This window comes from Lepisosteus oculatus, chromosome 4, assembly GCF_040954835.1.
Source record: "Lepisosteus oculatus isolate fLepOcu1 chromosome 4, fLepOcu1.hap2, whole genome shotgun sequence".
Classification (NCBI taxonomy): domain Eukaryota; kingdom Metazoa; phylum Chordata; class Actinopteri; order Semionotiformes; family Lepisosteidae; genus Lepisosteus; species Lepisosteus oculatus.
In genome coordinates, this window is record NC_090699.1 from 44917822 (window position 1) to 45022130 (window position 104309).

The 104309-nt window shown below is 41.3% G+C and overlaps 2 protein-coding genes across 7 annotated transcripts; one reads left to right on the forward strand and one right to left on the reverse strand.

The window, feature by feature from the left end:
• Nucleotides 1-9553: 9553 nt before the first annotated feature.
• Nucleotides 9554-92624, reverse strand: armh3 (armadillo like helical domain containing 3). Of its 6 annotated transcripts, XM_015347812.2 has the most exons (27): nucleotides 91908-91982; nucleotides 89067-89192; nucleotides 87329-87438; nucleotides 86670-86726; nucleotides 84293-84439; nucleotides 83690-83797; nucleotides 82072-82164; nucleotides 80142-80216; nucleotides 78436-78522; nucleotides 77373-77429; nucleotides 77009-77052; nucleotides 72909-72969; nucleotides 72494-72540; nucleotides 69697-69772; nucleotides 69072-69165; nucleotides 67152-67253; nucleotides 65266-65324; nucleotides 64153-64218; nucleotides 61384-61453; nucleotides 60985-61045; nucleotides 56936-57024; nucleotides 52331-52413; nucleotides 50641-50767; nucleotides 48087-48162; nucleotides 32038-32116; nucleotides 12402-12518; nucleotides 9554-11229 (listed from the first exon to the last, which is right to left on the reverse strand). In XM_015347812.2, the coding sequence occupies exons 3-27, from the start codon at nucleotides 87428-87430 to the stop codon at nucleotides 11137-11139; spliced, it is 2070 nt and encodes a 689-aa protein (XP_015203298.1). In that variant the 5' UTR covers nucleotides 87431-87438; nucleotides 89067-89192; nucleotides 91908-91982; the 3' UTR covers nucleotides 9554-11136. The 6 variants fall into 6 exon arrangements, with proteins under 6 accessions (XP_015203298.1, XP_015203300.1, XP_015203295.1 ...); XM_015347814.2 differs by lacking the exons at nucleotides 89067-89192; nucleotides 91908-91982 and adding an exon at nucleotides 92608-92624; XM_015347809.2 differs by lacking the exon at nucleotides 89067-89192 and having other exon boundaries at nucleotides 91908-92016.
• Nucleotides 92625-92688: 64 nt separating this feature from the next.
• LOC102685522 (HPS6 biogenesis of lysosomal organelles complex 2 subunit 3) lies at nucleotides 92689-100137 on the forward strand. Its single transcript, XM_015347898.2, has one exon. The coding sequence runs from the start codon at nucleotides 93016-93018 to the stop codon at nucleotides 95572-95574; it is 2559 nt and encodes an 852-aa protein (XP_015203384.2). The 5' UTR covers nucleotides 92689-93015; the 3' UTR covers nucleotides 95575-100137.
• Nucleotides 100138-104309: the final 4172 nt, after the last annotated feature.

Here is a 104309-nt window from a genome sequence, read left to right on the forward strand (position 1 = left end):
TGCTATTCTTTGCTATTCCTCTGAACTACTGTAAATCCATAGATCTCTTAATCACTCCTTCCCTTACTGATCTCATTTTTAAAATAATTTTATCTCCCATATTTTCTCTTAGCTCTTGTAATAGGTGTCTTAAATTAGGTGCTAATCTCCTTGTGCTCCCAATATTATATTTGATCTTGGCCCCTTTTATATAAAGATTTTTCTTGCTGAGTTTTCTTCTTAATGAATGATTAAGAATCAGTGTGTGAAATAATAAGTGAACTCCTAGTTCACTTAGCATAATTAATCACATGGTTTGAAAAGTGGGTAACAAAGAAGGAATTTGGTGTTATATCAGCAAATTCTGGAGTATTTCAGCTGAAGCTGAACTGAATGTGGGTCATGCAGAAAACCAATGGTCCTGAACACATAAACAGATCTGCTGTACATCAGATTGGCTGAAGGAGAAATTCCACAGTTTGTACTGACCGTCAAGAAAGGGAGTTAAACCCCACTTAAAAGTTAATGCAGGACTTGAAGTGAAATGTTCATGCAGTGTCACTAATAATTAGTTCCTGGAAATGTCTAGTAAGGGTAACTGCTGCACAAGGAGGTTCTGAATTGAAGAGTTCACAGAATGATGTTGTTTACTATTGAATCATTTTGTTAATTAAATAACCCAAATGTACATGATGTTTTTGTGTTGTACATTTAAGGTATAGGAAGTGGAGCTATAACTGTGAATAATAAAAGACTTTTCGACATTTGAATAAGAACTCTAAATCAAACCAACTTTTTTTCTCCTTCCTATTTGACAGCTCCCTACCTGATTTTGCAAAGGTATGTAACTTATTTAATAAGACAACAATCTTTTCTGTTCAATTTACCATATTACAAATACCATATTCATATTACAATACCACATATATTGTAGTTTATAGCATACACTGTAAATAAAGATCAAAAAGATCTCTGTAGTGCTGAATATTAAATATCAGCAGATCGGAGAGGGCTCTGGGTTTTCTTGTGAAGCTGCGATTTCTTTTTTTTGGGTGGCCCAGCCAGAGCACAGGGCAGACATTGCCTTTGGGGTGAGAGCATGGACTGGAAAAGCAAATGGAAGCTGAATGGCTCAGAGGTTCACAGCAGCCTGAGACTGGAGTAGAATATTACAATTTCATCCCAAAACTTAATTAAAAAGAATGGCACAGGGAAATTCCTTGGTGTATTGAGCTGACTGCAGTCTATCCTTGATTTAATCAACAAAGCTAGGCAGTAGAGCTTAACCACAAAGCCACCTGCCCTTTGAGGCTTCCAGTCGCAATTTCTTGGCCACACAACCTACCAACATCAGCTAATCCTTAAGCCCATGCCAGGTATATCCCTAGGAACAAACTGCATTCTACTCCCAGCCTGGACCCAGAAATTTAATAGGATTCTGCATTCCAAACCCAAAGCTCTGAAACACAGATCAGACTGCTCTTCAAGCTTCTAATCCTGAATCAAGACTCCTACTTCTTTAGCCTTTACCAATGAGCCACATTGCCCCCACTAGGGATATTGCAGTGTGGCTGGGCTGCTGGTGTACAGTTTTCCATGACAACCACAAGCACTGTGGCAGAGACCTGGCTGTAGCAGCAGGGCACAGCCAAGATTTGAAAGAGCAGGCCTGGCTGTCTGTGCTAGAGATGAAAGCCTGTACTTGCAGCACATGTGTGCGGGAATCTGAATGGATGACTGGGACCGGCAGATGTACAATATACTCGCTCGGTGGCATCAGCGCAGGTGCACCCCATCACACAGCGTCCCCCAGCTCGGTCAGCATTTTGCAGCTGGAAGACAGAAAGTCTGCAGCCTGCCACAAGTCATCAGAGTTGCCACAAAGCAGGACTGTGCTGTGACTGAAGTAAAAGCGGGAACCATTTGCTGGGATCACTCCAACGGGACACACCGCCCAGCAAAGACACAACAGCTCCACAGACATACAGGCAAGGTGCCAGCTAGCACCTTCCTGCCATTCTGACATTTACCTTTCAGAAGACAGAAGGAAGCTGCATTGTCTCTAGTGTGCAAAGGTGTTGCAAGATTTTGCTAGCTTCATCCATCCATCTTCTAACCACTTCAATTTAGGGTTGTCTCAGCAAGCAACGGTCACGAGGCAGGATACACCCTGGATAGGACGCCAGTCCATGGCAGGGCACACACAGACAGACACAGTCACACCTGGGCCAATTTCCCCCAAATAACCTCCCAATATGTTTTTGGACTGTGGGAGGAATCCAGAGCCCCCGGAGGAAATCCACATGAGCATGGGGAGAGCATACAAACTCCACACAGACAGCACCTCAGGTCTGTAACTGAACCCAGGGCCACAGAGCTGTAAGGCAGCAACCTTACAAACTTAAAAAGAAACTATATTTACAACACAAGGGTCAGCCAACAGTATCTTTGTTCATGACAGTAGATGCAAATTCAGAATATCTGAGAATATTAAAGGAAGAAACTGACCCACTATCAGAACTTGTGGTAGTTATGTGTGAGCCACAGTAGTGTTCTCCAGTCATGACTTTCCTGCTGGGGGAGCAGATTTACCTACAGTATGGGGGACGGCATAGAGGGGCTAATAAAGCTAATCTTCATGTCTATGGGAGTGTAGCACCAGGCAAAAAACACACGAACTAGGAGGGAGCAAACATGCAAACTCCACACAGAGAGTCACTAAGTTCGCTGGCACTCATTTTTAATAAGAAGTTTCTTTAAAAAAATCCTGCAAAAGGACAGGGTCAGTGGTTAGTTGCAGCTGCTCATCAAGAATGGAGATTAAACGTTCACTGAAGAAAAATAAAACTCAACAGAAAGGATTGTGCAGTAAATACCAAACTAAGTTACAAAACCTCTTGACGAATGCCCAGGTGATCACAAGATGCTTGTTTAGAAAAACAAGAAAGAGCCTTTGTAAAGAAAGGGCCACATCAGCTTATATTTAAGAGACTTGGAAATCAAATGTTAAAAAATAAACTATAATCTCTTAGTGCACCATAGTATGACTTTCCAGAAACCACATTATGTAAATATTTCTTGTGGATGTGGATTTGTTTCAAGCAATTTAAGAGGCAGAAATGACACTGGTTGAATGACCAGTTGGCTGGTTTGACTGGAATAAAAGGACTTTATAAATAGAAGACAACATGTAAAATGCGTTGCAGAACAGCAACCAAATTTTAAATGCGAAAAGAGGTGGATTTGATGTGAAGCGCTGTGTGAGAGATTTTTTTTAATACACGGTGTTCTCCCCCTCATCAGTATATTTACTTTATATTTGTATCAGTACCCTATAACTATGTATACGGTTTATGGTATATGTATATGGCACTTTTTTTAAAAAGAGGACAGCAGAAGATGACAGGGTTTCGTGTTTGTCTAATCTGGCAGCATTTCATTGGAGGTCAGAAGCAGTAAGCTTGTTACTGGAATCACTGCAAACTTTGGTCATGGCTCAGTGAAACACAAATGCAGGACAGCACCATCAAGCACTTCTACAGTATCTCCGCAACCCTACTGGCTCCAGAAACCCAATCCCTGCTGCAAGGGCTTAGAACAGTAATCTGAACCAGCATAATGAGATGTACAAATTGAAAACTGAAATAAACTCACTCCTTAAATCTCCCTTCCAATGGGAAAAATCCCATCAGCAAGCAGAAGTGACAAGCGCCTACTTACAGATAAATTATGAGTTTTCTATGCATATTACTAAGCTCTTACTAAGAAACTGCCCACCTCCTGACCTCCGTCAGCCTCATCAGGCTAAGCTATGGATGTTAACAGAATGCTTAAACACAGATACTGTAAGTGCTGAAATTGAAATTAAAAAATCAAAGCATTACAGAAAAACAAGGCTCAGATCATTGGTCCAGGACGTGAACTTAACAGTATATCTGAAACGCTGAGCCTCCTTGACTTGCTCATGAATTAAGAAACCCCCATTAGAAAAGATGGAGAGAAATGAAAGCTGAAGCTGAAAGGAATATCCTCCTACAGTATGTATTGAAACCCTGGTTTATTTCATGAAATGGCCGGATCCTCAGATCAATTAGCTACTAACCATCAAACAGGATAGACAAGCTAAATTAAGTACTCTCGTTTGTAACCATTTTGTAATCTTACATTAATGAAGGATAATTAAAAGAAACAGAACACATTATGTAAGAATGGCCCTGAAGTTACAGCTCCTATGTTCTTATTTCTGTTACCTGCCTTGTTTATTTTTTGTTTCGCTTGCGTCTTTGGTCCTACCAAAATCACAGGAAAACAGAAAAAGTATGACTCCTATTATTCCTTGACATTTCCTTAAATCAAAACAGTTTTCCTGACCCGGATAAGACAGAATTGAGGATGGCCATGACTAGCTCACAGATCACTGCGATTGCCAAGGTAACTGACTTTGTCTTTGTTGGACACCGAAAACGAAAGACACTGAATAACTTGCACCAGCTCCGTGGTTTCCTAACGTGTCAGAGCATGAGTTCAGTGTGGAGACAGCACCACAAGATACACAGAGACCACAGTAATAAGCAATTTATTAACTATGAGACTCTGCAGCACAGAATCCTTCACAAGCATTCCTGCAAATAAGGACAGGCAGCACAGCTTTCAAATGCCTCACCTTTTTAAAATAATCAGGAAAAGCATGTGGAGTGTCTCCATTCTCTTCATTTGCCTGGTCTTACTCCGGCAGTGGCAGCTGTACTAGAAGTGCTTATATACCTGAGCCAGAAGATGTGGTTCGGGACAGGACACAAGTTTTGGCCCTAATAGGGTCATGTGATATCCCATTTATAGAGGATCTGACATTTACTTAAACCCAAACTATATTCTAAGGTGATATTGTGATGGCAAGAGGCGTACATGGCCGCATTGTTCCATTACGACAAGATTCATTAAAGGGCACATCTGATGTCATTCACTGCCTCCCTCACATTATTCGTGACTGGGGAAACATCTGGTAGATGACGTTTAAGTGCAGGGCATTGCATGTAAGTAGTAAAAACCTCAATTATACGATAGGGATCAACATATTCTTATGTCCCCTGGAACAGAAACAAGGGTGGAGAGGATGTTACACACCCAGTGCAGATTTCAGGTGGAAAAACAAAGGGATTGAATTCCTTTTTTAAGCTTCTCTTTTTGAGGCCGCACACACAATTATTAGCAGCCGATAGAACAGGCATTTGAAATTCTAAACATCAGAACACTTCCTGGGACTAGAAATTCAGCTTCCAAAGTCTAACCATCACAGGAGTTTCTGTAACTTTCTCCATGCAATCCAGTCCTTTGTCCTGGGGGCGTTGTGGGCATCTATCCACATTCTGGGAATGTCCAGATGGGGTTTGGGAAACAGGATGTGGCTACGTTCCCCACTATTCTAAACTGGATCTCCCCATATCTTAATGTCATTTATAACAAGGTTTATATTGCTCAGATCTGTGGTGCTGAGCAGGTTAAATTATTGCTGCACAGTAGTGATGGATCTGCTGCAGCTTAGAGATACTTTGGGTAGGAGAGAAGAAGGCATCGCTGATGATCGAGTCCTTTTGGGTGGGGAAATGCAACTGTGCTGCACTGTTCTTGTTTCTGTTTCCGAGAACATTTTACATAATAACTTTTCAAAAAAGAAAAGAGAGCCAAAACTCCCTGCCAGCACATCACACTATAAAGATCTCACAGCTTTTAACATTACATAATGAAAACAAGCACTAATGAAATGTTCAACTTGCATGCCTTCAAAATGTTTTGTTCTAAAGCTGTTGCAGTTGTACATGCAAAGAGAAAAGTGGCACAAGCTGTTACAGAGGAAAATAAATCTGTCATCAGATTTTTGGGGTTTCGGCTGCTAAGTCCTTACCTATGATAATGTTTAGAAGTCTGTAAATATCCAAAAGACAAGCATTAAGAGTTGTAGAATTTACTTTATACAGAGAGGTGTTCTTGGAAAAGTTCTGAAAGATATGTTATATATTGTGATATATTCACTAAGATATGATGTTTTTTATTTATATGCAATGTAATTGCCTCTTTATCACCTTGTGGATTAAAACCAAGTGTGAGAGAGTGATTTAATTGTTCACACTTGTATAAACTTTTGTGTCCCAAAGGTTTGGGCATATACTGTAGGAGGGGACCCATTTTATTCAATACTGAAGAGCACCAACCAGGTGACATGTTGCAGGCCCACTGCACAGGAAATCAGAGAGAACTAGGCACATTTAAAATTAACACATTGTTAAATCTGTACGCATTTTAGTGAGAGCGCTCCATCATATGAGTTCTCTTTGAAACAACTTAAAAAAGGTTTGATCAATCAATTTAGACAACGTACAGCCCAACTGAGGGTTTCATTATATAATACGCTTTTCCTGTTTCTATTCCGTTCAGACTTGAAGACTTTAAAGCCTGGAGAGTGCTGCACACGCTGGAGAAGCTGGGTGCTGAGCTTGATCATGATGATAGAAGCTAATTACTCTCTCAGCAGGGAATGCACTGACAAACTGCTCCAACAGGCAGGGTCTGGAACGAATATAGTGGGGCAATGTATCTAGAGGGGGAGTGGCATGCTTTATACTTTACCCAGTCATCTGTAGCCTGGGAGAATTAATGAGATGACAAAGAACAGAACCTTTGCTTGGCACCAAGAAACACTTTTAAAAAATTGGCAGTCTCACAAACTTCTAACTCTACTTAAAAAGATTAAGACACTAGACGGACTAGATTGCATGATCTGGCTTATTAAATTAGCGCACTTTGTCTGGACCTCCATTTCATGATCTCATTCTGTGTTTACGCACCACTGTTGCTGCTGAAAAGACGAAGATGGGAAAATCACCATAATCCGTCACATCACGACAGTAACTTGACCCAGACAAGCAAGAGGATTAGTTAGTTCAGGTCCTCCCGACCTCTGTGCGCTGTATCTGCTTTCCCATCATGCCTTACTCTTCCATCGGCTTTCTCAAAGCGGTCAGCGCAGTACTCTTGTTTCCTCCTGAAGTACCTCAGCGGCTGCCAAAGTGACCATCCACGGAGCTGCTTGTGGTTTCTCCCCTGGATGTGAGTATGGCTGACATCTGCACTACACCAACGTCTACACTACATCTATAGCAAAGGTTAGAAAGACTAGGGATGTCACCAGTCCATAACAAAACAAATGAACAAACCAACGTACTGATTTTTATTTCCAAATGTGAGCAAACTCTTCCAGGTGTCTTCTTCATTATTTAAGACATCGAAGTCACTAATCAAGTGACTTTCTATTGCCTTCTGCTATATAAAATGACTTTCCTTTGAACCATAGCATATCTTAATGGCTATTTCAGCGCTGAAGACCAAGAAATATGATTACTCATCCATTATTTTGACATCCTAACGTGTAAAAACCAGACCACTATTTCACTAAGACATTATGTCTTGTGTATGGTATGTTCTAGGCCATCAAACAGGAGAAAGCAGACATGGAGACATGCTATGTGCTGCAAGCCTTGGTCCCAATGGAGTGCTGTAGAACAGCAACATTGCATGTAAGACATGATATTCTGTCACAGGAGGAACAGCTATCCTGCCGTCAAACTGTCCTCCAATATAATAATTCATACAGACTATCCAGTCAGTTTTAACTGGGGAAAAACAGTTGCAATTTCAACATTTTAGACAATGTGCCATTTAAGCCACCCATTCTATATGCATTGTGAGTGGCTCAGTACTCAATCACTTGTTATGTCACTTGATCACTGAGAATTGCAAAGTAGTGGGTGTTTTGCTGTGATATGTGGAAGAAAGTTGATGTAAAAAGCCAAAAGCTTAAAGCTAAAGCATAAGACTCCTGATTTGTGGTTGCTCTGGGTCATCACCGACAGCAACAGCAGATTGGGCTGTCAAATCAGACAGTTTCAAGACTTTACAGCAGGGATGGGCAACTCCTGCTCCCAAGGCACAGCATCCTACACAATTTAGAGGCATTTTTTTAAAAAACTTCCGATGAAGATATAAAAAAAACAAGTGATCTGACTTCTTATCCAAAGATATAGTCCAATTAGTTATGATTAAAGGTAAATTTAAAAGAATACCCTGCAGCCCTCAAAGACATTATTAATATACAGGCAGTGGCTAGCAGATAAATAGAAAAGGAAACACAATTCAAGTTCTAAAAAGCTAACGAACCACTATGTACATCTCATACATCTCATGCTGCATCAGATACTGCTCGCAGACCAGTGCTGTCTCTCTAAGGACAACTAAGAAGATCTAGTAGAATCAATGCTGCAATGTGGTGCAGGTGAAGTCGCCACTGAGGTTAAACCAACTTGCTATTAGGGGTATTCTCTAATTGGCAGCACAGTACTTTTTGCTTTTCCGACTGCATGTGCAACACAAAAATCAATGTTTTTAAAAGGGACCTTCACAATGTTTCTGGATTCCCACCAATTCTGCCAAGGGGTTTATAAGTGGTGTAAGGCTCTAGCTGCTCCTGGCTTGCTGAAGGCAAGAGAGTTCACCATGAGTCCTATAAGGTTGCACTCAGACAGTGCTCTGTGGGAAGCACACACAGCTAATGAAAAATCATACTGCCCCGTAGTCTTCAGGATGTGGCAGTTTATACTGGATTTTCCCCCATTTCTGCCTTTAATTATTCAGTGTTTTTTTTTCCAATGGCTGTCTGCTGTTCCCTGCCACCCTTACTGCTACTGTTTCCATAGCAACCCAAAAGCCGACTGAAACGGCAATAATTCTCCCACCAGCGTCAGATTCTTGTTTTCTTTTATACTTGTCTTTTCTGATTGGGCAACGAGGGCTGCGCAGGGACTGCACAGCATGCTCTCCACTCACCCTCTGAACAAGTACACAAACGGAGGGACAAATCAAGATTAAAACACAACACACCTGAAGACGCTACAGAAGAAAAAAAAAACTACCCAGACTTTTTTAGCTCAGCGCTGACGTGAAGAGGAGCAGAATCAAAGTCATGCTGCAGTTTCAGGATCTCTTGAGAAAGCAGCCAACAACCCTTGGATAAAGTTCAAATGCGGCTACACCAACACCGCCTACTAAATGATGGCATTAAACCAATACTTACCTCCACAGAGTAGATACAAGAAAATGAGCCCCAGTCCTTCCTACATAACCCAGTGAAACCAGTGACAAACCCAGACTTAGGTGCACTTAAGGAAGGATATGCCCAACACACCCAAATACCAACATTTACATTATCATTATTCGTTATTTGAGAAATTTCACATGAAATCAGAACATTAAAACATATACAAAACTACAAAAACAGCTTGTTGAAATCAAGGAATCTGAACTAAAATCACTAGATTATATTGCTTTATACTGTATGTAGGGCTTAAAGCAGTATGCTGCAGAGCCAGCTTTGTCCACCTCATTCAAAAAATAATCCTTACATCTCCAGCAGTGCACACACCCAGGATTTCTCATGACAACCATAAATACCCTCTGCGTAACACACGTAAATGAACAGTGACAGCATTGTTTTGTTAAAGATAGCACAAGCTTGAAATACGTCAACAGTAACAATTTTTTTTTAATCTGCACCAGCCAGGTACTGTCCCTCGAGCGCTGCAGACGCAGCAGCCTGTATCTAGGCCTTTTCACAGCAGTCTCCCTGCCGCTCAGGGGACAGGTCTGAGCTCAGACGGGCAAGGAGAGGCCCACAGTGCAGGAACCGTGCCAAACGCGACAGCAATCTGCTTGTAGCGTCAGACACACAAATGAAACCAGGGAAAAAAATCCACAACAGAATTCCTGGATTGTGTTCTGTACTGCGGGGCAGTGCCGGAAGTCCATCGGATCAAATAACTCGCCAGGAATCAGGACAGCTGCACACAGGGAGTCAAATCGACATTTTACACTGGAAAATAGGCAAAGGCGGAATTCTATGCGTGTAAAATGAAAAATCTCCAAGTCTCCAGTGGGGGCTGTAGGGCACATTATTTATACTCCTCTTAGTCAATGGCCCAAGAAATTGACTCAGTTCAGGATTCTGAGATGGGAATTCTTCATTCCCACAAATGGCAGGACAGCAGCAGCTGCTCTTTCTGGACCTACGGGAGTCCTCTGCAACCATGGCATCCGCAGATGAGAATTCCTGTTTGTCTCCAAGATGCCATTCTGCATTTCAAACCTGCTTCACTGCTGATCCCACCAGTGAAGAAGGACGTTGTGTCGAGTTTGTTAGTGTCGGCCTCTCGGGCCCGTCTTTCTCAGAGCTCCTCTGAGGCTCAGGGGTGTGGGGAGTGGCATTTGTTATTAGAACATCTACACATCAGACTGCAAACCATACAGCTTCACCCTTTAAAACAGCAATCTGCACAGAAGCTCATACTGTCAGTATTAAGGTTAAATGTCTGAAACAGAGGCCTCAGGGTCAGTATTAAGAAATGACATTTAATTCCTAAACCACAACAGGAAAATGAATGGTTTAGCATGCACACGCACACACAAGGGGAGCTGGGCTCTGGCAGTGACCTAAGGCGAACTCCTGTAAAGTTATACTGAAATAACAACTCTTTTCAGAAAATGATCCTCTCACTGTACAAAACTGGAAAACGTAGCCTTTAAAACTCTGAACCCACACTAATCACAGCTCAAAATACCTATATCTGGTTATGAGTGCTACAGAATTCATGTGATACTGTCTCTAGAGGTTTGTTTAAAACAAAGTAAATGTCTGTTAATAAAATAACAACACTAAGCTTCATATTATTCCCTAGGTCAAAAGCACCAGCAGGACAGAAAAACAAACCAAAAAACAATGATTTTTTTTAAATTAAAAAGGTTGATTAACACTTGGAAGTGAGGACAATGCTGAGGCCACACTGTGCAATCACTGTTATATTCTAGCTGCGCACACAAACACAGCCCACATCCCAGAGGGCTCCTATGCCAGCATGTTGGTGTGCACCAGGGCGAAGGCCAGGCGGGGGGCGTCCGAGGGTCTGGGGAGGTCGGCCTTGCCGGCCAGTGGCAGCACTGGCTCGTGTGGAGAGGAGGACACTCAGGAAGCAGTGGAACAGGGTGAAGGGGGTGCAGCAGGCACTCTGGGGACCAGACACAAGGTTACGAGTCCTCAAAGCTGAAGGCACCATCTCAGGATATGGAGGAGAACTCCTTGAGGAGCACGTCCTGGCTCAGCGTGTTGAGGGAGACATTTTTCCGCACATTCAGACTGATGGAGCGCACCTGCAAATACAGTCACAGCAATCAATGGAGTCAGAATGCACTTGGAGCAGAGTATCTGCCATGAACTTCAAGACACCTATGGACAAACACAAAACAGTTTAAACAATTTATAAATAGCAAGAACAGGTCTATAGAAATATGCATCTAGCAGAGTCACTGCCCAAAAGATGGCATGACTGCTCTTGAATTTAGTGCAGGCCAGAGCAGAAGTGATGTTAAGAGCTTTACTGATGCTTCTTTTATAGACAGGGATGCTCTATATGTCAATATCTTCTAAATATACTTGCTTATTAATACTTTATCACAGAACTCAATATTTTGCACAGCAAATACGGGTTATTTCAGGGGGGCGGTAATTATGACATCGTTAATGGCGTAGAACAGAGAAAAGACTGGCAAAGCCAGTCGGGCTGCAGTAGACCTTACTAACAGCAGCCAGCTGTTAAATTGTGAAAATGAGTGGTCAATCACCATCTTACCAAAATAATAAGCCTATACCGCAAAGCACTCAAATTAAACACGTTTTGGGAAAAGGAACACCTTGACACACATCATCATAACGATGATTTGTTTTTCACCCAAGGAAGCTCATCAGAAGGGTAAGAGGAAAGACAAATCAATGAACAAAAACAGCAGTGGTTTAATAATGACCAACTCATGCTGATTGAATGCTTTTTTTGTACTAAGCTTGATTTTTTGTCAGTGGGAAACTGGTGAATTAAACTCAGCAACAGCCATAAAGGTACTGTTTGTAAAAAAATGATGATTCTTCCAGGAACCACTGCTGCCAATCTGGTAACAGCTGCTCTGAAGACAAAAAGGCAGGCAACTGATTGGATATCCGGTCAATTGGCGGTGTCTCCTACTGCTATATGAACAAAGTTCAGCATGATGGGGGAACCTGAATAATGGCCTCTGTGGTCAGAGCGCCGAAAACAAATCAGGCCTGTCATCCAAGGCCTCGAATAGGGAGGTGTAAAATTCAATTAAATGGCATAAATGAACAACTCCAATGTTGCATTAGTCTGAAAAATGCCAAAGTCAGGTTTGGAGTTGTTGGCAGTGATATTCTAGAGTATCCAAGTTCACTCTCTGTTGTGACCCCTCTGTAGCGAAAGCAGCACGGCAGAGAAAATGCTGAAGGTATCTGGGCATTCCCAGCACATACTCACCAGCTCTTTGAAGAAGCCGGCCTCCTTGGGCTGCTCGGAGTACCTCTCATACTGGTCCAGCCCGTCCTGCAGCTTCAGGGTCAGCGTGTCGTAGTTGGAGCGCACCACCTCCAGGACCTGAGACAGGGGGGCGAGAAAGAGGTTTTCAAAGGCCTCACTCAAATGATGACATCCACAGGCCGGGTCTAGAGCACACTGTTTGGGGCATTCTTTTTAAAAGAGGAAAGGAATACTGGCGGTATGGGAAAGCCTGGTGTTTGGTCCCTGAGTTTCACAGGCCGAGTCCCAAGTGCCGCTCTAAGCTCCAAGTCCGCATTTCTGTGACGTAGTGCATGTGTGGACTTTAAGTGCGCAAGCTTTCAAGGGGTACCGTTATAAAAAGGGTAATGGCCGCCTTTGAACGCCATCACTTGTTGGTTACACAGCTCACGGTCAAAATCTATCTGTTGTTGATGCTGCTTTTCCAGTGGCTGAGTTCACATCTACAGAGACTTTTTTCAAAGCTTTTTTTTTTTCTCCGCTCATAGTCTGATGAAATTGAAGGTCATCAAGTCTGTCCCTGCACAAAAGTAGTGACATACTGTGTTCATTCATGTTGAGCAGGCTCGACTTAAAACAAGTGAAGTACACTCTGTTTCTTCAAAGTTGAAATACTGTACATTGCATCTAGTCTGTCCCAGTACAAAAATAATAGTACAAGGAACATAATGCGTTCATTCACATTGAATAGCATCAATTCAAAGTGGTCAAAGTAAACTAAATAAGGTTAATTTGACAATACCCCCAAAGCTTTGTACTATTACATACCTTGTTTTTCCATGTACAAAAAAACACCGTAGGCAAACTAATATTTATCATCATCGAATAGGGATGACAAAATAAAAGCCTTATGTCAAAACTTCGTACCTAGAATACACATGAGTCTAAAGTAGCTTAATGACATTTTGTTTTCACATCAAATATAATGAGTTTTAAAATTGGTAAAAATTTTACTAACAATTGAATATGTTATTTTCTAAGGCAACTTCACTACGCTTTGATAGGTTAGAACATGAAACATCACAGTTTCGCAGGGAAATTCCCTTCAGCAAAGTCTGCTCCCATGCAGACTCAATAGAAGGGTGCTTAAAGGGCGCACTGGGGGCTCTCTTGATTCACAAATTTACTAATAGGACACCCTAAGCCCTTGCAGACCTGAGCCGGAACGCAGATATGATAGGCAGAAGACAGCAAGCCTGTATGTATATTGGGAGACTCAGAGGTCATACAGAGGTAACAGAAGTACTAAAGAGACAGCAAACCCACACATGCACACGCCAGTGGTGCAATGCTGATTGCCTTCTACAGGGCTTCCTTTGCATTTATTGCATAAATGGACCCTGTACTGGATAATGTACTTGGGAAATGCATGAATATCCCAGCTCCTAATCTCAATGGCTTTTGCAGTGCATTATGACTGGATCTTTTCATGGTGCTGTCTCTCTGGGGTCCACATTGCACCTAATAAGAAACCCTGTTCAGTTTACACGTCAGTCCCATTACAGAGAGACAAACGGGTCTCATGACCCAAAAGATAATGAGTGATTTGCAGTGCATTATGACTGGATCTTTTCATGGTGCTGTCTCTCTGGGGTGCACGTTGCACCTAATAAGAAACCCTGTTCAGTTTCCACGTCAGTCCCATTACAGAGAGACAAACGGGTCTCATGACCCAAAAGATAATGAGTGATTTGCTCTCCCAAAACCAGCTCCTCCCAGGTCAATTCTCCAGATGACTTTATTACAAAAACAAAATTCTTACTGTATAAGTAAAATACCATCTTATATGGCTTATATAGTGAAAATAAAACCTCCTGTGAAGCTTGTCAGAAAGAACATGATGTCTTTAAAACTGTCCATATAGAGCTGGGATTTGGGAGAGGAGTTCCGTATGTTACAATCTACAGCACAAAAGCACCAGAGACAAGCACATCAGAAACTGCTAGCACGGCATGTGTAGATGAACCGTAGAAAGCAACTGAACTAAACACTAGTTTACTAATGTATAAACTAAATATCTAAAAAGCCCTGGTCAGGGGGAAACATCTTTTGTTCACTTAACAGCATGCAATCTGAAATCTTGAACTTTAGACACCCCTCTGCTTATCTGTGAGGCTGGGTCTCCAGCTGAGTCAATAGACCAGCTGAGAAATGGGTGACATAATGAAGCCACTGTTGACATGATGTTGCAGTCACATGGCTTGAGTTAACAGTGACATGATGACGTGATTGGAGGCTGCATTAGTCTGGCCTGCTCTTTTCTCGCAGAGAGAATACTCAGTATAAGGAGTACAAAAACGCTTGTCCTGCCTACAGAAATTCCTCCTTATTACTGTGATGAAGCTGTATCCTCACATAACCTCCCCTCCCCTGTTTATGCCTTTTTGCCAGGTAGATGCATGTGGAAAATGGAGTGGGTGGGGGTCCTGTCATAGCAGATGCTGAAAATTCTTTGTTGATAGATTGAGATGTAGAGTCGTTTGTTTACTGATCAGTGCTGCTGAATTCACATGTGTTTTTGGAGAGATCTGACAACGAAGCACGTGACAAGCCTTGGTTTTCCTATAAAATTAAGCACTACTGTCCTCGCTCTCACTTCCAAACAAGCTATCCACTGATTTATATTTTTCGTATCTATTACTATACATTTGTACAAGATCAGGTTTGTATGAAGATGTTCTCATAAGAAGTTACAGTACATCATTTACCTTATACTGTATGTGTATTTTATGAGGATTAACAATTTACTCAAAGAGTCCACTAGTTAGAATTACCGCCTACTTTGGGTACAAGGAATCCAGTAATTTAATGATCTTTCATTTACATTACTCTTCACAAATTCCAAGACAGCAACTCAAAGTATACTGTACTTGAGCAGCATATATATTGTATTATCTATTTTGTAACCACTTACAGGGTCATGAGGGGTGGGCGGGGTCGCGGGGTTTGACAAGCAACAGCCACAAGACTGGAAAAACCCTGGACAGGACACCAGTCTATCACATACACATACACTCACACCAGAAGCCAATTAAGCTACCAGTTTGTCTGTTTGATCTGTGTGATGAAACCCAACCCAGAAGCGAATGTGGGGAGAACATCCAAACTCGACACAGACGTACCCCAGGCTCCAGCGCTGCAAGGATGCAGTGCTTACCTCTGCCCACTGTGCCGCCCTCGCGTGTATCAACCAGTTCTTACCGTCGTGGTTGGGACAGGCACCTAACCAAACGCATCCTGCAAAAGTTGCACTTGCTAAGGAGGAGCCAGCAACAGCTCCACTTCAGCATCTCCTTCTAACGTATTACAGGCAATTAAGTTTAAGATGCTGTAAAACAAGAACATGGCAAAAATATACTGTATAACATTTTAATGGGATCACACACATTGGAATAAATCATCACAACCTTGGGCTATGGTTGGGCGGGAGAATTAAACGGCAAATTAAATGCAATGAAAACTGATCAGAGCAGTGGCTGTGGCCTCAGACAGTTTCAGTCCATTAAATGCCCCTGCTGATATCTATTTTTGTGACTTTAATTTTCAATTATGTGTGGTCCATTTACTTTTTTTGCCCCATTTCTGTCTCGCTGATCCTAAATTTTGGTTATTGCTATAATCCAGATAGGAGAGGGGAGTGCATCGGAGATAAAGAACAACACAAGGAACTCAGGAAAACTCATTTCCATAAGCCTGCAGAGCAAACATAAGTTTTACTGGAGCTTACCAACGTATGGTCTCTTCATTTAATACATAGTATGCTAAATAACATGCAACAAAAATATGTAGCCAAACTATCTTGAAGTAAAGACATCCACAGATATTCACTTAGAGTGGCAAATACAATCTTACTGCAGCACTAAAGTCATTTTTCAGTCCTGAGCCTACATGTCAGAAGTGTGCTTCAATTTCCAGCAGTAAAGTGCAAAAGAAAGAACATGGATTTTTCGGCTAAGGTATAGTTAGAGTGCTTTTTAATTTTTGTCAAGAGACATAGAAGGAGCTCTATTATTATTATACAGTGAGGCAAAATTCCTATATTTACTAATGTACAGCTACCTGCAGAGTAATCATAAAAATTAGACCACACCATAACTGTCAATTACAGCATCAAATGACAGGCCAAAGCTGGAGAGAGCATGAGCAAGCTCACTAGCAACTATGTGAGCATCAAAGACTATCGTTCATGTTTGCAAATCAGGGGCCCGGTGTCAGCAGCCTGTCTGTGTCCAGGAATGGTCCACAGCTCAGAGTTAGCAGGACGGGTAACAAGGCTGAGTCACATGAAGTCGATTCCCTTTAAATCTAGTCTTCTCTCACCAGAGGCACACTCGCTAGCAAGAATAAACTCCATAGGCTAGCCTAAGAATAAACTTGTCACTCTGTGGTAACTTTCTCTAATCTTGAGTCACTGACCTCAATTTCAAACCCCCCAAATCGTGGAATGAACGATTGATAATCACCTCATTCTCACTGCACCACGGACCGCAAGCTTTTAGGCTACGATTTTCACTTCAGTGACGATCACAAATTCTTGCAGACTCAGGTACAGGAATACTGTAAGTTGTCACCAATATGCAAAAGATGCCCGTCCAGCGGGATCAAGGAGATTTCGCCTCCTTTCGACTCAACATCCCCCTGATGCAAGGCTGGTGATTATGGAGTAGGTGAGTGTCAGGAGGCACCACTTTGGACTCATCTCATCAATACTATCATGATCAGCACTGGGTGTTGTGGTCAGATTAGGGCTGTCACAGAGTTCAGCAACCCAGGGACAGTAACGTGAAACCTGCTCTTGATTGAAGCACATTAACATGAACTGTGAGCCCAGCAGACTTCACTGCTTAATCACAATTGGTCAGCTTTTTTTAGTTAACAATATAGGTAAACTACTGCCGTATGAAAAAAACACTTTCTGAAACTTTTTTGAGATGTTCCTTATGCTTGTAATATATAATTGCTTGTCTTAAAGTTGCTATTATGCTTAAAAACACACCCAAACACACAGATTTCTCTGGGCCCCCTGATCTACTGGAAGATCACACTACCCTGCTGTTCATCAAATCTGTCACTGGCAAAGCAAACAAAAGTATGTAACGATGTTGAATCACATCCATTAAAATTTCCTAATGCTACTTGCCATTCTAAAGACAATTCCAAGTAATGGAACTATAGAAAAGAAACGACATTCAAAGTATCGACACAATTAGAAATGTAGTGGTATGTGTGGTTTTATTTGCCTTGGTTTTATTCGACCACCTGGCCACATTGACAGAGAAGTCAGAATCCTTCCTACCATGAACTAGAAACAGGCAACATTGGCAGTGGTGCTGGGGACAATCTAGAGGCCTCAGCACAATGAGCACTTGAGGAATGATGAACTAAAGGCCTGTCTTTAACCCCAGTGTGCAGGTGATTGGTGGAAGTTGGGATTTTTCTTTATGAACCTCCATTTCTATGCAGTAAAGATGTAAGTTCCAAAAATACTCTTAAGTAACTTGTATCATTATGGAGCCAGGTGTTAACCCCTGATAACACTGCCCAAAGCAAACTGATAATAAGGATGTGGAAGACTCAAATTTTCCCACCAGCTGCATGAGGGAACACTTAGAGCCAAATTAAACGGGGGCCAATTGCTCTCGTTTGCAAGGCCATGTGTTCACCTAATTTGCTGGTTCTAGTCTAGCACAAGCAGCGTATGAGAAGCAGAAGAGTTTCATAGAACCTTCCAGATTCCAGCAGTCGCAGAACACAACAAGTCCCCATTCATTAATCACATGCCACAGATGGCATGCTAAAAACCAAGAGTGAGTAAAATACCAGTAGCCGTTATGAGGTCATTCATTCTGGAATGCACAGCACAAATTCTTCACTGCGCAATACATAAACAGCTAAGTAATCACATTTTAACTGATACCATTTTAAGACTTACCGTCTGTGTTATTACAGAACCCATTTATTAAGTAAATGTAATACTTGAAAAAAAATGTTCTTGCATGACTTCCCAGAGTTCTGCAGTTTTTAAATATTATTATTTAAGAAGCAGAAGAGTTCCACAGAACCTTGCAGAACCTTCCAGATTCCAGCAGCCACAGAACACAAGTCCCCATTCATTAATCACATGCCACAGATGGCATGTTAAAAACCAAGAATGAGTAAAATACCAGTAGCCGTTATGCAGTCATTCATTCTGAAATGCACTGCACAAATTCTTCACTGCAAAATACATAAACGGCTAAGTAATCACATTTTAACTGATACCATTTTAAGACTTTATTTTTCGTCTGTATTATTACAGAACCCATTTATTTCGTAAATGTTATACTTGAAAAAAATGTTCTTGTATGACTTCCCAGAGTTCTGCAGTTTAAAAATAATATTAAAAGAATGCTTACAAAGGCTAAGACGATTATATTTTTCTACCTAGTTGTTTGTCCTTGCCTTGAAAGCTATTTGCACTTGGCCATAGCCTCAGCTATGAGTGGCTGAGATGTTCTAAAAGTGGCCGCATAATAAAAAGCATAATTTGTCTCCTGCCTTCCAAGCTTTTACACATTTACATGTTTATCAAAAACTAAGGTAAGTTAGACTCATCCGAAGAGAATGGGAGAATTGACAGGGCAGTTTCTTAATGTGCCAGTCTTTATGATCTCAATGAAAATGGATGCAGAGATCCGCGGCCCTTTTCAGCAGAGGTAAACTAAGGTGACACTCAGGTATGCTCAAAGACAATGGATAGTAAAGCTTCTCCCCCAGTACTCCTGTGTCTGCTGGTTTCTGCTCAGGCTGAGTTCTTAATCACAAGCTGATTTAATTCAATTTCCCAACTGAATCCTGTTCTTTTACAACCTTCTTTCAGCTCTTAAAAGGCTAAAGGAGAATCTTAATTGGCATGAACCCTATGCTAATTAGTGAGCTTCAAGACTGCTCTCACTCAGGTGTGCGAGCTGAAAGACACTGCCTCACTGTGGGAGCTGTCTGACGCAGTGTCCTTCCCGTCTGTGTCCATTCATCATTAACTGATCACCTAATAAGAGCCACTGAGGCAGAAATAAGGGAATAAATTCTTAATTAGCAAGTTGAGGAGAGACTGCATAAAGCTCTGTGTCCTGCAGATGTCGGTAATAATGCACATTAACTAGGGTGTTGTTGAAACCAAGGACAGAGTGCAGAGAAAAGTCCGGAAAGCAGCATGAGCTACGATTACCAATCAGCACAGGTGATTAAGCACCCAGTTGGCAGAGCAACCAGAAGACAGAGGGATACTCCACATCCAGGACTGAGAACCACTGCCCTAAGATTTATAGAGAAATGGGGGATTATAAGAGAGGAGGTTATTTGGTCTATCTAGCCTGGTTGGTATTTAGTGGCTAATAGATCCATGAATCTCATCCAGCCATTCGTGAAAGAAGCTAAACTCTAGAAATAGTCTTACCCCAGGATGTATTGGCAATGTGATACTAAAAAGTGCACTGCATAACGAATCATCAGATAATAAATCAATTTGCCCTGCAAGGATTATTGTAAAAGAGGGGGGTTAGGCTCTGGGGCACTGGGAGAAATACAGTCTACACACTTGTATAAGAAGTATTTTGGTACATGTAGTCTCTTCCTTAATACAGCAACAGTGAAAAAAATGAAAGTTGTTCTTTAATGAAAGGTTTAATCATTGCTTGAGGAAAATATTAACCATAATGACTGTTTACACTTCTGCAGTGTACATTTCATATTTCTGAAGACATTGTGGTAATATATATTGTGCACTGGAGTGTGAAACAAACGGTGAATACAATAAGCTATACAGAGGGTCCATGAGTTTGTGTCGCCTGCTCCGTCTTATAACTTGACCCTTGTTTTGCTCACTCATCCCCAGATTGTGTCGTCTGAATAGGGTCCAGAAAGAACACCTTAGTTACACCTCTTGCACTGTTGGATTGATGATTTTACAAAGTACTGAGCGACGCAAACCAAATCTTGGTTTAAGTGCGGCTGCAACCTTTTTGCAAATCAACAGCGAAAGATTTAACATATTTTGGGGTGATACTGTATATTGTTCTATATCACTGTGTGCTTATGATTTCTCTGCTCACTGATTTCAGGTCCAGACAAGTCAACTTTTACTCTCTCAGTTAAGTTTCCAGTCAGCAGGGGTGTACTATCCAGGTTACGATCTGTCCAAAATCACTCATAACTGCTCACAAAGCCCTGAGGCTGTGGAAGTGCCCATCGCTAGTGTTTCTCCAGCAGCTGTGAGTGAGATCAGACAGCAGTCATGATTCCCTTCTGCTGTATCTAATGGAAGCTGACAGTGGCAAGGAATGCACTAAACTTCCAGTACTGCCAATGATAACTGCACCCCATCTTGTGTAAACATTAAATGCACTTTAAAAGAGATGCATGAAGACATAACGTACAGCGAAAGGCTGTTATGTAAGCAATCAGGGATTGCCAACCCTTCCTGATAAGAACTGTCAACGTATACACAGCAATACCATTATAATGGTATTATGGTATAATGGTAATATGGTATAATGGTCTATGCTATGGCTCCTGGGAAGTAAGCATCACATGACCAGGTTATAGACATCACAGTCTTAGTTAGCATTTGACAGACTGCCAGTCTTATTCTGCATTTCAGCGGGAACCTTATGTAAAATTGACAAGGGTATGTGAAACTGGCAGTGTTGATGACAGACAAAGTTGAGGCAGAAAAGACTCAGACTCACTGTGAAGTACCACAGGGTTTGTTCTCTCAGTGATGGATGACAATTCAGCAGAGATCTTGCTAATGATCTACTGTAGCTCCAGGAACAGGTGTTAATGTTACTTCTAAAACAAAAAGAGCCCAAAGAGGCCTCCCATGGATGTAATTCATTTCTGGCACACATTCCAGCCTTTTTTGGGGGGTTACATCAGCTTAGCTCTTAGTGGGCTGCTGAAATATCTCATCTTGTGTTATCTTGATTTTACACAGTTTTTTCGCCATTTCCGTAATTATTACCATATGACTTTAAACACTCATCGGGATAAATTCCAATATAACTGCAGGCACATTCATTTTCAAAGCTCGAGACACTAGCAGCCTAATGATAAAATAAATCAACTGACTCGCTCACTTGAAATCCTGAGCCCTACACTCCACAGAGCCCTTTGCTGCCCAGTGTCCTGGCACGGTTTTCGATGGAAAGGACACCCATCGCTGTGCAGTGAGCCAGAGTTAACGTAAGTTTCATGCCCAACCTCTTCATCTGTTGCAGCCCGGAAAAACGTATTTTTTATTGGAGTCAGTTCGCCTGCTGCCTCAAACTGCCCTCCTTCAATTTTTCTTTTCACAGCACCATTTTTTATGTGTAGAGATGCAAGAAGTCACAGCACGGTTCAGCTAAGGTTTGAAATGAGCTATAGTTTGTGACAAATAAGGCCATTTCCAGAAAACACCAAAGGGGAAACGCTGATGTTCTAAATCTAGGCAGCTCTTGCAGGAAGTTTTATAGATTGAGGTCAGCTCTGGTCACTTTTTGTTATTTCACATATTGGGTGTTTAGAAGTGATTATTTCATATGCACTAGAACTACGGTATACACAAGAAATACAAAATATTTCCACACATAGCACAATGGCTATTTCTGATAAGGTTATCCTAGCCATTCAGTTATTTCCAAAATGTCACCTACAACTGGTGTCTGTTTTTTAAAATGCACTGCGGCCGGGTCAGGAATGAACCCAGGTCAAGTCAGGTTCTACACGTGCTTTTGCGGTAGAGGTAACGTAGTATGACTTTAGATTTTGTGGTGAGGCTAATTTTAAGATTGCCACTGACTTGTTATTTTTTCTTCCCGTCTTATTCCCTTAAAACTTTATTTTGTCCTTGATTTTGTGGTATACATAATGTAGCATGACTTTAAGGTATTGTGGTCATTCTCGTCCCCTAATTTAAATAATTGCCATCTAATTCCTTCTTTATTTTTAAATACAAGTAAATAATAAGTCTAACTGAAAAACATTCTAAAACATACAATGTTGTGGGTTGTACTATGATTAAGAAGTGCTCCTATACTTAAGTGATGGGGGACCCAGCTATAGCCACATTGGCTGCAATGCTCATAGCTCTGCTACTGCAATTTCATGATCACTTTCCAAGGAACTCAAAGTGCTGGATGAACAGCTCACATACTGTGCAACACACATAAAGGAAGCAAAAAGAGAAAGTAAAGAAAAGCACTAGAAGTAAATCACACAATGAGAAAAAGAGGTCTTTAAGCAATATTTATAAATGCTGAGTCTCTAATGGATCTGTGCAGCAAGCTCCACATATTTAGTGCTGAACACAAGAAATCCCATATTGTGTGAAGCCTGATCTTCAGAAAGCCAGAACAAGTTTTCTATATGCACAAACCTTAATTGACTTTAAATTACAGAGCACCAGTGAATACAATTCCACAATTATGTTCTATAAACTACAAGAAATCTTCCATCACCCATATGTACTTCACAGCCCCTCAGTACGTGCATCCAGCAGCAACTGGTCATCCTACACAGCTCACAATCCAACACACTTTTTATTTTTGTACTTTTGCCTCACATTTATCTTCTGGTTGCAAATTTAAATTGCATTAGTACACAACAGAAATGACAAATTTCACTTCTCTTTGCCAATACTTACAGTTTTCCCTGTGTGTTATGTTTGTAGAATACAAAGACACTGCACCTGCTACAAAACAAGTCTTGATAGCTTTGTCAATTTGTTGCTGATTTGTTTCTTTGCAAGCTCAGTATATTTTTGTTTTTCCACAGCAGTTGCACTGCACTTACAAATTTGTGTGAACCCCCATTGTGTTTTTATTACTTTAAACAAAAATAGCATAAGTGCAAGCAGAGACTAGAGCTACTGTATGAGACTTCCTAAGGACACAGCAAAGTACAATTAGAACTAAGTGCAATATTTAAATTTAACTTTCAATGTGCCATCCTTTTACAGATAACTGAAGGCAACAATGTGGCTTTAGAGGTTATGGCTCTGGACTGACTACAAAAAGGTTGTGGGTTTCAAATGTTGTTGTTATCACCCTGACTGCTCCACTAACTTGCCTCTCTGTATAAACAGATACAAATCTAAGTTGCTCTGGATGAAAGCATCAGCCAAATAAAAATAATACATTCAATTTTTTCCCCTGTCAAAGCAAGTGTCGTCTCTAAATTAAGAAGAAATCCTTGCTGTCTAACTGTGGAATGTTGAATCAGAACTTCCCCAATTACAGTATGGAAATATGCTATAATGCTGGTACCTGGACTGAGTGTGTTCATTTTCATTTGCCAAAGAGACAGCCTTACTGCTCAGTCTAAAACAGCTCAAAATCTGCATTTTCTCCATGTCTATAAGGAGAGGCTGCAGTTTTGCATAGTTACGTCTCTGTTTCGCTTACGTGTGGTGCTTTATCAGAAACTGGCAGCCAGCAAAGCGAAGAAGAATAAAAGGATCACAGAGGCTTTGAAAGCAGTGATGAGGCCACAGAGGAGAGAGGGAGCACATGGGGACTCGTGGGATCTCACTGACAGGAGGTTGCATGAAAGAAGAACCCCTCTGAATGTCACACAGACCACTGTCAAATACAAACCTCCTGCTCCTCTCTTTGTCTCACTGCCTTGTCGCAGCTGCAGCTCCTGCTTTTCCTCCTGTCAGCGCTGATGCCACACAAAAGCAAATTACCATTTTATCTGCGAGCAAGACAAGGAGCCTCACGTCTCAAACGAGAGGCTGCTTGCCTCGCCAAGGCACAGTGACGCCTCGTTACATTTCCATTTCTCTTAATGACGCCCGCTTAAAATTAAACAGACACTGGGAGCACATTCCGTTTCTCCTGTTTAAAAGTCAATAGAAAGATTTAGTCTCCTAATGAACTTAGCCTCCATTTAGCCCCAGACAAGGCCCCCTGTTTCCCAGTTTCCTAGCATTCGTATTAAGAGCGCTTTCATTGTGATCACGTCAGATTACTCAGCAATTGTGGGGTGTATTAGAGAGGGGAGGGAGGAGGAATATAGGAGCTTGATTACCACCTTTGTGGAGTGGTGTCATCTTAACCATCTCCAGCTAAACACCAGCAAGACTAAAGAAATGGTCATGGACTTTCGAAGGAGTAAGTCCTGAACCCTGTTTCTATCCATAGAGACATAGAGGGGGTGCAGTCCTACAAGTACTTAGGGGTACACCTGGATGATAAGCTGGAGTGGTCTGGTAACACTGACGCCCTGTACAAGAAAGGTCAGAGCCGACTCTATTTCCTTAGGAGGCTCAGGTCCTTTGGTGTGTGTGTGGAACACTGCTACACATTTTTTATGAATCAGTGGTGGCAGCAACCATCTTCTACCCTGTTGTGTGCTGGGGCAGCAGCATCATGACAAGAGATGCAAATAGGCTCAATAAACTCATCAAGAAGGCTGGCTCTGTGTTGGGGATGAGCCTTGACCCCCTGGAGGTGGTGGCTGAGAGGAGAATGCTGACCAAGCTCACAGCCATCATGAACAACGCCTCTCATCCGCTTCATGGGACTGTTACTGGGCAGCAGAGCACTTTTAGCAATAGACTGCTCCAGCTACGGTGTTCAAGGGAACGTTTCTGCAGGTCTTTCCTCCCGGCGGCTGTCAGGGTGTATAACGCTGCCCTAGGCTAGGACTATTAGCCCTTCATTTGCTCGTCTATGGACAGCATGTTGCTCCATTGTACTTTTTTGGGACACTCAATCTGTATATACCTCTGCACATTTTGCACATATTTTATTGTTTTTACAGTGACTGTGAGCATATTTTGCACACACATATGTATTTATTTTTATTTATTTATTTTGTATTGCTGTATGTATTTTAATTTTTCGTCTATTCTGCTGTCTGTTTTTTTTTTCTTGTCTTGGGCTGGACTGCTGTAACACATCAATTTCCCTTCGGGATCAATAAAGTCTTATCTATCTATCGTATGTGCGCTGACAGGCACACAGCAAACACGGGAACCTGGGCAGACTGAGATCATCAACTAATTCTTAACTTTAGGAAACAAGACTGTGCACGCTACTGCTCTGACTGTTACTCATACTACTAATGAAAATAACATTTGCAAAGTTTTTGTTTGTAAGAAGGATAACCTCCTCTGGTCTTTTCTTCTGATAACTGAAAATGTGTTTTTCCCAGTGGGTTGGATGTAAAGGATTCAGAGTTTCCATCCATCTGTTAAGGCTTGCAGCAATCTGAGGACAACAGCAGAAGCAAAAGTCACAAGCTGGGACTACTGCTTGGTTTCGTGTTTCCAGCTTTTAGGGAACAATTTCAAGATACTGTTTAGTCTCGCCACAGTCAGGTGAAAGGCAACCGGAGCACCCGGCAAAACAATCGTAAACACAGCGTAAACATGCAAGCTCCCGTCAGATGGTGTGCCAGTCCAGAATCGAACCCAGAGCCTGAGACATTTGAGGCACCTGCTCTCACTGCCCTGCCACCAAGCAGCTCAGCCATTAAAGTCAATAATAAACATATAAATGTCTGATATAATCACTTGTATTTGGTCTTTCATGTTTCATGGTTCAAGCCTATAGAGAGTGACGAACACACTTCTCTTTTCCACTACCCTGTATTGCAGAAGCTATCCATCTGTCTCTTTATACACAGATTAGTTGGGCTATTAAATAAAGCTGAAGCACCAATGTTCTAATGGGGATAGGGGCTTAGCAAACTTAAAGACGGGGTATAAAAATTGATTTTTAATCTCTGCAAGAGCCAAGTGCATCGAAGCCAAAGTACAATGGTCCGGTTTCGAGTCAGGTTTTTCTGAACACACTCACTTGTGTTCTGCCAGACATAAAAAAATCCTGAAGGAAGCCCAGTCACCTGCTCAATTTGACTTGGCACAAGGGAGCCATTCAAAATGAGTGCTTGCTACAGATCTGAGGTACGAGTCAATAAACTAAGGTATTCATCACACAACAATTGCAGTACTTTCAATTTACTTTTGTATAATAGCGGCAGGGGAACATGTAAAACCTGTAATTTGCTACTGGTGGCGAAGTTGTATTTGATGAAGGTGCTTTACAGGTAAAACTGCTCGTCCTGAATACAAAAACACATAAAACCCAAAAGCAAACACCCAGAAAAATGAAAAGCAAAGGTAAGAGCTGCCATCACATCTTCCAAAAGGGAGCCTCTGACTCCAAAACATGCAGACTGTCTTTATTATTCTGTAATAATTTTTTAAAGGTAAGAAACAACTGCATGAAGGCTTGACAGAATATGGTGATTTATCTGTCTATGGTGGGGGGAAAAAATGTTAGGCTTCTTAAAACAGCATCTTGCTAAACAAGTTTTTTTTTTTAAAGATATAGCCGCACTGTTTCAAGCATGATGATCTGACACCAAATCAAATGTCTGCTCAACCAAAGCGACAATCTTCTTTTGATTTAACACAAGAAAAAATATCTCCAGGTATTTCTGTTTGGGGTTCCGCACAGCAAAGACGAAGGAAGTGATTTTTAAGATGATGGAAAACCTGCATAGGCCAGGGAAGCTACACGCGGGCTGAACACCATCCATCTTGTTGTGGTTTTCTGTTCTGGGGGAGAGCACAGCACAAAAGATGACAACGCTCGAGACAGAAGAACAGAGCGTTTCACAGCTCATTAGACGAGTGTGCTGGCATGCCAGAGAGAGGCAGCGTCGAGTGCACACGGCTGTAGGGGGAGAAGCGGCCATCTGTCAGAGTGGAAGGAGATCCATGGGGCTTCTCTCACAGCTGCACCGCCCTGCTCCATTACTCCAGCCCCTGAATGGCAGGAGGCACCCTGTCCGCGTGCAGAGCTTCAGTGGCAAATCCCACAGAATAAGCACTTCAACTTGGACAACTTCCACAGCTGTAAAGTAACATTTACCTTCAGCTGTAAGTTAAGCTACGCCTTTTAACCAGAAAAAAAAAGACATCTAGCACATATTTTATCTATAATGCACTAAAAGTGCACCAACCCGCTCATTTTTGGAAAGGAAGCTCCATCACTTGCTGTCTTTAATCTTCATTATCATCGCAACTTTATAGCCTGATGTACCCAGTTTATTAATGTGAATATTTGGCTTCCATGGAAGCCTATAGCAATTTTAAGGATTTTATCTTGCTATTTGAAAATACTGATGCCTAGCATCTTCTTATGAGGTAGGTATAGTGGGACAGAATAACTTTTAAATTTGTGACCACAACTGAGCTCCTGCACCAGCCCAGATGGTCACCTGATCCATGTATTCAAAACTACTTCAAATTCTACTGTGCCAGCTGTATGAAAGTTTTGTTTATTTCATCCAAAACCAATGCTTTACTAAATGTGTACCTGAAACGCTGCTATGATACCTGAAATGGGACACAGTATCGAGAAAAACTGCACACAAACTGCTGCTAAAGATTTCTATGACAAGATGAGGAACTGTTGTTCCTGTATTTACCAGGATGACCATCACTTTGTTTTCTGAAACTTGAGTTCTTAAACAGTGAACAATACTTCTTCTGATCTACACCCCACAAGCTGCTGCAATAATTTGCCCACCCACCATGGGTTATCATCTGCTTGTGGAGAAATAGCCTTCTGCAAACTGTTCAAAACCTGTTTGGTCAATACATTCCAAAGATGGGTATTATTTGAATAACAGCACACTACCTAACAAATCAACGTGATTAAAAAAGTCCAGAATGGCCACTTAACTGCCATTTTCTTTGCAAAACTCAAACTACAATGGTGCAGAACCACTGTACTGATTGACTGAAAGCAAAGCAGTTTTATTACACCAAGACCTACACCTCATAGGACTGCGCTTCTTCAAAAACGAGTTGCTCAATGCACTTCAAACATGACGGGTATCATTCTAGTTTGCCCTTGGTCTACTGACAGGTCCCCCACACTGTTGTCAAGGATGTGCCTGGAGACCATTAAAGCAGCTTTGAGTTTCTAGTTTTTGTCTTTGCTACTTTATTTTTTGTGGCAATTTTCTAATTTAAATCTATTGTTTTGCTGTTCTTTAATGTTGACTACCGTTAAATTGTTATTATTACATAACAAAATATATTCTTACCAAAAGACTAATAGCACAAACTAGATTTACACTTTTTACAGGCAAATTTATGCCCACTTTTTTAATATTGCATAATTCAATATATTCCAGTTGCTTCCCAAATAAACCTTGATCCCAAATAAAGAGTGAGTATCTACTACAGGTTTAAAGGAACTAGTAATCGGTTTATTCCATGCTGTAAAAAAGAAGAAAGAAAACACAACGTTTCGGCCATGAAGCCTTCTTCAGGTGTCGTCTGTCGGAAAATGTTGTGTTTTCTTTCTTCTATCACATGCATAACATGAACGTGCCAAACCAGCACTGCCCAAGCAAATCGTCTGGCAATAATCACATATTGTGACATCATAGTGCTTGGCAGTTTCCACATAGCCAACATTTATAAAACTTTCAGTACCAGCTGGGAACTGTAAATGCTACCTTCCCTGCCCCACCCAGCAATCTACTGTATGTGGAAGACTTAAACAGTCACCATCCAGACTGGGGATACCCAGTGGACCAGCCAGTGATGGTACTTGTGGACGGGCTGTCAAGAAATGACCTGGCACTTATTCATGACCCCAAACAACCAGAGACATTCCATTAAGCCAGATGGAACAGGGACCATTCCCCTGACATGTGCTGGGTGAGCTCTCTAAATGGATTACCCTTACCTACACAGAGCCTCATTCTAGAGCACCCCCCTCTACACATCTTATGTATCCTATGCAACAGCCGAAAAAAATGTGGTGGAACCGAAAAGAGTTTAAAAAAGGTCTAAAGGAACATGAAACTTCAGGAGACCCAAAGATGGCAGATCATGTGTCCTTAAATATGGCACACAAGGTTAAGTGGGAGACCAGCATGGATTTTAATTTGAAATGTTACAGCAGGAAGTGATGGAATCTAATAAGCCGGTTTGGACAGGTTCAAAAGCCACTCATCCAAAACTACCCCTCCATCATCCCCAACCAAGTCTCCAGCCATCTGGTTGGTATTGCCAAGGTACCCCTGGACAAAAACTGGACAGGGGTGAATTAAGACAGAACATTTTAAAGTCACTTTTAAACTTTTAAAGTCACAGAGCTACCAAAAGTTCTGCAGGATCTGAAGTGAGGGATGGCACCAGGATACAACCACATCATGCCACATTTATACACCTGGGACCACAAGCTCTTGCCTGGTTGGCCCCGTTCTATACACTGGTCATGAACTCCAGCACCATTCCAAAGATAAAGCAGAGAGCAAAGATCCATCCATATTACTGTATTACTGGTATCAATACATTGTCAATGTATTGATTGTACTGTCAAACCCATTAAGCTGAAACAGAATAAAAACTTCTAATCTATAAATGTTTCTATGTTTTAAGTGAGTGTTGCCATTTCTTCAAGACTCCTATGGTTTTGTGCCTTTTTTTGCTCAAGTGTGAGAGTGACAGCTGGTTGGCATCGTAGAGTTCTGGGGATTCTGGCATTCTGACATCACAATCGTACACATTGGTTTTATCTGCCCTTCACAGTTTCAGATGACCTCTGCCTTTACATAACGCAATCAACTACCTCATCTCTTGCAAATGATCATAGCCTCAATATCACATTGTACTGAAATATAACTTTTATGTTTAATCATACAGCATAGAAGAAATGACTCATAAATCAAGACTTCAAAAAGTATGACAGAATGGGGAACAATGAGGCACACACAAAGGGGCACAAAGCATGAAATAAATGAGAAACACTGGGCCACTGCCCAGAGTGCAAACTCTGTTTCACATCAGCCTTGCTCCTCTGATATCACAGAGAGGCTGGCAGGCTGACGCAGACAGAATGGTTTACAGAAAAGGGGGGCAAATGCACAAATAAGAAAGAAAAAACGAGAAGACAGGAAAGGGAAAAAGTAAAAAAGGGGGAGAAAAGACCCACTGTATTGCAGTGCAGGGGAGCAGGGAAGCAGTGAAGCAGTGAAACAAAAGAAAAGCTTTCATTTAGAGAGATGCGGCCACTTGCACGGAGATTGAGGCTCTACTGGCGGAGCAACCATACAAATAAATAGGGCGTCTAATGAGATTGGGAACTAGATTGCCAGCCCGATAGAAAAAGGGCTGGCTTAACTGAACGGCGACCCAATATAGTTTGAATGACAGGTTGGGAGCTTGTGGGAATGTTGCAACAACAGGAACGGTCAGACCTGGCCCAGGCATGATGTTAAGTGCAGTAAAGGATCCATATCACAAATACATCGTAGTTCAAGATGAAGTTATAACATTGTAGGATATATATATATTTTGTATTTATTGAGTCTGTAATGTTTAATCAATTAATTACAATCCATAATTATTCAACAACCCCAGCTTATCTCGACACTGGCATCTTACTGTCATCTCACAAGTCTTACTGTATCTCACAAGACTCTCTGGACGTGAGCTGTGTGCTGCTAATTTGTCCCACTCCATTACTGAACTCTGGAGAATATCTGCAAAGGGTGTGTGGTATTGCTCTTGCTATTTGATCTCTTTGGTGGGATGCTGGAGAGGAAAGACATTGTGACACAAGATAAGGCACGTGAGGCCATACAGTGAGCACAAGTCCATGCCTGAGAAGGAGTAAACAGCAGGCTGCAGGGAACAATCACAGCTTCACGCAGACCCGTTCAAAACCATTGCCAAAGTCCAGTCCTACAGCCACTTCTGGAACACCCATTGTCAACCCCACACTGCAAACATTTTCCTTCTGGAAGCAGAATTATGTCCCAATCAAAGCAGCGAACACGAAATTCAAACGCATAGTGGCTGTAAAGCATTGAATGGAAGCAGCTGACTTGCTGTAAGCAGATGTATAATAAGGACTGAAAGACTTTCATTTACTGTATTCTTGCCTCTGAGCACCTGTGCATCTTGTTGATAGCCGAGTCTAGAAGTCCCAGGTGTACACTACAGTGCAGGGTGGCATTGTAATGCAAATATGTGGCATGGTGTGTTGCAGGGTAATACATCGTGTAACAGCTGTTCATGCCTTCCAAATAAAGAGGGCTCTTCTTTTCAATAATCTTACTTCCCCATTACCTCTATACATAACTCAAGGCCTCTTATCAGTGAGACTCAATGCCTTTTGTTTTATCCCCTCCAGTTCCCTGGTAATGAGTTGGAAGTGACAACAGGTCATTGCCTTTAAAAAAGAAGAGGTCACTTGCTAACCAAGCTAGGCCAGCGCACCAGGAAAACAGTTGTTCAAACCTTCCCCACAGCAATAAGGTAAATATTTATTTCGGCTAGTAGTTTTCTCAAGTAAACTTTTTAGGACACAAAGGTAAACTGACACATACAGCTGCTCTATTTTGTGCTTGGTGTTTTGTCACAGACATTCATTTGTGTGCTCTTTCTACTCTGAGTCCTGTAAATCAAATCCAAGATCACGCCATCAAGCTCTCATGGAAACTACGATATACCCATTCTTTCAAATATGCTGCGCTTTATAACGTGTGTGGGATTTGCTGCTTAATTTCAAATTCAAAAAGCAATGGTGCTCTTTACCTGATCTTCAGAGAGCTGAGAGATGTGGTTCACAGCAGCATAGGACTCGATCTTGGGATTGAAATGGTTGATTATAGCTCTGGAAAAAAAAGAAAGAGTAAGAGCTACGAAAGTGCGTGAAAGGCCACAAGACAACAGTTTAAGAATAGATTTGTAGAACAGATGCAGAGACGCAACATAAAGTTCATCAATAAATGAACAAACCCCCCCCAACAAAAGCAGCTGCTGCCTTGGCAGGGACAGAAGAGGCCTGGGGTAATGATGATGCACATGCGCCTTATTCCAATTCATCCTCAGTATTCGCCAGTCCGTGTCTGTGCTGCTGCTTCTTTGTGCTCCCAGCTAGACTACAGAACTACTGCATCCATCGGCAGATTAACCTCCGCAATTACATCTGCAAACAAAACAATCTCAGTGCTGCCGAGCGTTACAACACCCTGATATCATTTGAATCCCTAAGTACTGGCTATAACTATGAAATCATGTTGCAAGTGGCTTCTCACGGGCACAAAGCCTATATCTGCCACTGTGATGCAGCTCAGGGGGTTTTATGAGTCTCCTAAATGCAGTGTGTTGACCATCCATTAGGATCCATAAATCTGCGATTTCCCCCTAATAAAAGAGGAAGGCTCTTAATCTCCTAATATATCTTAAATGAGGTGTGTTTTATGGGGCCCTGAAGCTTAGCGCATGTCTCTCAACCCTCTGCATACGTTAATTTATTTAGCTACCTAAGGGGGCGATGACTGCTTTGTGAGCTAAGACGATTCACCTACTTTTCTTAGAATTTCCCATTGGTGCTTCAAGTTCTTCTAAAAGGTTTGGCATTCGCACCATGTTTGCCTTGGTTTACAATGCGGAATAGACTACTGTGCAGCTGGGACCACAAGGTGACTCTTACATTGGCACTAATCATTTCACCGTGAGGCCTCATCCTGCCAAGTCCCCGAGCAAGCCAATGTGCACAGCTACCGGACACAGAAGGCAGAAGACCAAGACGGGGGATTTATCCCTGCCTTCTTCACCTCAGCAGGCTCAGCAATGCTGATACAGGGAGGAAGAGCAATAACTTAAACATTTCAATGGGCAACTTCCTTCAGTTAGGGCATTCGGGCCACTGGATAACAGTTGTATCTTTAGTGTAAGGATGTCTACAGTGATCACCCAAGATAATTATTTTCCTGAATTAAGATTAATATCTATCATATACAAACAAAGTTACAGCACATATTTCTCATACATAAAATTCACTGTGGGTTTTGGCTTATGAAACCATTTTAACTATTTTTAATAACATCTACACATTGAAAGAAAAAGTAAATGTAGTGGTTTTCATCACAAGTGTAGCAGAGAGATCTGTTACCATTTAGTTTAGCATTTGGAGATGCCATACCGTCATCAGAACTACACAGAAACACACACACAGACACCACCTTCTGTAGATTCTTAAATTCCCGTTGTTCTGTAACCAAAAGTAATAAAAAGGCTAAAAATGCTGTTCAGGTTCTTTCTGATACAGCAACTAGTTTCACCAGAGCATAAACACAGGAAGTCACATGCAGTGTTCTGTTCAATGTTTTCACCAAATTGTGGATCAGCACTTCTCCAAAGTAGATACAAAACCATTTATTCAATTACTTGTTTTAGAACCTAATTGCAGAATCTTGTGAAAACCTGACTATCTGTACCCTGTTTAATTGAACAACATATATATTGGTCTGGAAACCGCATGGTAAACTCCCTAAGAGACAGAAAAAAAGCTTTCCTCTAAAATCTCTTAAGGGAACAAGTCTCAACTCTAAAATGGACTCGGAAGACCCCGAATTGCCACTGCGGCTAAAAACTTCAAAGGATTTTCATCTTTTACCATCTTTTTTGGGAGTTGCGGGACGGACTACGTGATGCTGTATATGATAAGATCTCAATAAATAAATTGTTAAATTCCATCCATCACAGAAAGCTGCTTCGCCTGGTGAGAGTCTTGGAAATAGTAGGCATAAGGAAGAACAATATCCTAGACAGGACAGCAGCTTATCACATGGAGCGTACACCTACACTCAGGAACGCTTAAGAAACGTCCATTGACCTGGCCAGCCTGTGTTTGGAAGGAGAGTGGAAGTGTGTTGAAGCATGAGGACAGTAAGTTCCATGGTAAACTGGTAAAAACACACACACACATAAAGCACCTGAGAGCAGAAATAAACCTGAAACCCAAAGACTTTGGGGAAGCAACACTAACGGCTTCTCATATTATACACTATTCCACACGGGAGAATGCTGGAAATGGATCATGTGACTGGAAATGAATATGTAAGGTCTGCACAGGCATCTCATTTTTAATTCAGAGACTTACTGAAGCTACTCATGTGTAGCCTATGATCAAAATTAAATAAATAAAGATGCTAAAAACCGTTGGGGTTTTTTGCCTGAATAACACGAGACTCCCTGGAGATTTTGAAACGGACACGGTTGAGAAATAATCAAGCGAAAAACAGGCCACATGAGGGCCTGAGGCAAATTCCGCTGACCTTTCAGCAGTCTGAGCCTGATCTCCATGGAAACTGGGCAAAAGGGCCTAACAACCGAGTACCGCTGATTGACAGGTGACAAAGGAGGTATTTTCAGCAAGAGGACGAAACCTTCTCCAGCCTGATAGGGGCAAGCTGACACTGCCGAAAACAGCTCAGCAGCTACAGTTCAGAGAACCTGGAAACTGCATTTTTCCCACATGGTCCAAAAAAATCCCGCCCCCCACCTTTGAGCTGCATGGCGTAATTAAGAATCAACAGCATTACAGTTATCACTGGGTAGACCTTCAAATTAGCCGGCAGTTAAATGATTATATTTTTTTAAGGGGATGTTGTATTTGTGTAGCTAAGCTGGAGGCGTTGGGAAATTGAAATCCTTTTCCAGCTCAGAGGGGAGCCCACTGTGAAAAGCTGGCATTGTAAGCTAACGCGAATCACATCCTTCGTTTGAGTGCTTTTTGGAATATGGATAACCAATTAGAATGAAGAGATACCATATGAGTGACGGACAGCTCTCTTAACATTACACTGGCAGATGAAGTTAGTATTGAGATTTAGGTTTACATTCGACATTCATTTTAAAAATATGCTAAGACTCTGAATTTCCGATAGGCCATTCTGTAAAATCACAACATATTGGTCAATGCACATCCACCCAGAAGAAAAATGTAAAGTTCAGTAAAAGATCACTGCACCTGATAATATACATCACTTCTTCATTATAAACAGCCACAGTTTGAGAGTAGTGCATAAAACGCTTAATATTTGGTAAAAAGGACATTACAACAACGGCTCAGCAACAGTGGGATATTCAGGCTTTTCCAGACTTTTTTTTTTCATTTTTTCAATTGGAATCAAAAACATACACCCAGAGTAATATCCATTGTCTATCTCATTGTCCACAGCTGCATATAGTGGCAGCAGGCTGGGACCCTGGGTGCTATCTGTGTGGAGGTTGTGTTTTCTCCTTATGTTTGCGTGGGTTGAGCTCTGGTTTCTTCCCACAGTGCAACTGGCTTCTGGGAAAACTGGCCCTAGCGTGTGTGCTTGTCTTTGTCTGTGCCCTGCGATGGACAGGCATCCTGTCTAGGGTATATCCCACTACAGTATGTGCCTGTTGCTTGCCGAGACTGCGACTCTGAATGGGAAGGAGCAGTTAGAAAATGGATGGATGGATGAGACGCACATATTTCATATATACAGTACTATACAAAAGGAATCCCAGCTTTAAAAAATAAAAACCTTTATTTTGCCATTGTAAAATTCTCACTGTACAAGCTACAACAAAGATGAAACATTGAATTCCTGACTTCCTCAGGCAGACCGTATCAGTAGGTGCAGTCTCTATAATAAAAAGCCCCATTTCCAACAGAACAACAGGTTACAGTATGAATTTTTACATGACAGTTTTTCCAACACTGGGCTCATTTTCGAACCAAAGTTGCTCCCCCATGTTACTGATATATTTCATATGCTCCTGATCTGCCTGTATTCTATCTGTATAATGTAGCACTGTACCTGTGTTCAAAAGATGAGCTTCCAGAGACTGTTTTCGTCAGTCATGTCTCCACCCAAACACAAATCAAAAACCTTGGGGGGTTTTCCAGGTGAACACATAACAAAAAAGACTGCATAGGCAGGATGTCAGCCTCATCAAAACAAGTTCTTTGTGTTCCCATTAATAAGCCGGTGTTGTACAACGTGCTGCCCAGCTGGGATATGGAACTGCAACAGAATGTCATTAGTCTGAAGCCTGCCAGGCAGATCTCTGCAGCTGTCGTCGCTTTTGTCGTAGTGGATGGGAAGATATTTCATTCGCAAAATGGTGGTGGAGATTAAAAGCCAACTAAAATTATAATAATAATAATAATAATAATAAACTTTATTTTATATAGCGCCTTTAAAGGTGGCTTCTCAAAGCGCTTTACAGGATGACAATAACAATAAATAAGAAGACTACAACAATAAATAAGAAAATTTCACAAGACAGGACACAATTATAATTACAACAATACACCAATAACAATAGAGGAGACCGTGGAAGATGGTATTAAGAAGAGCAGAGGGGTGAAGAATGGAAGCAGTTAAGTAAAGGCTTTTCTGAAAAGGAGGGTTTTGAGTCTGGATTTGAAGGAGTTTAGAGAAGGTGACTCTCTAATATCCTTGGGCAAGGAGTTCCAGAGCTTGGGGGCATAGCAGGAGAAGGCCCTGTCGCCCATACAATGTAGACGGGCTTGGGGGACAGTAAGGAGGGCAGAATTTGAAGAGCGGAGGTTGCGAGGTGGGGAGTAGGGCGATAAAAGTTCAGACAGGTATTGAGGTGCCAAGCCATGTAAAGCCTTGTAGGTGAGCATGAGGATTTTAAAGTCTACGCGGAAATAGAAATCTCAATTAAAATTAACCTTCTCAATTAAAATTAACCAACTAACTACTCTTCTTTTTGACAGGTCTAGGGTAAAACTTTTGGTGAAGTCACGAGAGAGCCGAGTTCTCATCCTTCTCAGCTTTGACACAACCAACTACCGCCGACATACATAAGTAACTCGGCCTGAACATACACCTGCACATTCCGATTGCATTTGCAAGCTGGAATATTAGAAAACTGCTTTCAGTTTGAAGGCTTCCAAGTAAACCCCAGTCACGCCTGAGGAAACAGATGAAGGCATTTTGTATCGCAGTAGTTCACAATACAGTATAGGCCATATTCCACCAAGCAGTTGTGAACCAAGTGTGGGCATCTGTGAGGTGCGAGTCTGAAGCAGAAATGAGCGTTAAAGATAAATATTTCAAGTAAATCAAATCAGTGGTACCGAAAACATTAAGAAAATAACGTGTAGTATTTATTCCTACCTTGTTTTACTTTTAGTGAATTTTACTTTTTTTCCTAGTTAGAATTTTATTATAATAATTATATTTTTTAAAACAATTGTTTTTTATTAAACATTTTGCTAAACTATATGAAAATATAACATGCACCACATGCAATCTGCCTACCCCTATACCAATGGTCATACCCCTGAAGGGCATCATTGATATTAATGCTTTTTAGACATGTTTTATTGCGGGGAAAGTCCATCCTCTATTTTTGACTTTACAGATAAAATTGCCATTAACTAGATGTTGCCAATTATATCAAAATCTGTAAAAGCAAAGCATGGTTAAGACAGGGTTAAGTGTAATTGACACTGCATAATGATTTAAAGATTTTTTTTAAAAAAGTAGTAGTATTCATGGAAGACTTCAACTTCTTAACATAGAATTGGAAAGACGTACTGTACACAAATATCGGTGACAGAGACTGAAATGGTAGACATGGTTATTGACAGCTTTCTTACCCAGTTTGTCAGAGCACCTATAAAAGAAAATTATTGTATAGCTCTTGGCTTTTCAAACAATCTAGACAAAGTGAGACATAGGCAAACAGAGGTGTGAGAACCACTGGGGATCTGTGGTCATATTTTGTGCCTTGAAGCATATTTTGAATAACTGTTCAGGCAGAGTCCAAAGGAAACCTTTCCACAAAGCAGACTCTGTTTAACACAGTTAAGAGAAGTAAAATGGGACAGGATTCAGATGAAATCAGCGGAAAATGAATGGCAGCCTTTTAAACAGATTGTTTTTGAAGCACAGAAAAACGTATCCCAAAAGTGAATAAATAAAAAGAAAAAAACAGTATTCCAGATGGTTCAAGGATCAACCATTTAATAAGGACAATATAAGGAAAAAGAGTGCACTTTATAAAATTATTTTAAAAGAGGATCCATTCAAGGAAGAAGAGTACAATGTTTTGTAAGCATAAAGGATATCAGAAAGGCCAAGAGAGAAATTGAAAGGAATACAGCAATGGAGGCTAAAATAAATTTCAGTACTACAATAGCAAAATAATCATCAAGGATAAAGTAAAACATATTCGGGCCAAAAATGATTGAGACAACGAAAAGGAAACAGCTGATGTACTAAATGAGTATTTCACTCAGATGTTCACTCAGGAAGAAGTCAACAACAGGCCTCCAGCAGAGGAAGGACAGAATTCTGTATTAATATGAGCAGAGAAGATGATGAAGTGGTTTGGATACTAGAAGCTCTCGAGATTAATAAATCCCTAGGGGCAGATGGCATTCTTACCAAGAGTAATCAAAGAAATTAGAAATATTATTCAGAATTCACTGATGCAACACTTCCAACTGTCCGTTAACACTGTTTTTATAATCTCCAAAAAGGGTGAGAAACCTGACCCAAGTAATTACAGACCAATAAAGCTTGACTACATATAAGAACAATTATAAGAACTAAAGTAGGGAAAATATACTCCAACTATAGGGAAATAATATCCTAGGAAACAGCTTTGATTTAGAAAAGCTAGGTTTTGCCTAACAAACGTGTTAGAGCTCTTTGAACAAACAACAACAGTAATGTATATGCATAGTGTACAGTAGATGATATGGTGGCAGCATGTTGTCATGTTGTCATGGTGGCACAGTGGTTAGCATTGCTGCTTTGCAGCCCTGGAGCTCTGCAGTAAATCCTGGACCTGGGCTGCTATCTATGTGGAGCTTGCATGTTCTCTCAGTGTCCGCAGGGGTTTCCTTCGGGTTCTCCAGTTTCCTCCCACAGTCCGAAAACACACTGCTATGTTAATTAGCTTCTAGGGCAACTGGCCCTGGTGTGAACGTTTGTGTTTGTTTCTGTGTGTCTGCCCTGCGATGGGCTGCCATCCCATCCCACACCTGTTTATCCTGCTTCGCACCCCTTGCTTGCTGCAATAGGCTCTGGCTCCCCTGCGACCCAAAACTGAAAGAAGTGATTAGACAATGGTTTGATGGATAGGATATAGTGCATTACTAGGTTTTCAAAAAGCTTTTGATAAAGTTAATCTTTTATGTGGAATACACAAATTGCCGGCAATAGACGTTCAGGGGAATATGAGTGTTTGGTTTGAGAAGTGATTCATAGAAAACTGAAGATAGAAAACAGAGGGTACAGATAAGGGATAAATATACTGTATAAATTGGGGTGATGTACTGTAATTAGGGATCTGTTCTAGGAAAACTGCTCTTCCTATAGTATAGGAATGATCTAGATTCTAGTTTGCAGATTATACCACATTAGGAGGATTAGAAAACACTGTCAAAGCAGCCAAAGGAATTAAAAATTCAGATAAAATATGCAAACTATGCAAACACATAGCAGATGCCATTTAATGTAGACAACTGCAGGGTACTGAATGCAGGTAGAAAAAAATAATTATAAATACAAAATGGGAAATGCTGTTGAAGAGGAAATTCATGAAAAATACTTTAGTATTTGTGATGACACAATTTACATCTTCCAGCAAATGTGGGAAGCAATTAAAAATGTCACTAAGTTATGGAAAAGTTATTGCTGGAATTCATCCAAAAATAAGCACAACAACCAGATACATTCCTGGGTTTATGGGAACGTCCTACATTGACAGGCTGGAGAAACTGCACCTTTTTAGTCTGGAACAGAGAAGACTGCAAGGCGGTACAACACCCGGAAGTCTAGTTTAAAAACCTTTCTAAAACATCAGGAGGAATGAAAGTCCAAAGACCTTGGCCCTGGACCACAATGTAGTGTCACAACTGGGTCGCACGTCACACGCTACAATAAATCACAAAAGCTAAGACCACCAGAATACTGGCCACCAATGTTCTTCTAAAAAAAGAATAAAAACTGCATGGCAAAACTGGACATTATTCCTAAAGGTCCAAATATGTTGCATTTCATTTTGGAGCAATGAGACATTTCCAAACTTTTGGAGATTCTCAACTGATGTTCATGAGCAAAATGAGCTGTGGCAGATCTCATCCCAGCTCCCCAAGACAGAGGACCTGGTCACAGCATCTGCAGCAGGCTCAAAGGTGCAGCACCTGTCCCAAGAGAACCACCTCCTCTCTCAGTGCCTACATAGTATTGGTTTCATACGCAATTACAAACACAATGACCATGCCAAACTGCTACATAAGCAGGTGACATGCTGCACACTGTTGTACGACTTGAAGCTGACTACTGATCAAACAACCAGGTAACCCAAGACATAGCAAATAAAACTAAACACATCGACCAAAACCCATCTGAATGTAAAAGATTAATAATGAAAGACTTTGTTTGAGCCTGGGTCATGTATCTGACCAACTGCAACCAGGATTCCACAATCAGTGGCAGAGTGGAGAGGTAGACCAGACATTTGTCTGCCTCTGCCACCTTGGCTTTCTACAAAATAGCAGCTCTGCCAAACCACTGAGCCTCTGGCTCCTCCAGCCACAGCGAACCCTCCTGCAAGAGAGATTCCGCATCACGAGAGACGTGAGATGAATGACTCTGACAAATGGGCATGTTGGAGAAACCCTCAGAACTGCACGGTCAAAAACAGCTGGCGATTCTAACTTGGGTGTGTTTATGCTAAAAAAGTAAAAGGCGATTGTGATTTTTTTTACAAAAAAAATCATGCCAAGCACTGTCGCCCAGGTGTTTTCATCACCACTGCACTTCCATGTCCTCACTTCCATTTCAATCCCATTCAGGACAGCAGAGGGTTAACAACCCCCATTCACTACCCCCTCAAATAAAACATTAACTCCATCATTAATTAACACATGAGAAATACCACAAGCTTATTCATCAATATTAAGGTCACTAATAAAAGACAAGGCACTTTAATTGAGCAATTATGCAGTAATTGATTAGTCATTAAAATGCTTTCTAAAATGTATGCACTCCTGTGTCGCAATGCCCTGCCGCATCTGGGTGTTTCCCAGGCCTTTCTGTCTGGTTAGTGCAGAATTCTGCTGGGTTAGAATACAGCGCTCAAGAGGCTGACAGCGTTTGTTACAAACTTTTCAAGCACAACATATGTGGAGACAAGACATGAGATGGAATATTATTACTACCCATTTATTTGGATGATGGTTTTATTCAAATTATCTTACATTTGCACCTATGTACACAGCTGGGTATTGTACAGGATCAATTCAGATGAAGTACCTGGCTCAAGGGTACAACAGCAGTGTCTCACCTGGGATTTGAACCCACAACCGCCAAGTTATAAATCCAGAACCCTGACCACTGCACCACACTGCTGAAGTACAGACAGTGCATTAGTATTGATACTGATCAGTGCTGAAGAATAAAGGAAACATTAGCAATCAGTATTAAAAAAAGCCACTGTGTGAGCCATTAATATAATCTAAAAGAAGTATTTTTTTTAAATGGCAACATCGTTTCCATCTCACAAACATTTCCAGTTGTTAAAGTAATTCTGTAAAGTATCACACAAACACATACCCTCATTGTAATGATCGCAGGCTTGGAGGGATTAGATAGCTCTGCATAACAGGTAAAACACCAAGGAGGAAATTAAAATTACATTTCAATCTCTCGCCCAAAAGGCATTCTACCAGATCACTGACCCCGCACCGCCCCAAATTAAATGCTTTAATTTCACACCAAGGGACATTGCCTTTCACAGCCGCAGCACTGAGTTCAAGCCCTTAACTGCCAGGAACAGTGTGCTCCGGGCAGGAATTTAAATAATTATCTTCATTTATGAATTGCAGACAGATTCAGAGAAAAAAATGTAAAATGGCTTCAGTACTCCTAAAAGGATTACGAACAGAAGCCCAGCGAACTGCAAAAGGCGCAGAGGCTTTCGACTGCCACCATCCTTCAAGAGCCGGCTGTCAGTTAAAAAAAATGGGGCCTCTCATTGATTTCTGATTAATAAAGTCATCTCCCAAGGTGTCATAATCAATAAAAAATTTTCAAACCATAAATCAAATCTTCAAAAAAAGTTTTTATGGCAAAATAATAAAACAGACACTCCATCAAAGTCAGCACTCCTTGTAAGCGCATCTGTCTGGCGCAGCACTGCAATCGATGCCTGACACAGCCCTGTCTCGGCCGGTTCCTCTTCATATCCAACCCCACTGCGAGATCACAACTCCAGCCCTCACGCAGGAGCGCTGGCACTGTCCCAAAGCTGCACATCACAGGGGATTCAGTACCACTGCGGACCCAACTTGTGTTTCTCTCCCGACACGCTCTGATGTAATGGCATTTAAATGAAAAAAATCCTAGATTTACTGGGCACTTCAAAACTTCCATCTTGCAAAGGCGCGTTGTGGACATCTCAAGGGCTCTGGATTTCACAAGCGGTGGATGACATTCAGTGCTCTTATTGCTACAGGGGCAGGTGCCTGTGAGGGCAAGACGGTGATTAAACAGGTCAATAAAATCTAACTCATCTAATCCCCCGTGCTCATTGCACATGCCACTCCAGGCCTTATTAAACTTTCATGAGAACAAACCTATCTGACAGTTATTTAATGAGATAAACTGGCAATCGATCAACATTTTAGCACGATCATTCCGAATTCCAACATCGGAACACCCACATTTATGTCTAAATCCCACTCCCTATGAATCAAAGCAACAAGATCAGGTTATTATGCCCCGAGTGAGCACAGTGCCAGACTTAAGAATGCCTCTGCAAAGACAGAATGATATTACAGGAGAAAACCCATATTACGATTGAGAACAATGCATATCTGTGCAATGCAAATCTAACTTTAATTTGCTTCCAAAATATTAACACATCTGAGTCCCACCTACTACCTACCACTACAATAAATCATAGTGTAACTATGTCCACCCTTACAAAATGTACTCACTAAACTTGCTGCTTGTCTTATTTTTCTATGAGGACATCTGTCCATGAACTTGAGATGTGGTGTGTGTGTGTGGGGGTGGAGAGATCAATGTTTCTGCTTACATTACAAATGCCAGCTGATGTCCAACATTTTGACCAAAACACAGAGTCCCTTGTACCTCTGTTTTCTGCTGCACTACGACTCAGATATTGAGGGCGGGGCACATTCAACATTTGTTTGAAAATTTGCACTTTAACAGTTTTAGGTCTATAGTAGGTGGGACATGTGCAGATATCCATAGCGAATGAGTGGCCACTTGTATAAAGCTGCCCCTCACCTCTCCAATTAAGCATTTTTTCAGTTTAAGGCTTACATATGTTAACATACCAAGGCCAGTGGGCGAGTTGTGGAAAGACTTCTTTATGCAATTAGGACCTATGGCTTAGAACAGACTCTGCACGACCATGGATTACTAACACAGAAGAGTGGCCTGTCACTGTCCCGACACATTGTAGACTGGGGGCTTCATCCCCTGTCAATTCTCTCATACTTACAGCCATCCCGCCTTCAAGCTTGCCTGCATGCACTTTTAAGGTCAAATGGATTTGATAACCATTCAGCGAGGTAGTAATTCCTCAAACAAGATAAATTAAACACGCTAATTCTTCAATTTCTTTTGATCCAGCAGAAACATAATGTGCCGATTAATTACAGCAATTATGCTGAGGAAAGGCATGCTGGATGTACGTTTCAGAGCGCAGGCAGCCAGTCCCACACACTGTTTCCGTGTCTTGATAAATTTCTGTGAAACAAGAAGAAGTATCGTGGACATCCAGCAGCAGCTCTGATTAAAGTCTGGCTGTTAAGGGACTATTTGTACTCCATTCAGGAGCAACTGCAGAGCAGTGCGTGTGCACAGTAGCAAAAAGAGAAAAAAAGAAACAATAAGATAAATGCAGCTATTTCTCAGACTATATAATGAAATTGTTATAGACTGCATCTCGTTGTACAAAGCTCTTATATTCACGAAAAAGGTACCAATGGAAAATGAGGCAATGAGTCCCATGAGACCTAGCCATTCTCAGCAATCCAAAACAAGAACTGTTCATCTACTGTGTGTTCTATTGCTTTAGCTTTAGAAATCATGAGCAAAACTGACTTAAGGGAATAAACGTGAAGCATGCAGCACCTGGTGTGGACATGTGGAGGAACCTCCAAGATTAAATAGAACAACATCAAGCAAACTGTTTAATGAGGCAAAATAAATTATGCTGAAATCAAGACTGGCTTTACAAAGGGGGATCACTAACCTTCTCACTACTACCCTATTCCCTTTGGTTTATAGAAGGGCTTAATTATAAGATGTGCTTGACCCACTCTGAGCACAGGCTCCATGATCCACATATCTTGAGTTTAAGTCTGGGTCATGTCACTAGCCAGCAGTAGTCTAGATTGCCCAAGTGGTGGCGCACCACTGGCTCAGCACAGTGAGGGGTAAGACTGGGACAGGCCAGGGTTCTCGGCTGTCTCCCAGAAACACAGCGACACCTGCAGTGCACACCTATCCTCCTCCTGTAAGGCACTGCAGAGCTTGTAGCATGTCAAAAGATCACTCGATCAGCAAGCAGCTCAGAGGAGCTGCTAGGCCTTTGTGAGAGAACGGGAGCGTCACAGTGAGATGCTGTAGTACATGTGTTTGATCGATGCACTGAAGGGTTATAGAGTAAAAGTGTTTGAGTTACTAAGATGTAAAAGTGATGATGTGTGCATAAATGTGCTATAAAGGATTTGGGTTTCTGGTTTTAAGTTGAACATTGGGTTTTGTACTCTGAGACCTGTGTTCCTTTCTTTGCTATAATAAGGACATTTTTCCAACTCGTAAGAAGCAAATCTGTTGCTATTTCAAGGAGACACAACAAGGGCACAACTGCAAATACCAAACTTGAGTGAGTATAATAAAAAAAAATACTGGCAGGTACCATAAAAAAAAATCTCACTGAGATTCTCACATTTACAGTAAAAACAAAAACAGTGCTTTGAAACAATTTAAGAATAAAGTTTAAGTACTTTAAGTACAGAAACAGGAAAAACTACTTAAATCAAGACAGGCTGTTTAGCTCTCTCGGTGGCGCATGCATCACAGTTTTCTAGCACGCTAGGCTCACGTTCTCTTGGCTTTGGATGATATACACACTGTATGCCCTGCTACAGACAAGTACTGCTTTAGCACAAAGGCAGCTCAAACTTAAACGCTTTTGCTGAAGGAAAAGCAAGATGCAAAAAAAAAAAACACCTTGTGCCACACAACACTAATTGCACTACACACTTTGAAACAACATAACATCATAAAATGGAAGTTGTATGTTCGAAGTGTTTTTCCAAAGACATTTATAATGCATGAATCATGTTTAAAGGATTGCTCCCAGTTCCCACACATAATGAAGCTTCTATAGACTAAAAGGATGATGAGTGGTTATGTTCTCTCCTGAGGGACAGGCAATTTACTCAGTGTTTTTGATCATGCAGTACTCCTGCGAGACGGCACACCAACGTCTGTACCCTTCATCTGGAATTCGCAGTCCCCTGGCAGCACGGTTAAGGGTGACCTTTTCGATTTCAAGATGCTGGGGACGCTCGCTAGCCGCAGATGCATTTCATTATTCCAGCCTGTGCTCTTCCACTTTCCCAGTGCTGCTTTATTCTGAAGAAACTAAATCAATCACAAGTCTGTGGTCTGTACGACCGGATCGGCAGCCCACATCCAAGACTGAGCAATTGATATATACAATTATATATGTAATTATACATATATAGCACCTAAAGAAACATATCACTAGGTATGTATTAGGAAATTAATGTATACAGACTTTAGATATTGATTAAATGTTTTGGTATCTTTTTGATTAACAGATCATTCATGACAATGATACGCTCCAGTGACTGTTGCATAATCACTAAATCATCTCATTAGTGAAAGACAATTGGGCACAGGTGGTGTGGCGATTTAACATGCCGATTGACAAACCAGGTGAAAAAAATAAAAGAGAAACGCAGAAAACAATAATCCCCATGTATCAAGAGAACAAATGTTTTTGTGCCATCGGTAGACTGTTCTAAATTAGCACACTGTCTGGGAGTGTTCAAGGGCAGCAGTTTCTGACCTAGCAAGATGCTACATCAAACACAGTCTGGCAATGATAGCTATGGGAGTCACAACACACCACCAGGACTGTCATATCAGATCATTCCATCTTCGGGATCTGTCTGCCGTGTCCACTGCATCAGACACGCCAGGTCGCAACAACCCGCACATGGTCCAGCTTTGTAGGCCAGAGAGCCACACGAAGGATTGGCAACACAACAGAAGGAGGTGGTGAGCAGTGGGGTCAAGCCCTCTTGTGTGTAGACCACCAAGATGGAAATCAGTGAGTGTTGTGCAGCCGTGCAGAACGATATGCTAACTGTTTTGTGCAGAAGACCAGACAAGGGGGAGGACCAAGGTCTTATGGAGGATTACCTAGTCATTACAAAGCTCCACCAGCTGTGACTGATGGGAAACTGACGACTTGGCTGGGATCTCACTTGTTGCCCTTGATGTGGACTCAGACATGGCAATGTTCAAGCGGATGGTATACCATACACAGCTTGCTTACAACAAGAGAATGTCACAGTTAAGCTGCTGATGCCCTACTTCTCAGACTTGAACATTTGTAGGATTAGCTGGGATGACATGTGGTGTCAGGTCCATGCTTGAGCAGGCTCTATGACAACAAGTGGACAACATCCCACAAGTTAGCAATCGTAAACAGCTTGTGTTACTTCCAACAGTGGACTTGCACTCGACTAGCCTGTGACTTTCATAGCAGATTCCCCACTGATCCCCTGTTCACCCTGAATTACTCTGTGTATTTTATCGCATTTGTAAGTCATAAGCTTTTTTTGTGATGCTTACACACACATTGTACAGTTGGAACCGTAAAAGGCCCTGGATTTCTCAGATTTTAGAACAACATTTCTTCACTAATGGTGCAGAAATCACTCTTTTGCACAAGCTTCTGTACCACTAATTAGAAAACTGACTTGGATGCATCAGAGCATTATTCTCATTTTAATAAAGCAGAGGTCTCCTTATGTATACACATGCTTGAGCCACCGTATTTGTATGGAAAGACAGAGAACATTAATGAATGTAACGTAAATCATGTACAATTCATTGATGACATTTGTACCATATCCAGATGTGACATTTATTCATTTTAAGTATTATTCATGTCTAACAGCACAAAGGGCATAAAGCTAGCAGAAGCTCTTAGGATTTTTGAGTATTTTTTCAATATCAATTCCTCTGCCCAAAGAGCAGTGGGTAAAAAGGGCTGGAGTGCTTTTGAGAAGGATTCACAGCCGAAACGTTGTGTTTTCTCTCTTCTCTTTTCAGCATGGAATAAACTATGACTTGTTCCTTTGCAGCCTACGCTTGCTGACACAGCTACCCACCTGAACCACTCGCTCATGGAAATATACATATAATTACTGCTTGCATTTCTATAGTACTTTTCATCCTAAAAAGCAATTTATTATTAAATAAATGTAATAATAATAATCCAGTGGATCAGACAGAGGAGAGAAAAACTGATTAACCAGTTGAAATAAGGGGGAACATTAGGAAAGACAGGGTGAAATTTACTTTAAACTGCTCTCTTTTAAACAGTGCCATGGAATTTTAAATGACCAATGACATACCAATGCAAATGTATTTGCATGGAATCTACCAAATTACACATACATCACAAAATACACATGGAAATGGACAGACCAAATCGGTCTTTTCTTGGGTTTTCTCCCACCACCTTACCTGACATTGACCAAGGCATGAGTAACTTTGCTCGCGGGCTCCTTCCACTGACCAGTATTGGCTGAAACTCGGAGCACTGAAATAGAAGAAATTACCATTATAAACCGGCATCCTAAGGACCCCTAATACAGATCTTTCTTTTTTTCTGGACCACTTGGAAACAGTTGAGAGATCTGACAGTCCCACAGCGCAGGAATGATCCCCCTCCCCAAGAGAGGAGCTCAAACTACTCTACAGGTAAAAATGCCACTCAATCTAAATGCTGACTTAGGCTTTCAAAACTTCTAAAATATTTTCTAAAAAGCCAAGTTAAAAGACTGCTCATCATCGTCATTGCTTCCACAACACTGAAGGCGGATGCTTTCAGAGAAGTGAGCTGCGTTAAAGGTGGCGAGGGCTGGCATCGTGTTGGCAAGGCGCACTGAGGGCACCAGACTCCAGCCCAGTGCCACGTGAGGCACACCACCTTGTATCACCCCAACAGGAAAGGCATATTTCCAGACCCCCGCTACACTGGGGTGCCCTCACACCCTGATTGCTCTGATCCTGCTCGGCGCAATCTTTTCCCATGGGATTCAGTTTAATTATTTATTTCTACGCATAATGCTGAGCTGAGGCAATTTATCCTAATCTTCCCAGACATGGCAATAACCCACTTTGCTCAGCTCCTCGTGTAAGAGCAAGGGAGGAGCAGCTCCTGTTTTTAATTAAAAACGAGATCGAAATCTGATGAGGCTGTTTCATATCTAAACAAATACAAATTGCTTTCGGTCTCCCCCATCAGAAACATCAAAGGCAGACACCCCTCAGTAATGTACATTCACTAAATCTGCTGGGTGGGACTGGGCAGAACCAGCCCCAAAACCAAGCCCTTGTGGGCTACAAGACAGTAACACAGCAGAAAGAACTCCAACTGGAATTCTAATTCTAATTTAATTATATGCAAAGAATACCCCCAAGTTCTTGATTTTTTTTAATTAAAGTGATTAAAATAATACATTAATTCACTGATTTGCAACATGCAAAAGAAAACAACAAAAAAAAACAAGCAAACTAAAACAACAGACAGAAATCAAATATTAAGGGCAATGAAGATATGGTTAGAAGCCCAGATCACTGTGTTCAGAGCCAAATGCAACCTTCAAATTAATCAGATTACACTCTTTTCAACCGGCTGGGTAATTAACCCCATGTGCAGCCTTCATTTTTCAGCATGTTTCAGCAGCAGATGGTATATTCTGTTGAAGAAACTGCCTGTTGTTCCAGTGCGAAAAAGGCCACTGTGAAACAAGACTTACCCAGCAACAAGACATCAACTGCTAAATATACATTTTGCTGGAGTATAATATATGTACCCAAACACCCTTACCAATATAACTGTACACGAACTCCTGATGTGGGAACAGTACAGTAAAAAAGAGAGAATGATAATTCAGTAACTATGAATTTTCTGCTAAATTGAGTTAGCCAGAATATTTTTTTCTTTCTTATAATTAAAAGAGTAGCAGTGAGCACACACATTGACAGAGAAATTAAAAAACATTCAAAACGTTGTGGATTTAAACTGTATTAATAAATATTGCACATACACTTTTTTAATGAACACATTTAACTGTGTTACAGCACATCTGGGACATTTAATGATCTTCCTTGATTCAAGCATCTCTGGTGCTCTCCGAATTCAACAGGCACGGTTACATGCCGTAACAGGAGTGAGCTCTGAACACTCAGGGCTATTCCCAAAAACAATCTGATGCTACCAAAGAGCATCTGTAATGTGAAAAAATTACAGAAACTGTCATTTGAAACTTTAATTGTGGAATAACCAGGAAAACAGATGATTGCGATGCTTGATATTCTTGTATTATGTAACAATAAACAGTCATCTATTGAACAGGATAGCCCAGCGGTCTGGTCCCCTTTATTACAGGAGCATCATAGAGAGTGGACTCTTGACCTAGGGGACATGGGTTAAGATTCACAGTGGAGACACTTCATCTGTAACCCAGAACATACTGTAAGAACCTCACCTTGAAAGCTTGAAAGCTGCTTCATGAGCAACAGCCACCAAAACCAAAACCTCATCATCTCAGCAATAAATGAGGGATAAAGATGCATTAATATACCTTGTATGGGATACAAGACCAAACATAAAAGCAGAGCAGAAACCAGCACACCAGTCAACTAGAGACAGCACTCGGTAAGAATTTCACAAAGTAAAGGCCCCGATTCCTGTAAGCACATCACGCATTCTGGCATCTCTGTTCTTGCAGGTGCCCACTGGGATTGCCTATTCTAACAAAGGCTATGTGTTCAGGGGAGGCTCATTTCTTGATCACACAGAAAAGTCCTACAGGTATGTTAAGGACTCAGTAAATATTTTCACAATCCCACCATCTTAGATGTACACACAATTCCCACATGCTGTGCTAAGACGTCCCAGGCCCTAAGAGAGCTTTGAATGCAATAAATAAACGAGTCTGTTATGGTAGCTACCCAGACATGTGACACTGGGCATGGAGACAGATGGGGAGGATAGGAACTCTTAACTTACCCATGCAGTAGAGATTGTCAAACACCTGGTGCATCCTCACAATTTCATAGTAAAGCTCATCATAGCTGCTGGGTGTTGGAAGAAAGGTATCCCCATAGGTTATAAACATGTTGAATAAGTTTACTACCTGCGGACCACAGAAAAACAACAAAATTACACATCAATAAAAACTTTTATTCAGTCTTCTGAGTGAACAAATTGAACAACATCTGCTTCTGCTGTTGAAGAATGAAACTTGTATTTTCATAAGCACTTCTATAGGTTTATTCCATGCTGAAAAGAGAAGAAAGAAAACACAACATTTCTTGTGTCACCCAAAGAAGGCTCCACAGCCGAAACATTGTGTTTTTTTTCTTCTCTTTTCAGCATGGAATAAACCTATTACTTGTTCCTTTGCAGCCTACGCATGCTGACGCAGCTACCCACCTGAAGAACTTCTATTATTTCTCTCAAGAGACACTTCTATACACTAAGGGGTGTGGGAGTCTGGAACAAGCTGCGCAGCTATGCTGTTAAAGCCAATACTCTGGCTTCTTTCAAGGACTGCTTGGATGGGACCCCTAAAGCAATTGGCTAAAAGCAATCAAATGCACTATACAACCAGCCTCTCCCCTTTGGAACATACAGTCATGCTTGAAAGTTTGTGAACCCTTCAAGGTAGTCATTATTTTAGATATTATAGAGATCTTATATGAACCTGGACTCTTAACGAATACATAGAATGAATATCCTAAATAAAGACTTCCCACATATAAAAAGGGATTTGAACTCATAGATTATTAGTCTGTGATATTTAACAAATCACCAGATATTCTTGTATTCTTTCAAAAGTAAATGAACCCTTTTCAGTCAATAACTTGTGGCACCTCCTTTAGCAGCAATAACTTCACAGTCGCCTCCTATAACCAATTTTCAGTTTCTGACATCTTGCTGGAGGGAGTTTTTCCCATTCCTCTTTACAAAACTCCCCCAGCTCTGTGAGGTTTGAAGCATGTCTTGCATGAACAGCCCTCTTCAGGTCCTGCCTAGGCATTTCAATAGGATTCAGGTCAGGGCTTTGGCTTGGCCATTCCAGGACACAGAACCAATTTCATTGGTTATCTCGGTTAATTGGTTAACACTCTGTCATTGACACACCTGATCCTGCTTTACCTTGAGGTAAGTCATAGAACTTATTTTTGCACCTGCACAATTTCTGTATACAGTGTGTATTATTTTTCTGCATGGACATTGTCTTTCAAAGCACTCAAAATGGTGAAAAAGTATACTTTATATCAATTAGGAAGTGACAAATTCTGATTAAAGATGCATTTAGTGGTTAAAAAAGCAAAAAATGTCAAATTATGCAATGGGTTCAGAAACTTTCACTGCCAAAGATCTTTTTACTATATATTTGGAATAAAGATTCTGAACAGTCTCACCTCATCAAGCAAACTGGACATGACATACTGTATATCACAGAAAGGGACACACAAAAATGATGACATCTGTTTGCTTGGCCTTATGCATCATAGAGGGCCTTACACAGGCGCTCACACAGACGTCTGGCATTTATGCCACAGGGACGGAAACCTCAATTCTATGATGTATTCGGGACTGTGCTTAAGTTAACATGTCATTGCAAAGTTCATCATCTCTACTTGCATCCAGATGAGTTTTTTTTTGCCACAGAAACGAATGACTTTCTTACCAGCAGGGCCAATTGGAAGATGTTGTGTTTTGTCAGCAAGGTGGTCTCGTTCGAGAGGAGAAATTTCAGCAGGTTGATGAGTGCTTTCATAAAAGGAAAAAAGAAAATGATCATTTTGAGACTCAAAGTAACTGTGGGGGCCAGCTCCGATTCCCCATTTATAATCAGGTAGCAAGAGAAGACAGCAGTGAGACTGCATTCACTGAAAACCGGCACAGACACTTAATCTCCCACACAGTGCTGCTTATGGGTTTACTTCAGCTTCCATGTGTGAGTACAAAGAGTCCGATTCTGCCAAGGGAGTCTCATGGCTGGAGCTTAGCTGCTCTGAAACACAGCGAAGGTGTTTAAAGCGTTTACATCACCTCTTTTGGATTTGAAATCCAACAACAAGCTTTTAGAGCTAAAACAATGATCCAGTTATACGATGGGTTTCTTATCAACATTTACTCGCGGTTGATTCTCTGTCTGCTTAACTGGCCACATGCATTCCTCCCACATGCACACCTTGAGTGTGTCTTCGTAGTTGCAGGAGGCTTTTAAAAGCTTAAAACTGTCACCCCACACTGTTGGAGGAAAAACAGACATTCACCTCCTTATTTCGCCTCAGGCAATCAAATCACATAATACAGCTGATTCAGCCACAGCAGGACACTGAATCTGATCACCAGGAACCTATGGGCTACTAATCCCACAAATATGTAATAAAAGCAATTTTTCACAGCACCATTAAAAGGAGAAAATATTGACAGGTCTTTGACAGAAGACATCATTTGCTTTATCGCATTCCTGTGGCAGAGCATGTGGGATGCTATTTAGAGTCAGGGATTCAGAGTTTTTAATAGTACCTCCTGCAAAGGTACTTCTTCAAATAGACACCTTACATTTAACATCTGCTGAGAAGGCACTACACGAGTGCTGGAATGAGGATCGTTAAAACCTGCGGGATCCTGGGAAGAATTGTATGATCGCTGTGTGTGTCAGTCTCCGAGGACCGCACGCTTCTCATTAGGCGACACCATCACAGAGACCAGAAAAGATGCCAGTGACTCAATCAGCCGCAACAGTAATGAACCTGTGTCAGGTGCCCACTAGGGAAGGAGATAGGGTGTTTTACAGCACATAAGAAAAAGGTGCCATTTGAATGCGACACACCTATACAGCAACAACATCTCCACCCTCTTGATCTCTGGGCTTCAAATGCCTGTCGTGAGCTGCAATCAGAAACAGTTTCTTTCTGCAGCACCAGCTGTTATTTGCCTGTGCCAGCACTGACAGACTGCATTCGCCCTGCTGCAGGGCTGGTGCTGGAAGCATAACACAGGTCAGCTCCATCACTATGCAATGTGGTGGAAAACACTGAATATGGCCCAGTTTAAAAATATATATTCACTACTGACACGCCAGTTCTTAATTTAAAATAGTCCTATTGAGGGGAGCCCAACTCCTGTGCAGTAGGCTTTACAGGACTCCTAAAAATCTTAGCAATGAAAACACTGGATTTTAAAGGAACTTATTTTAAATTATTGAGAATCTTAATCTCCTAGTTTTCTTTCAGGCTAAAATTCCTCATTGTTTACAGATGCACCGTTTTTAATAAGGAAACAGGTTCCCATTTGTTTAGCATCCATTTACAGCAGAGAGTGATTTACAGCAGTTTTCAGCAGCATCTTTTTATCTGATAAATAAAACACAGGCGGGACTTTTTTCTCTTGTTTGGTATTTTTTGCTTCTGTTCCTAGGGAGTTTCTGTGTCTGTAAGCAGGACAGATCTGTAAACATCTGTACACATAGCCATGAAACACACATCATGCGAGTGTGTGGTTTTGTAATGTAAATAAATTTGTCTTGTTAAATGTTGCCGCCTGGTTATTACTTTGTTACCATGCTGTGCAAGAGAAACAAAGAAAACACATGTCATGCGATGCTCATTATTCCCCGACAACAGGGGATGTGTAATTAACTTCTATAAATCTTCTTGTACAGCAAGCTGGAGTCAGGACCTGATTTGATATTTGATGCAGTTCCTGCTTTTTGTTTTGTTATTTTTACACCCCAGTTTTTCAGGGACCAAAATAAAAATGTGGTCCTTCAGGACAAAAACACTTTCTTTTTTTCTTGCTGATAAACAAGATAATAGTAAATTAGTATTAGTAGATATACTAATACTAATTTTAAAAAATAGGCTAACCACAGAATGCAGAATAACAGATTTTATTTCAAAGTCTCCAAGCCTCCTCTCCCTTTTTTGCAATTTGCTTTGGATAATGAAGCGCTTTCAGCATTGTGCGTCTCCATGAGGGCTGTGTGAATTACAGGAAAAACGCTCTAGAATAAAAGTACAAAGATAAACCCTGACAGGGCCCTGCAGACACCGGAGACACTGTACAGAGAAGGGAGCGAGACAAAGTGTCCCGTTACTCTGCATCTTTTCGGGTTGATTTCTAAGGACAAGAAAGCTAAAAAAAGCTGTTTCAGATTTTTCAGATTTCTCTTGTTATTGAAATGCTCAATTGAGCCCAATCAGTTCCATTGTGCATTACCAGACAGTGAATGTACATTCTTGCATTAACACAGCAGCACACCAGGAGAGGAGTGTAGTCAGATGCTGAGGAAAAGACTGCCAGCGTCTCCCGATCTGCTCCAGTTATCATCTCAAGGGGTCTCTGTTTCTAACTGATTCACAAGCACCACAGGGGGACTGAGTGTGGAGGGGACAGAGAGGAAAAACCCCCAGCTTCTCTGCGAGGACACCCTTAAGCTTCTCTTCCAATCAATCACTCAATTTTATTCTTATGTAGCACCCTTCAATCAGAGCATTCTTAAGGTACTTTACATACATAATTAGATTATATAATTATATTTTTACATAAATACACTAAATGAAAAATGTACAGAAGCAGAAACAACAAATACAAAAAATGCACAAATTCTGAAATTAAAGAATTCAATTAGGTATTGAAGGCCACTGAGAACAAGCAAATCTTTAAAAACATCAGGAGAGAGTGAGTTTTTCCCACACTAAGCAAAGTTTTAAAATTGCCCTTATAAACAATGTCCACCCCGACCACCAAAGACAGCCCTCTTGTTAAATTTAAATTCAACTAATTCTCAGTCAATACAATTCAAAGTCAATTCCTTCTGTCTACAAGCTCCTTTCTTCTTCAGATGTAACAGTCCAGAGTTTCCCCTACTTTTATTAAACTTGCATTTGCTAATGTTTGAAAGAAAATGAGCTGAAAACATCAGTCAGCTCACTGTCTTGTTTTTTGAAGGACAAAGGCACTGAGAAGCACAACACCCCCAACGCCAATTTGTTCCACAGACTCTCAGGGGGCAGTACGAGTGACTGACTCTATATCACAAGTAAAGGTTAATTCCACATTGAAAAGAAGAAACAGTTTCAGCTGTTGGGCCTCTTCAGCTGAAGAAGGCTCAACAGCCAAAATGATTATTGTTCTTTCAACTTTTCAGCATGAATTCAGAGCACTTTAGAGAAGAAAAAAGCACAGAGGAAAGGCTTAAAGTATAAAACTATAAAAAAGACATTTTGAAATTTGAAACCAGGAGACAATAGATAGGAATACCACAAATATGGCATCATAAGGATTTGCAAGGTTGTGGGGGAAAACCTGGGAAAAGGGCTCAAACTGGATACATAGTTAAAAGACAATGCATTAAACTCCTTCCTGAGTTGTATTCTTCCTGAATACAATTATGTTAGATAGTGAATAATGCCCTACTATAGCTAAAATTAATATCATTTTTTCAAGGCATTAATATACATATTGTTAATGAAAACAAGAAAATATCTTCTCAGCTATCTGTACGAGTTAACTGCAAAGTTAATACATATTAAGTCTGTACTGGTTATCTTTGTATTTCTGATTTGTTATGCCAGATTAACATTACAAGCAAACACAGACATGGGACAGAACAGAAAATGAAAACACACTTAATAGAAGGTGCAGCAGCTTGGTGACTCAAAGAAATTGATGTGAGCTGCCAAGCAGCCTACATAAAACACGCAGAAAAGCTGTCACTTTCATGTAGTTAGAAGATGCATTATTTCTGCAGAACCAAAGAAGATAAACAACGAGAAAGGTAAATTCATCTTGCAAGTTTCTTTCCATTCTGTGGAATATTTGTCATACACTAAGGGGGCGTTAATTGTTTCACACAGGGAAATTAAATGTTGGATGACTTTATTTATGAAACAAAAGCACCACCAAACTTTGGTGTTATTTGTTCACGCAGTCTTCCTTTTTATATCTTTACGACCCACATGAAGCTTTGATAACAGTCAGCAGCGAAAATATGCAAAAGCTTAGAAAATGAAAGAAATGCAGGCCACAAGGGCAATACCCATGTTAACAAGGATGTGACTCTCCACCATTTTATCTGGCCTGTATGTTCTCCAAGTCACCACTGAGGGTGCCTTCATCTGAGGAAAACCATTTGTCCCTCAGAATGGAAACAAAATGATTTAAGAGAACTTTATTTAGTAGCTGACCCCTTTCATCTCTTACACATTTGCTGCTCGGCATTCTGTAGGCACAACTGGAATTTCATGGACATTTTTTTCCTCCGCCCAGTCTCGCTTACCTGACCACAGCTCTCTCCAAGTGTAGTGTAGCCGGACTCGGCACTTCTTCTGATAGCAGATCAGCTTGTGCACGACCTGGACGCAGCGCCTGGGAAGTCACAGTCACAGAAACCCGCATTAGGACACTGTATCTACCTTCTTCACTGTTTATTATTCCAACAGTCCTCTTCACTGAAGATTAAGTAAGTCCTAAGGAAAGTTTTGAGCTCTTAGCATGTTGAACAGTGTAAAACACTAGTATTGACCCTGCCGCACGTCATGTAGACTTTTTAAATGGCCATATGATACCATTTAAGCAACTGGACCCACACAAGACATACAGTAAATGTGTACTGTGAGGGTGTCTGATACAGTGTCATTTCCAGAGGTGGTTGCAGTCTTGAGGAGAGTATTAGGCTTGATCCAAGTGTTCAAAATCAAAAGCCATGAAAAACTCAACGCAGTGAACACCCTCAGAATATGCACTGAAACAGAAAACAAAGGGCACAAGTAGAAACAAAGTGGAAGTGCATTTAAAACCGAGAGCAGGAGGCACTCCTGTACACAAAGAAGTGGGTGTGTGGAACACGTTACCTAGCCATGTAATCAACATTAAAACCTAGACTTCTTTCAAGAAACAGCTGGATGAGCTAAGCTGATGGAAAGCTACTTATATCTGGTAAGTGTGGTGGCAATCCAGATTTTACTCCAGAAGGAATGGGCTCCTGGCGAGACAATGTCTATGGACAAGTGTCCGTCGCATGGTACATATGAGCACCCACAAAAAATAACAATTTAGACACAGTAACGTAGTATGTCTTTGGAAGATGAAAGGAAACTGGAACAAAAACATACTACTTCACTGTTTTTGCCAAAGAGAGCAGGGCAGTAAATTAACGATCAAAAATAAAAAGAAGAGATCTATACCAAGATGACTGATATTGTTACAGCAAATATATTTAATATTTTTTGTGAACATTTATGTCCCATATTTCATAATCAATTTTGTTCATTTAGTCCAAATTTTCTTTTGGTAATTCCATGACAACTCATTCAGCAATTTTGTAATGTTTCTCAAATTACAGCAAAGACTACTTTATATTAATTCTCTATAATATGTTAGCGTGCCCAATGAGAATTGATTGGCAAAGATGATAAGCTGCTCATAAATTCTGCATTACTTTGTACTGGGTTTGAAATCTCATCAATATTACTTAAAAGTGCTTTTGACATGAAGCTGGAAATCAAAATGTACAGTGTGGCACAATGGAAACCCTTATGGCTCAGACACTGGGCCAGCTATCATGGTTTTAGGATTCTGATGCAACAGGGAAGGAGAGAAAAATCCTTAGTTTCAGTCTCCTGAACCTGACCAGGTCTTTGTTTAACATTTGCAGAGATTTTAATCACATAAGTATAGTAAACCTGTATTGCAGGCAGTGTTTCCACCTTGCCACTTCATTCTGTCAGATCTCAGAACCTGACCAAGGTTGGTCTTGGTCAGCAGGAGATGCTGCTGTAAGTGGTGTTAGCAGATCAGTAGATGGGAATCTTCCCTCTGGACCAGAATTTCCAAACTAGTGCTTCATTACGGTGCCAGTGGACACTGTGCTAGAGGAGATGCTATCCTTTATATAATATGTTAACCTGAATTCTTGACTTATGTTCTAGTATGACAACAAGAAACACTGTTGTAGGTGGTTCTAACTATTTATTCATTAAAGATCTTGTGGCACTAACCCTGGTGAGCTGGCTAAATTCCTCTCTGGGCTTGAACAATCTAGATCCCCCTTAGTTAAAGTGGTGCACTAATTTCTCACTTCTCCTCTGTATCTGCTTCAGTTAGGCAGCAGAGGCATAGTAGCTGCTGCGCATCACCCAGGAGGGCCCTGCAGTAGAGGATGATGTGGGTCCTCTCCTATATGCACAGCAGTTTGCAATCCACTAGGATAAAAAGCACTACTAAAATCCAGAGAATTGGGAAACAACTGTGATATTTATGATAATTAGTGTTTACTTTATAGTGAATACTGCTGAGGGATCCACACCAGGAAGCACAAAGTGCTGTTTCCATGTAATTGACAATAAAAAACAAATCACAATAAATCCCCAGGAGAGAGTCTGTTAATTTCAGCAATATCTGCAAAAGCCAATACAGACAATTAGAAATTCATCCATCCATTCACAGAAAGCTGCTTACTACCGGTAAGGGCCGCTGCACCCCGCAGCCTATCCAAGAGGCAGTGGGTACACGGCGGGATGCCACTCCATCGCAGGGCACACATGCCAGGGCACTTTAGAGATACCAGTAAGACCAGCCAGCATGACATTGGGAGGTAAGGGGGGAAACCACAATAAATGGCGAAAACCCACATGAACATGAAAATATGTCACAAATCAGCGTAGCCGATTTCAGTGTGACTTTCTTTGATCAGTTCCATCTGTCAGTGACAAGGACCCTTCTTAGGGTGCTATTTAAATACATTAGAGAGTCAGAACCATAAAGAATGTAGGGCCACCCCATTCCTCAAGGTTTAAGATATACTTTTCAATTAGCAATTGATTAAATATAAAAACAGCTGGGTTGTCTTCTTATCCTCATCTCTTCTTCACTGGAATCCCATTTTACCTACTTACCTACTTTACCTACAATGGAACTGGTCGAGCATCCTTATTAATACTAGTCGTATTACAGAAAATTAAAATACCTGTCTCTCTTTCTGGATGCAGTTAGCAGGAACCAGAAAGCCAAAAAAAATAAAATGCTATCACACTGAAAATATCATGGGTTTCAGGCATAGGTCAAAACAAAAATCAACGCTAGAAGAAACTATTAAAACTAACAAAACTTTTCCCAAGTTTAAAAAAAAACATGCACATGAATAGATATACATGAAGGTCATGAACTTCATTTACATATTCAGAAGAAGTGAATATATTTTTCATACTACTGAACCTTTGCAGAGTTGGCAAAATATACAATTATGTAAATACAAAAGGACACAGTCATATTAAAAGTATTTGAATTACTAACGTCAAGCTGAATATCTTTGCATACTATTAAGAAATATCCCATATTTGCTACCAGGTACACACAGCCTTGCTCTCATGTCCTCACTCACAGAGAGCACAAAAAACGTTCTCATTGTTAACGTTTTGGAGTTTTGCAAAGTCATTAGCTGACAGCAGGGAAACTATTAAAAACTTCCATTGCTGTAGCAGCTTGACCCTTTTCAACTGTAACAAGCGATTGGCTCTTGCACAATTGTGCCGCTCAAGCAGAAGATTAATAAATTTAACTCCACACCTGACTATGCAAAAGAAGTGCACATATAAGTAAGGTTAACAAGCTTGAAATACAGCATCTAACATGATACTGGTTTACATGCCGTGTGGTGGCTCTGTGTCTAAGGATCCGCGCCTGTGGCTGGAAGGTTGCCGGTTCGTATCCCACGGCCGGCAAAGGAATCCTACTCCATTAGGCCCCTGAGCAAGGCCCTTAACCCCAACTGCTCCAGGGGCACCGTATACATGGCCAACCCTACGCTCTGACCCCAAGCTTCTCGTCCTGTCTGTGTCTCATGGAGAGCAAGCTGGGGTATGCAAAAAAAAGACAAATTCCTAATACAAGAAATTGTATATGGCCAATAAAGTGCTCTTATCTTATCTTGCATGAAGGCCTGCCGCTCTGTAAAAAGTGGATGAAATGGATCAAACTGCTTTCTGTTTTTCAGGTGACTGCAGCCAAGGATTTACCCTAAAACCAGGTAATTGGGGAAAATGTAGCAAGGCTTAGGAGTACTAGAGACTAATCATGGCTTCATCGGTTTGCTGAGCATCTGTGACCTTGAGGTACTGTGAGTGAGGAGCTGCATGGGTCCGGCAGACCAGCTGCAATGGCGTCTGCACTACCCCATGCTGGAACAAGGGCCTTGTGCAATGAGAAGAGTTTATAATCAGTCATTCCTGCAATCGGCAAGGAGGAACAGAGGAGCATTAAGAGCAAACTACAGCGATAACCGAGTCCAAAAAAAAATCACGAACTCAGAAACTGAGTAGGCGCTCTTACATGTAGAGATCCATGGGAAAGTCCTTCATCATATGAGTAACGATGAACTCTACCATCAGGTCTGCAAGAAAGAGAACCCATTACTGTATTAAGTGTATTACACAGTTTGCTAAACCTTTTAAAAGTAGAGGGAGCAAAAGATTAAGTCAGCTAGTAATAGATTCAAGAGGATAGTAAGAAAACAAAATTCAGCACATTACTAATGAATACTGAAAAGGGACTATAGTAAATAAGTTTCAAAACCTGTTTAAAAACACAGACTGCAAGAAAAATAGAAATAACGCATATTGATGAAACAGGGTAAATAAAAACAGAGTTTAAAAAAGGGACATACCAAAAAGAAAAATGCCTCCTGTTTGAAATTTGCTACCTCCAGTGTGCTGTCACTGTGGCACTCACCCAGAACTGCACACACCAGTGGTCTGGAGGGAACGTTCTTGTCTGCGGCTTTCTTCCTGTGTCTCATGGGCTGCAGAACACACACACAGAGTTCAGTTTGGTCCCAGTCTAATCAGCACATAAACACAAATCATTTAGGTCCCTGACTGATAAAAAATACATAATGCACACAGTTCAGTTCGGTTCTAGGCTGACACACACATACAAACGCACACACAGTTTAACTGAGTCCCTGACTGACGCATACACACAGACACACACACAGTTCAGTTCGGTCCCTGAATGACAAATTCGCACAATGCAATTCAGTCCCTGATTAACACACATGCTCGGTTACTGTCTGACAAGTATACATGTTTGTTGTTCTAAATTTCTTTCCCATTGGCTCCCATTTCATTTTTATTTACTATATTCCACTGAAATGACACCTGATATAGAATGGAAACAAACCCAAAACAAATAGTTCTGGTGCTTTCAGATTTAAAAGAACGTGTAATATGGTTTACAAAAAAGTAAATCCACACACATTGTCTATTTGTCAAAAACGTTGTAGGGTATTTTGGCCCCACATTGACAGATAAACATGCACATGCACACACACACATAGTCTGGATTAAACTTTGCCAAACAAGCATTTGCTTCAGCACATCCAGAACCAAGCCACACCAGAACCCATCCCATGAGGCACACATAAAATAGGCACATTGATTTACTCAAATCTCTCCTCTTCACAATGTTTTTCCTTCGATGCATGGGAGGTTCTGATATATTTAAATGACCAGCCTGGGCACAGATATCCATCCAACACAAAACTGAACAAGCACTAACAACAATGTCTGGTCACCTAAGGCAGAAGGCTGATATTCATACTTCCTTCATCTTAACTGTGACAAGACTGAAGTCATGCTTATTGGTACCCCCCATCAACTTCGTAAAGCCAGTCCTGTAACCCTGTCTGTAGATGGCTCTGTACTTGAGCTCCAATCAAAATTGAAAAACCTTGGGGTTATATTCGATTCTGGCTTAACATTCGACCCACATGTACAGCATACTGTCAAAACATCTTTTTTTCACCTTAGAAATATCGCAAGACTACGCCCTATGCTATCATTAACTGTGGCTGAAAAGCTGATTAACATATTTGTATTCTCTCGAATTGACTACTGCAATGCTCTGCTCCCTGGGGTATCTAAATCTACTCTGAACAAGCTGCAGTATGTCCAAAATTCAGCAGCCAGAATCCTGACCAGATCTAGTGCAAGTGTTCACATTACTCCTATCCTGGAGTCCTTGCACTGGCTTCCGGTCAAATTCCACGTAGACTTTAAAATCCTCATGCTCACCTACAAGGCTTTACATGGCTTGGCACCTCAGTACCTGTCTGAACTTTTATCGCCCTACTCCCCACCTCGCAACCTCCGCTCTTCAAATTCTGCCCTCCTTACTGTCCCCCAAGCCCGTCTACATTGTATGGGCGACAGGGCCTTCTCCTGCTATGCCCCCAAGCTCTGGAACTCCTTGCCCAAGGATATTAGAGAGTCACCTTCTCTAAACTCCTTCAAATCCAGACTCAAAACCCTCCTTTTCAGAAAAGCCTTTACTTAACTGGTTCCATTCTTCACCCCTCTGCTCTTCTTAATACCATCTTCCACGGTCTCCTCTATTGTTATTGTTGTATTGTTGTAATTATAATTGTGTCCTGTCTTGTGAAATTTTCTTATTTATTGTTGTAGTCTTCTTATTTATTGTTATTGTCATCCTGTAAAGCGCTTTGAGAAGCCACCTTTAAAGGCGCTATATAAAATAAAGTTTATTATTATTATTATTATTATTATATCTTTAAGAACTGAGCAAATAAATGCTGAAGCAAAACTGAACAATTTCACAATCTCTGTGTGAGTGCAAGTCGTAATGAGCAGACCTCTACTATACAACTGCATCCAAAAAAAACCCTTAACATGAGATAGAACCATCCAATCATTTTCTAACTGCTATTTCCGATACAGAGCTGGTGTCTATCCCAGAAACCATTGGGCGAAAGGCAGGGTACATCCTGGATGGGACACCAGTTGGTCACAGGGCAGCCAGACACACACACACTCCTAGGGCCAGCCTGAGATAGAAACATTAAAGGAAAATAAAACTTTCCAAGGTCTGGCCTTCACTAAAAAATTAAAACAAACTTTTTCTCAATTTTCAAATTCTTTGAAACTTTGTAAGACAGTGACAACATCTTGGGAGTGCCACTCCTTCTGATCATCTGAGAGCCCCTTGTGCTCTTCACAGGTTATGGCCTTTCAGGGCCATAACGTCTCCTACGATCACTGGCACAGGACAAGAACAAACAATTATAAGGATAATAATCCTTTGGTTAATTAAAGGAATAAGCAACGTTTAGGTCTGCTTATCATTTCTAAAGTTACAAATCACATGCCTGTTCTAGACTTCAACAGGCAAGGATGGCTGGATGGAGCAAGTGTCAGGAAGAAGAACAAAAGACACGTCACAAAAGAGAGGAGTCCATTGGCCCATCCAGACCATAAAGTATTTAATTAGCTAATTGACCTAAGCCAGCTGTTATTGAAAGAAGCCAGGGTACAGACTTCAACAATAAGGCTGGGCAGCCCGTTCCATACTCCCACAGCCCTTTGTGTAAGAAGTGCCTCCTGTTCTCAGATTCAAATGCACTTCCACACAGTTTGGACTGGTTTAGCCTGGACAGAAAACAGAAGACTTCTGTGCTGCGTTTCAGGATGATCTGCCTCTCACCATCCTGTGCAAGTTCACTCGGAAATTCATGTTGTCGTCATGGAGAAAGGCATTGGCATACTGATCCTGCAATAAAAAGACAAGAGTGAAGCAGCGCTGCAATAAACTGCCAACAGACAGGGAATTCCACAGGGAGGTGAGGTTTAAATCCCAGCAAGATAACAAGGTCCAATATAAATCAATGCTTTGACCTGGCTGACACTCACAAAGTCCAGGTGTAGTAGTTTCTGAAGGCTTTTGCTTGTCAGAGCCTTCTTGCTTTTCATAAAGGAGCTACACAGAGCCTAAGGTCATTAAATATTAATGTCTACAGTTTAAAACAGGCAAAAGAGTCAGTTTTGATTTAATCAAGGACTTGGTTAGATAACATTGGAAACTAATGCTAAGAATAGACATTCTGCCTTTGGCTACCCGGAACTTCCAAACACCAGAATTACAGTGGAGGAAAAGAGGAAAATAGGAGTTTTAAAAGAAGAGGAATTAATGCAAAACCAGTGGAACAAAGTGAAAGAGTGAGAGGGAATCACATTGTGTACAAATTGGTCTCTCTGGGTTCAGTGTTAGCACTCTATTAACCAGAACAGAAACTCACAGTACATCACACAAACAATGGGCACATCCACTGTGCATACCCTCTGGGACAGAGTACAGCTCTGAAAACACCCTTTCAGTTTCACAGAAATTATCGCTCTGTTGTCCCCTGGGATTCCTTACCATCTGCTCTTCACATGACATGCACCGCTTTTCACTCCTTGACTTTAATTCTTGCCTGGCTCCACTGCTGACTCTCGGATTCAAGTACAGTACCATGGCAGCCACTAGCGGAGGACGGCATGCGGCCATCAAAGCACCACTTTTTAGACCGCGTTCCCATTCAAAAGTGGAAATTAAGGGCTGGTGCATTTGAAACAGGAGGCACGTGACTGCTTTCAGACACGAGTGACAAAGAGTCTTGTTTCTGTACCAGCGGTTTCTTTGAAGAAACGGTGAAAGGGGTGACTGTCTCTTCTTTTCCTCTGCAGGCATGCTTCTGCTCACACCAGGTGGAACTTACAGTCCTGTGCCAGGTGGGGTATGCACACACACAGTACGCAAGAGAGAAGAGGCACTTACCTCTGCAATACAGGTGAGAATGATAAGGCACAGCTTGGCACTGTTGAGTCTGTTTTCATCTGTAAAGAAATCGACAGCAAAAGTGACCCAGCTCATCTGAAAGAGCCATAAAAGACACAGGACTAGCCACCTCTCTCTCTCCCTTACTGCTTTTGATGAGAAGCCTGATTGATGACGCCTATCCTTAAAAAAAATCAGCTCCAGAAATGAAAGCCTTTAGAGAACTCTAAGAATAATACCTTGTAATACGGTAAGTGCTGTGTGCTTTCTGACCCTGCGCCACAAAACCGTGAAAGATTTATTTATTGCCTTCTTCGTTAACGCTGCACTCTTCTCAGACACAGCTACGGCATCTCAAATCCCCTTCAAACTGTCTCCCAGACTTCGGAGAAATGCAAAAACAAAGTCCTTTTCTGTTGTTGCTGTTTTGTTTAAAAGTCAGAATGAATGTTTTTTTTTTTCATTTGTAATTGTTAAACTGATTGTTTAACTCATTTCACTGCTAGAAGCCCAGCACTCCCAGCGGAGTAGTGAAGAAGACAGACATCATGATTTGAGAACAGAATGACCAGGTTCCTCTGCTTTTTCTGACCTGCAAGTCCCAGTGCAACACAGCACAACGCACACACCACCCAGAGGCAGCCTTCACCAATACTCCCACAAAGTGCACCCGCAGGGGGGCACTGATGTGCAGTAAAGCCGGGGCACTTAGGCTCCTGATACCCCAGCAGGACTGGGCTGGCAGCTCACACGCCCACCTCAGGAGCTTCCAGCTGGTGCAAGGAGAGGTCACCCTGTCTCTGCTGGCAGTGATGCAGCAGACTTCACACCATTCAGACTAACCGTCAACAAAGACTAGCAAAATAACAGAATTAAGGAGCCCTGTGTGTCAATCTGTGTGCTAAGAAACAAATCCGCCCCGCTGGTGAAGCCACTCCCTTGAAAAGCCACTCTGGAGCACATAGTACATGGTACTTTACCTTCGCTCAAGGTGCAAGAACACTACAAAACATTAAATTCTGATCCGCTGTACAGTTAAAATCCTCAAGGTCAGATGTGCAAGTGCATGTGCTTATGTATTTTAAATATTCTGCAGCCTTGCGTCCTCAAAGCACTGGGTGGGGAGAGCAATTACTGTATTTAACAGTAGAACATTAAATGTGATTAGACTGGAGCCCATGCAGACGAAAGGGAGGCATTATGGCCAGCAGCCATATCACCCTGCAACTCACAACTGGCAACCCACTGAAGCTAAGCAGGTGTGAGCCTGGTCAGTACCTGGATGGGAGACCTCCTGGGAAAAACTAAGGTTGCTGCTGGAAGAGGTGTGAGTGGGGCCAGCAGGGGCCCCAGTGTAGTGACGGGTACACTATACTGTAAACAGGTGCCATCCTTCGGATGAGACGTAAAACCGAGGTCCTGACTCTCTGTGGTCATTAAAAATCCCAGGGTGTTTCTCGAAAAGAGTAGGGGTGTACCCCGTCCTGGTCCTGGTTTGTCCTGGCCAAATTTCAAATTGGCCTTTATCAATCATGGCCTCCTAACAACCCCCCTCTATAAATTGGCTTCATTACTCTACTCTCCTCCCCACTGATCGCTGATGTGTGGTGAGCGTTCTGGCGCACTATGGCTGCCGTCGCATCATCCAGGTGGATGCTGCACATTGGTGGTGGTGGACGGGAGTCCCCATGACCTGTAAAGCGCTTTGAGTGGAGTGTCCAGAAAAGCGCTATATAAGTGTAAGCAATTATTAATAATAATAATATTATGTATTCCTCTCATCGAAGGCGTTGAAACATTTTTTGTATCCCTTTTAACTTGCGTCATTGGAACCGACAGCCATTATCTGCCAGCTGTGCAGTGCCGCAGGGGAGGGGGGCACTTGCCTTTGGTGTCCTGCATGACAATGGAAGAGTACTTGAGGAAGGTGATGAGGAGGTTGCTGGTCTGCAGATTGGGGTCAAGGGGCAGCTCTGTGGAGTTCATCACTGTAAGAGAAGGAGAAGTGCATCACTACAATCACTGGGGTTTAAAATATCCAACCCTCTCCCAAAATACCTTGTTAGACATCTGCAGGTAACAACAGCTTGGCTTGGGAAACAAGAAGTTTAAAAAATACCACATGGCCCCCATCCCTTTCCTTCAACAAGACTGCCGTCAGCTGGGGTTGTGGTATTAATCGTGGTGTGCTGGACTAAACTGTATGTTTCTGGTCCGACTCCTGTTCAAGAAGACTGAATGACTTGGGCAAAGGAACTGCTCTGGCAAAGGAAGGTGATGGGAGTCGAAGAAATGCTTTTTTTTATGGCAACTATGCATTGATGGCAGTTAAGACTGAGGTCTATTCACTTCATAGGAATTCCTAATATTTTGGCTGGACGCAGTAAAAGGACAACAAGAACTGCTCAAGGCAAAAAACTGACCTCCTTTACCAGGTTAAACACTATCAGAATGACAACATTAACAAACAAATCCTTCATCTGGGACTTAGAAAACAGCAAAGTGTAGATAGAAATGAGGTCCTTGGCGCATAGCACTCTGAGGCCTGTCCGCTTTCACAAGCTGTTCACACTTCTACAGGTCAACAACAGGTACTTCAGACCTGCAGCTTTCATTTCTGAAAATGCAACCCTTTGTGCTCCTTTAAATTAAACAACACTTTTATTAAGAGCTACAGAACAAGTGCGCAGAGTTTACAACTGACTCAAATAAATGTTGAATATGCAATGTGTTAAACGCATAGGCACCCCTGAGTGTAGAAACACATTTTGTTATTTTTCCTTACAAAACCGAATTTAAAGAATATAAAGGTAGAAAATCCAACGGTGTTATAAAATAGCACTCAAAACATGTTTTTTCCCTTGTTAAGCACAATCTGATCAAAGTCCTTTCAACTTCAGCTGCAAACACCCCAACACAGTCTGATTTGCAGTTCACTTCTCTCTTTTCTTTTAACCAGGAATGTCATCCAGGATTCCGGTCAGGATTCCAACGAAGCGCGGGCTCCTAAAACTTAAGATGGCAGGTTCTCAAACGGTTTATTCAGTGATTTATCTTTATTTAATAAGTTTAAATTTTTTATGTTCCAGGATGTGTTGGTTGGAATAACACAACTAAAGCAAAATTCAGAGCTCTCCCTTTCCAACAAATGAGGGAATGCTCTAATTTACTGCGAACGTCACAGCAACGCGTTACACAGAGCGATTAAATCACAACCTTTGGAAAAATAGCCTTGAAAGCCAGATTTTTTTTTAAATTACACCATTTCCAGTAATGAGATTTTCACCAGCTCCCTGCAAGATAAGCATCTATCATCTGCGACTTCCCTTTTCACTTACATAACGTCATTTGATAATTTTAAAAAAAACCTTCACCAGCATGCTGAATTTTTTAAAGGAGCACAGACATCATCAAAAATGAATGACAAAGAACATTCCGAAACACTTTAGAGAAGAAAGAGGAACGTTTTTTTCCCCATTTCAGCCTTAGCTTAGCCTCCGCTAATACAATGAAAGGCAATCTCCTCTTAACCATTGAGGACAAGGAAAATAAACTCAAAAGACTCATCAAGCCTCTTGTCAAAGAGGGCAGTAGTTCACTGGAGGTCAAATTAAAGATTAAATATAGAGCACAGGGGACAAATGAGTTAAACTGGACAGTTCATATGCTACTTAATGAAATATACATGCGGAGAATTCAGATTTGGCCCTAACCCTCCCCACCTCCGGCCCACACAAGCCCTGGTACACAGATTTAGTGTAGAACAGGAGGGGGGTGAGAGGTCACAGGGTCCAGGCAGAGCTCACCATCCAGGGAGGGTGGAGTGGTGCCCAGGGGCGTGGTGGGCGTGGTGGGAACTGGCGTCACTGGTGACGACAACATGCCGATCTCGGGATGGCTCTGCAGAAGAAATACACCTTAAAACCCTGAAATTACTTTGCTGACCCTCCCATCTACTACAGAGCTAAACCAAAGCCACTTTGGGTTTAACAACTATTCTTGACAGGGCAGAGTAACATATTACTGTACTGTTCAGAGCACTCCTATACTCTTTACACAAGAGAAAACACAACACCAAGCACAACACCTAGCAGGCAAAGTAGAATGTTCCAGTGCATGAGGAAAAGTTTCATATCAGCAGTCATCTGAACCATGGGCATCATAGCATCATGTTTTTTATTACAGTGAGTAAATGCCAATATAGTCATAAATGTTTAGGAGGAGGATCTATTTAATTTTAACAGGGATCTGTAAGATAAAAGTCACTCATCCTTTATCCTTTGTTGCCGTACACCAGATCATAGCTAGTTCTACAACCACTCTCCTTACAGCACCAGGGACAGGTATTACAGATACATTTCTACTACAAAATTAATAAAGTCTACCAGGGTAAGCACAATAAAATTTGCTCTGAGATTTTTTCAATCTTACCTGTGCGAGTACAGTGATGAAGTTGCGGTTTAAATGTACTGCCTCATACAGAGCCAGAAGAATAGCCTCATTTGTTCTGTAACAGATAAAGAACTAGAGTTACTGCTGCTCACTCAATCAGGCACACAGGTCAGAACCACATGGAAATCCAAACTGATGCGAGACCATCAAATGGAAAATGTTTAAATATTGATACTCGCCCGGCAGCGTCTGTGTTGTGTGATGTTAAACGTCATGTCACTTATACAAGGTTACAGGCTGCAATTTTCAAAACTGTCTTGGAAAAGTTGCTGTCAAGTGGTGTCAGCAGAACACTAAGCATCGCTTCTGCTCTGGTCTGCAGAGTCAGTGAATTAGCATGAATCTAGGAACACTGAAGTACGAGATCTTTGTATCCCAAGGGAATTCGATACCCCCTCACGCTTACTACCATGAGGACTGGGATGGGAATGGAAACTCTGATGACTCAAACCCACCAAGATGAACACAAATCCACTCTGAGACAATGCTACCTTCAACAGCTTTCTTTATATTTAAAGTCATTTATCCTTTACTAACATGCAGTGGATCATCACATCACAATAATTTAATTGGTTACAACAGGTTTGTGTGCCATATACGCAAGAACTGTATGACATGGACAAGTGAATGGGAATACCAGCACTACTGGACTGGCACTGTGAGACACTACTGATAATAATTAATTGCATTTTAATACTTTCCATCCTAAAAGATCCCATAGCGCTTTAGATACAGGAGGGGACCTTCTTCACCCACTACTACAGTGCTTCTTCCACCTGGCTGATGCATGGCAGCTATTATGAGATTCACTATATAGCAGAGGTGGTGAAGTGAAAAATTCACCACGTGATCGAAAGGGGAACATTATGTAGGCCAAATTGTAAAGAGTCGGACTGGTATTTAGCCACCACTCATTCACAGGACATTTAATGACCAAGTGGGCAGAACCAAGCGGTCAGGTTTCATCCTAATGAACGTGTCCTGTCACCAAACTCTAGAAGGAGGAGTGCCACCTACTGGTCCAGTTCCACTTATGGCAGCCAGACTGTTGTTCCTTGGAAGTATTTCATCCAAACACTAGGATGAGCTATAGATCCAAAAGAAACGGAAATTCTACATACATTAATCCTACAAAACTGTGACTTTTATTGTGTTAATATATCTTCCAGAAGCAGAAGGAGATAATACTTTAGCCTTTTCCACTGGTTGGCTGTTAGACATACACTTCCCACACAGAATCACAATGTAGGAAAAAAAAATCTACGAGTAACAACTTGTAATACCCCCGATTTTAAGCAACAATTAAAAATTTGACAAACTGTAATGAGTGCGGTGAAGACAGCTTATGTGAACTCATTTAATGTTAACACCAACGTCCTTGTCTTGTACAGGAATGGCACCTGCGATTGCTCACTACTGTACTCCCATCATACCAACCCAACATAGTTGATATCGGCCAAACATTTATGTGCTCAAACAGAAACATAAAACACAGAGATCCTAGTTTTAGTTTCCTTGCAACCATCATTACAAACATCCCATGTCAGACAGCAGCAAACAAGAAGCTTCCAGCTTTAGAAACTGAAAGCTGGAATTAGTAGTTGATTAGAAAAAAATGTTTTTTACTACTATTTCTACTTGTATGAGATTTATACTTTACACTACAAAACCTAATGTGAGAAATGAAGTGTTATCAGATTCAAAACAGCTTTGGTGACTTATGCATCATTTCATTAAAATCAGGCTCATATTACATAGTGAGGCTGCACTAAAATAATTCTCATTGATTCTTATAAGTGGGGTATTTATACAGAGCTATTACAGTAATGATCATAATAATTCACAGTACTTTTGAGCACTTTAAATGGCTGATTCTTGTATCGGTAATTCAGCAGACAGCACTGTACTGTTATTTATCACCAAGTTATTTTTTTTTACATTTTTACAATCTATATGGTTATGAAAGTACTACATCACATGCCCTATCTTGTGTGCCGAGGGGTGTTCTGGGTGTGTTCGCCAGCTGCTGTGTGCCTGCTTGCACAAACAGCTGCTGGAGAAACGTCTGATGCTTTCATTCCATTAAGGTATGAAAACAGGCATTTCTTTAGCAGCTGGGACTTGTAGCAGACAGACGATGATTTCAAGAAACCACACATTTTTAATGGAAGACTTTACCTTGAAAAATCAACAATCAGAATGGGAAAAATTACAAATATGATCACAGACAAATTAGAAACAGCTTAGCATTATATTTATAGAAAATCTTAATTAATTGTTACTTGGCAGCGGAGCACATTTAGCAATAGACTGCTCCAGCTACGGTGTTCAAGGGAACGTTTCCGCAGGTCTTTCCTCCCGGCGGCTGTCAGGGTTTACTCCATTGTACTTTTTGGACAATCAGTCTGTATAAACCTATGCACATTTTGCACATATTTTATTGTTTTTACAGTGACTATGATCAGCACATTTTGCACACACCTATGTATTTATTTATTTTTATTTATCTTGTTTGTCTTTTGTTTTATAACTATTCTGATGTCTGTTTTGCTTGTCTTGGGCTGGACTGCTGTAACACATCAATTTCCCTACGGATAATAAAGTATTATCTATCTTAATTCAGTGAAACATCTGCTTTTCACTATACATCTACATATGCAGCAATTATTATATATCAAACCTGTTAGTGCTTAACTTTCTATATATGCCATTTCTTATAAAATAAAAACTATCCTGATCACAGCCCTGTGCCAAAAAGATTCCCTTTGATACTCACTGCACAGATATCTTCTCCTCTGCATCAGCAATGAACATACTGCCCACCTGAGGAAAAAAAGAGTACTGCATGTTAAAACATGTTAATGCTTCATTTTCCACGCCTGAAGCAGAGGATTCAGCTATTAATTTAATATTGCATTATGTCATTATTATTGCATTATATTGAATTTTGAATTCAAGGCAGTGAATATATTTGCATCCCCATGCTCCAGCTAGACCATATACAGACTTGTATTAACTGCTGATTACAGTAGAACATACAGAAGCATGACCAGCCAGCCTTGATTCATCTAAGCAAAGGACAGCACCTTGAGCTCACGGGTACAGAGGCAAACCCAGAACAGACCAAACAAAGGACATTTCCATCTCCTGAAAGCTATCAGAGGTGTCAGCACTGGCGAATCAGCTCTTACCATGGTGGTGAGGGCAGAGAAGAAGCCACCCTGGTTCTCCTCCTCCTTGTCTTTGTACTGCCTGTGAATAACAAGACCAGATCAATGACCCCACCAGCCTATTGATCCCATGGTCCCCAAAAACCTTCGACTTCCTATGTGTATCTATAGCTGTATAAATACCGCACCAATTTTTTCATAGCTAATATTCTGGCAGATTTTTGCAGTAAAAGGTTAGAGACTCTACCTTTCCCTTTAAAGAAGTCTCTCGCACTTGGCATGACTGGTTGACTCTGGGGGAGGGTGGTGGCTACTGTGTTGGGATGCAGTTATAGCAATTCTATAAAGGCTGCTTAATTTAACACTGCAGAAAACTCCAAGATACCAAGAGTCTTGTTTAAAAGCAGCAACAATGTCAAAAGCTAATATTAAGTCCACACAATTAAGTGCCAGCATTATTGTGACCATTATTTGTTAGTGTTGCTATTCAATTCAAATATGTGTTTTTGAACCAAGAGCAGCAGTTGAAAATTGGTCATTTAATCTTTATTAATAATCACTGCACTCTAAAACAGACCATCTTGCACAGCAGTACTTTCATAAACACTTGGAAGTAATAGCAGCATAAAGTAAAACCAGCAAGTTTGATATTTATATGTAAATATTTTATTATACAGCAATTAAAAGACGAGACAATCTCAAAATATTCTAGTTCTTGTAAGTGTTCTGGGTTTGTCAGAACTGGAAAATTTGCTCAAGGAAGGAAGACCACTATTCAGAATGACTACAAGGTAGATGAGCTGTGCCACTTTATTGAGCTGGAAACTAATCTGGTTTCACTTACAGGCAAAGTAATGTTTTATTTGTTGTCAGTAGATATTGATTAATTTTGAACTGCAAGATTTCAATCTCAAAACAAATCATGAAATTCTGCAGCACACTGATCTATATTTCACTTCATATATAATGCTGTTCACTGGCTTGTAACCCTCATTTTTTTATTAAAATAGGCAAATGTTTTCACTTTGTGAAAACTATATGATTTTTCATATATTAAAATAGGCAAAGTTTTCACATTGTGAAAACTATATGATTTTTCAGAACATTTTCAAATGTATCCATATAATACCAAGAGATAGTTTAAGCTACATTTTGGAATATATTTTGAAAAAAATAATCTCAAATCAATTCCTTATTTAACAGGATCGGTTAATCACTGAATGTGAACAGGCCTGTTATTTATTATTTACCGTGGTTTAAGGGATCTAACTACACAAGCATACATCTGATATCTTGTAATTACAGAACTGGCCTCCAATGTGTCTGGGTCTCTGCTCCATGTGATAAGCTCAGGGGTGCTCTACATTGAGAAGTTCAGCAGATGTTGGAAAGCAGAGTAGAAGCATGTTACATCGTGTAAGGATTTTAAACTGCAAAAGTCCTATTATATTAAATACTTCTTTTAGTTACTTGCTAAAAATGAAGATAAAGGGGTCAAATAACCCTATGATTGTGCTTCACAGCAGTTATCAAGCTATTTTACTTGTTTTCTCTCAAGTGCTAAAATGTTACTGATTTTCTTACAGCTTTATCATCTGTGAAAGGGATGTCACACTGAGGGATATTTTCACTGGGTCTGAGTGCTGGAAAAAGTATGATCATGCTCACTTTTTTTAATCTGGGGACTTGAATATTAAAATAACACAAAAATGATGTTTCAGTGTTACCTGAACTGTGACCTCCAGAAAAAAAAAGGAGAATACCTACAAGCAGCAGTAAGATCACCGAGTTGTGTAAAACAGCACAAAATGAGAATGAAGTGGGTTACTTCTGATAAGAGCAACTTACTTTTTAATACTTCAAAGCTGCTTTACAATTTGCACATAAATTGTCACAGTGGTACACCTGCTCCTTTTAGCACTCTGCTCCTCTTAGACGTTTCTGTGATGCCAAAGTAACTGACCTCCCTTTGCCACACCTGTCAGAGGCTTGGTGGTATAATCCCCAGTGCTCAAGTGTCCCCTGACACCTAGATCACAGTAAGGGGGCAATGTGTAACAGAAACAATTCCCACTGACACAGGCTTAAAGAAGGTTGCTACTGTGCTGCTGTGGAAATGTCTCCTTTAAAAACTGAGGCGAGTTGTCCTCTGCAAGGACAACATGACCCAGCACTGTGTCCTCCTCTCCATCCAGCTGGGTAGAAATGAAACAAAAGAAAAACCGAGCTGCACTCTGTCTTTCAGAGTCTGGCTTTGAAATACAAAGGCCTGGTGACAAAGTGAATCAGGAACCGTCAGCAGGGTGTGAAAAGGAGCTGGAGTTTGCTCTGTCCTTTCTTTTTCTGTACAAGATACAGCTCTTATAGAAACTGAACTGACACACCCTTCTGGAATACTACACTTTTGTTATTACTGGAATATCACTTGCAAAGTTCATATTTTCGATGAGCCATAATTTGGAAAGACAGTGGATGTTCATAATGTAGTGTCAACATCACCAACCATGTGACTGTGACCATTGTTGGTCGAACTTAACTTTAGTTCAAGACACCAGGCCGAAAGAGAGCGAGTTCATGCATAACAGAATTCTGCCCAAGATTCTCGCAACAGATGAAATCCTGTGTCTCACAAGACAATTGTACATTTCTCTTGCCCAGCGAACTAATACAATACAGCTGGACCTATTGTCAACAGCCTGGATACCAGAGCATATTCAGTAACAGCTCTATAGCCTGGACAAACAGTGTTCTCCCATGTCAGACACTATGTACAGACTTTTTTTAAAGTGAAGTTTATTGCAAAGCTAACTTCCCTGAGGAGCTGTCTTCAGCACCATGCTAAGCAATGCGCACCTCTCTCCCTCTGTCCGAGCCCTGAGATCTGCCTGGCACAGAGCCAGCCAGCTGAAGGAGTCTGGACAGCTGCAACACACCCAGCGTCTCCATGCTCAGGGAGAAGTATAAACTCTACCAGAAATGCCTGGCCAGCAAGTCTTTGAGTATAAACATCTAAATACACATTAGAATCTTGAGAGTTGAACTTCTACCCCAAACAAGTTTAATTCATTTAAAAAAATTACCTTGTCTTTGAGAAAATTTAGTGATGAAATATATGACACTTGACATAACTTATGAGGCAGACAACAAATAATACAGCCAATGTATGTTTAACCCTGATGTTATTAATTCCTATCTCTGTAAGCCCTGAGAAAACCAACCATGTGGATGACAGCAGAGGAATTCATAAATTATATTACTATTACTAAATAACATTATTTCTACCGTTGGTTAGCTATACATGTTTTGGTGTTGTATGAATTAATTAATTTGTGTGCACCAACTGCTTCCGTTCTGTTGGAATGACTCCTAATAGCCTTTAACCACTCAATAGTGGTTTAAAAGCAATTTAGTGCTCCAATTTCTAATTGTTTCAGAAAATTAAAACTCACATCAGTACAATGAAAACAAAATGTTTCCGTTATTTGAGACTGTAAAACCAGACCTGAACAGAGGCATGTGCTTCACAAAATCATCAAGATGGTGTAGAAGAATCAGGGTATTCAAAATATTACCTGCTGTTACCTCCATGCTTACTCTTAATTGCAGATTCACCCTTCACCTACGTTTGGTCAAGACAGCAGCCAAGTTGGCTGCCTCTGAATATCTGAGCTCATTCGAGAGCTTTGTAAGCTTTTTAATCTCTCATTCAACCAGATGTTCATTTGTTCTCTGTTGACTTCTTTGCCCACTTCTCTAGGTTTTCATTCTTCATTACTTTTCAAAATGTTTGAGCATCTTTTTTGCTTGGGGCTTTAATGTGGTACAACGTGTAAACAAGGGTAACCTAGACTGTGATTTCACATGTCTAGATTTCAGGCTGTTAGACCCGAAAATGTGTTAGTTTGGGAAGGGTGTGTAGACTTTCTATCAGCTCTGTAAGCACCAGGGATGTTGACTGGAAGCAGTGCAAAGTGTCTCACTCAAGGATGCTGTACCAACTTCCCACCTCAGATTTGAAACCTCCAAATCCTGATTCCAAAGCCCTAACTGTAACTCGTGCTGCTGCCACATTTGACCGATTAGTTTAAAGAATAAATGATGAAAATAAAGGCTAGACCTACCTATTGTATTCCGACAGAGCCTGCGAGATCACCAGCCCCATTCCCTGGAAATAAAGACAAATAATTAGCTTTTATTTCCCGGAAGAAAGACAGCTGTTGTTGTCATGGCGTTTTTCCTCCATATAAACAGCAGACAACCCTCATCAAATACTGATCTGTTCCAATATAACAGCTGGGAACAAAACCAAATACTCAGTGAACAAATCAATATGCAGAGCAATGGTGGGGTCATTTTAAACCCGTCTGGTAAAAGTAATAATGTGAAATACACAAGTAAACTAGAGAAGCAATGGCAGAGGGATCTACCATCTGGACTGTCCTACTTAGGATCACTGAATGCAACAAGTTGTATAAGAACACTCACATTTAATGTGGTCTCGTCGTCCACAATAGACAACTTCACGATGTATGGATTCACAGACTGTCAGAAGAAGAAACATTACACAGTCAGCCCTTTGCAGTTAATTCTACGTGTGCCGAGTCCCATTTAAAACTGTAACCATCTTGACCCGATCACAAGATTAAAATATATGATACCCAGTCCTAGCCACGACAGAGTACACTAGGCTGGTCTGATGAAGATGTTGTACATCTAGAGGGAAATTAGGAGGGACAATGCTGGTCAACATGAATTGCGTGTCAAAGCAAACTGCATGACACTTTAGACTGATCTTGTCAGATCTCAAAAGATCAGCAGGGCCAGGCACGCTCAATTATTGGGCTGGGAGACTGATAGGGAAACCAGGCTGGAGCTGCAAGTAGTGCTGGAGGACCAGTGCCTCAGTCTGGTGACTGGGAGAAACTACAGTATGCTGTAGGAAGTGCCCTGCCTCGGATTAGAGGCAATATTGAGGTGTTTTCTAGCTGGTCATTAGAAATCCAATGAAACTGTTCCTACAAGTAGGGATGTTAATCTTGGTGTCCTGACTATATTCCACTCTAAACCTTGTTACAGGCTTCCCTGAAGTTCCCCCTTAATTCAGCTGGTGAAGCAATTTCCACTTTATCTGCTGTGTAGTGAAGGATGTAAAATGGCTGTTGTGGGTCATCCTGGTGATGGATAAGATCCCATCCTACATTGTAAAGCACTTTGGAAGCATTTAGGGTTGAATGGCTCAAAAGGAAATGTAATAGGAGTTTTATATTTAACCCTGTACAAATATGGGTTAGCATCAGACATCTTGAAACAAGCATTACATGAAATTTAAAAGCCCTATGGTCACCTCATAACAAAATATAAAATACTGGTATTAACATCTTTTTTTTTAGATTTGCTTTCATATCCTCTGTGCCTAACGTCTGATTTTTGAAGCACGTGATAAATTCACATTAATTACGCAGCATCACTGCTGAAACACACTGGCTCACTCTTCATTGCAGATACAGAAGGCTCTACAGCTGGCCAGAGATCAGACAGCACCACTCACCTCATATTTCCTATAGTTGACAAGGAGAGCCAGGAGGACTACTGCATCATACCCATGCTGTATCCTGCTGGGAGAGCTAGAGAGGATCTGGAAAAGAAGGAACATCCTTGAAACCAAGAGAAATCTAAAAAAAAAATCAAATCCATTAAGAAAGAAAAGTCAAGAAAAGCTGTGATATACTGTCACTTCCCTGTCGTTTTAAATCTTAAATTAATAATTAAATAAGGGACTGACTACAGTTCTGAGGAAACGTACAACCTTTGATTTATTAAATATTTAGAATTCAATTAAATAACCATGCTAGGCAAAAAAATGTTTTAAGTATTTATATATCATACCAAAATATAGTATAACTACTACAAAATACCTTCTACTATTAATTATCAGCATAACTGTAATGGAAAAACAAGTGGGAACATTTTACTTCCTACGGGCTATTGGCTAATAAAGTACTGTACACAGCAAAGGGCAAGACGACAATCTCACAGAAACACATATAAAGTGTCAGTTTAGAATTGCTGTGTCCATGGCCCGTCGACTGGCTCGCCAGGTTGATCACGGGTTCGAACCTGGGACTATGACAGAGCACAACCGGTTGAGCTCCGCCAAAGGAAGGGTGAAATTGGTTCGGCCAGTGCTGTCTAGAAGTCCTCTACCATGTCTGGCATGGTAAACAAACCAAAGTGTTCGCCTACATATCCGCATTTCCCCGTCTTCAGTTATGGGGGTCGTAGCTGCGAGTCAAGACATGGCTTTTGCAAACCAGGTGGGTACAAAAACAATAATGGGCCATTCTAAATTTTGAAAAATCACTGTGTCCAAGCTCTATAAAGTGGAGCTGGACACCTTCAGAAAAAAAAAGCACCCGTAAAGTGTGTTTTAGGCCCTCTAAACAAACATATCAGGTTTACTGAGGATCCAGATAAAAGTCACGTGAAAAACTGGATGAATTACTTTCAAGTATTCCTGGACAGTCCTAAGCAAAGGCATACGAAATAAGCGAACACATAAAATTAATTACAAAGCAAGACAGTGCATTTGCATAACCTATAACTTGTGTCATGTTTATTCGCTTAATAATTTAGTTTGTGGTGCTCTGTTGTACTTGATGGTATTTTTCTTGCAGTTTGTAGTAATTTGGAGCTCTGTGTGGTAATTAGAACGACTTTTAATTCGTGGCAATATTATAACATTATGTGGCAATTAGTAAGACAAGACCAGTAATTTACAGTAGTCTGTGGGACCCGTGGGTGTGAGTTAACACACTGTGCTTTGTCAGGGCCCCAAACACAAAACCCTCTTAAATAGGAATTTACGAAGAACCCATGCACTGACAATACAAAATATAAAATAATCATAGTTTTGGTCTAAATAAATTTAGTTTTGTTTCTACTGACATCAGTGTAGCAGGGTTCTACACTGGGATCAGCATGCGCAAGAATATCTCAATTTTTAACTATTATAAAGCAAACTGCTATTTTGCCATAATTTCTTTTGTCAAAAATCATGCATATTCATTAGTTTTTAATGCTATAACACAGCTTGCAGTTTAAAATGTTTCTTTCTTGTGTCAATTGTCTATTTTTACATTTTATTCTTCCCAAAACTATACAGACGATCTCCTTTAACACTCAGCATTTTACGCATTTTGGAACATTAAACAGATCTTAACTGCTTATGGTCTCAGCTATCTTTTTCCCTCTTACCTGTAGAATAGCCTCAAAGATGCTGTTAATCATAACATACTCCAGGATGGTATTCTGACTTATGTTATCTGTCACCTGAAACAGAATGAGATAGTTACAGCCCAGCATTCCACAAAAATACTACTGTACTGCTCATTAAAACTACACACAGACCCGTGCATGGTAAATTTACCAGCCTTGGGCATGAGCATCTGAGTCAGACCCTGTGTGAAACACAAGTGTAGGCTACCAGATAGGTGTGTATGTTCACTTTTAATCACAATACTCTGCCCTAACTGCAAGCTGTTAGCAGTCCAGTTTCTCACACACGATGCTTTGCACACAGGGGAAGACCTACTCTGTTGATCAGAACATACAGCAAACAACTGGGTGGAGCATGGCAGCTAGTATGAGACCTCCCTCCAATATGGCAGATCAGGCAGAGAAGTGAGAAGCTGGTTCACAGATCAAACTGGGGGGAACTTCACAGAAAGCAAGGTTTTATAAGGTTGAACTGCCAGGACATGGGAGCTAATGACCCTAGTCTTTCAAAAACCACTATAGGTTCTTTATTTACCAAGTAGGCAGGACCCAACCAGGACCCAGTTTAATGACTCATCAGAAGAGAGTGCTCCCGATCACCATACGGGTTATTTATAGGGTTTAGAATTCTGCTCCATGTTACTACTTAACGAGATATCGCAAACTATAGGAGTGTCAATGGGAAATCTGTCTCACAGGTTTGACTGAACAAAGAAACCGATAGCACAGCTAACCTCATAGCCTGCCAATACAGCAATGGCTCTCATACGTCAGAGACAGAGTGATGGTGGAACTGTCTACCACCAGAGTAAACAAAGCTGGCGACACCACTGTGAACATCTGGAGTGAAGCTGCAATTAGAGTAAATGAAAGACTGGTGCAGGTCTCATTGTAATGGGGTCTGGGGAGGGGGAATGGATTGTTTCTTGCTCATCTTCATATTCTTCTGATACTTCTTGCTAAAGTCAAAACAAAAATGTGAACTCAAAAAAAGAAATACTGGTTCAGAGGAAAGAGCGCCACCTACAGGTCCACCAACACCTGGTAGACTAAGGGTTTCCTGAGTGGTCTCCCATGCCAGTCCTGACCAGGCCCAGCCTTGCTGAGATCTGATGAGATCAGCCTGCAGAGTGGCAATATTGCTGCCATAGAAACTGAGAAGTATCCACAGATTCAAATATAATGCCATTTCTCTTTCCATGTTTTGCTTTTCAACTCTCAATGGAGGTTTTAAAATGCAACAGTGTGTTGCTAACAGTACTGAGCTACAAATCTGTTCAATAACTGCTTCTAAAGCCAAAGGCGCTTTTGACTGGAGAACAAATTTCTGCAGGCACTCTAAGAAATTAAAAGCATAAATTAGCAAGCATGCAGATCGGCTTTGACAGCATTCATTCCTCTTTCTGTCCTCGGAGTGCCCCCACTCACATGGTCCATCTCCTTTGTTCAGCTACTTACTTCCTGCTACTACCCGCTGCATTAGGTGGTGCTCAATGGAGCACACACAACAAAATATATTTCAATTTGATTTCACATTATATGGGACAGGACATCAATCCACAAAACTCCATTGCCAACATGGATGAAGTCTCCTACTTGACTCTGCAGGTCTCAAATGATGCATAAAGCCAGTTCTGACACTAAAGACCCAAAAGGTCCTGACACGCTTAAATGAAGCCCTGTGCCATAATACTTCCCCCAGGCAGAGTATAAAAATCAGCCAAACTGTTGGACCATGCAGCAAGGCAAGAGCTGATTACCATATACTGGTGTGTTTGTGCCTATATTTTTATGCTTGGTGTTGTGTCGCACACATACCTCTGGAGCAGAAATGCTCATGTAAGCGAGGCTCTGCCTTTCAATTACCCCAGCCCATCCTGTCTCAATGCAGACTTAATGAGAATCATACCGTCACTAAGCAGAGCAGCAACTTCAAACACAGGCTCTTCAAGCTTTCCGAACCTTCTCCACATAGCAGGGTGTCCAAACTCTCCATGAGGTCCTGAAGAAGGGACAAGATTACAGCTCTCACCGCCTTGTCTGGAGAAATGTTTTTAAAAAGCTGTATTACTATGCTCTGTACTGTATTAAACTCAGTACTATGTTAAAATTAAAGAGCATTATACATTTCCCAACATACCCATTGTCACACCCACATTCTTTTTGAACTCCCTCATGGCAAGACACTCTTGTCACCTCAAGACCACCTACTGTATTTCCTGTCACTCAAGCCCCTAGAATAACACTTCTCATATGTTCACCTTTTTACAGTGGAGCATTTTGCTGGAGCACTTTGAGTGGACTTACATGATGGCATAGACAACAGTGAGCCCAGGGGTTAAAGTTTAATTCCAGGTCTGCGTGCCTAGAGATAACCACTCCTCCAGGCTGCTGTCTTGAGAAACCATCATCACAGTGGGCTAATGGCAAAGCTCAGGCTGGAGTACAAGCTCTACTTCAAGAAAAAGCCTTTAATGGCAGAGCCCCACAGGAACCCCAGATGGACAGAATCTCAGCACCACCATGAGAATTTAGTTATTGCTACTGTACTTACATCTCCATTTGTGTTCATACATTTTTGTTTTCTGCTTTAAGCCTGAATACTGTTTGTTAAGGTACAAAAAGTGTTTCCATCTCATAAACGCAGCACTGCAACGGACAGATACCAGTCAGATTTAATGCTGCCGAGTATGCTTGATAGTATTTGAAGATAAAACAAATATCATGCCCACTGGGTAAGGTGGAAGTAAGCAGTAAGGTGTAAGATAAACCCCCCCACAAGGTGAGAGAGAGATGAACCAGGGCAACTGCAGGCAGTGCGCTGTGTGGTAGCAACTCAAGCAGTCCTGGTGCTGTAACAAGAGTAGGAACTCGGGTAGAGCAGTAACGAGCTTGCAGGCAAGAGCAGTGCAGTCAAACACAGTCCAGGGTCAAGGTTCAGCAAAGCAACAGTCAGAGCAAGGAAGACACGGTAGTGAAGTATGGGGAGAATCCAAAATCTAAAGCCAAGGTAGTGAAATACAAAGCAGGGTCCAAAGGCAGCACAGATGGTTAAATCCACTATATGTGATCAAGGCACAGTTAGGGCAAGAATCCAGAAGAAACAAAGCAAACTCGGGAACAGAGCTTGGGAGCAAAGGTGAGATCAGGGCAGACTCTGCATCAGAGCAGGCAGAGTTGTGCGTTGCCCACAGGTGATTCAGGTTTCCTTTCAGAATGAGTTTCCATGGCAACCGGCACTGAGTGACAGGTGGATGTAGGGCTACCACTGCAAACACTAGCTCGCTCTTCTGCATTCTAGTGGGAGTGAGCCTGACACATGTAATGTAATTTGAGCATGTCCCTATAAAGCATTACACCTCTGATTATAGTGTCTTGTGTAGCATATAAGAGAATATGAATTATGCAACAATATTCAAATAAAGCATTACCAAAAAAACATACTTAATTTTTTGGGGGGAGTGGGGGAAGGGAAATAAAAAAAGGAGATTTTAAAAGTCTAACGAGAGGCTGGACAATAGCCTCACCTTCATGCGCAACTCAGCCTTGTCGAAGCCCATCAGCATGTTGATGATGTCGAAGCCCGATGTTGACTTGTTCTTCTGATGAACCCCCCGGAACAGGGCGCACAAAGTCTGAAATTAAATGGGAAAAACAAAAACATACTTAGTGCTTTCTTACTGAAACAGGGAAAATAAATCTATCCAATTTTCCATGTGACATTTATCATAAAGTTACTCAAAGAATCAATAATTTGCCTCATGTGACAATTTTCCATTATTTTAAGTTAAAAATGAATTTGACTACATGTGCACAACAAAATTATTGAAGCAACTGCTTTATTATTTAATACTTGCATACTACTGTTCAATAATGAGGCTAAATTCTTTTTTTTTAAATTGAATTAATAGCCTTGTAGTGCCTTTGAGAAGTCAATCCCCAGAGTGCATTAGTTCACAGATATAGGCTTTCATCTTAAACTTCAGAAATACAAATATGTAGGTATGAAAAATGAAAAACTGCTATTTTCTATAATTTAATAAGAAGAAACATCCCTTCATTGCTGTCAGGGGAGTCAAGCACTGAAGACTAGAAACTGCAGCTCTGGTGCTCCCTCTGCTGGCACTCACCTGTAAGGCATTTACCACCTTGATCTGATGCTCCTCTCCCAGTGCCTGGATGCAGTGCTGAAACAAGCTGTTGATATTGTCCTTGATCTTCATCAGTTCATCACCATCCAAAGACTCCAGTTTCCCCTCTAAGTATTCAAGGTTCACCTTGAGAGGAAAACAGGAAATTGGAACTACTTGGGCATCCAGAAACCCTAATGTAAACCACAATCTAAGCTCTTGCCAAATGAGTGGTTTTCCATAAAATAACCAATTTTACTGAAAATAAAATTACAAGTCTGCACTCTACCATATTTAAAGAGCCATTAATACTTGTAATGAACTTATTTGTAACTATCTTACTCTCTCTGACTTTCAAAAAGCCTGCAACTGCATCTAAGTCTGCATCTGATGTACCTAGGACCCATTTCACTGTTCTTAATGTAGTTTCATTCTGCACCCAAGTATCTGTCTGCGTGGATCCTGTGTGTTCTCCACATGTTAACATGGGTTTCCTCGGGAATGATTCCCACTCCTAAGACATGCTGGTTAGGTCTGACGGGCCTGTTCTACATTGCTGCACTCTCCACAGATCTGAGATGGACTGTATAGAGTGCTTTCAATCATGTCTCACACACCATATCACTTTGGGTTGGGCTCTGGCTTGCTGCCACTCCCAGAGGACAAGTGGCTTACTGATGAGAAAAGTCTGGGTGGACTTAGAACTAAGCACAGGTGTTTAATCCTATTTTACTTTGCAATCTGGGGCTCATTTGAGAAATGTTAAGAGAAATCCAATAATCTCAAATCCCTGAGACGGCATTTCAGAATCTCCTGGCAGAGGCATCTTTTAACCATGAATGCATTTCTGACATGTAAACAAGTAAAAAAAATATATAGCAACAAGTACTAGCTTTATTCCATGCTGAAAAGAGAAAAAAGAAAACACAACGTTTTCTTTCGTCTCTTTTCAGCATGGAATAAACCTAATACTTGTTACTTTGCAGCCTATGCATGCTAAGGCAGATACCCACCTGAACTAAAATATATATATTTGACTCAGGAGTTAGGTCACAGACAGCACTGGGCTTAATACTGGACCCGTGGTGCTATCTTTGTGGAGTTTGGATGTTCTCTCCTTGTTGGCACATTTTTTCTCTAAGTGCACCAGTTTCCTCCCACAGTCAAAAGACATACTGGTAGGTTAATTGGCTTCTGGTAAAACTGACCCTGGTGTGAGTGTGTCTGTGTCTCTGTCTGCCCTGTGATGGACTGGCACCCTGTCAGGATGTATCGTACCTTGTGCCTGCTGCTTGCCAGAATAAGCCCCAGCTCCCCCCTGACCTCGTACTGGATAAAGTGGTGAGACAATGGATAAGTGGAGGTCACACGCTTCTCAAGTACCATGCATGGAGAGAGAGACTGTGTTTGTTAAAATGTTGTCTAGCACAGGATCCAGCCACATAAAGACAGTAGACCTTAATACGAGGCTTCCTCTCCAAGCTTCTGAGACTGTAGTTGTTTTAAATTATGAAAAACTAAGCTCCTGAATTGAATAAAATAAACATCACAAGATATAACTGCTCACAACAAAATGGAATGATAAGTGATATCTAAACCTTAATTAAATACTCCTCTATAACCCTTTAAAGCAGACAAATAGTTAATTACATTACTATTTGTATTGTGTTCTACTTAAGGGTTGGAGGACCATAAAATATCTACTGTTCAGTACAATTAACACAGTCAAGCTCAATATCATCTCAGACAGGCACCATTAAAGTTGACACCTTACATATACATTCAGTATAATGACTCTGAAATTATAAAACATCAGCATTAAATATTGGCTGATTCAATTACTGAGGACATAAACGGCACAAATACCAAAACACCCCAACACGTCCTGGAATTGAATGGTTTAGACTAGCCTCTCTCTCCCTCCATGACAATGACGAATTCAAATTCAATTAATTTTATTGGCTTGAACAATAAATTACAGGGTTGCCAAAGCAATATAAATTAGCCCAACCTTTAGAATACGTTTAGAATAATAAAATATTGTTTGAGAGGCTCACTCGCTGGTCCTCAGGCTACAACAGGAGATCTTGTACCGGGCAGCCAGCTTTATTGAGTCTCCGCCCCCCTATCCCATTAAGACTGATAGCCGTTCAGATTCTGCCAGGTGTGTGAATTCAGGGATTAGACTTATTTTAAACATTTCTTACCCCTGACTACTTTTGCAATGTAGAAGAAAGTGTATCTCTGTCTCTGCTGACGATACAGAGGCATGTCACCGATTTGGCCCTGCAGATTCACAGTGAGCCCACAGGCACAGCCTGCAGTCACACTTCAGACCTGCAGGAGGTGCCCCAGATCCCGCCCTGCCCTGCCTCACCTTCATCAGGAACAGCTCCTCCCAGAAGCGCGGGTTGTTCTTGGCTGGGTCTTCCCTCTGCAGGGGGAGTCGACAGGGTTAGAGGGCGACTGAGTGGGGAGAAGCATTTAGTGCCACAGTTTGTCCAGCTGGTACCGAAGAGCAGCCCAGAATCACGCCCTTCTCTCGGGCTCCTTGTGATGGAGGAGCAATCAGTACAGCCACTGGACTGCCACTTGTAATCCGCTGCAGGCCTTTAGTTAGGAACCCTCACAGCAAACGCTAGATGAATTTAACATTTTACCACACCTAAAATAATGCCCACTCACACAGTGTGTTATTCTGTCAGAATAAAATGAGGACCTGTGCCACATACTGATGTACTACAGGGCACCTACCTGGGCTGTTACTGCAAGGTCTGAAAGAGAAAGCAACTGCATTTCATAATACACCCAGACACAGCAACAGTCGGAACAAATGCTTTGTCGTGTATGTATCATAGATGTTTTTATTCTGCCTGGGCAATGTATTTTGACAGTAATATTACCAAAAAAATTACAGTGAGCATTCGCATGTGACAATTTTAACAAGTACAATCAATTCACCGTGCCGTTAATACACTACAGAACTGAAACTGCAGCTTGAGGGTCTATGACAGACCTCCATAGGGCCAAACTTACCGCAAAAATCTCATCGTACATGAGCACCACCTTCTCCTTCAGGGGCTTCCTGGAGGCGGAGGACTTCCGCAGCAAGCCTGCCTTCTTCTCCACCTGGGCCATGGCTGGATCTGAGGACAGGAGACACTACTGAGCACGGTAGCGCCCCCGCTCACCACAGCAGTGCTCTGCAAGAGCACAGCCCCCACTACAGATCACCCAGTTCTACACAGCAGGCAGCAGCATGAAACGACCAAAAACCAGCACTGACTTGTACAGCCAAGACAATAACAAAAGCAAAATTACACCAAAAGACAAGATCCCTGGCACAGAGTGTTCAAACACCCTTGGAAAAGTTGGAGAAAGAAGTCACCATAACATGCCTCATTTTCCACTATGAAACAATTTCCACATTCATCCTCTGACATGTGCAGTGAAAATCGAGCAGTCCACAGCACAAGCAGACAAATAGCGGAACAGCGCAATTCTGGAGGACACGGCCCACATTAAAAACTCACAGGTGTCTGGAATGCCACTGGTGGCTGATCTTAAGGTCCCACACAAACCTGGCAGCGTATGGCCAGCCTTGCACTGCTTGAAGACGTCACTGCTGGGTAATTCCACAGCAGACCTTTGAACATCTGGTGAGAGGGACTAGAAGGCCCAACCTGCCAGTAAGGCACAAGGGAGCCTCTGTCCTTAACCTCTAATTCATGCAAAGCTGGGCTCATGAACTTCAATCCTTGATGGCTACAATCCAGCAGGATTTATAACTCTTTTTTAAATAATCAATGGCTGAAAACCTTTGAAAAAGGTTAATTAAATCAAGACATTTAGAAAAAACTATTTAATCATGTATAAATTCAGGTGGAGACCCATCACTCCGTTGCATCACCAAATATAAAAGACTTACAACCTAATGGCTGAAACTAAAATAATTTTTGCCATATTCTTAATGTTACAACAGAACACAGTTATTCTCTTGCATACACATACATAATAATTGAATAAGCATACCAGGGAAAGAAACAACACTTAAGAGAATCTGCCAGTGAATGTACCTGAAATATTACAAACCTATTGCTGAAAAAGTCTATTATATTCATTTTCTGATTATATTTATAACTAAGCTGTTAAAAACAATCTAAGTCTAAACAGGCTTGCATACTCTACAAGACATCTACAGCTCTGAATTCTCATTCCTCTCGATAGGCTCTTGAATAAGCAGAGACCTTTGTCTCTTCCTCTGTCTAAGCGTCTCCTGGCTCTTGGCCGGGCTAATAGAAGGATTTGTCACTTTGTCCTGGTGAGTATTGTTCAAATTGCAACTGTACATGATTCAGCTTAAACTGCAGCAATTTGCCCTGAGGGGCAAACCAGTTATGATTTGTTAGTAAAAAAAAGGTAATCTTTTTTGGTGTCCACCCTTCAATCTCTTTCCACTGTACTTTAAGTGCATTAAAACTTGAAACATGAAGTTCATGTTGTGCCTCATTCTCACAAACAGGTTCAGGTGGCTCGTACACTGGTGTGTTTCACACACACACACATTTTGTTAAAGTGCGGTATTCTACACACATCAAACTGAACTATACATTTTTGCACATTTAACAAGAGCTTGACAAATGGATGCTGTACATGACTGTCCAGAACAGGAGATGAGAGTTCCAATCTAAGCCTTGGACTGTCCACATTAATGTTTAACCGGACACACTCTTGCTTTGATTGTTTCAGTAGAGGAGAACAAAACAGGCTTTACCTTTCTGAACACCCACGGCTGCAGATCTGCTCAGCTTCCCCGAATTTGCTCCTACTCGAGCCGAGATCTACTGTGCAGGGACTCCCACAATTCACACAGGCCCAAAGACCACATAAACCCTGCACTCTAGTAGAACATATTGTAAGTTATCACCCTTTTCTCCTAGCCTGTCAATTAAAGATGAACTAAGCAAGTTCTCTAGCAGGTAGAACATTCATAGTCAAACAAGCTTATAGGACACTTGTTCAATCACACATCATCTTAATTTACTTTCAGTCTTACTGTGCTACTAAAAATTCAGTTTCTGTTACTTCATAAGGGCTTCCTAGGCTGGTTTTCAACAGGAAGCCCTGACCTTATAAAATCCCCATTCATTCAAAATAAAATATGCATCCATAACGATAAATGACCTGGAGTCTTTCCTGTACAAAAACGATCAACCTCAATTAAGAGAACATTAAACTGTAGCAAAACACCAAACACAAAATAATGCACGGACTAATGCAAAATACACTGTATTTTGAGAGGTTCGCATTTTAATAGGACATATTAAAATGGCAATATTACTATGTATTGCAAATATTTGCATATTTCCAAATTGCAAGCATGTATAGTAAATTTATGTGACATATTTCTTTAAACTTCGGATACTTTCAGACTGTAGTTTCTAGTTTTCTAGGGAATGCCTTGTGTGATATGAATTGTCCCCTTCTAATTAAAACTTGCTGATACCAATTAGGCTGCATAACAAGATAATAGATAGAAAAAGAAGCCTTTTCAGCAATAAACAGAAACAGATATCAGAGGTTAACTGATCAGTGTCACAAGTTCGGAGGCCAATCCCAAATGGGTAATTTGTGTGAGCACAATACGACCTTGGTTCTCAGAAATAAAAACTCAAGAAATTCCCCTTGATTGCTTGAAATGGGAAGTTATCCACCAAATGTTGTTGCTTTAGTTTTTTGTTGTGTAAAACAATTTTTTATGGTCAGATGAAATATTCTCAGTAATACAACAAACTCACGCCCCAGTTATCAAAAAGGGCATTTTTTTCCTATAAAAGAGTGCCTTTTCTGAAATCAGTGGAATGAATCACATACTGAAATCAAACCCGGTCAGTCTCTGAGTACTTACGCACTTCTCCTCAAGTCTGTTGAAACTATTATCAGAAACAAATCAAAGCAGTTACAAATTACAGTTCCCCGTTTGTTTCACAATACACCTAAGTCCATGTAAGATTCTGAAAGGGTTCAGACTGAACGATGTTGTTAAATGTTATTGTGTATCATGGTATTGTACTGTTGTTGTATTGCATTATTGTCATATATGTAATACATTTATAAGTTCTTGATGTGCAAGACAAATTCCCTTAGGGGCAATATAGGTAATTAAATTCAAAGGAGTCTCGGGGTCTCCATGTTATCCATGTGAAAGCATTAAAGTCCTAACAGCAGGTTAGCCTGAATGTGGTTGGATGAGGGTTGGAAGGTGAGGAGCAGTTTAGAACAACATTAGGCCTCATCTTAGTCTGTTGTGTAGTTAGCAGTTAAATGATCCTAGGATGGTATCCTAATGAACATCTCGTACTTGTGCATATGACAAACTGAACTAAGCCACTTAACATAGAAGCAACGTTTCTCTGTCACAAGGGGGAAAAAACAATAATACCTTCATTAGAGAACTGTAACACACAAAATATCTGAACCCCTTATGCTCTTGAACCAACAGCCAATTCTTCCCCTTAAGTCAAGTGTGTGGTTACAGACTGAAGGTACTTTTTTTTGGAGGTGTTAGGCTGAGCGTGAAACAAGTAAGGCATTTGAAAGTAAATTCAAATGCCACGTTTAACCTAAAAGATTGAGACCATTTCCATTTAGAAAACACGCCATGCACTTAAATGAACAGCTAAATACTCGGCATCCTTCAAGCCGTAGCCTGTGATGGGAGTCGGGACTCCGTCACCTGTTTTTGACGTATGTGGTTTACAATGTTTCTTTTGCGAGATGTTGTTATGGAAATAAAGTATATTTTGAGGGAAAAAATGTGGTTTACAATTAAGCACATTCAGTCTTTGATTCAGAATTTTATTTTACTAGCCTACCCTAAAAACCATTGCATTACAACTGAAGAAACCCCGTCTCATTCGTTATTGTTTGTCGTTAAAATGTACGCACCAAAACGCCCATTCACTGAAAAAAAAATCGTTTTCTAAAAGTAAATAATACATTTACAGAAACCGTGCAGTAGGATAACCAAGCAAATCCGTAGCCATTTCACAACGCATACTTAAATATCCTGTTGCGGACCAGGACACGGCCTGTATGCATCCTCTCAGTCCCCGGCGTTTCCTCTCTAACTTACGGGCCTCACCTCGTTTGTTTTCTTGAAAGAGTGGGGGACGAATTCTTCGTTGCCTTATTTACACCATCTACAATCAAACGCCTGGTAGTATATTGAACTTCTACAAACAACTGATTCCGTTCTTCTTCACTAACTGAAAATTAGATATGTCATATAAAACTGAAATTAGCGTTTAATTTAGCTAGCTACATTTATTTCGTAAATGCACAGTGTATCCCTTACTTTCATTTAAAAGCGACATTTCGGGTGCAACTAAATCACTGCCAAATCCATCGCAACTCTAACTCATTCCATCACTTGTTTTGATTCACCCAAGAATTAAAGGGTATTGTTTTACGCGTCAAAACGCAAAACCATTGTAATTGTAATCATTAACGTCGATCGTCCATCATTAAAAGTGCTGTCAATGTCATAATCCGTGTCAAAGCTGGGAAGAAATGTGTCGTCATTTATAACAGGCTCAATACGCTTCCTCCCTACCTGTGGAAAACGGATATTTCTCATAAATCCATCCCCACTCAATTAAAAAACCTGAGCGCCCGTCTCCCCCAGATCCGTGTGTCAGATCACCCCTCCCACTTTCTACAGGCTCCCAGAAACGAGCGGGGTCTTAGCGCTGGTCTCCCGAAATTTGTAGTTAACGTTTACATTCTTTCAAATTCGAACATAAAAAAATAATAGTAAACGGAATACATTTTAACATAAAAACTACAAACAAGTACGGTTAACACGACTGCGTTGTTGTTAACTGTGCAATAATTTGTGGAGAGCTGTACATGATTGTGTACAATATGTTGACCCACGGAATCTGGGATATTGTAAGATGGAGAAACTAATACAAAGTCGTTTACTACTTTACGATACGTCAGTTTTAAATATATCATTAAATATAGGCATGTTAAAACGCAAAAACGGTGTTCCCGGACCCACGGAAGTCTTTGTATAATATGTTTCCGAAAATTAAAGAAGACCTAAGGTATAGGTGTTACAGTTTGTTGTCAGGCAACACTTAAGGGGAAGCTATAGTTGTGTTTTAACACGGTATAATTTTATACACAGTTCAATAATATTGTAATACGAATTTAAAGAATGGAGAGTGCTGCACGTTAAAAAAAAGGCTCAAATACGTTCCGGTTTATAATCACTATACAATTACAAACCAGTATTTGCGCTGACTTACTGCAAGCCAGCAGAACACGCCCGATGAACACAATGGGTTAAAGTAGCAACAGGGATACGCGTTACGCTACGTCATTTCTTAAGGACGGAAATGCGCAAAAACTAAAAAAAAAACACAACTCCGGCTCCTCCTTCTCCTGGCTGGAATGGGTTCCGGAAATTGACAAACTCGTGATGTTAGGGCACAAGCGATAGATGGTCAGAGAGGGATGAATAGGAAAATGTAACGTGAAAGCGAAGGAAAAATGACATTTCTTTGATTTAGTGGCAACTTGACGACAACACCATGGAATACAGTTGGGCTTCTTCAGTGTCCAGCATTCTTGTTTGAAAGGGCAGTGAAATCCTCCCAGCTTTTACGGACGATCTCAGTTTCTCCACTCTGGATTTTCCAACCCCAGCTATAAACATGAAACACCTGGCTTTGGATCAGTTAGCAGACCTAGGCGAGTTTACTGGCGGCGGAGACTTGACGGAGTATTTAAAACAGAGTAATATGAAGAGCTGTAATTGGAGTGCTTTGCGCGATATCCGGATTAGCCCAGACGGGCAACACATCCATGTTATTCTCCACAAGCCAAAAGGTGGTCTCATGACTTTTGACAGATTGCAAAGAACTCACCAGCTGCAAAACCACAAGCACCTCGACTTGGGTTCGGGCACGTCCGGGAAGATCGTGGACCTCGTCTATTTAGGACAACGCGATAAAGACGGGGGATCGTCGGACCTCGCAGTGGTTCAGGAGAATGGAGGAGTAGAGTTCTGGAGATACGAGGAGTGCAAAGCGGGTTGGTATTTGCAGCAAACATCAGAATTGTGTAACAGCCCGAGGGCTAAAGTAGTTTCTGTCTGTGCCAGTGGAAATGTCATAATCTGGTCTGAGGAGAGACCCCCTTCAGAAAGCTCTTTATCTTCCACTGCAGCCCGTAATAACTTCCAATACTGCATTTGCACACGGACATACGAACTGGAGGAGCGAGGGGTCTGTTTGGGGGGCGTAAATATAATGTTACACAATAGTCCGCGGTACGCAGTGATCGCTTCGGCCGACAACGTTTACCTTCTGCCGGATAATAACGAGACAAAACTCAGCAGCATCTCCAAATTCTTTTTGACTTGGTCCCCAGACCCGGACAGCATTACGGTAAGTAGTGCGTGTAAGGGGACCCTCCTGAGGAAAGACTTGCATCTCAGCAAAGAATCTGATTTTAAGAGGCTGATTTCAGACTGTGTTGGTCTGCTGTCTACTATCAACCCTCCAGAAATCATTGCCTTTTCAGCTACTGGATGTGGTGGGCTGCTAGTGCTTCTGGGCTCAGGGTGGATCAGCATGTTACAGAAAGATGGTGTTCTCAGACGGATCTATAAACTTGCAGACAATTGCTTGTACGACTGCTCTCTGTGTAGCAGCATGCATGTCTATGGTGGCGTTCTAGCCCTTACTGTGGACAGGACTCTTTATTTAATTGACATTAGATGTGGCACAGAACTGGAAAAAATCCCTTTAAAGAAAGAGGGTGTTCTCTTTGTGAATTGCAGGGAGAGGAACGTGCCTCACCTGTTAACAGAGTCTGGGTTGTTTGTGGCCAAACAAAGAGAGAGAGATTTGAGTCCTAAGACGCCGGGTCACTCGGAAAGTATCAGCCCTGAGTCTCTCTTGGTGGAAGCGGTCTTTGAGGAAGCCTGCAAATACTACCAGCGCCGAAGCCTGAGCAGCACGCAGCTGACAGTGGAGAAGCTGAAAAGTGGGGGCATGTTCCAGGCTCCCATCGCCCTCTCCTCTATCCTGAAAGGATACCTAAAGACCCAAAAGACCGGTGAGCGAATCCTGGGAGGCACCAGTGGCACTTATACAAAACTGCTGAGCTCGCTGGATGCTGAGCTAAAGAGCTTAGTGGCCTTGGAAGAGTTGAAGTCATCACTGGTCAAAGCCTCAGAAACTGAGCTGGCTCTTCACTGCGAGAACCTAGTAAGTGAAGAGGTCAGTCGGCTCTTATGCACAGAACTGGACCGGGAGAACCTGCTCTACCTGAATGTGATCTTCAGCACCTTCCCCCTGGAGTCCTGGCAAGCCCTGCAGATGGCCCTGCAGCTCAGGTCCTATGAGGAGGGCTCTCTCTCAGCCAAGGCAGCCCCCGAGGTGTGGAAGACAGTCCTGAGCCCTGTTCCAGCAGGGCATGCCACCCCACCCAATGGGCAGCAGTGCCCACCTGCGAATGGGGCGGTACCTGTCTTTGAGCTCATCTGCCAATCTCTTTTCAGGTTCCAACCCAGGTGGCTGCCCCGGTTTGTGGAATTAGCCCAGCAGCAGCAGGCTGGCATCTCCTCCTGGAACTATGGGGCAAAGGACAGCCCTGACAGCCCGCCTCTGTACAAGCGGGCCCTGGCCATACTGCCGGAGAAAGCAGAGTACCAGGAGGTCGAGGTGGAGCTGCTGCTGTGCAGCCAGCGGCCCAACGCCGTCATGCAGGCCCTGCGCCTCCTCATGCAGTTGGGAAAGTGGGGGCAGGTCGCTCAGGTGGCGGAGAGGTTCTGCCAGCAGAGCCCCCTGCTCAATAAGGAGATCTTCACCACTCTCCTGGGGGAGTTGTCCCAGCACAGGGACCTGGACCCCTACTTGGACCTGCTCTGGACCCTGTGTCCCGAGGACCTCACCGTGACCAGCATCCTGAACATTGTCCTGAAGAACCTTCCTCCCTCCACGCCGGAGCGCGGGCCCTTCCAAACCGACGGCAGCCACCTGACCGTGGGGCTGCTGAAGCCGCTGCTCAGCAAAGTGCTGCAGAGAGAGACAAAGCCCAGCCAGAGGTACGCCGATATCCTCCAGTCGCCCTCCTTTCCCCCTCCCACACCCCCTCGACGGGTGAAGGGGCCGCCAAGGGCCGTCACCGAGCCGGCCATGGATTACCAGGATCCCAGACCTAGGACTCCCCCTGTGCCCCCCGTCACGACGGCCTCCCCCTCGTGATTTCAGCTTTCCCACTCAAGCACTCGTGCCCCGTCTTTCCACTTCTGCTCCGTAGCCCCACTCACAACTGTGTGTGATCGAATAAATATCTCTAAATATATACATGGCAAATGTTCATTGGGTTTGCAGTGGATACATGCACATCCGCAGCAGGGAGAGCACGTCAAACGCCAAAAAAGTCTTGACTTTAAGTGACTGTAACGGGTCTTTCCATGTAATTACCCAAACCTTTCAAATCCAATTTCAGACTGTGTTGACTGTCCCAGACTGGCACAGAGTAATGTGGAGTTCATTACAGTGGCGTGATTTGACACGGGTTGGGATAAAAGAACTGCTCTGTTTCAGATAAAGGTCCTGAATTTCACAGCCGGGTTAGATGAATTCTTCAAAACCTATTGACAGTCCGATGCACGTTCTGTGTATTTGATTTAAATTTGTGCTGGAATGTTTCGCCTCAAGGTTCAGATTGGAATTTGGGTCTTATTTACTAAGTTGCTTGACTTCATAGAGATCCTTTTTCAGTCATTGAAATGAAAATGTGTTTGTGGGGATTTTGTGCATTTGTGATTAGCTAAATGTATTTAACTTTAAAGAAAGAGTTTAATTTGTCACTGAAGTGTTGTTGCAGTGTTACTAGAGGCACTGCTTTTTTTTAATTGTGTGCAGCATCACTTATTATGGCACTATTTTAAATAGCCTATATAATACTGAGATTGAATTTCAAGATTTGAGTTTCAGATCTTTATTTAAAAATGCACATTGTCCAGTAGCCTAGTAAATCTGACTCTGTTTGAAAACCCTGGGAACGTTGCACCATTCTTTGTATGAAGTTGAGTGGACTTTAAAACCATGGATCACACTGCCGTATGTATCATAAGATATAGGTACAATAAAACTGTTTTACTGACAGTTTTGTTACCCTAAAAATAACAATAAAATGACTGTAATAGAATCGAATTAAAAAAACAAAATGTATTGACACTCAATCTCAGCGGTACACAGAGGTGTACAGTCTATAACGGCATATCAACTGAGAAGATAGCATTTTTAAATCTTGTGGGCATTACAGCACATTAATTTTAACACCCTTTTTTATCATGGAAAATGAAATCTTAAAAGACAAACCAAAATAAAAGCATTTTAATTTTATTGGCACTTAAATTAGTACGTTTCTGAGCTATTTCTGCCACTCTCCAACATTTTTCATTAGGAGGAGAACAGGGTTAACTGTTCGGTTATGGTCTTATAGTATTGTCTAGTTGTAGTGTCTGGATGTGATGTGTGGTGTCTGGAAGGGTTAATCATATCGTGGTTACTGATGCTAGAACCTAAAGACTGTGTGGCAGAAGAGATGCTTACTAAATGTTATCCATTGATGGTTGAACACAAAAAGAGCATTATTAAAGTTCAGGCTTTCTGGCTGTTTAATGGTTGACTACTTAAACTGTGTAATCCATGAAAATACTGTATGTAATTTAACGACTTGTGTATTCATACATTTCTGTGTATTTTTGCTGTATTTCCATGCAGTATTTATACTCAGATGTATAAAAACTCTTCCTCATTAAATGTTCAGATTTGACATTAAAAAAAAAACAAATACAAAAAAAAGGAACAGATAATAACATCTGGTAGTTTGGACAAAGGGCCTGATGCCCTCACTCGTTTTTAAACCTGAGAGGGGTTTATATACTGTATAGTTGTCTGTCCATGATTTGTTGGTGTGCCACACTTGCAAAAGTAGCTTTAATTCTTCAACTTTTCAAGGTTAAGTAAAAACTAAATATGCACAGTTAAATCATTGCTGTGGTGCAAGTGTTTACACCCGGCTGTAGCAAAAGAACTGCATAAAATCTTATTTCTGTGATGTAGACATTAGTTGACACAAAGTTCAAATGAAAAACAGCCATGCTGTTATAAAGTGTAATTAAGATTTATAATTTACGATTCCTGCTTCTACCTTAATTTCCAGAGGTATTTGTGCCAATAATTGTTCTGTCAGATTCCCAGCAGGTCTGACGTAGTCAGGCAATTACCTGTCTGGAGTGCCACTCTGCTTCCTGGGCAAGATTGTTTTTAAACAAGATATTATGATTTAGCGATACAGGAGACAGATGAACACTAAGGAGACTTCATTGTAACATTTGATAGTCTTGCCTTTGAACACCACCGATCTCTGCGGGACAAAGTGCATTAATAATTACCCCCGCTCCGTCATGAAACTTAGAAAGACGTTGACAGCGTCAACCCAGTAGACCTGAACGTTAATAGTGAAACACAAACCAGATGACACAAGTGAACATACAGAGGAATGCATTTGAAAATGAGAACAGAAGGCACTTTTTTTTCTACACATGCAGCAGTAGCCAGCCATGTTATCAAAGTCAATAACCTGGCTTTCAGGGAGCATCTACAGCAGGAGATCTGATGATCTCAATTAGCTACTAGCAAGCAAATGAGCTAGATGGGTCAAATGGCTTCCTTGTTTTCTAACCTTTCTTCTGTTTGTTTTTTTACTGACAAAATGTCCATAACGCAACAATAAACAACATTGGGTTTTTTTTCTTTCATTGCTAGAAGGCTGCATTTTTGTTATCATACTGTAAAGTGAATAATAAGAGCTTCATCACAAAAGGCCATGAGGCAGGGAGAAGGCTGCAGTGGGAGGGTAAAACTTTGTCTTTTCTACTAGCATGAGTGATGCTAGTAGAGGTGAAATGGGCTCCCAGGGGATATTTAATCAAATAAGAAAAGAACTACTAAAGATAATATGTTGGTCAATAAAAGTGGCAGGATACAAGTGTGCACAATTTTTCACTTCGCTTTGGCTGCTGTTCATCTGTTATTGAAATGTCATTGGCAGTGGAGAGAGCACATGGCACGTATCCCTGATCCCAGTTTTGTGTGATCTAGAAATCCGCCTACAAAAAACCAATCCACTCCAATTCCACTTACTCTGCATTTCCTTTCAGTCCGCTAAGCATTTTCAAGGCTACAGTAAACCTTGCTGAGCACATCTGATCCAAATTCACCCACAGTCTTTAAGACTGCTGGTGCCACATTACTACAAGAACAAGCAAACCTCTCGAAAGCCTTGTGGTACAGCCAGTCTCACTGTCAATGAAACCCCTGTCCGTCCTACTGTGCACGGTGTAGGGGATGCTTGTCAAATTAGAATGCACCTTAGATGTGCTGATGTCCTTTAAGTGCTTGTATCACGTCTATTGAGCACAGGTACTTGATAAATACTGTATCCCTGAACGCCTTACAAGAATGCATATGGTTGTTAATCGCGTGTACATGAACTGTTTAAATTGGTTTCCTTTGGGAAAATGAATTTTCAATGTGTTAAATGTTTCCAACACTGAGGTATTGATATATCAGTAACCTATTCAATTTCCATGTTCTTCTATTTCAGTTTAGGATTGCAGTGGACTGACGAAAATAACTTCCTGTTGTTCAAGGTTATTTCTCACTTTTGATTAAAAAAGAAGCTTCAATGTTATAGCATTAGAGAGCTTCTTATTCAGCACTTAAAAATCCGTCTGGCTACCTGATCCATGCTTTCAAACTAACAAGAATTAGACTGGTGAAGTGGACACAACTGCATGAGTGAGGCTACTATAACATTAAAGCCTTTAAATGTAGCTTATGGCAGAGCATTATGAATATCGGTGTTGTAGTGCCCTAAACCTACAGTGTATCACACAGAATTCAGACTTTTTTGGCTATGCCTGCTCGCAGTCTGTGAAAGATTGTGTCAAATGACCCACTCAGGGTAACCGAAAGCTGTCAGTTCCAGAGAGGTGCTGTTGCACGCCCCTGTTTTGTTTTGAACTGTGTTGCTCTCCTAATTAAAAACAGCAAGTCCAGATAAAGTATGATGTGGCCAATAAATAAATGCTGTCTGACATCTGCATCAGAAATCTGGATTTTCCTTTTTTCTCTATATTGACACTGTCAAAGATTAATAAAGTTTATTAATTAATAATGAAGTCCTTCAGTGGTAAAGCTGAAAATTTGTGAGACATTCCTTACGAAGTAAAGAGAAGTATGAGGATCTGGCTGAGCATTAGTATTGGAGATGAGTGACTCAATTCCAAACAGTAGAGAGGAGGCTTTAACACAGCCTTAAATTGTAAAATATGCAATTAGAGACCAGCAATGCAACTTTCCTCCCCCAGAGTGTTACTAGAAAAAAGGAAACCAAACAGGCATCAAGTGTAGTTTCGGCAATACAACAGATCTGTAGAATGTCCTGCAAATTGAGAGTAAAGGTGAGAATATTCAAATGAAATGGTGTGTGATTTCTATTCTTCATGGATTGTTACCTATCTTTCTGTCATTTATCATTGGGCTACCAGCCATCCTCTTGCTTAATAGGACCTGAATTATCAGAAAACTCCAGCATTGAAAATAAAATGTCCTTCTGCACATTAAGAAAACTAGCCTAAGTATAGTATATATGTGTATGTCAGAACTCATAATGATGAGCAAAATGTGTTGTAAAATGTTTGTAAATTAACATAGTTACAAATTAAATGTAACTTGAATTATCTGCTAGTCTGAAGAGTCTTGTGATTTTGTGCTAGTAAAATTCAAGAAGCATTAGGACACATTGTGTAGCCTCTCACTCAATACAGTCTGTTCAGCTGTAAAAGTAACGCCATTTTTCCAGAATGCAAATCTCTTCAATTTGTCTCCTGAGCTGTAAAAACTCCCTATTAGTCTGACTTGAGATTTTTTGCTTATGTGTAAAACCTTCACGTCACCACAGGGTTCCATTCTAATTTAAGCACAAAGCACAGATAAAAATGCTGGAATCTTGTGTTGCTTTGAATGTACACACAGTGCCAGGACTGCATCTTATGACCTGAACTTTCTTGAGGCGTTCAGGAATCATGACCTCAAATTAGGACAGATTTAAATTCCATCATTTTACACTTTGCAGACAATGGTCTTTGGTATAATTCAGCATTTCCAATGTCACGCATCGGCAGTGTGTATTCTAACAATATGAGAATTATAAAGCACTACAAAGCATTTTCTTCAAAAATATTCAAAGAAAATATCAGTGTTCAAATTTCTTTGGTATTTTTCAGCTATTTTCAATTATTCCTGCTTAAAAGGTTAGATATTTTCTCAAATCACAACAGTGCAATTACTTACTACCATGTTAACATTGAGGTTGATGTCAGTATTTTTTTGATCCATAAAATCCATCCTTCTGTCTTCTAACTGCTTTTATCCAGTACAGGGCTGGAGCCACAAGGCAGGATTGTTATAACAGCTAAATGGAGTTCAGTTAAACAGAAGTTTAGCCGGAGGTCAAATTCTTATCTGGCACTCCTGCTTCCCTACATACAGTATCAATGCTCCCAGCCTGAATGCAGCACTACATTCATCTTTTCTACCACTCGGCGATTCAGTTTGTCACAGACAGACATGTTTCACACTCAACACTGCTGGAACCTTACCTCCATCTTCATTGTGTTCATCTCCTGCAAGCCAGGACCAGAGTGGCTTTCTCAGCTCTTCAGCCTCAACCCTGCACCTAAAACAAGTGAGTGGTTCTGCTACTGTTGTGCCATCTGCTCTTTTAATTCAGCTCTGCCAGTGTCAAATCTGCCATGAACTTCAACAATCTGTTGCAGTTTTGTCAACCCTTCCTGCTAGCTCTGTATTCCTAATCCCACTTGCTCCTCTCTTCTTCCTTTCCTTTTTTCTCTCCATTTTTGGCCGAGTGTCCAACTCACTGAGCCCCCACACTCTGCCCCAGAGGTGCAGGCACAGGACCCAGGCTTCCTCACTCATACTCCACACTGTCCCACTGTCCCTAGCATTCGGGTCTAGGCTGCTACAGCTAAGAGTCTCCCCCCCCCATTTACTCCCTTTCTCAGTTGGCAAAATTGGGCTTCTCCTCTTCCTCCTTTACAAAGTTTACAGCCCCAAACATGATATTAATAAAAATAATTCCTTACACTCCATTCAAGGCTCTTTACAGGTAATGGGGACTCCCCTCCACAACCACCAATGTGCAGCCCCACCTGGATGATGTGACAGCAGCCACAGTGCACCAGTACACTCACCACACACCAGCTATCAGTGGGGAGGAGAGCAGAGTGATGAAGCCAATTCATAGATGGGGATAATTAGGAGGCCATGAGTGGTAAATGCCAGAGGGAAATTTGACCAGGACACTGGGGTCCAACATCCCTACTCTTTTTTAATTTTAAAGACCACAGAGAGTCAGGGCCTTCATTTTACGATACGTCTTATCTGAAGGATAGTCCCTTTTTTTTGTACAGTATAGTTTCTCACCATTATACTGGGGGCATTAGGAGCCACCCACCCAGACCACAGAATTGTAGGATGATATATTTGCTGGCATCATAACCGATATTATCTCTTCTGGGGGTTCCACTAGGAATACGTTCTCATCTGTTCCATCCGGCAACCTTCAGCCAGCGGTAGCTCTCTTCCTACTTCCACGTCAAGCTGCTCTTCCAAATCACTGCAGTGTCTCCCACTGCCTGCTACAGAGCTCCAACCTCAGGCTGTGTCCCACTGTTCGAAATCTGCATCAGTGTTTTGGGGATTCTTTCTGTGAGATCAGATCTCCGACCAGCACTGTGAAAGGGGTTGGGTGAGGTCAACCCTTCTGCAGGAGATCAGGAAAAAGAAACAGTCCAGGCTACAGAGGTACTGAAGTACTTATGTCCAGGCACAGCAGCAGCAGTATGAACAAGAGAGCTATGCCGTTGTCTCCGACAGGTCTTTTTTATAGCCTATAGTAGCCACTTCCTCCTGCTGGTTAAACTGACAAATTACCTCATCCTATGGTTAGGAGCAAACCTTCTCCCCTGTAAAAGTTAATTTGGCTACTACAATCTGCTTCTTTGTTTTCATCAAATAATACCCACCTTGATGATCAGACAATTTGTCCCTGTCAGCTGTCTGCATTACATTTTTATCAAATGTCACAAAAACATTTTTATTAACACTTTCTAGATATAAGCAATTTTTTTAGACTACAAGTTAACAGTGTTCTGTTTACAGTTATGTTATAAAATCATAAAATTCAATCCTCCAACTGACATTTCCTAACACTGGCAAGTTAATATTTTGGTTTTAGATATGCTATCTCTTCCTATTCACCTGCTCACTTCATCATTAGAATTTGACCCAATTGCTGAAATGGAGTTAAGATAAGCAGAAGTTTGGCCGGAGGCAAATTCTAATCTTGCACTTCTCCTTCCTTTTGAAACTCCGTGGCTGAACACGAAGCTAAGCAAATCTTTTTCTAGCAGCTCTCCTTTCACCCCCAACTCCACTGTTGCAGTGTTTTCTCCCTGCATCCTTCATAAGTGAGGAGAGATGTGACTGAGCTAGTCTCGGACCAGCACTATCATTTCCTTAGCTGGATAGGCTTAAGCCGAAGTACTAAGTATGCTATCCCTTCGTTCTTGTTTCATCATTAGAATCGGACCGGACTGGTGAAACATGTCACCAGTCCACTGTGCCCATCACACTGGGCACTGTGATGTGAGGCCGGGCCCTTGTCCCCTGTCTCTGCCTGGACTCTGTTCCTGAGGCTGCATGTCTGCTTTGTGAGCACTGGGAGAGGACTGCTGGCGTGTCCCAACAGTACAACTGTTCATTTTCAGGCTGTTGTGAGAGAGGTTGATGTTACCAGGCTGCTCCACTTACCACACAGCTTCACATTCAACCAGCACTTTCCCCAAGGCCATGTGAAAACTCCTGTCAGCCCGGATTAACACAGACGTCTGCAGAGGGGGTGTGGAGGTGTGGGCATTCGACGTCCTTTTGACAAGATGAGTGGCGCTGCTGTATCTGCAAGTTGGCATGGACTTTAATTAAAAATACACTCACCTTTCAAAAAGGTCCAGAACGTCTTTCTCTTCTTCCCCGTGAAGGACACAAAAAGGATAGTTATGCTACAATGGACAGTGAGCTTACAGGGAAAAAAAAGGTATCAATGTTGCAGTGATTGGGTCAGGATTCCAAAACAGACTGAATACACATCTCAGCTTTTGAGTTGAGCAAAAGATTTAATTGACGAAATGGTGGTCACTAGGTCTATGGTCTGAACATTCTCAATAGCTATACTATATGTATAGTAATAACAGGTGGAGTTGGAGTTGCCAGCTGATTCAGTTTAAAGCCGAACATGTTGAATCTGCATACGCTTCTCCTCCTTCTTCCTCTACAAGCTTTTTCAGCATACTCTCAAAACTACCCTGGGTGCCTGGAACCAGGAGAAATTCTGTCAGTTTCAGACACTTTATCAAAAATAATTACTACTATAACAAACTAGAAAAAACTCTCTTTAATGCTAGTTCCCTGATCACTAAGCCCACAGAACAGTCAACCCTCGGACTGCAATCCTCTAAAACTCCCATTATGTTGAAGAGAGAATTGACCATTCTGTTCTCTCAAGAGGAAAATGACAGGCATTTACCATGTCACAAATGGTAATGGTCAGGGTTGATTACTTGTCGCTAGGCAATGTGCTAATTTTGAAGAACAGAAATAATTCCTTGAATTTGTATAGCACTTTACATATAGGAGGAAACTCTCTGCAGTTCCCACCTGGATGATAGTCATTCTGTGCCAGCAACCCAGGAGAAGTGAGTACCAGAGAAGGCACCCCTCCTATAACAGGCCAGTGAGAATGTGACCAAGTAGTCAGGACCACCTACAGCACAGTGTCC

Coding starts and splice junctions, on each gene's coding strand:
- armh3 (XM_006630874.3), bottom strand. Junction 78,523..80,141: donor TCTTTGAGGCTATTCTACAG/GTAAGAGGGAAA, acceptor CTTCTTTTCCAG/ATCCTCTCTAGCTCTCCCAG. Junction 67,254..69,071: donor CACTCCACCCTCCCTGGATG/GTGAGCTCTGCC, acceptor CTTCTCTTACAG/TGATGAACTCCACAGAGCTG.
- LOC102685522 (XM_015347898.2), top strand. CDS start 93,016: ATGAAACACCTGGCTTTGGATCAGTTAGCAGACCTAGGCGAGTTTACT.